Here is a 144,179-nt window from a genome sequence, read left to right as displayed (position 1 = left end):
AGAGGGCAGTGCGGAGCTGGTGACGGAAAAATGATCCTCCTCCCCTCACAGTGGGCCCCCTCCTCTCCTGGAGTCCCCTCGTCTTCCCTTAAATTACGCATGTTATTCTTTATATTTTACCCCTTTATAAGCCACAATAATGCCTGAAAATTGCACCTAATATCAACCTTATTCCTCCGGTATTGGATGCTAGAGGGGGGGGGGGTTGTTGCGATAGTGTGAAATCTAATATCCCACATAAAGAACGATACATTTTCGTTTTATCGTCATTAATATCTTGAGAGAAAATGTCCCCTGGAAATAGATGTTTTCCGAGTCCGTGCCAAATTTTGGCTGTAAACACGTCATTCTAGTGTTTGCCAAAAAAATGAAGAATATCAGGTGTCATGCAATAGGTTATTTTTAGAATATGGTGTCAGAAACAAAATAATGGAAATAATTTCATGGACGACTTGCTTGAAGAGCTGAACCATTGGAAGGGAATGACGTTTTGAGTCCGCGCGGGGTCAAGAACTGTAGAAAAAGAAAAAATATGAAAGCTGTTTCGAGCGAAAAATTAAACACCGAAAAAGAAAATGTCTTGAGCCATAAAATAAAGTATTACATGACAGTGTAACACAATAATTCCGTAAGGTGTGTGCTTTCGTGCTTTCCCCATGGAAGCACGTGCTTTCCCCATGGGCTCCTGACGCAAATTATATATCTGTCCAATAGAAACGGGTAAGTCGTATGACGTCATTGGAGTCCAGAGGTGTGTGTCATGGAGTCTTGCCAAGTGTGTTCCCTTTATTAGAACAGGTTACCGCATTGTACGGGTGCGAGGGTGTGACGTCAGAGGGCTTGTCATAGAAAAACATCTGACCTAACTGAACCATTGAACTCTTGCCAAGGGCGGGAATGTCGCAAACTAGAAACAGGTGTGAGGGACTAGAGGCTCCCCATATTATTAAAACTTGTGTATTATACCGACCACATTCCAATTAATTATGGCATAGAACCTGGGAATTTTGCGAGGACATTCTAAATCTTGCCTGGGGTGGGAATTTTGCCAGGGGTGTTGTGACGTCAGAGGCATGGGCGCCCATATGAGGGGGCAGGGGGGGGGCTCCCGCCCCCCTGGCTGAATGGTGCTGCCTTATTTTTATATTTTTGTTCTCAGATTTCTATTATATAGCATTAAAAGTGCCAATTAAACGAGGTTTGCCCCCCCTGGAATTCAGCTTATGGGCGCCCATGGTCAGAGGGCTACCGTAGAGATCCTGTAGGAAAAGGGATATGGGTGTTGTGGAAACTTTATGGAAATTCCCTATGGGTGTTGTAGAGAGCCTTGCTATGGGCATGTCAGAAACCTCAGGGTCCCCACTACTCCCCCCTCTCACGCCCACCCTTTCCCCAATCACATCCGATCAAAATGTCAAGATAGCCATTTTGTTCCACGCAGTTTAAAGTTCAGGAAATTATTCCTTTGAGCAGGTCACTCCTCCCACAGTCTTCAGGGCAAGGGTTATAAATCATGCCCTGGGGGCATATAAGATTTTATTGAAATCTTCGTCGTAAAAACTTGAAAAAGAGCTCTTTCGATAGGAAATTCAAAGGGCTAGTGCCCTATTTAATAGTCGAAAGTGATTAGAGGGCAACTAACCCCCCTCTCACGCCCACCGTTTCCCCAAACTTATCTAATCAAAATTTTTAGATAGCCATTTTATGCAACATAGTTGAAAGTTTCGGAAATTAGGTCTTTAAGGATGACAACCCCTCCACCCCTCAGCCCTCAGGGCAAGGGTTGTAAGTTGTGCCCTCGGGGCATGTAAGATTTTTATAGAAAGAGATGTTGTAGAAACTTCAAAAAGGGCTCATTCGATTGGAAATTGAAAGGACTAGTGCCCTTTTAATAGTCGAAAGTGATTAAAGGGCAACTAACCCCCCACTCACGCCCACCATTTCCCCAAACACATCCAATCAAAATTTTGAGATACACATTTTGTTCAACGTATCAAAAGTTCTGGAAATTAGGTCTTTTATGATGATAACCCCCCTCAGAGCCCTCAGTGCAAGGGTTGCAAGTTATGCCCTGGGGGCATATAAGGTTTATGTAGAAAGTTGTTGTAGAAATTTAAAAAAGGGCTCATTTGTTTGGAAATTGAAATTGCCCTTTTAAATAGTCGAAAGTGAGTGGAGAGTAAATGACGCCACTCTCACGCCCAACATTTCGCAAAACACATTCAATCAAAGTTTAGAGATAGCCATTTTGTTCAACGTAGTTGAAAGTTCTGGAAATTATGTATTTAAGGATGACAACCCCCTAGAGCCTCCAGGGAAAAGGTTGTAAGTTATGCCCTGGGGGCATATAAGGTTTTTATTGATAGAGTTTTCGCAAAAACTTCAAGAGGGGCTTATTCAATTGGAAATTGAGAGGGCTAGTGCCCTCTTTAATAGTCGAAAGTGATTGTAGGGTAACTAACCACCCTCTCATGCGCACCATTACCCCAAACACATCCAATCAAAAACGACTAATTTGATTGCAAATTTAAACAGCTATCGCCTCTCTAAACACCCGACAGTGACTGGAGTGTGAGTAACACCCCTTTCATACAAAACATTTCCCAAAAAATATTCAATCAAAATTTTGAGATAGCTACTGCATTTAACCTAGTTGAAAGTTCTAAAAGATGGGTCTTAGAGAATGACAACTATCCTCACAGCTCTAAGGGTAAGGGTTGTAATTAATGCTTTTTGGACATATAAGTTGTTTATAGAAAGCATTGTCGTAGAAACTCAAAAAGGGCTCATTTGATGAGAAATCGAAATGCTTAGTACGCGTTTTAACAGTCAAAAGTGGCTTGACACTCTTGTAATAAAGTTTAATGTGGATATAATAGATGATTTTTGTTGTTGTTTTTGTTGTTGTTTAGACTAGGCCAATTCGTAACAAGGGATTTGTGGTAGGAACTTTGAAAAGGGCTCATTCGATTGAAAACAAGAAAGGGCTGATGCCCTTTTTAATAGTTGAAAGTGATTGGAGGGCAGCTAATCCCCCTCCCACGCCCAACCTCCCATTTGCCTTTATGTTTAAAAACTAAGTATTGCCTTAAGATTAAATCACAATGCACTATGTTAATGCTAGTTCCCAATAAGGCATCTCAGCAGTATCCCAAGAATGACTGAGGGTATTATGTTCACACTTTTGGTGCTACTTTTGCTCTTAAAATTTAACCAAATCAAAATAGAGTAAGTGTATCCAAGCTATCAAAGAAAGTAAACAGATTTTTCTGCGAATGCTATCCAGTTTTCCATTTCAGGTCGACTAGAGGAGGTATGAAACGAAATTAAACACTACTATTTGTGTCCAGATTTTTAAAAGGGTGTATGTTTTTAAAAATTGCTGAAAATTTTTTTCCAGAATTTTCTCCAGCATACAGGCCAAACTATAATGTCTTAAAAAAACGAAAATATTTAAAGTATTATTTTCTTTTTCACTGAAAAGACTATGTCAATATAAAACGAACAGAAATTAATTAAAAAACTTTTTCCACAAAATAAGTTTTTCAAAGAAACATAAAGAACTCCATTAAACAAAAAATGAGAAAAAATAAAATCAAATAATCTACCAAGCATGAAACTACCGCAAATAAACATCGATAAAGAAATGAAACCCAAAACGAACAGAAATTACAATAAATAACCAAGCCAAACTCAAAACGAGCAGAAATTAGCATAAGTTGGGCTCAAAACCCCTCTTCCTTCCGAAGGCCAGAACATAATTTGTACTTTACTGAAGAAAATACAAATGAATGTGCATTCTCAGTTTAATATACATATACTGATATTTAGTCATCAAAATGTTAATATTATTTTATTTATTAAAGTTATAAAAGTAAAAAAAATTATATTTTTTCAGTAAAATGCAAATTATGTTCTGGCCTTGGTTATTGTTCTGGCCTGGCATCTGGCCTTGGTAAATCGTGGTTATTGCGGTATTTTTATACGAGACGTATTAAAGAACGAACTATAGCTCATAGTAACAGATATTTTAAAATGATTACATAGATAATGATGCGACCAACACTTAACTTTTGGCAAGATAATAGAATACAAATATATTTTAAACGTATAGTAAAGAAAGAACTCTAAATTGCAGTAGTAGCTGCAACCTTATGAAAGGTGAACCACAGCCGATAGTAACAAAAAGTTTTCCGGGTTGCAGGGGTAGCTAGCAACCTAGTAAGAGACGATCATGTCCAATACTAAAAAATGTGATACCCTATAACTCCAGAAAATAGTTTCAGATTAAGCCCATAACTTCCGAAAATAGTTTCAGATCAGATCAGAAGTCAACTATTAGAACTAGACCCCAGCGCCGCGCCGATGAGGGAAGACCGGCGGCGGCGGGGCCAAAATTAGTGCGCTACGCCGCGCCGCCGGTAAGATGTCGGCAGCGCGCCGCCGGCGCGATCAATGTTGACCGCAAACATTAATATTTTCATCAGTATTTCTCAGATCACAGCTTAAATTTACAACAGATTCGAGCCTATTCATGAGTTCAAAAATTCACAAGTCGCTGGCTGGAAGCTGGTCTTCTTCGTTATTCATCAAGAGAAGCAGAAATCCGGTAGAAACGAAAGGGCTGTGACGTTTCAGAACCCTTTTATAATGCGAGTAGTTGAAGTATCTATTAGCTATGTATTCTTAACATAAATTAAATAAAAAAAAACAAGTTTTTTTAACTGAAAGTAAGGAGCGACATTAAAACTTAAAACGAACAGAAATTATTCCGTATATGAAAGCGGCTGTCCCCTCCTCAATGCCCTGCTCTTTACGCTAAGGTTTTTTATTGTTTAAAAAAAATAGAGTTGTGAGAAAGTCAAACTTTAGCGTAAAGAGCAAGGCGTTGAGGAGGGGACAGCCCCTTTCATATACGGAATAATTTCTGTTCGTTTTAAGTTTTAATGTCGCTCCTTACTTTCAGTTAAAAAAACTTGTTTTTTTTATTTAATTTTTGAAAGTTTTTGTATAAATGCAGGTTTTGATCTTTGCTCACAGTACATGACTAATTAAAACAAAATTTTCACATTAATTTAATTTTATTTGGTTAAACGGCTTTTTTGAAAGTTGTTTCATTTTACTTACGAACGTTTTTATTAATAATAAATACACGTAACTTACGAATTAATTTACGTAACAAACTTCTATGTTAATATATTTTTAATACGTATATTAGGGGGCTCACCCCCTAGTCAATACCTTGCTCTTTAAGCGAAAGTTCTAATTTTGTTACAATTCTTTAAAACTGACCGCTTAATCACAAAGGCCTTTAATTAGAATAAATAGCTCTTATGAAAGTACTAAAAAATCTCTGGATTAAAGAGTGAGGTATTGACTAGGGGGTGAACCCAATCATATATGTAATATTTTCCGTTTGTTTAAGGTTTTGATGCTGCTGCTGTTGCAGTTGAAACACATATTTTTTTTATGTTTAATTTCTGATCTTTTTTTCATAATGCTGGGAAGTCCGGCATCCCCTTCATAGCAATGTCCCTTCCCCCATAAAAACTTCCTTCATGAAGAGATCCTCCTAAATAACCCCCGAACCCCCCCCCCCACTACCAGGAAAAATCTCCCCTGAAAACGTCTGTACTGTATACTTCCCAATAACCAATACTATATGTTAACATTGGGTAAAGTTCATAACTTTCAGCCATCCTCCCGGGAACGTCGAGGTATTAAGTCATCCGAAAAGACATACTTCTAATATTTTCGAACATGCTGAACAAAATGGCTAACTCAAAATTTTGATCAGGTGATTTTGGGAAAAAATGAGGGTGGGAGGGGGCCAAGTTGCCCTCCATTTTTTTGGTCACTTAAAAAAGGCACTAGATCCTTTATTTCCAATTCCAATGATCCCTCCCACGATATTCTAGAACCACTGGGTCGATACTATCACCCCTGGGAAAAAAAACAAACAAATAAACACGCACCCGTGATCTTTCTTCTGGCAAAAAATATAAAATTCCACATTTTTGTAGATAGGAGCTTGAAACCTCTACAATAGGGTTCTCTGATACGCAGAATATGATGGTAGGATTTTCATTAAGGTTCTATAACTTTTAGAGGGTCTTTCCCCCTTTTTTCGAACATCAGCCAAATTTTCTCAGGCGCGTAACTTTTGATGGGTGATATTAAACTTGATGAAACTTATATATTCGAAATCAGCATCAAAATTCGATTCTTTTGATGTATCTATTTGTATCGAAATACCGTTTTCTAGAGTTTCGGTTACTGTTGAGCCGGGTCCCAATAACCAATAGCATATGTTAAACATTGGGTAAAGTTCATAACTTTCAGCCCTCCCCCTGGGGGGCTTCGAGGGATTAAGTCATCCTAAGAGACATAGTTATAATATTTTCGACCATGCTGAACAAAATGGCAATCTCAAAATTTTGATTGGGTGACTCTGAGATAAAAATGAGCGTGGGAGGGGGCCTAGTTGCCCTGCATTTTTTTTAGTCACTTAAAAATGGCACTAGAATTTTTAGTTTACGTTCCAAAGAGTCCTCCCATGAAATTATGGCCCCACTGGATCAATACGAAAACCCCTGGGAAAAAAAAAAAAAAAAAAACAAATAATCACGTGACCGGGATCTTTATTCTGGCAAAAAATACAAAATTAAGCAGTTTTGTAGATAGGTGCTTGAAATCGGTACGGTAAGGTTCTCTGATACGCTTATTATGATGGTGTGATTTTCATCAAGTTTCTATAACTTTTAGGGGGTCTTTCCCCCTTTTTTCGAAAATCAGCCAAATTTTCTCAGGCGCGTAACTTTTGATGGTTAAAAATAAACTTGATGAAACTTATATATTTTAAAAAATAATTAAAGTATGATTCTTTTGGTGTATCTACTGGTATCAAAAATCCTTTTTTTAGAGTTTCTGTTACAATTGAGCTGGGTCGATCCTTAATTACAGTTCGTTACCACCAACTGTTGGATAATTGTCAAAATTAGTAGTTTTTTCATCGAGCATTACTGCATACAAAACTTCAAATACCATATCATAAATTTCGTTAGTTATCTGGGTAAAAACTTTGAATATAACTTTGAACTCGGAAGCTTAATTTTTTCATAATGCCCTTTGCCTACATCTATTTTGTCAAATTTAAAACAGTTTAATTTACTGTATACTATTATGATTGTTTTTTTTTTACTCTTTGGGAGTCCTCAGTAGCCTTTCTTCTATTAAAAACAATTCCTTATGAACAATTAAAAAGAAAATACATTTTTAAGTTTGTTTGGCTTCTTTACGGAATATATGTAGTTTAGAATTAGTCTGAACTGTTGCTTTTTTATTGCTTTTGGCTGCTCTTTTGGATATTATTCATTTTTTATTTTGGGGATTCTTTCCAAATTATAAACAGATAAATACCTAATATCAGTCAAATTATAAACTGCATCTAAAAGGAGTAAATTTATCAAATTGAAAAATACATGATGAACACTTCACATGAGAACTTTTCAATTACAATGAAACAAAATACACTTAATGGTTTATTCGGTATGAAGAAAAACGAAGTGCCAGCTATTTTCTTAGCTAAAAAATGAAACACTCATCCGTTTTAAATTTAATTAAATGAAATAATATGGAAACTGAAGTAGCTCCAGGAGGTTGTTGGGATTTTCATCCTAGTTCGTCACTTTTAATCCAAGCAAAATGTTAGGACACTTAGTATCAGTTATTGAGTTTAAGCTTTGATTTCCAAATGCTCACAAAAATTACCAAATTTAAGAAAGTCGCAACAATAAGTCACATGTGGTCAAAATACTCAAAGACTCCTCTTTGATCCCCACCCAGGCTCAAAGCTTCTGCTATGGTCATTTCCATGGAAATCTCCAAAGAGTTTTTTTTTAAATAGCTTTTAAGCGTAGTTAGGGGTATTTAGCCTTTTTTGCTGTTCTTCAAAGCTTTGAAAAAAGTGTTATAATATTCCAAATGTTACATTTGTTATATTTGTGCATATTTTTGGTAATCATTTGTGGGGTGATTGATTTTTTTAAACCCTTGTAGATACTTAAGAACATTGCAACATCTAGCACCCTGAGGTCTTAAGACTGTCAAAGACTCCTCCTTGAACCCCCCAAATTGAAATTTTTTATTATGACCTGGCCTTTTAATGTAACTTGGGAACTGGACAAAGGGAGCCATTGTCACTCGAGTGCAATGTTAGGTGGGGATGTCGATATTGCTTTCGTCACACCAATTCGTTTTAGTGTGAATCTGCCTGGTACTTATGAATGAATGTTTTCAAAGTAAACTCGTTTCATCGATAAGAAAAAAAAACGAGTTGGACGCATATGTCCCTTTCCTTTAGGACGCCAAAACCATGCTAGTGCTGTATCAAGTATAACTCACGAAAATCGTGTTAATTTTTGTCAACTTTTCAACTTTTTGGCATCCCTTCTTTCAATAAAGAAAAAATCAAGGTACTATCAATTAAATATAATAACTCCCTATGCCCCCCCCCCTCTGGATACCATCTTGATAGGATAACGTCTCTGCTTTAAATAAAAAAAAATAATTTACTTTTTGGCACCCCTGCTTTAAAAAAAATCGAGGTATTATCATTTAAATATGATAGCTCACTACCCCCCCCCCCCCAACGGGATACCACCTTGATAGGATGCCGTTTCTGCTTTAAATTAAAAAAAAATTAACTTTTTGGGATCCCTGCTTTCAATAAAAAAAATTCGAGATATTATCATTTAAAAGTAATACCTCCCTACCCCCCCCCTCTCTGGATACCACCTTGATAGGATACCGTCTCAGCTTTCATTAGAAAATAATTTACTTAATACTTAACTGGTTCAAACAAACACGCAAAATAATGTTAAACAGCTTAGTGTTCCTTGAAATAAAATTGAGAGTATGAGTAAAGGGATGCAAAGACAACAACAAAAATGTCGAAATTATTCAGATATAACTCAAATTATTGGAAAACTGAGTCATAGATTCGCCGTGGCATTCAATAAGATCCAAAGAATCTAATTAAAAGGGAGCACACAAAAAAGCCAAATTAGGCCAGTAGCCTATGAGAAATCGCTAAATAGCCAAGTCCTAATGGGGGGCCCTGGGTCTATCAAAATATTTCAATGGTTTCCCAGGGAATTTGATATCATTTTCTTCTGTCTCCCTTTAAATGAAAAAAATAATTATCTTTTTGACATCCCTGCTTTCAATAAAAAAAATGAGGTATTATCATTTAAAAATGATAGCCCCCTATCCCCCCCTATAGGCAATAATTTACAATTTATTTATGAAGCATATTTTTGGGGTAACTTCCGGTTCAAGCTTTGATTCCCCAGCCTTGTACATAGCTTAGTTTATAGCTAAATTTTGTCTCAATAGAAGGTTTTTTTTGGGGGGGGGGGTAAAAATGTTTCAGAAAGAAGATTGTATTTTCTATCAGGGTTCAACAATTGAGTATTAAACATTAAGAAAATCTTATCTATAAACAGCAAAAAAAAAATACAAATTTGCAATTCAGCTGTAGAAACAATCTCTCCGCTGTCAATTTCAAAATCCAACTGAAGGCTGAAGCTGTATAGTAGTGAATGCGTTCTTTAATTCCTTTAAACTTGAAAACAAAATTTTTGACTACGATTGATGTAAGAAATAGTGATTAAGAAACTGCATCAGAAATAGCTTGAGCTCATTTCATAAAGACGATTTTTTTTTGTCAACATTAGAAGAACTGTGTATATTAAAATATTTGCAATTGCACATTGCATCTGTTTCGTTATTATGCAAAGTAACAAAAGAGACGAAAATTAATGAACAAGAGAGTAGTGAAGAATTATGGTATTCAAAGTAATATTTGTCAGGGAAAGTCAATGGGGATAAATCGTTATGGGTGGCACCGTGATTGCATGATTTTCGGGGATTCGGGGAACCAAATTTTTTTTCGGGGTGACGCATAGATTTTTGGGAAAATACTCGAAAATTCGGGATAGTGCAAGCCCTGCTTGATTTCTAATCATTCAAATCGAAACACTAAACTACACGAGAAGAAAAAGCTCCGACTTTGCGGTTGACGCAATAAAGAATTGCCGCAAAATTAATTTGAAATCGACCGAACACCACCGCCTCTGCCGGCGGCGGAATGACACTTCGGCGGCGTTCGACCGGAAGTCTCGTCGGCGGCGTTCGGTCGATCCGTCGGTGCGGCGCCGGGGTCTAATTAGAACCACCGTGTCCGAAACCTCTGTATAGAAAACTTACAGTCCCTTGGCTTGAATAACGAGGAAAATCTATTGGCTTGAAAAAAAAGAAAAGTGGCTGAAACCACGAATTTATACATCGACAGCAACTTTGTTTTTTTTCTGGGTTGCAGTGGTAACTACAACCTCGAAAAAAAATGACAAGTCTAGTGCCTTTTGTAGTGACACATGAAGTGACTTTTGTAGTTAAAAAACTTATTTTTTAAATATAATCATTTTTTACGAAAAACTAAATTTTTCTATAACACTGTAGTAGCTTATGTTATTAACATCAAGAATTTGTCACCTCTACGTGCTTTTGTAATAGAAAAAGAAACATTGAGAACAAAATCAATGGTTTTACAGAGAACTGCATTTTCATATACTAGATAATGAAAGTCGTCATAGTTTTATTAGAAATATGACGTAAATAGAAAAACGCTATATTATGACCTTACCTCTGAGAACATTGGTTATGACCTCATAATTATAATATGATTATATTGAAGAGTGAACTATATTTACGTATCTCACATAAGGGATCACTTTAGTTCATGATAAATAGGTAATATGCAAGTTTCATTGGTATCATGGCTGAAGAGATAGCTGACACCTAGTAAAGAACAAATCAAAAGTTTTTTTACTAGGATATGGTGCCATATTTGACTTACTTTACTGCCTGATTCTCTGAGAATCGTCTGTCACAATTCAAACTAAGAACAGCCGTACGCATTTTCCTGTTTGTAATTTATCATTGTTGCACCTCTAGCTGCATCCTAGTAAAAGGCGAACCGCAGCTCATAGTAACCAAAAGTTAAAAAAACACTTTTTGAAAAAAGCTGCCTAATGATAGAAAAATTTACAATACTACTCTTATTGATGATACGATGTTTATTTTTGTTGGATTAGATATTAAAGAATATTAAAATTCACCAGACATAATTTCCCTCCATATACCAGGCATGACTTGGAGAACTGTAGTCACTCGAGGTGTTACTCCTACAGGGAGATATTTTCATTCAGCAACAGCTTATGGTCACTGTGTTTATTTTTTTTTTTTTTGGTGGAAGAAGCAGCTTAACACTTTCAAGAGACTTTTCAGTAGGATTTGTTGATGTCATCAGATTGTCAGTAGATTATGATAACACAATGTATGTATTTGACAGCAAAGAGTCCCAGTGGCATAAACCTGTGGTGGAAAATTCCTCAGTCTCCCCTATTGGAAGGCTAAGTCATTCAGCCTTTTTATACAAGGACCAGATATTCGTTCTTGGTGGATACAATGGTATCTTAGACCAACATTTCAGCGATTTATGAGCTTATTGTTAAAAAAAATAGATGGCATAAAAGGAAACACAGTGATAATCTAATCTCAAAGCGAAGAAGACATACAACGTGTGTTGTTCGAAAAAAAGCCGTTACTTTTGGAGGAACTCCTGGTAGGTGGAGTAAATTACTCTACCTTACTGAATTGATTATTCTTGTTTTGCACCTTCACTTTTCACGCTATGTCTTTTGAGCCTGAAAATCTTTCCCTCAGAAGTTTTTGTAGTTTACCTAAAAAATTCAGGCATCAACTTCAATGTATCACGGATCAAAACAAAATCTCAAGATACTTTTAAATGTTTTCACTCTTATAACTTAAAGAAATCAAAAATTAATTAAAATTTTAAGTACTAAATATCAGTATATATGTATTAAACTGACAACACACGTTCATTTGAATTTTTTTCAGTAAAGTTTAAATTTAATTCTGGCTTTTAGAAAGCATAGGGGTTTTGAACTCTACTCATGTTGATTTCTGTGCGTTTTGACTTTGACTCGGTTATTTATATTAATTTATTTTCGTTTTGGGTTTCATTCATTTATTGATGCTGATTTGTGGTTGTTGTATGCTTGATATATTATTTTATTCTATTTTTGTTCATTTTTGGTTTAATGGAGTTCTTTACTTTATTTTGAAAAACTTATATTGTGGAATAGTTTTTTTTAATTAATTTCTGTTCGTTTATTTTGACATAATCTTTTTCAGGGAAAAAGAAAATAACAGCTTGAATTTTTCCGGTTTTTCTTAAGAATTTATTGTTTGGCTTGGTATTTGTATGCTGGAAACACTTTTCAGCAATTTAAATAACATAAACCCTTTTGAATATCATGACGCAAATATTAATGTTTAATTTAATCATATACATCCTTTAGTTGACCTGATAAATAAAACTTAATACCATTCTCAAAAAAATTATATCTATTCTCTTCTACAGCCATGATACACTTACACTCTTTTGATTTAGTAATTTTTTAAGAGCAGAAGTAGTAAAAGAAGTAGCGCTGAACCTTCTTACCCTCAGTCATTCTTGGCATATTGCTGAAATGTCTTATTGCCACCCAGCATACGAACAGTGCGTTTTGATTTAATTTTAAAGCAACATTTATTGTTTAAGAATAATGGGCAAAAGACATAACCTTGGAGGGGTTTACTAACCCAATAATCCTAGAGACATAGTTACTAGTTTATTCAGCTATGCTGAACAAATATGCTGTCTTAAAATTTTGATTGGAAGCGTCTAGAAATTATGAGCTAAAGGGGGCGCTGATTGCCCTCCAATCGCTTATGAGACTTAAAAGGGCACTAGAAATTTTATTTTTAATCAAATAGCTCCTTTAAAACATCAATGGTATTACTAGCTATGATAGAGCATCGCTGCCTATGTACTTATATGTCCTATATTGCTTGTATGTCCTTTTAATACCTGCATGCATATAGTTTTTCGCTTAATTGAAGTTCCTCTTAAATGTTCCCCAAAAGTTTCAGCTTCATACCATTAGTGTCGTTACTTACAGTAACCGTCAAAGCAGCATTAAATGTATACGCACGTGTCTCCTGACTAGTTTTCTGACTAGTTAGGTGAAATTTTCAGAGAATATTTCTGTTGTACGGATGACAACCTGCCATCCGTATGCAGGTTGTCAAAAGGGTATATCAGCAATGTCTTAGGAACGGTTCCGAGTGTAAAATTTAAACATACAACGCTTGTTGTGGGGGGTGTTGAACTAACCAAAAGACAAAATTTGCATAATAATGCTACTGCTTCTACTCCTACAACTACTACTACAGCTACTATTATTACTACTACTGCTACGAAAGCTAAGACTACAACTATTAACTGCACTCCTACTGCTACTACTATAACTACTGGTGCTACTACTACTACTAATAAACCTAAGGGTATAAAGGCAAATATTTTGGGCAATATTGTAGCCGTATCGAAATAAATCGAAACACACTATGTCCATAAAGGCTGTCAAGAGGACGTATCAGCAATGCTTCAGGACCGGTTGATGGAATTAAGTTAAAATTTCATCGTGTGTTGAAGGATGTTGAAAAAAAAGGTGCTATTTGCATACTGCTACTAATGCTACTAATGCTGCTACAACTATTGCTATGGATAATTACTGAACCTTTCAACAATGCTGAAAGAATCGACGTCTCAAAACTTTGTTTGGATGTTTGTCATGGGAAATGATGGGCCAGGGGAAGGTCTCTCAAATCACTTTGACTCTTAGAAAGGGCACTATAACTTCCAATTAAAAATCAAATGAAACCCATCTGAATTTAGTACGACCACCCGTTCCATAAAAACCTTATATGCCCCCAGAGCATAACTTAAAGCCCTTACTTAAAGCTTAACAGATCCCCAGGGCCCTTGGGGGGGGGGGGGTGCCAACCCTGGAGGCATTTTTATATATTCTTTGGACTATTTAAAACAAAATTGCAATCGCACAATTTCAATCAGATACATTTGGTAAAAACAATGGTAGTTGGGTGGGGGGGGGCTACCTCACCTTCATCACTATTGACTCTTAAAAGGGAGCTAGAGCTTCCGATTTCAGGAAAATAAGCCACCTCTAAAGCTTATACAACTATCCCTTGCATAAGAAAGGCTAGTACCCTTTTTAATAGTCGAAAGTGATTGGAGGGCAATTAGCCCCCACGCCCTTCATTCCCCCAAACATATCCAATCAAAATTTTGAGAGAGCCATTTTGTTCAGCGTAGTTGATTTCCAGATAGAAAATATGTTTTTGAGGAGGACACTCCCCCCAAGGGTTTTAGGTTATGTCCTCGGGGTATATAAGGCTTTTAAATAAGGCGTTGTCGTAGAAACTTCAATAAAAAATCACTCGACTGGAAATTCAAAGCGCTAGTGCCCTTTTTAATAGTCGAAAGTGATTGGAGGGCAACTAGCCCTCCCCATCCCCATCATTCTGGGTGTGGGGGCCATGCCATTTTGTTCAGGGTAGTTGATCTCCAGATAGAAAACATATTTTTGAGGAGGACACTCCCCCACAACCCTCAGGGCAAGGATTATAAATTATGCCCTGGGGGCATATAAGGTTTTTATTGAAATCTTTGTCGTAGAAACTTCAAAAAGGGCTCATTCGATTTGAAATTCAAAGGACTAGTACTCTTTTTAATAGTCGAAAGTGATTTGAGGGCAACTAACCCCCCTCTCACTTCCACCTTTTCCCCAAGCATATACAATTAAAATTTTTAGATAGCCGTTTTATATCACCTTGTGGGAAGATCTTATCTTTAGACTTTTAAGGATCACAACCCCTCCCCCCACGGGCCTCGGGACCAGGACTGTCAGTTATTCCCTGGGGGCATGTCCAGTTTTTATAGTAAGTGTTGTCGTAGGAACTACACACGGGCTCAATAGCTTTGAAATTGAAAGGGCCATTGCCTTTTTTAATAGTTGAAAGTGATTGGACAGCGACTAACGCCCCTCTCGCGCCAACCATTTCCCCAAACACATCGAATTAAAATTTTGAGACATCCATTTTGTTCAACGTAGTTGAAAGTTCTGGAAATTTTGTCTTTTAGGATGATAACCCCCTCAGAGCCCTCAGTGCAAGGGTTGTAAGTTATGCCCTAGGGGCATATGAAGTTTTTATTGAAAGTGTTGTCGTAGAAACTTCAAAAGGCTCATTCGATTGGAAATTCAAAGGAACTGTACCCTTTTTCATAGTCGAAAGTGATTGGAAGGCAACTAGCGCCCCCCCCCCACGCCCATCATTCCCCCAAACACAGCCAATCAAAATTTTAAGATAGCCATTTTGTTCAGCGTAGTTGATTTCCAGATAGAAAATATGTTTTGAGGAGGACACTCCCCCACATTCCTCAGGGCAAGGGTTTCAAGTTATGCCCTGGGGGCATATAAGGTTTTTATAGAAGGCGTTGTCGTAGAAACTTCAAAACAGGCTCATTCGATTGGAAATTCAAAGGGCTAGTACCCCTTTTAATAGTCGAAAGTGATTGGAGGGCAACTTGCCCCCCCCCCGCCCATCATTCCCCCCAACACATCCAATCAAAATTTTGAGATAGCCATTTTGTTCAGCGTATTTGATTTACACATAGAAAATATGTTTTTGAGGAGGACACTCCCCCACAAACCTCAGGGCAAGGGTTTTAAGTTATGCCCTGGGGGCATATAAAGTTTTTATAAAAGGCGTTGTCGTAGAAACTTCAAAACAGGCTCATTCGATTGGAAATTCAAAGGGCTAGTGCCCTTTTGAATAGTCGAAAGTGTTTGGGGGGAAACTAGCCCCCCCCCCCACACCCTTCATTCCCCCAAACACATCCAATCAAAATTTTGAGATAGCCATTTTGTTCAGCGTAATTGATTTCCTGATACAAAATTTGTTTTTGAGGAGGACACTCCCCCACATCCCTCAGGGCAAGGGTTCTAAGTTATCCCCTGGGAGTATATAAGGTTTTTAAAGAAGGTATTGTCGTAGAAACTTCAATAAAATCTCATTCGACTGGAAATTCAAAGGGCTAGTGCCCTTTTTAATAATCAAAAGTGATTGGAGGGCAACTAGCCCCCCCAACACCCATCTTTTCCCCAAACACATCCAATAAAAATTTTGAGATAGCCAATTGGTTCAGGGTCGTTGATTTCCGGATAGAAATCATATTTTTGAGGAGGACACTCCCCCACAGCCCTCGGGGCAAGGATTATAAGTTATGCCCTGGGTGCATATAAGGTTCTTTTTTAAATTTTTCTCCTAGAAACTTGAAAAGGGGCTCATTCGATTTGAAATTCCAAAGGCAAGTGTCCTTTTCAATATTCGAAATGGATTTAAGGGCAGCTAACCCCTCTCTCACTCCCCACATTTACTTAAGCACCCCCAATCAAAATTTTTCGATAGCCATTTTATTCAACGTAGTTGAAAGTTTTGGAAATTAGGTCTTTAAGCATGACAACCCCTCCCCCCATAGCCCTCTGGGCAAGGGTTTTAAGTTATGCCCTGGGGGCATATAAGGTTTTTATTGAAAGTGTTGTCGTAGAAACTTCAAAAGGGCTCATTAAATTGGAAATTGAAAGGGCTAGTGCCTTTTTTAATAGTTGAAAGTGATTGGATAGCGACTAACGCCCCTCTCACGCCCACCATTTTCCCAAACATATCCAATCAAAATGTTGAGATATTCATTTTGTTTAACGTAGTTGCCAGTTTTGGAAATTAGGTCTTTTAGGATGATAACCCCCTCAGAACCCTCAGTGCAAGGGTTGTAAGTTATGCCCTGGGGGCATAAAAAGTTTATATAGAAAGTTGTTGTATATGATTTATAGAATAGATTTTAGTCTTCCTCAAATCAAATTTTTATTTACAAGATATTCTACCTATTCATGAGGTAGAAACTTTGTGAGGCACTGGCTGGATGCTGGTCTTCTTCATCATTCATCAAGAGAAGTGGAAATCTGGTAAAAATGAATGTGGCATTTCAGAATCCTTGCAGAATAGTTGAAAAATCTAAGAGCTATGCTTTTTTAACAGAATTAATAATCAAAATTAGCATTATTTTTATTCCACAAAAATTGCTGTATACAAAAGTTCGAATACCGTATCAAAATTCATCATTTTTCTTTAAATATTAGTGCGTCGAAAAAAAACTCCTTCAGGCAAACTTCAGAAGTATATTAGAACTGCGGGATGTGACTATAGTTACCGTGAATGAAAATCAACTTATCCACTCTGTGTGGACTGAGGCCATTTCTTTTCTAAGTCACTATCATAGTCACTATCAGGCCTACCACCAAAAATAGTCTTTCTGTGGTCACACTAGTCGCAGGAATAGACAATGACTTGCTGGCAAGTGCGGCGACGTAGGAAATTTCATCGCGATTGTGTCTTTGGAACATAAGAACGTTGCCGCCACCGTCGTCACCGGTTTCTTCCTATCATTAAATAAAAAAAACAAGTTTTTTAAACTGAAAGTAAGGAGCGACATTAAAACTTAAAACGAACAAAAATTATTCCGTATATGAAAGGGGCTGTCCCCTCCTCAGCGCCTCGCTCTTTATGCTAAAGTTTGACTCTGTCTCACAACTTTATTTTTTAAAACAATAAAAAACTTTAGCGTAAAGAGCGAGGCGTTGAGGAGGGGACAGCCCTTTCATATACGGAATAATTTCTGTTCGTTTTAAGTTTTAATGTCGCTCCTTACTTTCAGTTTAAAAAACTTGTTTTTTTTATTTAATTTCTGATCGTTTTTTAGTTAATGCAGCTTTTGTTTTGGCTCGCCGTCATTGAATAAGTAAACAAAATTTGCATAAAAATTTTACTTTTCTTTTGCTAAATGGCTGTCTCTAAATTAGGTTCTGACGTACAAAAAAAAAATTAGGATATTAGTAATAAATATACGTAACTTAGAATTAACTTACGTAACGAACTTCTATATTCATAAATTTTTAACACGTATATTAGGGGGTTCGCCCCCTAGTCAATACCCTGCTCTTTAAACTATAGTTCGAATTTTTTTTTCCAGTTCTTTAAAAATGACCTCTTAATCACAATCAGTTGATCAGTTGAAAAACTTGTTTTTTTTTATTTAATTCCTGATCTTTCTCTTTAATAATGCTGGGACATCCGGCGCCCCCGTCATAGCAATGTCCCTGCCCCCATGACAACGTCCTTCATGGAAAGATCCTTCCATATAGCCCCCCACCCTCTCCTTCCCCCACCTACCAGAAAAAATCTCCTCTGAAAAAGTCTGTATACTTCCCAATAACCAATACTATATGTTAACATTGAGTAAAGTTCATAACTTTCAGCCCTCCCCCTGGGGACTTTGGGGGATCAAGTCATCCTAAAAGACATTTTTATCATATTTTCGACCATGCTGAACAAAATGGCTATCTCAAAATTTTGATCGGGTGACTTTGGGAAAAAAATGAGCGTGGGAGGGGGCCTAGTTGCCCTCCATTTTTTTTGGTCAATTAAAAAGGGCACTAGAACTTTTGATTTCCGTTCCAATGAGCCCTCCCACGATATTCTAGGACCACTGGGTCGATACGATCACCCCTGGGGAAAAAAAAAAAAAAAAACAAACAAACAAACAAACAAATAAACAACAAACCGTGATATTTATTATGGCAAAAAATGCAAAATTACCAATTTTTGTATATAGGAGCTTTAAACCTCTACAGTAGGGTTATCTGATACGCTGAATATGATGGTGTTATTTTCATTAAGGTTCTATAGCTTTTAGGGGGTCTTTCCCCCTTTTTTCGAAAATCAGCCAAATTTTCTCGGGCACGTAACTGTTGATGGGTATAATTAAACTTAATGAAACTTATATATTTGAAATCAGAATAAAAATTTGATTCTTTTAATGTTTCTATTGCTATCAAAATTCTGTTTTTTAGAGTTTCGGTTACCATTGAGCCGGGTCGCTCCTTACTTACAGTTCGTTACCACGAACTGTTTGATAGGTAGCGCGCTAGCGCTGCCTAAGTAAAGAACGATGTGGGCACAATGTGTTTTTTCTTCACCTGGGCACTTCGTATCGAAGGAGTTGTCCTAGAAACTTCGAAAAGGGCTCATTGAATTGGAAATGGGCGTGGCTAGTGCCCTTTTTACTAGTCGAAAGTAATTGGAGGGCAACTAGCCCCCCCCCACGCCCATCATTCCCCCAAACACATCCAATCAACATTTTGAGATAGCCATGTTGTTCAGCGTAGGCTAGTTAATTTCCACATAGAAAATATGTTTTTGAGGAGGACACTCCCTCACAACCCTCAGGGCAAGGGTTTTAAGTTATGCCCTGGGGGCATATAAGGTTTTTATAGAAGGTGTTGTCGTAGAAACTTCAAAACAGGCTCATTCGAATGGAAATTCAAAGGGATAGTACCCTATTTAATAGTCGAAAGTGATTGGAGGGCAACTAGCCCCCCCCCCCACGCTTTTTGTTCATAACCATTTTGTTCAGTGTAGTTGATTTCCAGATAGAAAATATATTTTTGAGGAAGACACTCCCTCACAGCCCTCAGGGCAAGGGTTTTAAGTTATGGCCTGGGGGCATATAAGGTTTCTATAGAAGGTGTTGTTGTAGAAACTTCAAAACAGGCTCATTCAACTGGAAATTCAAAGGGATAGTACCCTATTTAATAGTCGAAAGTGATTGGAGGGCAACTAGCCCCCCCCCCCACCCACGCTTTTTGTTCATAACCATTTTGTTCAGCGTAGTTGATTTCCAGATAGAAAATATATTTTTGAGAAAGACACTCTCCCACAGCCCTCAGGGCAAGGGTTTGAAGTTATGGCCTGGGGGCATAAAAGGTTTTTATAGAAGGCGTTGTCGTAGAAACTTCTAAACAGGCTCATTCGATTGGAAATTCAAAGGGCTAGTACCCTATTTAATAGTGGAAAGTGATTGGAGGGCAACTAGCCCCCCCCTCCCATCATTCCTCCAAATACATCCAATCAAAATTTTGAGATAGCCATTTTGTTCAGCGTAGTTGATTTCCAGATAGAAAATATGTTTTTGAGGAGGACACTCCCCCACAACCCTCAGAGCAAGGATTTTAATTTATGCCCTGGGGGCATGTAAGGTTTTTATAGAAGGGTTTGTCATAAAAACTTCAAAACAGGCTCATTCTACTGGAAGCTCAAAGGGCTAGTGCCCTTTTTAATATTCGAAAGTAATTAGAGGGCAGCTAGCCCCCCCCCCCCGCCCATCATTCCCCCAAACACAACCAATCAAAATTTTGAGATAGCCATTTTCTTCAGCATAGCTGTTTTCCAGATCGAAAATATGTTTTTGAGGAGGACACTCCCTCACAACCCTCAAGGGCAAGGGTTTTAAGTTATGGCTTGGGGGCATATAAGGTTTTTATAGAAGGCGTTGTCGTAAAAACTTCAAAACAGGCTCATTCGATTGTAAATTCAAAGGGCTAGTACCCTATTAATAGTCGAAAGTGATTGGAGGGCAAATAGCCCCCCCACCCCATTATTCCCCCAAACAAATCCAATCATAATTTTGAGATAGTCATTTTGTTCAACGTAGTTTTAAGTTCTGGAAATTAGGTCTTTGAGGATGACTACCTCCTCACAGCCCTCAGGAAAAGGGTTGTAATTTATGCCTTGGGGGCATATAAAGTTTTCATAGAACGTGTTGTCGTAGAAACTTCAACAAGGGCTCATTTGATTAGAAATTGTAATGGCTTGTGCCCTTTTTAATAGTCGAAAGTAATTGGAAGGCAATTGGAAGGCCCCTTCCACGCCCACCATTTCCCCAAACACATCCAATAAAAATTTTGAGATAGCCATTCACGCAGTTAAAGTTCAGAAAATTATACCTTTGAGCAGGACACTCCCCTCCACAGTCTTCAGAGCAAGGGTTATAAGTTATGCCCTGGGGGTATATAAGTTTTTATTGAAATCTTTGTCGTAGAAACTTGAAAAAGGGCTCATTCGATTGGACTCTAGTGCCCTTTTTAACAGTTGAAAGTGATTTAAGGGAAACTAGCCCCCCTCTCTCGCCCACCTTTTCCCCAAACACATCCATTCAAAATTTTTAGATAGCCATTTTATTCAGTGTTTTGTAATTCCAGATAGAAACTATGTTTTTGAGGAGGACCCCCCCCCAGAGCCCTCAGGATAAGGGTTGTAAGTTATGCCCTGGGGGCATATAAGGCTTTTACTGAACGCGTCGTCGTAGAAACTTCAAAAATGACACATTCGAGTGGAAATTGAAATAGCTAGTTCCCTTTATAATAGTCGAAAGTGATTGGAAGGCAGCAAACACCCCTTCGACGCCCACCATTTCCCCAAACATATCCGATCAAAATTTTGAGATATTAATTTTGTTCAACGTAGTCGAAAGCTCTGTAAATTAGGTCTTTTAGGATAAAAACCCCGTCAGAGCTTTCAGTGCAAGGGTTATAATTTGTGCCCTGGGGACATATGAGGCTTATAAAGAAATTTGTTGGAGAAATTTCAAAAGGGGCTCATTTGATCGGAAATTTAAATTCCCTCTTTAATAGTTGAAAGTGAGTGGAGAGTGATTGACACCACTCTTGCGCCCGCCATTTCCCTAAACACATCAAAATTGTGAGATAGTTATTTTGTTCAACATAGTTGAAAGTTCTGGAAATAATGTATTTAAGGATGACAAACCCCCGAGAGTCCCCAGGGCAAAGGTTTTAAGTTATGCCCAAGGGGCATATAAGGTTTTTAATGATAGGGTTGTCGTAAAAACTTTAAAAGGGGCTCATTCAGTTGGAAATTGAGAGGAATAGTGCCCTTTTCAATAGTTGAAAGTGATTGGACGGTAACTAACCCCTCTCTTACGCCCATCATTCCCCCAAACCCATCCAATTAAAATTTTCAGATAGCCATTGTGTTCATCATAGTAGAAAGTTTTCGAAGTTAGGTCTGTCAGGATGACAAACCCTCCCCCACCCCTCAGAGCGAGGGTTGTAAGTTATTCCTTGGGGGCATATAAAGTTTTTATTAAAAGCGTTGTCGTGTATTATTTATTTTATTTTATTTTTTTGGTCTATCTTTTAGACCAGGGCGCTTCATATTGAACGAGTTGTTGTAGAAACTTCAAAAGGGGCTTTTTCGATTGGAAATTGAAAGGGCTAGTGGCTTTTTTAATAGTTGAAAGTGATTGGAGAAAGACTAACGCCCCTCTCACACCCACCATTTTCCCAGACACATCCATTCAAAATTTTTAAATTGCCATTTTGTGTAACGTAGTTGAAAGTTCTGGAAATTAGGTCTTAGAGGGTGACAACCACCCTCACGGCCCTAAGGGTAAGCGTTGTAATTTATGCCCTGGGGCCATATAAGGTGTTTATATGAAGTGTTGTCGTAGAAACTCGAAAAATGCTCATTCGATTGGAATTCGAAAGGCCTAGTGCCCTTTTTAATAGTCGAAAGTAATTGGAAAGCTTGACACTTTTATAGTAAAGATCGATGTGGATATAAGGTATTATTTTGTTGCTGTTATTGTTGTTTAGACCAGGGCGTGGCTTGTTGAAGGATTTGCAGTGGGAGTATCGAACAAAGTTATTTTAACTTAAAATAGAAGGCTATATGGCTCATTTTAATTGTCAACAGCGGCTTGAGAACAACCTATCTTTTTCCCATGCCCACTCTCCCAATTGCCTGGATGTTTTAATACAAAATATTTCCATAAGATTAAATCAAAATGCACTGTGTTAATGCTAATTCCCAATAAGGCATCTCAGCAGTATCCCAAGAACGACTGAGGGTATTATGTTCAAACTTTTGGGGCTGCTTCTGCTCTCAAAATTTAACCAAATCAAAATAGTGCAAGTGTATCCAACCTGTCAAAGAAAGTAAACAGATTTTTTTTGTGAATGGTATCAAGTTTTCCATTTCAGGTCAACTAAAGGAGGTACGAAACTAAATGAAACACTACTATTTGTGTCCAGATTTTTAAAAGGATGTATGTTGTTAAAAAGTACTGAAAATTTTTCTCCAGCATACAAATAGCAGGCCAAACTATAAATTCTTAAAAAACGAAAAGATTTATAGTATTATTTTCTTTCTTCCTGAAAAGACTATGTCAATATAAAACGAACAGAACTTAATTAATAAAACTTTTTCCACAAAATAAGTTTTTCAAAGAAAATTAAAGAACTCCATTAAACAAAAATGAAAAAAAAATAAAATCAAATTATCTACCAAGCGTGAAACTACCACAAATCAGCATCGATAAATAAATAAAACCCAAAACGAACAGAAATTACAATAAATAATCGATTCAAACTCAAAACGAGCAGAAATTAACATAGGTTGGGTTTAAAATCCCTATCTCTTCCCAAGGCCAGAACATAATTTGCACTTTACTGAAAAAAATACAAATGAATGTGCGTTGTCAGTTTAATATACATTTGCTAATATTTATTAGTCCAGATGTTAATGATATTTGATTAGTTAAAGTTATAAAATTAAAAACATTTATATTTTTTTCAGTAAAGTGCAAATTATGTTCTGGCCTTGGGAAGGCATAGGGGTTTTGAGCCCAACTTATATTAATTTCCGCTCGTTTTGACTTTGACTCGGTTATTAATTGTAATTTTTGCTCGTTTTGGGTTTCATTTATTTATCGATGCTGATTTGTGGTAGTTTAACGCTTGGTAGATTATTTGATTTTATTTTTGCTCATTTTTTGTTTAATGGAGTTCTATACTTTTCTTTGAAAAACTTATTTTGTGGAAAAAGTTTTTTTAATTAATGTCTTTAAAAGGATGAAGTATAGTGCAACTTGATTCCTGATTGGTTCCAGCTCTTCCCGATTCGCTACTCTTTTTTAGACAACCTCCTTGTTCTCTTTTTCAGCCTTCTTTTTTTGGCAATGTTTCTTCAAACTAAAAAAAAATCAAAGAAAATCATTTTTCACACGACCTCTTTTCCACACCACCCAGGAGGTAGAGGTCAAGGCGCATTTTTTTAAATAGAGGTATCGCCGTTAGCCACTAATTATCTGATTAATTTTCATTAAAAACAATTATTGACAATTCCAAAAATTGTTTTGAAATGAAAATTAAATGAAAAATATTCTTATTAAGCCAAATTTAATGAATGTATATTTAAAAAAAAAATATTTAGTATGGTCCAATAAACTTCCCTTAGAGCCCGTGGCTTACATTGACAAAACTCACATATATTGTGTATTATATTAAAAAAAAAAACTTTTTTTGCATACCATCCAAAAGGTAAAGATCTAGGTACGTTTTTCTTAGAGGTTTTGGCGGTTTCTTTTACTCGTTAAGAGTAGGCAAATATTACAAGCAAGTATATAGTGCAAGCAAGTGAGAAACTAGTAGCCAACTTACTAGTTGTCTACTATAGCCCCTAATCCTCTCTTTGGTTTTTATTAATTATATCTACTCAAATTTAATATATATACATTTTGAAAAAGTATTGAGTATCTTCCGCTAAGTTTCCCAGAGCCCAAGTTTTCCCATATGAAGTAAGTTTAAGAGGCAAGTTTATTTCTAAAATAACTTAAATAAAACACTTAAGAATCAGTGCAATTTTGATGAGACATTCCAGTGTTCGAACTTTTTTAGATATTTTAAATGGCGGATTCGTAATATAGACCAAAATATTTTGAGCCTTATAGCAGTAAGATTTTTTAATGTGTATTAAAAGCCTCATTCACTGAAAAGGCATTGGGTATCATCAATGGGCGCCCATACGGGGGACTGTGGAGAGCTCCAGCCCCCCCTGGCTGAATGATTCTACTTTATATTTTGTATTTTTGTTTTGAGATTTCTATTATACAGCATTGGATGTTACAATTAGACCAGGTAAACCCCCCCTCCTGAAATTCAGCTTATGGGCGCTCATGGTATCATCCACTAAGCATACATCAAAACCCTATTTAGCAGTAATAATAATTATTATTGTTAGCAGCAATTCTTATTAATATTTGTCTCTTAAACGTTGTAGTTGATTTACCTTGAAAGGTATCCAGAAAATTTTGTCATATCTATAATACTGACTACTTGATTTTCATTGACGATTGATGGTAATGCATGGTTGTGTTCTTACAAAATACAAAATAATTCTTAAAAATCAGGAAAGGCTTTTAAAACATATAAAATACTTCTAACATATAAAATACTTCTTAAAAACACAAATGTTTTTACAAAAGTGTTTATACGAAATAAGACTTATAAAAATATATCGATTTAGTCCACAACTTCTTTTTTAAGAAAATAAACATAGATTCTTAAACAAGCTTCTTTTGCCTACCAAACGCACTTTTTCACATTCAGGATATCATAGGCAGCGCGCTAGGGCTGCCTAAGTAAAGAACGATGTGGGCACAATGTGTTGTTTTTTGGTTCTTTATACCCGGGCACTTCGTATCGAAGGAGTTGTCGTAGAAACTTCGAAAAGGGCTCATTCGATGGGAAGTCGGAGTGGCTAGTCCCCTTTTAAATAGTTGAAAGGGATTTGAGGGCAACTAGCCCTCTCCCACGCCCATCATTCCCCCAAACCCATCCAAGCAAACTTTGGAGATAGCAATTTTGCTCAGGGTAGTTGTTTTTCAATTAGAAAAGAGGTTTTTGAGGAGGTCACTCCCCCACAACCCTCAAGGCAAGGTTTTTGAGTTATGCCCCGGGGGCATATAATGTTATTAATGTGAGCCGTGCCTTATAAAATTAAAAACATGCTCATTCGATTGTTAACTCAAAGGGCTTGTACCCATTTTGGTATTAGAAAGCGATTGGAGGGCAATTAGCCCCCCCCCATGCGCATCAGTTCCCCCCATATCGCCACTTCAAGCTGTTAGACCACAATTTTGTTAGGCGTAGTTAATTTCCAGATAGAAATTTTTTTTTTAAGGAAGACACTCCCCACAACCCTCAGGGCAAGGGTTTTAAGTTATGCCCTGGGGGCATATAAGGTTTTTATAGAAGGCGCTGTCGTACAAACTTCAAAACAGGCTCATTCGATTGGAAATTCAAAGGGCTAGTACCCTTTTTAATAGTCGAAAGTGATTGGAGGGCATCTAGCCCCCCTCCCACGTCCATCATTTTCTCAAATACATCCAATCAAAATTTTGAGATAGCCATTTTGTTCAGCGTAGTTGATTTCCAGATAGAAATAATATTTTTGAGGAGGACACTCCCCCAAAACCCTCAGGGCAATGGTTAAAAGTTATGCCCTGGGGGTATATGAGGTTTTATAGAAGGTGTTGTAGTAGAAACTTCAAAACAGGTTCATTTGATTGGAAATTCAAAGGGCTAGTACCCTTTTTAATAGTTGAAAGGGATTGGAGGGCAACTAGCCCCCCCCACGCCCATTATTCCCCCAAGCACATCCCGTCAAAATTTTGAGATAGCCATTTTGTTCAGCGTAGTTGATTTCCAGATAGAAAATATGTTTTTGAGGAGGACACTCCCCCAACACCCTCAGGGCAATGGTTTTAAGTTATACCCCGAGGGCATTTAAGGTTTTTATTGAAGGCATTGTCATACAAACTTCAAAACAGGCTCATTCGATTCAAAATTCAAAGGGCTAATTCCCTTTTTAATAGTCGAAAGTAATTGGAGGGCATCTAGCCCCCCTCCCACGTCCATCATTTTCTCAAATACATCCAATCAAAATTTTGACATAGCCATTGTGTTCAGCGTAGTTGATTTCCAGATAGAAATAATATTTTTGAGGAGGACACTCCCCCAAAACCCTCAGGGCAATGGTTAAAAGTTATGCCCTGGGGGTATATAAGGTTTTAAAAGAAGGTGTTGTCGTAGAAACTTCAAAACAGGCTCATTTGATCGGAAATTCAAAGGGCTAGTGCCCTTTCTAATAGCCAAAAGTGATTGGAGGTCAACTAGCCCCCCCACGCCCATTTTTCCCCCCAAAACATCCATTAAAAATTTTGAGACAGGCATTTTCTTCTGCGTAGTTAATTTCCAGATAGAAAATGTGTTTTTAAGGACGAAACTCCCCCACAACCCTCAGGGCAAGGGTTTTAAGTTATGCCCTGGGGGCATATAAGCTTTTTATAAAAGGCGTTGTCGTAGAAACTTCAAAACAGGCTCATTCGATTGGAAATTCAAAGGGCTCGTGCCCTCTTTAATATTTGAAAGTTATTAGACGGCAACTATCCCCCCCCACGCCCATCATTCCCCCAAACACATCCAATAAAAATTTTGAGATAGCCATTTTGCTCAGTGTAGTTGTTTTCCAGATAGAAATAATGTTTTTGAGGAGGACACTCCCTCACAACCCTCAGGGCAAGGGTTTTAAGTTATGGCCTGGGGGCATATAAGGTTTTTATAGAAGGCGTTGTCGTAGAAACTTCAAAATAGGCTCATTTGATTGGAAATTCAAAGGGCTAGTACCCTTTTTAATAGTCGAAAGTGATTGGAGGGCAACTAGCCCCCCCACGCCCTTCATCCCCCCAAACACATCCAATCAAAATTTTGAATTAGCGATTTTGTTCAGCTTAGTTGATTTCCAGATAGAAAATATGTTTTTGAGGAGGACACTCCCTCACATCCCTCAGGGCAAGGGTTTTAAGTTATGCCCTGGAAGTATATAAGGTTTTCAAAGAAGGTATTGTCGTAGAAACTTCAATAAAAGCTCATTCGACAGGAAATTCAAAGGGCTAGTGCCCTGTTTAATAGTCGAAAGTGATTGGAGGGCAACTAGCCCCCCTCCACACCCATCATTCCCCCACACACATCCAATCAAAAATTTGAGATAGCCATTTTGTTCAGCGTAGTTGATTTCAAGGGAGAAAATATATTTTTGAGGAGGATACTCCCCCACAACTCTCAGGGCAAGGGTTTTAAGTTATGCCAAGGGGGCATATAATGTTTCTATAGAAGGCGTTGTCGTAGAAACTTCAAAAAAAGCTCATTCGATTGGAAATTTAAAGGGCTAGAGCCCTTTTTAATAGTCGAAAGTGGTTAGTAATATTTGTTGTTGTTGTTTAGACCAGGGCACTTCGTATCGAAGGAGATTTCGTGGGAACTTCGAAAGGGACTCATTCGATAGAAAATAGAAAGTGTTGATGCCCTTTTTAATAGTCGAAAGTGATTGGAGGTCAACTAATCCCCCTTCCACTCCCACTTGCCCATTATGTTTGAAAACTAAATGTTGCCTTTAGATTAAATCAAAATGCACTGTGATAATGCTAATTCCAAATAAGACATCTCAGCAGTATCCCAAGGACGACTGAGGGTATTATGATCAAACTTTCGAGGCTACTTCTACTCTTAAAATTTAACCAAATCAAAATAGTGTAAGTGTATCAAAGCTATCAAAGAAAGTAAACAAATTTTTTTGCGAATGGTATCAAGTTTTCCATTTCAGGCCAACTAGAGGAGGTATGAAATTAAGTTAAACAGTATTATCTGTGTCCAGATTTTTAAAATGGTGTATGCTGTTTAAAATTGCAGAACGTTTTTCTCTAGCATACAAATAGCAGGCCAAACTATAAAGTCTTAAAAAACTAAAAGATTTAAAGTGTTATTTTCTTTTTCCCTGAAAAGACTATGTCAATATAAAACGGACAGAAATTAATTAAAAAAACGTTTTCCACAAAATAAGTTTTTCAAAGAAAAGTAAAGAACTCCATTAAACAAAAAATGAGCAAAAATAAAATCAAATAATCTACCAAGCTTGAAACTACCACAAATCAGCATCGATAAATAAATGAAACCCAAAACGAACAGAAATTAAAATAGATAACCAAGCCAAACTCAAAACGAGCAGAAATTAACATGAATTGGGCGTAAAACCCTTATGGCTTCCCAAAGCCAGAACAAAATTTGCACTTTACTGAAAAAAATATAAATGTTTTTACTTTTATAACTTTAATAAATCAAATAATTTTAACATTTTGATTGCTAAATATCAGTATATGTGTATTAAACTGACAATGCACATTCATTTGTATTTTTTCAGTAAAGTGCAAATTTTGTTCTGGCCTTGGGGAGGCATAGGGGTTTTGCGCCCAAATTATGTTAATTTCTGCTCGTTTTGAGTTTGACTCGGTTATTTTTTTAATTTCTGTTCGATTTGAGTTTCATTTATTTATCGATGCTGATTTCTGGTAGTTTCGAGCTTGGTAGATTATTTGATTTTATTTTTGCTCATTCTTTGTTTAATGGAGTTCTTTACTTTTCTGTGAAAAACTTTTTTTTTTGAAAAAGTTTTTTTAATTAATTTAAGTGATCAAAAATGAAAGAAATTTGGAGACTTAAGGTCTTCAGGGTCCTGGAGTGTGTTTGTAACGTTAAGTTACAGAAATTAGGAATTATTAAAGAAGAGGAAGGGACATGGGCGCCCATAATCTGAATTCCAGGAGGGCTTACCTGGTCTAATTAGCATTTTTAATGCTATATAATAGAAATCTCAAAAAATAAAAATAAAAAATAAGGCAACATCATTCAGCCAGGAGGGGGTTGGCACCCCCCCCCCACTTATGGGCACCCATGGGAGGAGACGTTAGGTACCAAGAAATTAATCAAAACTATGTCTTTACTTACGGAGTTATAAAATGTAAAACAACTGATAAGCTATAGTTAGGGACCCAGCCAACGAAATTCTAACATCACAGGCTTCAACGAACAAAAGAAGGTTTGAGGAATTTATCAGGGAATTCATCAGCTTGCATTCCAGATTGCAAGCTGATAATAAGATTGCTTACAATGTTCCACAAACGCCCCCTCTGTAGGAGGCAACGCTTTCAGCTCCTTCTTACGAGGGTACAAGTGTACTCACAAATCACTGAGGATAAACTGATTAGGATCCCTTCCACAGGGGCGAATCTCCAGCATTTTTACTGGGGGGGGGCAAGAGTGGTCCATATCTGGATAGTCAAAGGGCATGGGATGTATAATATTTTTTCTACATTAGTGGGGGGGGGCAACTGCCCCCCCCCCCTTATCACCCTTATACGACGCCCCTGCCCTTCCATAAGCACTGATTATCAGCTTTCTTGCAACGTCTTAGAAGGAGAACATACTGGCCTCCGTGAAATTTTCATCTCTCAACTTCTGCATTGCACACTGAATCTCCATGTACAGACCACTTTTCTCGGCGGACTCTAAGAATGTTCGTTTTCCTTTGGAGAAAAAGTAACTCGTTGTGTCACACCCCGAAATGCAGTGAATGAACGCTAGGTATGTGCAACACTTGCTTCTCCGCTCTCTGGAACAAAATATCAATGGGGACATAATAATTTGGCAACTTCAGGAGGAGTTGAGGCACAAGATTCTTCCCAGAAAAAATGCTAAGGAGACGAGGGAATTTGTTCACTAGCATCACAACTACATCAGTATCATTAGCAAATATGGTCACCCTTTCGAAGCCGTTTCTGAAGCAAAAGGCAACATGCAGAGCCATTCTGGTGTCCGCTTCCTCATATGTGCTACACAGGAATTCCTCGAAACTGAGCGAATCAACATCATGACTAAAACATACAGCTCTAATCCTGTCTTCAAATCCTCTAGACAGCCATACACGTAAGGTGTCGGTAGTACTTAAGCTGCTTATATAGTCAAATCTATTTCATTCCCATCTCTCATAAATTGCTCTCATCAATTTTCTTTACTCTTTGTATTTGCAACAATCTTTGTCCAGTTTCCAATTTTTGAGTTCATCAAGAAAAATTACACTGTTGAGCAGCGGCCACGTAACTGGTGAGACCAACTGCAGTCCTTAAGAGGTGTAGTGCCACCATTTGGATCAGTGTGTTGAAGCAGTCCGTTCTATCTGTCACCCGCGATATGAATTTCACATGTTGTTTCAGCCACCCCTTTTAACACGGCTTTAAGCAACCGCAAGGCATAGATTTCGACGGTTTCACGTTCAGCTGGTGGCTTTTGGCAAATCAGTGGCAAAAAGTCGATAACAAAAGCTTCAAACTCATACAAGCAACGCTCCTCTTCGAAGTTTGGGTTTTCAGGCCATTCACGCAAGCCACTGACCTCTTTTAGAAATGTGCTGCACGGTAGACTTAACACCACTCGAAAGCGCATCCCTGTTTATATACTTTGCTACAGCTTTAAGTCCTCGTTCCTCAGCTGCAAGTAAGGGGCTCGAAAACGATGAACTGGCCTGCTCATTGGTTGTCACATTCATAAGGATTTCTTCAGTTGTAGTAAAGGGGCCCTTCCGTAATATTTCCGCTAGGTGCATAAGTGTAGCGCAAAGGGAATGTCCAAGCGTTGAAGGATCTGGGTTATAATGGATGTGTTAGGGAGGGGGGGAGGGAAGAGAACTTAAAAAAAAGTTAGTGTTGTACAGAGTATAGCTTTTTCAAGCTAATGTCGATCAGTTGAAGAAAACAACGCTGCATTTTTCAAGTCTTGTTGAAGAAAGTATTTAATTTGCCAAAATTTGAATACTTGAATAAGAAGAATGGCAAGGAACACGGTAAAAAATTAAAAGAGTTTGAGTTTAAGAGAGATGGTTAAAACCTACTTGCCACAAAATCTCAAGGACACAGCCAACACAAATTTTAGCATTATATAAAAAAAAACTAAATCTATATACCTATCAATGGCTAACCCTCTGTTATCTCTATCCACCACAATTTTGCAATGGAATGTGAGATCCTTAAATGATTTTAAACTTACTTCTCTCACAACATAGATATACTATGCCTCCAAGAAACCCATTTAAACTCATCAGTTAATCTCAAAGTTCCTGGTCATGTCCTAAGAAAAGATAGGTCTTCCAATAGAATTGGTGGTGGAGTTGCCATTCTTGTAAGATCACACCTCAAATAGTGCTGGCAAATACATAGAGGAATTGGTAAATTTCTACTAAATCATATTATTGACTCATGAATACAGTGAATAGCCTATACCATTCAATGCCTTTTTTATGCTCTTTCCAAATATAAAAATCATTTTTGTTGGAAATGAATTTTACTCCCACCCCTATATATAAAATAAATAAATGAATGCATTTATTACCCATCAATTATAAAACAGATGGAGCACAACAAAAGACAAGAAAAAATGCAAAAACACTAATTCTTCTGAAACAAACAAAAAAATAACCAAACACAGCAACCAACAGCTTATGCCAACTACTGCTGGAGAATCATAGCCCAGGGATGGGACTTAATTGTCAAATTATATCGAGTAATCTGCGCTAGGATAGCTTCTTCAGGATTCATGATGCCGTACCGATGCTAAACATATCGAGTGCTTGTCCATGGTGGTAAACGCAACAAAAACTTTGAATACTTGTAGTACACTGAACGCAATTTCAGTCTATCTGTAGCCGTAAATATACGCCAGAATGGGCTGAGGTACAAATAATGGGGCACAACCATAGCATTGTACACCCGGGCCAGCAGACGACGGTCAAACTTCCGCTTATTTGCCAAAATACGGCTATACGTAAATGAAACCCGCTTCTGAAAATGAGAAAGCAGTAACCGCCGCGTCTCTAGTATTGACCGTCCAATAGGAAGGCCCAGATATACAATGCCACCGGCGAGCCCAACAGTAGAAACACCAAGTGTGATGCTTCGACCAGCATCAGATTTCGAATTAAACAGCAGTACTTCAGACTTGTCGGCATTAAACTGAAGTCCAATCTATATACCAATTCAGGGTATATATTTGCAGATTAGGGGGGGGTTGTTTGCAAATTTTAATTCTGATGTAAATTAGCGGTAAGTTTAAACTTTACCCCCACCCCCCAAATTTGCAAATAGCCTATACCCTAAACTGGTATATAGGGGTGGGGGTACAATTCATTTCCAACAAAATGATTATTATATTTGAAAATAGCATAAAAAAGGCATCAATTGGTATATTCACTTTATTCTTAAGTCAATAATATGATTGGTAAAAATTTACCAAGGAATTCCTCACCAATTTTACCAATATAGTACTAGTGACTCCTAGACATCTAAATCACTGGCAACAAGCAGTTTCAAAAGCAAATTCAAGCCTTGGTCTCCTCAAACGCACTATAACCAGCCGCTCCCATACAGTCTTTCTAAGTCTCTAGTTAGACCCGTTTTGGATTTTGGTACGTGTCTCACCTCCCCTTCTTATAAGAATGATACCAGTCTAATCGAGGGAGTTCAGAGACGTGCCACGAAATGCATAGCTGGCCTACAAGATCTCCCATACAAGAAGAGACTGGAACGCATGCAGCTGCCAACATTCGTCTTCAGACGCCGCTGTGGTGATATGATGCTGACCTACAAGTATAACGCACAACCAAATAACCCCCTCTTAACCAAACATTCAAGTCAGCACCAGACAAATGGACACTCACATAAGCTGTCAAAACATTTTGTTAAAACATAAGTGCAGCACCACTTCTTTTCCAAGCGTGTTGTCAATTAGTGGAATAGCCTTCAAGCTGAAACGGCGACTGCACCTACGGCTGCGTCCTTCAAGTCCAGACTTGACAAGGAATGGAATAACAAGCCATGTAAATATGAGTGGGACTGTCCGTCCCACTCAACTACTGATTGATGCCAACTTTATCATAATGAGTGTCTTGCTAGGAGGCTGATGCCGCTTGTCATACCCAACCATCGCGCATACTCAATCCGAAGTTGCTGTTGTGCGGCGGTGTCAGCTCTATACCACTGAGAATGGTATTTACGGGTCATACCAACCTCGTGGCCACTTCTACCGAGTGGGCTTAAATTGTATATCTCCAGCAGACCTCTCCTCTGGCGTGTCACTGGGCCCGAACACAGTGACAAATTTTTGCCATCATTTGACCCAGAGCACAACAGATCCAGTATGGACCTTAATTTGCTCCGAAGTGCGACTTAAGGTAATTAAGGTAATAAAAGAAGTGGGAGCTATTCAGGTATAGTTCTACCAAATCATATTATTGAGTTAGGACTGAAGTGAATACACCATTTGATGCCTTTTTTTATGCTGATTACAAATATAATAATCATTTCTATTGGAAATGAATTTCAGCCCCCTATATATGCCAATTCAGGGTTAGGCTAGGTTAGGTATATATAGGGGGGGGGGGCTGAAATTCATTTCCAACATAAATGATTATTGTATTCATAATCAGCATAAAAAAGGGCATCGAATGGTGTATTCACTTTATTCCTAACTCAATAATATGACTTGGTAGAACTTTACCGCTATTCAACTATTGATCTTCAATTAGTCTCATCAAATTTAATTAATAAAATTACTGCCAACAGAATTGACAACCTCCTAAGCAACCACTTTGCCATATGCACAAAGATTGGTGACCCAGCCATCATTGAAAACTTCATTCCCCACTATGTGTGGCAAAAAGCATATTGGCAAATTTCTCTCATACTCTCTCAAACCACAACTACTCTGCACTGTCCACTAACCAAAACCAGCTCTCTGAAAATCTCACATCACTACTTCTTGATGCTGCAAAACTTACCATACCCCAGTCCCAATGCCCAAAAACATTGAAGAATAATAAACCCCCTAAGCCATGGTGGACAGCCTCTTGCCAAGAAGCTTGGCACAATTAAAGGAATGCCATCAGATCCTTTAAGAGAAATCCATCCACTGGAAAATATATAGCAAAACTACACGCAGAGGCAAAACTTAAGAGAACAATCAAACTTGCAAAAGAAGAGGCATGCAAAAACTTCCTCTTATCAGTGTCATGTGAAATGCAAGAGTCAAAGATCTATAAATTCCTAGACAAGATGTGTGGCAAATTCTCCAAACAGAACGCCTTCCATTACCAGCTAACTCTAAATGGTCAGCAGCTGGAAACTAATAAAGAAAAAGCTGATTTTTTTTAGAAGAAATTCAAAAATACCTCTCATAATTCACCTCAGATCAGTCTAACACCCCATTTTGATTTGCCTTGGTCCCAGTATCTACTCCAACATTTTACAATGATTGAGCTAGATAAAGCAATCAATTCAATTAAACCCAAAACATCCTGTAGCCATGACCAGATCTATCCATCTTTGCTCCAACACCTTCCAATTGACTTTAAAAAAACACTTATCTCTCTTCAACAATGCTTGGAGTAATTCCTTCTTCCCATCCACCTGGAAAACATCACTCATTGTCCCTATAAATAACAAGCTTGTTGCACAAAACAATTATAAAAAAGTCTATAACAATGTCAATGACATAACAAAAACATACAGTAACTGAAAAACATTGGAAAAACAATAGGCTATTACTGAAACATACAATAACATACCAACTTAACTGAAACATATCTGTTAATAATTGAAACCTATGAAAAAGTAAGCCTACAAAATAACTGTCACACTGTCACAAATCAGGTAATACAAAAGTAAAAATAATCTCAAAATGGATTGTGATAGGACCTAGTATAGAAATCTGTAGAGGCTAAACTACTTTTGAAAGACTGGACCGTGGTACTTGCAATATTAAACCAAAATAAACCCAAAGATGACCCCAACTCTTTCAGACCCATTATGATTACCATAGTTCTGGGAAAATTATATGAGAAGATAATTCATTGTCGATTGTATGGATTTGCTGAGTCTAACCACCTCATCGCACATACTCAAACAGCCTTTAGGAAATATCATTCTTCCACTGACACATTTGTTTGCTTAACCAATGCCATATCTGAGTGTCTGAAAGATAACCAAATAATAGTTGCTGCCTTCTTGGACTTCCAAAATGCATATGATAATATCCAACATCCACTCCAACTGCAAAAATTATCAAAATGGGTTTTCTGCTTCCCCTGTAGTGAATTCTTTAAAAGTTACCTATCCAAATGCTCTTTTGTTCTCCAAGTAAATTCCTACATCTCTTCTAAAAAATCTTTCTCCAAAGGCCTTCCTCAAGGTGCTGTCCTCAGCTGTCTCCTGTTTTTGTTATATTTATGGGATCTGAATTTACCCCATGCAAATATTCAGTTTGCAGATGATATAGTCCTATGGTCTACCTCAAATAAATTTGAACTGGCCCAATCTAAGTTACAAAAGTTGCTTTATGCCTTTGAACATTTCTCCAACAATTCATGCCTACCCACTGCCCCTTCAAAATCAGCTATAGTACAGTTCCATAATAAGAGAAACCCTCAATCTGCCCTATTAACCCTAAATGGTGTTGTCATCCAAGAGCAACAACATGTCAAATATCTAGGCCTCACTCTAGACCAAAAACTAATTTTCAGGCTCCATATTGAAAATGTGAGGATAAAATACCCAGAAAAATGCACATCTTACAAAGGCTACTTAATAGGCCTTGGGGTTGCCATGAAAAAACTCTAATAAATTTCTATAAGACTTATATCAGATCTCAGATTAATTATGGACTAATTGTCTACAGCCCATGCTTAAAAACCCTATTATGTAGTCTAGAGACTGTCCAAAATACTATGATCCATGCTATACTTTGCCTCAGGAATCACACCAAAACCAACTTCCTCCTCAGTGAAAGGGGTCTCAGCTCTATTGCTACACATAGAGAAAACCTACTTGCCCACTACTTTACAAAAATTCAAGGTAATAGCTCCCATAGATTACATGATTGGCTAAGAAACCCTGGCGCTTTTAGGGGCCTTGCATGGGAATTGGCAACAACCCATATGACCTTCCCCATACCTTCATCTTCTTTATTCCAAATATACCCCCGGACACCATCCTGGACTAACCACTACCCAGAAGTGAACCTTTTTTTAGCACCAGCTATTAAGGCAGATCTCTCCCTTGCCTATGTAAAATCATTATTCCATAAATTTGAGTCTCAGAGAAATCCACCTCCTCCCAATTTTTGTGGATGGCTTAATGTGGAGTCCACTTCCCATCTTTATGTATAGCAGCTGCAGAAAAGCTCCAAAATGATGTGAGTATCATGACAGCCAAAATAGCTGCCATCAACATTGCATTGGAAACCATTATAAAGATGCCAAACCCTCCAAGAAACACCCCTCTTATAATTTACTTGGACTCAAAATCAGCCCTTGCCTCAATATCACCAGAGTATTAGGACTACCCAGACAATGATAACTCTACCACTCTTGTACTATTGAACCAACTACTTAAACAAGGTATATCCACAAAATTCCAATAAATCCCAAGTCATCATGGGTGTAGGCAGCATATTGTGTAGGGGGGGCTGTCAATAGTGTGATGGAGGGCCTTTTATCAACTGCTTTTCCAACCATCTGCTTTTTCAGCCATATCTAATGTAAATTTAAAGATCTAGGGGGGGCAGCTGCCCCCCCTCCCTACGCCCATGCAAGTCATATGGGCATTAAAGGAAACCACAAGGCAGATGAAATAGCTAAATCTTCCCTTCAGCTTGGAATAATATCTGAAAGGCCTATCCCAGTAAGATATATAAACCATTGGCACCTAAAAATTTATCTAGCAAACCAAACCTTTCTCCATTTGCATCCTGGAAAGACTCAAAGATGTACCACAGAATATGATCAAATGCTACTGGTCGTAACGGTCAAACTTATCATTTCCAAAACACAGCCACTCTGACGGTAACAAGCCCACTTTGCCGCCTATGCCAAACCCATGACAAGACCATCAACCACGTTCTTTTTGGTTGCCCTGTGGCAGCTCTCAACCATAAAAAAGAATGGCTAACATTATCTGCTATATTCAAGCACCATAAGCTAACCCCTAATATTGACCAACTAACACAAATCAAACTCTTCAATCAATGGTGCTGAATTGTTCAAAGCTGTCTTTAACTGCCTTAATATAGGTGGTTTCATCAATGATATATAAATTCTATTATTAAACAATAATAGACTAATTTTTATTTTTGATTTCTCAGGATCCCCCTGACATAATCAGACAATACGAAAAAGGTTAAATGGATTTATCTGAAGCCTATAACTGAAGAAGAAGAAGAGTTTAGAAAATTGTGACCAGAATTTCTGTAGTTCTTATTGAAATTTCTTTAGAAAAAAATGCTATTTTATTTATTTATTTTATTCAATAAAGGAGGAAGCCATAGGCTTGTCGCATAACAACACAAAAAAAATAAATAAAATAACAGCTCAAACAGTAATGCAAATGCAGTAACTGCAAAACACAAAACAAGAAATAAAACAAAAAAATATTCATAAATTAAAAACAACTATGCAACAACTATATTACAGAAATTGTTTTTTGTAGAACTCAGTTTCAACAAGAGCACTCTTAAATGATTGCACTGTTTGCATAGAAACTATGGTATTGGGTAAACGGTTAATGAAGCTAGATTGACCAATATATACCCATTGGTTGATTCCTAATAGACTGAAACTCAGCTTAGGAATGCAGTGGGGTCCACTTTATTTAACCTAGGTCTTCCTAGACTAGGCTACTTAGGTTAGCATAAGCTTAAAATGTAGGTTCACAGATAGTACTATTGGCAAATTTGTATAATAGCCTATTGGGCTGTTGAAAAGGAAACATGTTAATCAGAGCTGTTCAAGTGGGGGGGGGGCAGTCAAACTTCCCCAGGTGCTGTGGCTGGGGGTCTACCCACTTTGATCAAATTTTTCATTTTCAGCTTATTTTGCTTATATGTGAGTTAGGAGGAATGTACTGTAATTTTTTCCTGTTCATCACCCACCCTAGGAATGGCTATTTTGCCATGTATCACTTTATATCAACCTGTGTAGGCTACCAATAGATTGAATCAACTCTAACAAAATCAAGAAACAGAAAAACTCATGGGAAGCATATAATTTGGGCTATATATTTGCACATTAGGGGGTTGGGGGTAAAGTAGGCTACAGTAGAATTCCAGTCAAAATGTGTTAACTACTTTTTTTCTGCACATAATGAAATAAGAATTGTTTTCTTAACATGTTTCCTTCTCAACAGTTCTAAGGTTTTACTTGTAAATTTATAGTTGTTTAGTATAATTTCTGATGAATATGAAGGGGAAGGTGCATTAATCTATGAGGGGAGGGGGGGGGGAGCAAAGTGATGCCCTTTTGGAAATGAGATAATTAGCCTTGAATATTTATAAGGTTTTAGTCTACAGTTGGGCCCACTCCAAAGGAAACATCATTAAATCCTGAAAACAACTTATGAAAATCCTAAAACACTTACATATATATATATTTGTAAAAGCAGTTCGTTTTGCTTTAACCCCACCCTCTAATGTGCAAATGTATTGCCTAACCTGAATCAGATTATATGCCTTTTGTATACTCTTTCCAAATTCAATAATCATTTCTAGGGAAAATTCCATTTTGAGCCCCTGGGGCTCGAAACAGCCAACAGTAACCAAGAATTTCAAAATGTGTTTCTAAAAAACTGTGTAGTGAGAAAGTATTGCCATTTGTAGATGATTCAGGATTGGTAATTATTATCATTAGTCTTAGTAGTAAAATTTTATTTTGAAAACAAATTTGCTGTAATTTTAAAAAGAGTCCAAAATCCCTCAAAAAAGGCATTACAGTAAAACAAAAAGTACACCATTGGATTTATGGTTTTCACTGTTGCAAAACTATAAATACAATATTTACACCCCCTACATTGAAAAACAATGAAAATCATATTTTTGCATAGGTATCATTGTAACATACTCACTTATATACTCACTTTAGTTGCAGCCAAATATGATTATAATTATAAATATTATAATTTTGTTGGGTGCTGTTTAGAGGTTTGGTGGTTTTTGGGTCTGTTAAGTTGAGCTCTAATTATGATTTTTTTTTCTTTTTTATCTTGTTTTTTTTTGGTTTTTTGATTTATTAGGAGGGTTTTCTCCTGCACAAGCATTGCTTCAGGGAATCAATGATGTATACTTTATTTTTAAAAAAACCCAGTGTTTCTTTATCATTCCTAAAAGCCCATTACTTTAATTTACTCCCCACCCAATAAACAAATATATAGCCCTAATTATATATAGGCCTTCTCTCTGGAAATTAATAGTTCTAGTACCCTTTTTAAGTGACCCAAAAATTGGAGGGCAACTAGACCCCCCCCCCCCCCCACAGACACACAGTCTTTTTTTCTCCAAAGTTGTCCAATTAAAATTTTGAGATAATTATTTTGTTCAGCATAGTAGGAAGATGCAATAACTATTACCTAAGGGGTAACATGACCCCCCCCCCAAAGTCTGTGGGGAGAGGCCTGTGATCTATGAAAATTGCCTGTTGTTTATGTATCATATTTGTGATTGAGAAGTATACAAACATTTTTTTTGGGGGGGGGGGGGTTGTGCTTGGGGTGGCTTTTCATAGGAAGATTTTCTGGAGGGGACTTTTCCAGGGGAAATTTTACACTTTGGGGATTTGACCGAATTCCTGTACAAAATTATTTTAATTTGTTTTACTTTCGCTTTGCCAACTCAATTTTGCATATGAAGATTTTCCGGGGGAATTATCTAGGGGCTTTTTTCAGCATTTTTAGATTTCCTGGAAATTTTTTTTCATGGAATAGGGGAATTCCAGAATGATCGAGAAAATAATTAGAAATTAAAGTCTCTTTCAAATGAAAGTATGCTAAGGAGAATTTTTCAGGCTGAATTGGACAAGCTTTGCTTTCTAGGGGAGGAAGGAATAATTTTTTTTTGATATGTTTTTTTTTTCAATAAATCTTTCTTTCTTAAAAAAAAAAAAAAAAATTGTCTGCAAGAAATTTTACAGGAGGGATTTTCAGTGAGGATAAAACTGACCAGAGGGACTTTTATGGGGGGGGGGGTGTATTTTACAAGGGAGGAAATTTTCATGGAGGAGTTTCCTGTGAGGGGGGGATTTTTCATGGAGGGTGAACCAAATTTAGCAGCATAATTTAAAAAACAATCTGATATTAAATATTTTTTTTTTAACTGAAAGAAAGGAGCAACATCAAAACTCAAACCAAACAAAAATTATTCTGTATATTGATATTCAGTAATATTCTGTATATTCTGTATATGAAGGGCTTGTCCTTCTCCCCAATACCTTGCTCTTTACACTATTAATTAAAAAAACTTTTTCCATAGAATAAGTTTTTCAAAGAAAAGTAAAGAACTCCATTAATCAAAAATGAGCAAAAATAAAATCATTTAATCTACCAAGTGTGAAACTACCACAAATCACCATTGATAAATAAATGAAACCCAAAACGAACAGAAATTACGATAAATAACCGAGTCATGGCCAGAACAAAATTTGCACTTTGCTGAAAAAAAAATAAATTTTTTTACTTTTTTAACATTAATAAAACAAAAAATATTAACATTTGATTACTAAATATCAGATATGTATATTAAACTGACAATGCATATTCATTTGTATTTTCTCAGTAAAGTGCAAATTTTGTTCTGGCCTTGGGAAGGCATAGGGGTTTTGCGCCAAACTTATGTTAATTTCTGCTCGTTTAGAGTTTGACTTGGTTATTTATTTTAATTTCTGTTTGTTTTGGGTTTCATTTATTTATCGATGCTGATTTGTGATAGTTTCACGCTTGGTAGATTATTTGATTTTATTTTTGCTCATTTTTGTTTAATGGAGTTCTTTACTTTTCTTTGAAAAACTTATTTTGTGGAAAAAGTTTTTTAAATTAATTTCTGTTTGTTTTATATTGACATAGTTTTTTCAGGGAAAAAGAAAAAAAAAACTTTAAATCTTTTTGTTTTTTAAAACTTTATAGTTTGGCCTGCTATTTGTATGCTGGAGAAAAGTTTTCAGCAATTTTTAAGAACATACACCCTTTTAAAAATCTGGACACAAATAGTACTGTTTAACTTAGGTTCATACCTCCTCTAGTTGACCTGAAACGGAAAACTTGATACCATTTGTAAAAAATCTGTTTACTTTCTCTAATAACTTGGATACACTTACACTATTTTGATTTGGTTGAATTTTAAGAGCAGAAGTAGCCCCGAAAGTTTGAACATAATACACTCAGTCGTTCTTGGGATACTGCTGAGATGCCTTAGATACTGCTGAAGAAGACCAGCGTCCATCCAGCAGCTCACAAAGTTTCTACCATATGAATAGGTAGAATATCTTGTAAATAAAAATTGGATTTGAGGAAGACTAAAATCTATTCTATAAATTATATACAACAACTTTCTATATAAACCTTATATGCCCCCAGGCCATAACTTACAGCCCTTGCACTGAGGGCTCTGAGGGGATTATCATCCTAAAAGACCTAATTTCCAGATCTTTCAACTACGTTGAACAAAATGTATATCTAAAAATTTGTATTGTATGTGTTTGGGAAAATGGTGGGCATGAGAGGGGCGTTAGTTGCTATCCAATCACTTTCAACTATTAAAAAGGCACTAGCCCTTCAATTTCCAATTGAATGAGCCCTTTTGAAGTTTCTATGACAACACTTTCAATAAAAACTTTATATGCCCCCAGGGCATAACCTACGACCCTTGCACTGAGGGCTCTGAGGGGGTTATCATCCTAAAAGACAAAATTTCCAGAACTTCTACTACGTTGAACAAAATAGATATCTCAAAATTTTTATTTGATGTATTGGGGAAAATGGTCGGCATGAGAGGGCCAAGTTAGTCAATATCCAATCACTTTCAACTATGAAAATAGGCACTAGCCCTTTCAATTTCCAATTGAATGGGCCCTTTTGAAGTTTCTACAACAACGCTTTCAATAAAAACTTTATATGCCCCAGGGGCATAACTTACAACCCTTGCCCTGAGGGCTGTGGGGGGAGGGGTTTTCATCCTTAAAGACCTAGTTTCCAAAACTTTCAACTACGTTGAATAAAATGGCTATCTAAAAATTTTGATCAGAAGTGTTGGGGGCAATGATGGGCGTGGGGGGGCTAGTTGCCCTCCAATCACTTTCGACTATCAAAAAGGACACTATCCCTTTGAATTTCCAATCGAATGAGTCCCTTTTGAAGTTTCTACGACAACGCCTTCTATAAAAACCTTATATGCCCCCCAGGACATAACTAAAAACCCTTGCCCTGAGGGTTGTGGGGGAGTTTCCTCCTCAAAAATATATTTTCTATCTGGAAATCAACTATGCTGAACAAAACGGCTATCTCAAAATTTTTATTGGATGTGTTTGGGGGAATGATGGGCGTGGGGGTGGGGGGTTGGCTAGTTGCCCTCCAATCACTTTCGACTATTAAAAAGGGCACTAGCTATTTCAATTTCCAATCAAATAAGCCTGTTTTAAAGTTTCTACGACAACGCCTTCAATAAAAACCTTATATGCCCCCAGGGCGTAACTTAAAAACCCTTGCCCTGAGGGCTCTGGGGGAGTGTCCCCCTCAAAAACATAATTTGTATCTGGAAATCAGCTATGCTCAACAAATTTGCTATCTCAAAATTTTGATTGGATGTGTTTGGGGGAATACTGGGTGTGGGGGAGGGGGGGGGGCTAGTTGCCATTCAATCAATTTCGACTATTAAAAAGGGCACTAGCCCTTTGAATTTCCAATCGAATGAGCCTGTTTTGAAGTTTCTATGGCAACGCCTTCTATAAAAACATTATATGCCCCTTGGGCATAACTTAAAACTCTTGCCCTGAGGGCTCTGGGGGAGTGTCTTCCTCAAAAACATATTTTCTATCTGGAAATCAACTACGCTCAACAAAATGGCTGTCTCAAAATTTTGATTGGATGTGTTTGGAGAAATGATGTGCATGGGGGGGGGGGCTAGTTGCCCTCCAATCAATTTCGACTATCAAAACGGGTACTATCCCTATGAATTTCCAATCCAATGAGCCTTTTTTGAAGTTTCTACGACTATACCATCTATAAAAAACCTTATATGCCCCCAGGGCATAACTTAAAACTCTTGCCCTGAGGGTTGTGGGGGAGTATCCTCCTCAAAAAGATATTTTCTATCTGGAAATCAGCTACGTTGAACAAAATAGCTATCTCAAAATTATGATTGGATGTTTTTGGGAGATTGATGGGCGTAGGGGGGGGGGGGCTAGTTGCCCTCCAATCACTTTTGACTATTAAAAAGGGTACTCGTCATTCGATTTTCCAATTGAATGAGCCTGTTTTGAAGTTTCTACAACAACGCCTTCTATAAAAACCTTATATGCCCCCAGGGCATAACTTAAAACCCTTGCCCTGAGGGTTGTGGGGGAGTGTCCTCCTCAAAAGCATATTTTCTATCTGGAAATCAACTACTCTGAACAAAATGGCTATCTCATAATTTTGATTGGATGTGTTTGGGTAAATGATGGGCGAGAGAGGGGGGCTAGGTGCCCTCAAATCACTTCTGACTATTAAAAAGGGCACTAGACCTTTGAATTTCCAATCAAATGAGCCCTTTTTCAAGTTTCTACAACAAATATTTCAATAAAAAATTATATGCCCCTAGGGCATAACTTATACCCCTTGCTCTGAAGACTGTTGGGGGAGTGTCCTGCTCAAAGGTATAATTTCCTGAACTTTAACTGCATGGAACAAAATGTCTATCTCAAAATTTTGATTGAATGTGTTTGGGGGAATGATGGGTGAGAGAGGGGGGCTAGGTGCCCTCAAATCACTTCTGACTATTAAAAAGGGCACTAGACCTTTGAATTTCCAATCAAATGAGCCCTCTTTCAATTTTCTACAACAAATATTTCAATAAAACTTATATGCCCCTAGGGCATAATTTATAACCCTTGCCCTGAAGACTGTTGGGGGAGTGTCCTGCTCAAAGGTATAATTTCCTGAACTTTAACTGCATGGAACAAAATGACTATCTCAAAATTTTGATTGGATGTGTTTTGGGAAATGGTGGGCGTGGAAGGGGTGTTAGTTGCCTTCAAATTACTTTTGACTATTAAAAAGTGCACAAGCCATTTCAATTTTTAATTGAATGAGCCCTTTTTGAAGTTTCTATGACAATGCGTTTTATAAAAACTTTATATGCCCCCAGGGCATAACTTACAACCCTTGTCCTGAGGGCTGTTTGGGGTTGTCATCCTCAAATACCTAATTTCCAGAGCTTAAAACTACGTTGAACAACATGGCTATCTCAAAATTTTGATTGGATGTGTTTGGGGAAAAGGTAGGCGTGAGAGGGGGATTAGTTACGGTCCAATCACTTTCAACTATTAAAAAGGGCACTAGCCTTTTGAATTTCTAATCGAATGAGCCTTATTTGAAGTTTCTATGACAACGCCTTCTATAAAAACCTTATATGCCCCAGGGCATAACTTACAACGCTTGCCCCAAGGGTTGTGGGGGAGTGTCCTCCTCAAAAACATATTTTCTATCTGGAAATCAACTACACTGAACAAAATGGCTATCTCAAAATTTTGATTGGATGTGTTGGGGGAATGATGGGCTTGGGGGGGGGGGGCTAGTTGCCCTCCAATCACTTTCGACTATCAAAAAGGACACTATCCCTTTGAATTTCCAATCGAATGAGTCCCTTTTGAAGTTTCTATGACAACGCCTATAAAAACCTTATATGCCCCCCAGGACATAACTAAAAACACTTGACCTGAGGGTTGTGGGGGAGTGTCCTCCTCAAAAATATATTTTCTATCTGGAAATCAACTATGCTGAACAAAATGGCTATCTCAAAATTTTTATTGGATGTGTTTGGGGGAATGATAGGCGTGGGGGGGGGGGGCGAGTTGCCATCCAATCACTTTCGACTATTAAAAAGGGCACTAGCTCTTTGAACTTCCAATCAAATGAGCCTGTTTTGAAGTTTCTACGACAACGCCTTCTATAAAAACCTTATATGCCCCCAGGGCATAACTTAAAACCCTTGCCCTGAGGGCTCTGGGGGAGTGTCCTCCTCAAAAACATATTTTCTATCTGGAAATCAACAACGCTCAACAAAATGGCTATCTAAAAATTTTGATTGGATGTGTTTGGGGGAATGCTGGGTGTGGGGGAGGGGGGGCTAGTTGCCATCCAATCAATTTCGACTATTAAAAGGGCACTAGCCCTTTGAATTTCCAATCGAATGAGCCTGTTTTGAAGTTTCTATGGCAACGCCTTCTATAAAAACATTATATGCCCCTTGGGCATAACTTAAAACTTTTGCCCTGAGGGCTCTGGGGGAGTGTCTTCCTCAAAAACATATTTCTATCCGGAAATCAACTAAGCTTAACAAAATGGCTATCTCAAAATGTTGATTGGAAGTGTTTGGAGAAATGATTGGCATGGGGGGGGGCTAGATGCCCATCGATCACTTTTGACTATTAAAAATGGCACTAGCCCTTTGAATTTCTAATCCAATGAGCCTTTTTTGAAGTTTCTACGACAACGCCTTCTATAAATACCTTATATACCCCCAGGGCATAACTTAAAACTCTTGCCCTGAGGGTTGTGGGGGAGTATTCTCCTCAAAAAGATATTTTCTATCTGGAAATCAACTACGCTGAACAAAATGGTCATCAAATTTTTAGCCTGGTTTGTTCTGAGGGGAATGATGGGCGTGGGGGGGGGCGATTTGCCCCACAATTATTTTTAACTACTGAATAGATTACTAATCATTTCATTTCTCGATTAAATGGGCCTGTTTTGAAGTTTTTAAAGCAACACCTTCTATGAAGAACCTTGTGTGTACCTAGGGCATAACTTAAAACCCTTTTTCTAAGGGTTGTGGGGGAGTGTCCCCCTCAAAAACACCTTTTCTATCTGGAAATCAACTACTCTGAACAAAATGGCTATCTCAAAATTTTGATTGAATGTGTTTGGGGGAATGATGGGTGAGAGAGGGGGGCTAGGTGCCCTCAAATCACTTCTGACTATTAAAAAGGGCACTAGACCTTTGAATTTCCAATCAAATGAGCCCTTTTTCAAGTTTCTACAACAAAGATTTCAATAAAAACTCGTATGCCCCTAGGGCATAACTTATAACCCTTGCTCTGAAGACTGTTGGGGGAGTGTCCTGCTCAAAGGTATAATTTCCTGAACTTTAACTGCATGGAACATAATGACTATCTCAAAATTTTGATTGGATGTGTTTGAGGAAATGGTGGGCGTGGAAGGGGTGTTAGTTGCCTTCAAATTACTTTTGACTATTAAAGAGTGCACAAGCCATTTCAATTTCTAATTGATTGAGCCCTTTTTGAAGTTTCTGTGACAACGCGTTTTATAAAAACTTTATATGCCCCCAGGGCATAACTTACAACCCTTGGCCTGAGGGCTGTTTGGGGTTGTAATCCTCAAATACCTAATTTCCAGAGCTTAAAACTACGTTGAACAACATGGCTGTCTCAAAATTTTGATTGGATGTGTTTGGGGAAAAGGTAGGCGCGAGAGGGGGGTTAGTTACGGTCCAATCACTTTCAAGTATTAAAAAGGGCACTAGCCCTTTGAATTTCTAATTGAATGAGCCTTATTTGAAGTTTCTATGACAACGCCTTCTATAAAAACCTTATATGCCCCAGGGCATAACTTACAACGCTTGCCCCAAGGGTTGTGGGGGAGTGTCCTCCTCAAAAACATATTTTCTATCTGGAAATCAACTACGCTGAACAAAATGGCTATCTCAAAATTTTGATGGGAGGTGTTGGGGGGAATGATGGGCGTGGGGGGGGGGGCTAGTTGCCCTCCACTCACTTTCGACTATTTAAAAGGGCACTAACCCTTTGAATTTCCAATCAAATGAGCCTTTCTTGAAGTTTCTATGACAATGCCTTCTATAATAACCTTATATGCCCCCAGGGCATAACTTAAAACCCTTGCCCCGAGGATTGTAGGGGAGTATCCTGCTCAAAAACATATTTTCTATCTGGAAATCAACTACGCTGAACAACATAGACATCTCAAAATTTTGATTGGATGTGTTTGGGGGAATGATGGGTGTGGGAGGGGGGCTAGTTGCCCTCCAATCACTTTCAACTATTAAAAACTGCACTAGCCCTTTGAATTTCCAATCAAATGAGCCTTTTTTGAATTTTCTATGACAATGCCTTCTATAAAAACCTTATGATGCCCCCAGGGCAAAACTTAAAACCCTTGCCCTGAGGGTTGTGGGGGAGTGTCCTCCTCAAAAATATATTTTCTATTCGGAAATCAACTACGCTGAACAAAATGGCTATCTCAAAATTTTGATTGGATGTGTTTGGGGAATGACGGGCGTGAGGGGGGGGGGGCTAGTTGCCCTCCAATCACTTTCGACTATTAAAAAGGGCACTAGCCACTCCAATTTCCAATCGAATGAGCTCTTTTCGAAGTTTATACGACAACTCTTTTGATACGAAGTGCCTGGGTATGGAGAAAAAAACCAAAAACACATTGTGCCCACATTGTCCTTTACTTAGGCAGCGCTTGCGCGCTGCCTATGATAGTTTGACTGTTTGTCCCAATTTTTTAAGAATGGCTCCTGAAATGAAAGGGCTTATTAATTAGAATAGGAAGTTTTTTTTTAAAGTGCTCGAAGAGCAAGGTATTGAGGAGGGGGCAATCCCTTGATGTACAGAATAATTTCTTTTTGTTTTCTAGTTTTAATTTTGCTCCTTACTTTCTGTTAAAAAAAATTATTTAATAACATTTATACTTAAATAAAAATTAGCATTACATCCTAGCCTACTTAAATTAAATTATTCTGCTTCACAAGATTCATCTTAGATTGATTGTATCCATGATAGAGTTTGTATGTGATTTAGAAACTTTGGGTAAGACCCCTATGCTTTAAGATCCCATGCAAAAACTTAGACAGCATTTTAGGCTCAGACTTAAAATGTGATTACCTGTGGTTAGAGGCAACTGGCAACTGTCAGTGCATTTAAAATTGTTATATATGGTTAAAGAATTCACGCTAACCACGTGCTTATTAACAAAATTAAGACTAATCCACTGGTGAAACAATCTACTTTCTAGGTGGTATAATAGAGATTTTACAGTGATTTAATTATTGAAGGGGTGACAGTGGCGGATCCAGGGGATGGGGAGGGGGCGTGTGCCCCTCCTCCCTAGCGTAGTCTAAAGTAATGTAATTTACTCAATTAACTCAAGTTTGCGTTAATTAAACTTGCTCCTAATGCAAGTTTATTGGATCAACCTATTTTGCCCCCCCTAAAATTATTTTTATCAGATCAACCTATTTTGCACCCCCCTCCCCCCCTAAAAGAAATCATGGATCCACCCCTTAGGGGTGATTATTTGTTGGAATAATGGGTATATTAGCTTAAATATATGATTTGCTTGAGTATTTTAAATGATATACAGGATAATTGTGTTTAAACAGTTCAGGATGTAAGTGTGGCTTTTGTTTAAGTTTAAATGTTAAAAAAGGTTATCCTATATTGTAGTTAGCCAATCTTAACTAGCCCAGTCCCAACCATCAGTCAATCCCTGCTATCTACATCTTAATTGGTGAATCCCTGAGATCCACCAATTCATTGCACCTATATTTGCAAAGAACATTGAATGGAGAATCTCATTGTATATTTCTTTTGTATATGGTATCTTTAGGCTGTATATCAAACGATGCATAGCTTTTGTTGCGTATGCTTTTCTATGAATATTGATCTTATTGCACTGTATTTTGTGAGCCTTGTTTATGCCGACTCAATGAATGTGTGTTATTTTTGCAAAGCAAAGAAATTTGATGCACAATTGCATGCAGAAGAATAAAAGGGAAAAAATCTTGTCAATAAAGAACTGAGTTTCATATAAAAATTATCATATTTTATTTGGTATATGAATATTATGAATATAAAAAAGCAAACCTTTTTTATGGAAGCAAATAGTAAAGTGACTCTTAAAACGAACAGAAGTTATTGCTTTGCCAACTACATAAGATACGTCTACAAAACTAGCTAAAATAAATTGACTTGTGAAATTTCTCTATGTGTGTTAAATTTTAAATGTTGCTCAAATTCCATGCTGCCAATTTTAGCTTTAACCATGCTGCATAAAACTGCAATCTGGGCCAAACAGCCTTCCCAGACCTTTATATTCAGCATGACATCTGCATTTTCTTAGATCTTTTTTTCAAATTCAGCTTTGTTACTCTGGAATGGCTTTTATTGCTGTCATCAATTTTTCCCAATAGATCTTGGTATGCTAGCTCTGTAATAGAATTGTTATGGATTGCATCATCCAGGCCAGTCACCACCTTTATTATGAGAGCACTGCAAAGATTTTAACATAGAATGATTCCCAGTCATCCAATGAATTGGCCCAATAGGATTTTTTATGACTTGCATCATCCAAACCATCCACTAGTAGTGAGTAGTAGGCTCCCTCATAACATCTGGTGCTGGGCTACCCAGTGTTGCTGGGCAAATCCAGCACCAGCTATCAAGGGTGAGCCTGCCATTGCCCATATGGTCCAAGTGACCCCAAAACTGCCACCTGCTACTTAGAGTTTTGAACTATCAGCAGTTGCTGTATTCATTCACAAGTGGATGCATCCACAATTCTGTTAGACCTGTGGATTCCCAAGATCAGGGCTCAGAATTAGTCTCTAAAAGTCCCTTTTTTCAGCTGAAGTCCCTTTCAACTTCCTTTTTATGCAGAAAGTCCCTTAACTCCCCCAAAAGTCCCTATTTGGGAGCATGGTATATTTAAAAACTGAAGCAAGTTATATTTGAAAACCCCTTCTTAGATAATATAGCTTCTCCACAAATCCGGTTATACTTGCCTCTTGGTTATGCTGTTGCAGTTCAGAAAGAAGCAAAAAAACAGTGAGAACATTGTCTGTGGCCAAAGTGTCTATTAATTGTTGGAAACATAGGAAGCTTATAACAGCACAAAGCTGGCCTATGTTGTGGGTGGGACACATGGGGGATATTTCAGTACTGTTCAAGGATAGAGAGGAACATTGACCTATAGGGTTATTGGGACAGATTGGTCATATTGTGGTAACATTCAAGGACAGATAATTTCCTGTAGCTTCATAAAACAAACCATACCAGCATGAATTTGTTTGAATTGACTTTTATTCCAATGGTAAAAATTATATATTCTTTCCCTTAGGTTAGTTAATAAACTAATAGCAGGTTGAGTGAGAAGAGTACCATGAGTGGAATATTCAGATGGCAAAAACTTTAATGTTTTTCCTGCTGTGTTTAAACCTACTTGTCTTTCACGTCTCCCAAGTTTGTTTAGGAAAGACAGTCAGCAACTGCAAACTTTGTTGCTCCTGGTTAACTAAAGAAGACAGGAGTGGCAGACAAGTAAACAAATAGTGTCAGATTGGTGATGATGACCAGCAAAATATGCAGGTGTAATCTTAGCTGCTGCAAAAGCTTTTATACTTTGAATCAGCATGCTTTGTTGGACAAGCACAAGAAACAGATTGCAATCCATCTGAATCTGTTACAGTTACAATTGTGTGGATCTGCTTTGCAACAGTCCTAATGAGAAGAGCCATCAGCTAGTAATGGAAGTAAAACTATTGAGACGTTTTATGACAAAGATGCTCCATACAAAGCAGAAATCATATGGGTACTCAAGTCCTTGCAAGTTTCTGCAGCTTCACGTGACAGAACCATTGATGTCTTTGAAGCCATATTCTTTGGTACGCTACTGCCCAGGATGTTGATGAGTGCAAAGAAAGCTATGTACATGATAACTGTTGCACTTTATCCACAATGTAAATAGAATCTTATGAATGACATAGGCGAAGCTTACTTTGTTTTTGAACATAAAAAAACTAAAAACACTGAAGGAAAAAAAGAGCTACAGATTAGAGTGTGCTTTTGGTGCTGTTCAAGTATAGAGAGGAACATTGATGTCTTTGAACCCATACTCTATGGTAAGCTACCTCTGGGGATGTTGATGAGTACAAAGAAAGCTGTGTACATGATAACTGATGCACTTCATCTACCCTGTAAACAAAATCTTATGAAGAACATACGTGAAGCGTAGTTTGTTCTTGAACATGACAAAACTACAAACACTGAAGGAAAAAAAGAGCTACAGATTAGAGTGCGCTTTTGGTTCTCTTTAAGAGATCAAGGTGTGAGCTGTCATCTGGTGATGTATTTTAATTGACATGCAACTGGAGCAAAAATTGTAAAAAAGCTGATGTACTGCATTTGGAGCAATAATTTACCTATTGAAAGATTAATAAAGATAGTTAGCAATGGTCCTAATATCAGTCACTAAAATCACTTTTGGTCACTTTTATTTTAGCTTGTCACTTTCTCTTTGAAATTGTCACTAAAGTCAATTTTTGCCATTTCAAAATTTGATTGATTTAGTGCTTATTTTATTGAGCTAGAAAGGTAATGTAAAAACATATTAAATAACAGGCTGTTACTAGTTGAAAGTAATGATAATGTTAATATGACACAGGAGTATAAAAAAGATGTAATTTGAAATTCCAAAGCAACATATTTAAATGTTTACGGATTAATTTTCCATAAGTTGTGCATTTATTTTTCATCACAAGCTTTTGATCTTGCCCTTAACCCTTATCAGTTGGACTGGTGGATCCTGGGGGTGGGGATGATCCCTCTCTCTCCTGTTAGGCCTTGCACCCTTCAAATCGATCATAACAAACCCTTGTAGTTGAGTCTCAACTCATAGATTCTCAGTCATGAAGTATATTCTTTTGATGTTGAAATGACCCCACTTTGCCAAATAAGTCCTTAAATTACCTTAAATCGCACTTGTCAGCAAGTTAAGGTGGCTATAACCTCCTGTAGTGACTCGCTGGGTTGGAAATGATGTTATCTGAATATCACAGGAGCATCCCAGTGATATTTCTGTTCAACACTTGCCCACTCACAAACAACAGCTTTTTTAAAAGAGTTTATAGAAGAAGTTGAAACAGTAGAATCAGAAAGACTGTTCCAGGCTGGCACTGTATGAATAGAAAACAAGTTCCATCCCTCTCGTTTTTTTATGTTTCCTTTGCAGCTTTAATGAATAACCCCTTGTTGAAGACTATAATGTAGAGCTGAATAACAGGTCTATCATATTATTCTGAAATAAATTCTTCAATGGAATTACATCCCCCTTTGGAGTCAGTAAAGTAATGAGGGCAGGTTAAGTTTCTTCAAGCGGTCAGGGTATGCCATATCTTTGTGTGGAGACGATAATTTTGTAGATCTCCTTTGAATTCCTTCTAATAATGCAATGTCACTTTCATATATAAGGGTTGCTGACTGGGTAACCAATCTCCAGATGAGGACGAACAAGAGCTTTTAACTACCAAGGGATGATGAGAAGAAATTGTTCATTTGATCAGACCAAAAGCTCGATTAACCTTAGAGACATGTGCTTTTGTGCGACAGTAGAATTTAAGCTGTTTATCAACAAATACACCCAGGTCTCTCTCATTATCTACTGAGTCCAAATTGATAACTTGACCTGAAGGATTTTGCTTGTAATATGATCGCATAGGATTATTGGGTTCTATAGTGGATAACTTTGCACTATAGTGGATTATAGTCCATTAGCCATGTATAAGCCCAGTGAGCAAGGTGATTAAGGTCTGCCTGAATCCCATCTGTCACTGGTCCAATAAGTTTGCAATCATCAGCATATAATGTAATATTGTTTTGGACTGTATTGGAACAATCATTGATAAAAATATTAAACATAATTGGTCAAAGTAAACTTCCTTGAGGTACTCCACTAATGACTGATGTTGGATTAGAATACACCTGTTTTCTACTTTCATCAGATACAAAAACTCTGTGCAACCTTCCACTAAAAAGGCGCCAATCCAATCTAGTACATTGCTATTTATGCAATAAGCCTCCAATTTAATCAACAAGCAATTATGGTCAACTTTGTCAAATGGTTTTGCCATATCCAGAAGTACAACATCTACTGGGAGGACTTGATCTATGAGTTTAGTGACAATATTGTATGATTGGATTAAGTTTGTCTGGATGGAGCAATTACGTCTGAAGCCATGCTGATTACTGGTAGTTAGATCATTATCATCAGGATGTTTGACAATGGAGTCACTCACTATCCCCTCAATTATATTGGCCAACACAGAAGTAAGGCTAATTTGACAGTAGTTTTCAGGCCTGGATTTATCTCCTTTTTTGAAAATGGTATAACATTTGCCGTATGCCAATCATCAGGTATTATTTTTAATTTCAATGACATATTGAAAATATCAGCTAGAGGCAAGGTAATGAGAGGGGCTATTTCTTTGAGAAGCCTAGGGTGAATACCATCAGGTCCTCTTGATTTGTTAGGATTTAGTTTAATCACCTTATTTAGCACTAGTTGCTGATCTATTTCAACTTCATTCATCTCTTTTTAAAATAACTTTTTGTCACTTTTATTTTAGCCTGTCACTTTCTCTTTGAAGTTATCACTAAAGTCACTTTTTGCCGTTTCAGAATTCGATTTATTTAGTGCTTATTTCAGTGAGCTAGAAAGGTAATGTAAAAATATATTAAATAACAGGCTTGAAAGTAATGATAATGTTAATATGACACAGGAGTATAAAAAAGATATAATTTGAAATTCCAAAGCAGCATATTTAAATGTTTACAGATTAATTTTGCACAAGTTGTGCGATTATTTTTCATCACAAGCTTTTGATTGTGCCCTTTACCCTTATCAGTTGGACTGGCGGATCCTGGGGCTGGGGATGATCCCTCTCTCTCCTGTTAGGCCTTGCACCCTTCAAATCGATCATAACAAACCCTTGTAGTTAAGTCTCAACTCATAGATTCTCAGTCTTGCCAAATAAGTCCTATTTGTTTTTCCTTCATTTGATTTAATATATTCAGTGAACTGAAATCGATGTAAAAACCGTTGGCAAGTCAAGTTAATAAAATTATATGGGTCCTAAAATCACTTGGTAAAACTATAGGATAAAATTATATGAGTCAAACCTTTTTCCAAGTTTGTCTTCCCTTGCCCCAATTAAGCCACCCGGAGCTTAAAGGCCTTGCCTAGAAAGAGTGCAAGGGCCCTCTGCCAAATTTTCTAAACATTCTGTAAGTTTGGACCACCCAAAAAGAGAGTAAAAAGAAGAAAATGACAATCCTTCATGATAAGCTCAGAAAGTTTGCCTCTTTGGGGCATAATAAATGTTGATTTTGTTTTTTAATAGTATTTGCTTTTCCAAGTATGCAACACAGAAGTGAATATAGTGAAAAATACACTTCGCGATTTAAGAAAAAAAAAAAATGTTTTTAAACCTTTTATTGACCCCAAAATTATTCAGTCGTAAAATGGACAAAAGATATAGTATCTTATCGAAAATTTTTAATTTTTCCCCCCTCCCCCCATAATTTTACCCTCCAGACCCGTCAGTGTTCAGTTGTTGAAAATATGAAAGCTAACTTTTAAGAAAGAGTTTCATGGACAAGAGAATTTTTTAAATTGTAGAGTAAATTGTATGCTTATTTCAAAGGTGACTTTTGAGTTGGGGGGGGGGGACGCAAACCCGTATTTCCAGGTTTTTAGCCTTGGATGATCAGTTGTACTCTTTTTAATCAGACCCATTTTCAAAGGAATCCAGGCTCTTTTCTGAAAATTTTGAAAGCTTATTTTCGTAGTTCCTAAACACTGTTTTGTGGGATGTGGCTAATAGTTACCACTCTTGAATTGGATTCTATTCTGAGTAATAATGGATTTTACTTAGGAAAAAGAATTTGTTTGAGCCCATTTCTACTCTTGGTTATTGCGGGCTGGGATTTGCCCTTTATTAGGTTACCATGATGTTTGAGGTTGTACTGTTACAGTACAATCTTGTTATTTTTGCTACTTTCCTCTTTGCTTCTTATAATGAATGTAAGAAAAAAAACGACAAATAAATGAAATATCGGGATTTTACCCTCCTCATTCACAGCCAAACTGGAGGACTCTCCTGGAGGCAAAATATAAGAAAAAAGTAGTGACTAGGACCTTTGCAGTCCCTGTGCCTCTGTTCTGAATGCCTCTGAATAGTCACTTTTTGCCACTTTCTGAATGGGAAAGGCACTAAAGTCACTTTTCTTTCGCATCTGGTTGCAGGTGACCTCTGATTGAAGAAGAAAAAGTTTTCAAAACAGTTTGTGAATATTGGAACGCGTTACATCCATGAAATGAAAGGGCTCCAGGAATTTGACAAGGAGTCATCTGACTTTGTTGTCATCTTGAGGCATTTTTTCCCTTAGCTGGCCCGAATGTTGTGAGGATTTTTTGAATGCTAGAAAAAGAAAGGCGTCCCATACAATAGCTTCATTCAGCACGTCCCAACAAGGTGGCTGTGGAGTCCTGCTGTTTGCTGAGCGATTGATCAGTGGCCGGCACTCTTGGAGTGTTTTTTTCCATTACGTGCCATCGAAGAAACAATTGAAGAAGGTTGCGTCATTAGCGAAGTACCTCATGATCGTAAGCTGTCTAAAAAGAAAAGAAATGCTTGCAGAACTCAAATTCGTGTATTCATGAAGCCGAGCTGAAGCTTACTTCTTACTTTTTTTGAGACTTCTGAAACCCAACATTATCATATCTGCCGATGCAATTTCTACCAGTTTGCTTGAGAACTTGAACAACTATTTGCGGGCCACTATTGTAGCCATTGTAGGTAATCAGGTTGGCTGAAGCTCACTTTTCAGCCGAGCTGAAATACTTGCTTCTCACTGTTTTTGCGAGACTTCTGAAACATTGTCATGTCTGCTGATGAAATTTGTACCAGTTTGTTTGAGAATTTGGGCAACTATTTGCTGGACACTATTGTAGGTGAGCAGGTTGAGCTTGCGTTAGATGCTCAGAAACTCACCTTGGCAGAAAGACAAGGGTTCCATCAAAGGGCGCAAGGGTATTTCAAGGCAGATGCCCAACAGTTGATTAAGAAGTGCCCCATCCCTTCTAATAGCCTTGAAGTGCCTAGGTGCCTGGATCCCACGGAAAAGAAAAGAGCAAGTTGTCTATCAGATATAGCTGTGCTTTCTCGAGAAACCCCTGAAGGAGTTAGTGTTGACAATATTAGAAGTGAGTGGATATTACTACAAGCCGAGATCTCAGTAGAATCAACACCATTATACGTCGACCATTACTGGCATCAAATCTTCTCAATGTTGGATGTTTTTGGTGGGCAAAAGTATATGTTTTTGTCGAAGCTTGTAAAAGCTGCGTTGACATTGTCGTACCGCACTACTGACATAGAGAGGTGTTTTTTTTTGCTCTCAGGAAGACTTCTTCCATTGGACAGAGCCACCATGCCAGAAAGAGTCCTGAATGCGAAGCTGTGTGTGATTGACGAATTGAACATATATGGAGACAAACTAGAAAGATTTCCTATTCTCAAAGAATTGTTGACTTTGGCTAAGTCGGCCTGGTCAAAATATCAAGATTATGTGGAGAGCAAGGCAAAAGAACAAGCTGCTGAGCAAAGCATTTAAGACCAAGAGAAAGAAAGGGAGCTAGACCTAGTGGACATCCTTAGCAAAAAAGAGCTAGATAGACTTGGGGAATAATTGCAAGAGAAGCGGGCCTCTGAAAAATAAAACCGAGCAACTGTTGACGCCCTCTTGAAAGAGGCCATCGATCGCTTTCAGAGAGCGGTGGCTTCGAATGATTCTGTGAACATTGCATTGTTCAATTCCCTTCTAGAGTGTCATGAAAACGCGCGAAGACGAAAAAAAAACAAAAACAAAAACGAAACAGGTGGAAAAGGACATACTTTCGTATGGAAGTCGAGGAAGTCGAATCTGATAAGCAAGTTCACCAATCTCTCAAAGAAGTCGAAGAAGGGAATGAGTTAGCTTGCAAGCTGAAGTCTTATGGATTGTTTTTACCTATTACTACTCTTGAAATTTCTGTTTCTATTTTAATTTTAAATAAACATAACTGAAAGTTTGAACAAAAAGAAAATGGAAAAATAAATACAACTACCCATCTCCAGGGAAAGTGAGTTCCTTCCAAGGCTCATGAATATGATGAATCTTAGGGTGACTTGGCAACTGCTTCCGATTCATGAGCAAAATAATGTTTTGATCATGAATGGCATTCAAAATCCATTCCCACTTTGGTCCCTTTTTTCACCCCTAAAAGTCCCTTGACAGGTCGTCAAGTCTCTTTCCTAATGAGTTGGAATCATTCCGAGCCTTGAAAGATATGCTGGAGGCAGTTATTTTTGTAACTTTGTAGTCACATTTTGGTTGTTAATATACGTTGGCATGAGTTCTTGTTGAAGTACCAAGAACACTTAAAATGGAATCTAACTCTTTAAATTGGTTAATTGGAAACTTACACAACCATAGATATCTTAAAATTTTATGAAAAAACGTAAATTTAATTTTGAACAAAAAATATTTTCAAGTTTTAGTTCTGTTAACAAATAGGAATTGGAAAAAGTGTATATATCATGGAATAGCTAGAAATCTAAGGAACATTAGGAATTTGTTTATTAGTAAGATTATTCAACGCCTTAGATTATTAGTTGTTGACTTACCTAAAAGAACATCTTTTTGAAAGACCAACTATCCTATTTTGTTGCATTTATCCCTTCCAAATATTTATTTGAAAAGTGTTACTTTTCTTTTTACTTAACTTGTATCACATCAAGTCCTAATGTTAAATTGATTGTTTTCATTCAGAAACCAAGAAAGAAATACAGACATGATACATACAAGTGTAAAAAAAGAACTTGCATTGATCCCCCTCACCTGTTTGGCTTGATGATATGATTGGCAATTAGACTAGCCCCATGCAGGGTTAACATGAAATACTGTGTAATGGAAAACACAAGACATGTCTTTTTTATATGATAATTTGTAAGTGCAAGAAGCGTTATTGGATTTACCAAATTAGTCTCCACATATTGTATTTTATGGTAGGATTTGAGCTGTTAAACTTTGTACTCGAGTTCTGACCTTTAACGTTTTGTAATAACAAAGAGAAAAACCGTAAAACTGGTTTTCAGGTATGAATAGGGCTAAGATAGAGCCAGATGGCAAAGAATGTTTTCATTTTCATGTCATTGGTTCTTTAAGACATTTTAATTTTGTTGATGGTTTGATTATGTGTTACAGGTGATACTATATGATAAAGGTTGTAAATTGGGTGTTGCAATCATTTGTTTCAGCTTTTTGTGTAAACAGGAAAAATTTTTGTCTATTTTTTTTCACAATTCACTATGGCGACAAGGAGAAATTTTACGTAATAAAAAAAAATCGTAACAGCTGTATAACAATTTAAATGAAAATCGTAGAAAATCCCAGTTTTCAGGTATGAATAGAGCTAAGATGGAGCCAGCTGGCGAAAAAGGCTTTTATTTTCATGTCCTTGGTACTTAAACATTTTTTGTTAACAAAAATTATGTTTCTGTGGGCTAATTGAAAATCTTTTATTACAATTTTGTTGGTAAAAACGTTGCCCTAAATCCCACCCAACTTCATGAGTGTAGCCTAAAATTTGCAGCTTAATAATAAAAACTTAACAATTCTGATAATGGTTCAATTTTTTGAAAAAAATTCCAATCCTGATTAGTCAGCACTTCGCTTTTACCAATGAATTTCTAGATTCTCAGTGGGTAAATTTGAAGATTTTTTCCTAGGAGTGCAAACCAACATCCCTTCCATGGGTGTCAGTTTGAGTGGGTGAGTTTTTGGAGGAGTTACATTTGCCTCTTCCGTAGACTTTGAAAATACCTTTCATTTGGGATATTTTAATTGAAAATGCCTTTTTTGTATTTTCATTGACAAAAATGGGACATAAACAACAAAATTGCCCCCCCTACATTTTGAAAAGCACATTTTACTCTTCCCACTTATATTTCAGTGAATTGACGCCACTGCTCACCTGCGAAAATCTTCCTACCTTGCAAGTTCGTTTATGGGAAACCAAAATTTTGGTTTCTTTAATGATGTGTGTGCTAAAAAGTAGAGATGGGACATTGAGGATTAGTTTGTATAGCATTAAATCACTGAAGATAGTTTTGGTTTTATCACAAAGGTGCTATTTGATGTTGCCTTTACGTATATATCCCTTAAACATCAAGTACACCAAAAATAACAAGCCTTTAGATCAAAATTTTCTTCTCATGGATGGCTTCATGTTCTAGATATGCCTTTCCACCTCAATAATTCCAGTCCATATAAATTAAAACATATTTTGCATAATATGTGATGCCACAGTGTATGTAGATTAACTACAGGTGATGCCAACAAAAATGCTCAAGCAGATGTTCAAGGTGTCACTGAGTGAAATGTATCAGAAAAAGACTTAGGCTATTATTAGTTTATCGCTACTTGTAGACCCGAAATACCTTGGGTGACCCTGCAGAAAGGAATTACTAAACTCGGTTTTAGATATAGCCTATCTCATAATTCTTATTCTTTTTCAGAGAGCGAGTTCTGTTGTTTCTTCAGCTAAGCCAGCATCAACTAGAACAACTAAAAATGAGAAGAAAAGATCTACCACTAAGAACGGAACCAATAAGGTAACCAAGGATGTGCGGACTAAAAAAGAGGACCAAATAACAAGAGGACCGAAAAAGCGATCTGCAAGTGTTGCAGCTTCTTCTAATGAAGAATCCCTGCAAAAAAAGCGACGATCTCAATCCACGCCACCAAAACCACTGAAAACTCTTCAAATAAAAAGTAGTATTACCACTGTAAAACCAAAAGTAAAAAAAGCAGTCAAGCCAATGGAAGTGTTAAAAAAATCCAAGACCCTATCTAAAAGGAAACCAGAAGAAGAAACTGATCCATCTCCTCCCAAAAAGCAGAAGGTGCTGAAAAAGAAACCTGTTGCTGAGCAAGAAAAAGTAGACGAGCTTTCCAAGAAACGTGAGTAAAGAAACGTTTTTTTTCCGAAACCTACAGGGAATCACACCTCTATTCTTATACAACTTCTACTATTACTTCTACTACTACTACTACTACTAACAACTCACTGCAGGATCAAGCTGTCTGAGACCAACACAGCTACGCGCGCTCTTCCTCCATCCCAATCTGTTCAATGCATCCCTCTTTACACCCTCCCTAGAAGTTCCAATTTCCCTTAAGTCTTTCCTGACGATCATCTCCCACCCCATTTGAGGACGACCTGTTTTTGTTTGGCCCTAAGCGGTTGGCTGAAGAGGATGATCTTTGGTAGTCTATCATCCTTCATATGCAGAATGTGCTCTAGCCATCTCAACCTTTTCTTTTTATTATAGCCTTAGAAAGCAGAAGTGAACCACATTTCTATGCAGCTTACTGTTTGAAATACGGCCAGTCACATGAGTACCCGAAACAACCCGTAGACAATTCCTTTGGAAAACATCTAACGAATCCTTCTCCATCTTTTAGAGCAACCAACGCTTCAGAACCATACTTGACTAGTGTCATCACTGTAGCTTCCAATATTCTAATCTAGTTTTTCAGACTTATACCTTCCTATTCTTCCAAACCTGTTTTTAACGGTGAAGAAAAAAAAACACCCTGAGCCTTAACTATTCTGCTATTAACATGTACACTGCACCCACCGTCTTTACTAGTAATTCTACCTTGGTAAATGAAGCTGTCCACTGGATAGATGCTCTTGCTACCCAATATTACATCTTAGCATATAATAGGGATAACTTGCCGAATTATGTTATGTGGTCCTAGGAACAAGTTTATTTTTACGAGGAGGGGGGCAGCACATTTGAGAGGCATTCAAAAATTCAGAAAATTCAAATTGTGTCAAAGATTTTATCGAAGAAAATCATTAAAAACCCAAGAAATCAAAGAAATAATAGAAAAATATAAACGTTGTTGGATTTTGGAAGACATATGTCTTAAGCTGGTTTGATTATTGATGGATATTGACTTTTAGCAGGATGGTGAACATAGTCCACAGGTATCACGGTCATTTTAAAAACTTAACCTCCAGTATCACTTTTGGATCACTGCGCTAGTGCACTGTCAAGCGCATGTACATGTATGATGGGTATTAAAAAACTGTACCATCTGTTTCAAATTTGAACGAACATTAGCGTGGAATGGGCTTTTACTGGATGAAAGTGTGATCGCCTTACATCACTTCAACTAATCAGTGGCGTTTTCTACTGACATAAACTATTAAAAGGGGAAAAAAAAGATTTTTTATGCCTTTAGTCAAAGCTTCACTGACAGCCAGTGAAAACTACTCATTCTTGAGTAAAATAAGAATTCCACGTTACTGTTGGTTCCAACTTGACTTTGCCAAAATAGCGATACTGAAGCGTTACGCAAATGAGACTGGTGAACCACGTTTGCCACCCTGTTTATGCTTTTCGTTTGACTTTTCTCTTTTATCTACTTTTGCAAAGCAGAAAAATATTTGTTGGGTGCAAAAATAGTCAAGGTGGTAATTTTCATTTAGGGAAAAAATCATTGTAGTTCAAGACAGTAGTTGAACGATTTTCAACCCCTGTGAGATTGGTCTGGAGGAACCCCTCTGAACAAATCCGACCTGAAAATGCAGTTTTCTCATGCTTTTAAGAACCTAATTCGTAATTAGACTACAAAAAAACAGTAAAAAAACACTAAAAAAAACACTAAAAAAACAAAAAACAAAAACAAAAAACAAAACAAAAAAAAAACACTAAAACACTCCTTTACACTCTTAAAAATGATTTAAAATTACTGACAAACTAGAAACTGATTGAGCTCCCTAATGTAATCAAAGCATGCCCAGTGCTCCAAAATCCTATATTTAGTCAGAAATCATGGGCTGAAAGAGTGGCAGCATCTCCTAATATATCCTCTCAAGCAAACACTGCTCGAAGTAGAGATGGTCCTTATATGACAAAACTAATTAAATATATAGCTTCAGTCTATTCTATTTCGTGACTGGTATGCATTGTCGTATATAAAAGAGCCCGGTTAATAGAACAGTGCCCTAAATCCTGATTTATAAGGTTTTGAAGAATTGGAGATTGTCAGATTCGAAAAAAAAGAATATATTACGGTGTTAAATCATATTAAGTCAATAGAATTGTGTTTTCTAAACCTAGAGTCAATGAAAAGCATGGTACTTTCCTATTATCCGGGCCTCTCGGGTTAATCACTGTAGAGAAGGCAATGATAAAACCCGTTTTCACATGTTAACCGCTGTCGACTAGGCAATGATAGCATGGTTTGCATTGCGTATACGATATTAAACTGTGTTTTTTAGGGGGTTCGTGGGGGGGGGGGAAGGTAGCTAGCCCTAAAAGCTACTTTAACTAAAGATATTGCTAAATACTACTTTTCTAATTCTATCTTTGATGAGATAGGAAAGGACTTATCTTCAATTCTCACCAAATATAGAGCATGTCACCTATTCAACTCAAACAATGGCAATTAAACTACAGATCCTAAAATGGAATTGTGTCTCTCTTTATTCAAATAAACTTGGTGATCTCATTCATTATGCATCTAAGAATAATATTGATATTATCTGTCTACAAGAGACCAATCTTCATCAGTTTTAGAAAATTAAAATGCCTGGCTACAAGTGCTATAGGAATGACATATCTACCAATAGAAAGGGAGGAAGAGTTGCCATCTTTGTTCATGATTCAATCCCTCATTCCCCTCAACCATTAAATCTCTATTATACTTAACCTGGCTAATGGTGGTAATCTTGTAATTAAATCATTGAACAATCCATGTGGAAACAATGATATCCAAAAGGTTTTGGAATCTGAACTTTTAGGAAATAATTCTTTTATTTTTGGTGATTTCAATGCACATAGCCCACTTTGGAAACAGATAGCCCATAGTAACAAAGCAGGAAGAGGCATTGAGAATAATCTGTCCAATATTCCAGATACCTTGATGTTCACTCCATTTAATTTCCAAACCCGGTATAATATTTCATCTGATACTTTCTCAACTATTGACTTGCTACTTGATCCATCTTTATATTATGATCATGTATGCTATTCACCCAAACCCCACATTGCCACTTTTAACAACTCCAAAGGCAATAGGCCCCAGTTTCGGGAAATTTTGAAAGAAGCTGATTTTTGCTTTTTATCAACCAGTTCTGATATTAATGCTATTAAGTCCGATATGAAATCCATTCTGTTACAGTCAGCTAAATCTTCCATACCCATGTCTAAGCCAATTTCTGATAAGGGTTCCAAGATATCCAAGAATTGGTGGAATGAGGAGTGCATGGTTGCAGTACAGGTAAAACGGAAGGCTTGTAAATTGTTTCAAAATAATCCTTCTCCATCTACTGCATTTCCTATAAGCAAGCATGTGCTGAAGTAAAATTGGTATGTAAGAAAGCTAAACAGTCTACATGGTCCAATTTTAGTGCAGGTATTAGCTGGAGAACCCCAATTTGAAAGATTCACAATTTCATTAGCCAACTCAATGGTGGTAAGCAGACTAATGATTTCTGTAAATATGATATCATGCAGGATGGATCTCCAGTTTCTTCAGATAAGACGAAAGCAAAAAATTTTTCTGATATTTACATGAATGATCGTTCGAATTCTCATTACCCTTGACCTCCATTTTGTACCCTTCCTCGTACTTCTTTACATAAAAGGTCCTTGATGGAACCATTTTCCCTAGATGAATTTAATGCAGCACTCAGTTCTCTTAATATCAAGTCTTCTCCAGGTCATGTTGGTATTTATATAAAATGGATTTTTGAGTCCCCAGAGGTTTTCCATACTTCTTACCCATCTAGTGACCCAAAGTCCTACCGACCTATATCTGTTTTACCAGCTTTCAGTAAAGTCCTTGAAAGGCTTTTTCTTTCAAGAATTGAGTGGTTTGCTGAAATTAATATTGGCTTTCCAAGTGAACAAACAGGCTTCAGAAAAGGACATAGTTCTGTGGATAACATCACTCGCCTTGAAATTGATGTTTACAACTCTCTTAAAACCAGAGGGCCACAATGGCAGTCCAATTTGACTGGTCAGATGCCTATGGAAACGTAGGCCATGATAAATTGATTGATCTTTTAATTAACGTGGATTTTCCATACTCTTTCATAAGTTTCATGAAGTCCTTTCTAAGTTCTTTCAATTGCCTCTCGAAGGCAATTGAAATTAAAATCAAAATAAACAGTAATATTTCTTTGAATAGAGATTTGGGGGAATATTCGCTTAATGCCCTATACACAAATTTAATTAAAAATGATTTAACTAATTATATTAAAAAAACAGTAAATAATTCCACTCAATTTGTTACGAATAGACCGTCTAGGCTGGCTGCCAAGAAGGCGAGATTAGCTTTAAAAGCTTGTCTGTAAGTATTTTTATTCCATTTGAATGAATTGTTCTTTGTCCACTTCGCTTGGTGTACCAGTCCTGGTTGAACTTCCTTGAAGTAATGATATTAGGGCTGTTTTGAAAATTTTAATAAAAAAAAAACTTTTTCAGTTTTAATGATTGAATTTTAATGTAAATTTCTTTTATAATGTTTTTTTTTTTTTTCTTCGTTTGTTTTGCTGAGGACGGCCCTTGGACATAGGGTCGAAATATTCATTTAAAAGTTGCGTTCCACTGTCTTGTATAAAAAAATTTCCTTGTTGTTCTACTTATTGTTTATGATGGAAAGGCAATGTGGTCTTCGTCGCTATTTACGTTAATATAACCATATGTTATATCAATATGTCAAATATAACAATATGTTATACCATTTTGTTTTTTTGGATATTTGCGTTTCTACTCACAACCTCGCCTGCCTTACGCAATATTAATGATGTTGGGTTATTTCTAGGTCATTTTTATGTTTGACAATTATCTAAGGGTACACCTTTGTTACAATCACCTAAAGGAATCATTCAGGGAATATACAGGATTAAACTAATTAAAATTTCGCCAACAGAAGGAAATGCAGGAAATACTATAAGCGCCATCTTGCTTGGTTTTCTGCTTTGAAGAAAATATGCTGGTTGCTTGTCTTGTTATGAATTTGTCTAGTTTCTCTGGGTAATGCTGCACCATCAATGGTATTTTTGATTATTACTAAATCCAAGTTGAATAACATAAAATTCCTTTGTGATCAGTTCCCTATCCCACACTATTTATACCAGCAACATAATTATGCTGCGCTATTTGCATCAGCAACATAAATAATGTTGAACAGTCAATGGCATTAGTATTTATAATTCTGACTAAATCCAAGTTAAATAACTGAAGATTTCTTTAAGCAACATAATTATGCTGCACTATTCGAATCAGTAACATGGGTAGTGCTGCACTGTCACACTGTCAATGTCATCGGTGTTTCTAATTCATAGTATGTCCAAATTCAATAGTTTTAAAATGTCTTTGTTATCAGTTCTGTAGCCCGCACTATTTGTTTCAATAATATAATTAATCTGTTAAAAAAAATTCGTGTTTAGTGGAATTACCAGTATCAAGACACAACAGAGGTACAGGAGTAGCCTTGGCATGTGGTCAAAATGACTGTGGTCAACTGGGCATGGCCCAAGCTGTAGAACAGAAGAAAAGGCCGCAAAAAATACCTGGAGTCGGACAAGTTATTGATGTTGCTGCTGGAGGACTGCATAGTGTAATACTCACAACAGATGGAGAGGTAGGCTATTCTAAGGCTATCACAGTCGGTGCATTATCTTGTCTTGAACAGTTGCTTTCTGGACAAACTTTCTTCAATATTTCAGAGGTTTAATAGTACTTATTTGTGTTAGTCGATATTTAATATTAGTAATAATTCTTGGTAAGAAAATTTTTTGATTTTTAATTTAATGATTTTTTATTTCTTTTTGTTTTTAATCTTTAGTTTGATTTTCAATTTTTAATTGATTTGATAATGATTATTAGTAATTACAGATAATAATTAATAATAACTTGTTAGTTGAGATAAGCAAATGAAATTTTCAAACGTATTCAGGAATTGATATTTGAGATCATCTCAGAAAGTTTCGTTTCCTGGCTTTACTACTTTCTTTAAAATGCTGAAGAAAGTTTGTCTGGAGAGCGATTTTTACCATAGACTAAACTTAGTACAGAGTAATCTAGTCACGTCTCCCATGCAAAGACATATCTAATTGGCTAATTGCTGTAACTCTCAGCCAATCACTAATCTGCAGCTCAGAAAACAATCGTAGGATGTTCTACTACAGGTACCGTGAGCCTGAAGCTAAGCGAGTATTTCTCATTATTATGCAGTCAGTAACTTTTATTAAATGTTGAAGAATTTTATTTGAAGATTTGGTAAGTTGGATTGGGATAAAACTTTGAGGATGCTTTTGGAGAAGAGGTGTGTAAGGGGACTTTGAATTTTGTATTCTGGCGGAGGGACAAAATTTTCCTCTCGCCCTCGTAAAAGATTATATGTTAGGTTTTTTTTGCCTGTTGTTCGAAAGGCTCTTTGGTATTTTTTTTTTAACAGCACTTCAGAGCATGAATTTTTGCAAGCTTCAGGTGCCTTTTCTTTCATGCCAATAGCATTAGTCTACAAACGTTTCTTTTGTAAACCTTTATAAGCTTTCTAGTTCCGTTCTGGACTGTTGTAATGGAGAACAGGATTATAACTTCAAAATTTTGTTTTTTAATGTGAAGTTGGTTTCGTTTAAAATTTTATTCGCAATAAGCTCCTTATTATTCGGAAATTGTAAGCAATAGTCTTATAGATGTTTTTTTTATGAACTAAACACCTATTGTAACATAATTCTTACTTCATTAGGCTCAGTAAAAATTTCTATTTTATCAGGTTTTCAGCATTGCCTCTAGTTTAACCGTCTCTTGCTACCCCCCCCCCCTAATGCCTGGATGTAGCCTCGGGCCAGTAATCGTCAAATCACGGCTCTTTGGTCGGATGTGGATCTTTGGCTCATTAAGTGCGTCTCTAGCACGTTATTCACGAGTAGGTGGGTAGGTCATGATGAGGTTATCGATTGGTTGTTGACTGCGGGGTAGGTTGTGCGGGGAGACTCGCACGATTCAACATGTCTTGTGGGTGTGGACCCGCAGCAGTGGTTCCACTATCTCCAATTTTTTGGAAATCATCTACGATTCTTATATTTCCCCTGAAAGAAAATCCCCCCCTCCAGAGGCAGTTTTAGGGGAGGGACAAAGGGGGCCCTTGCCCGGGCACAGAAGTTTCAAGGGCACAAAATTTCAAATAAATAATCTAACGGCTATGATTATTTTGTAATTTTGAAATTTTATTTTCGTTAAAATAAAGCAGATGGTGCAATTAATAAATGAATATAATTAGTAAATTATAAGTTAATTAATAAAATAAAAATAAATAAAAAGATAAAAATAATTATGCAATTTTTAATAGTAAATTTAAACAATAAATAATTAATAAATTAAAAATAATTTTGTTAATAAATGAAAATTTTGTTAAAACTTGGCCTGGAAATTATGTGGGAACAGGGGAGGGGATACTAATTAAGATTTTTCCGGGCGCAAGAGAGGCCAGAACCTCCACAGCCCCTCCCCTATTTCCAGAAAATTTTCTGAAAATCAGATTTTGTTCTTCCTCGAAACAGACTTTCTATAATTCTCCTTGAAATTTGTTGCAAGTTTGTGTCCCTGCATATACAAATGGTTTTACTTAACCTTATTCGTTATGCCGCAATAAGCAAGATAAAAAATAAGCGAAGCACCCTTGCATATTTTTTGCAAGCCCAATCACTAACAGCTTCCAAAATTCATATAAAAAATAATTTTGTACAAATTATTAACTGAAGAATTGATTGAAATATATAGAACTATGAATGTTCTGGAATCAAAACGAATGGTAAACAGACAAGAAATAGGGCGAATCTCGTCAATTTTAGCAATAATATCAAGGACAAAGGACCGAAATTTTTTACATTATAATTCAGAAACAAATTAAGATAGGGTAATTTAACTTAAATAAATATTTAAGATGTATTAGTGTATCCGAACGTACCTTACTCTTAAAGTATATATTTAAATGTATCTTAATTTGCTTTTGAATAATAGTACAAAAATTGCGGGTTCTTTTTTCCTTGTTTAACTTTGTGCGAAAGATTTTCATGCCAGTCCTAGAGATTTTTCGTGAGTGGAAGGGTTTTGATACCCCAACATCTGCATTGTGAGGCAACTATAAGGACTTAATAAATATTTCATCATTATTTCTCAGTGCATTCCTAAAAGGTAGTTTTTTCTAACTTTTTTCTTTTTTTAGTGGAGGGGAGGGGGGTTTATTGTGTCAGGTAGGGTTGATTTGACAAGTACAGGCAATTGTGCCTGTCAGCATGGTCATGTATACGTTTGTCTATGTTCGTATTTGATGTTTGTTAATTTTTTCCTGGTAAATTATAAGGAAAATACAGAAAATTGTAAGAACCAATTAAAATATTGGGATTCAGTGGATAGGGGGTTTATCCTAAAGATCTCAGCCTTACGCACACGTCTACCAAGGAGTTTCACCCTTGGGCTTCCCTAATAAACAGTATTTTTTGAGGATGTTGATGCAATTTTTTATTACACAGTCTTTATTCACTAATAAATAAAATTTAATGAAGATTTAAAATTAAATTTGTAAGTTTATTTAATTTATGAACAGATTTGGGTTTTACAAATTTTCAGCCGTTTTATTGTTCATATTTAGCTCTTTGAAGAATAAGTTTGCTGACCACTGCTGTAGTCTTTACAGGAAGAGTTTTTTTTTTTTAATCGGCATTTTATGGCATTTTAAAGCAACTGCTGACGTGAAATAACCAAAAGAAAACAATGAAAACTGTCAAAATCAGCAAACTTTTAGGGCCATATCGAGCCATTAGGGGCGGGGGACAGGGTAAGAACTTTGTTGTTTTAATATTTAGCTCAAAAGAATCCATGCAAAAGGCCATTACCTATTAATGGTTTTTCACCAAGATCGGTGAAGGTACACAGTGTATACAGGTACATAGTGTTTTTTAGGGGGAGGGGGAGCAAGATTACGGAAAGGAGATTCTTTGAGGATGCTAGTGTTATAAGATTTTTAAAAAAATAGCTGCCGGGTCCAGTTTTTTACCTGCTCACGTGATACAGTCATTTTTCTTTAGTATCTGGTATATTTATTTGGTAATAATAATAATAATGTTTGGGTTTATTTATCAAAAATATGCGTACATCACGAGCAGGGCCTTATCCAGGATTTTGTTTTTCGGGGAAGTTTTACAGAAGGATTTTTATTTGGGGATGGCGGGGGGGGGGGTTACAAAAAACCCTCAAAAATGCAAAAAAAAATGTTTTGATTAATTTTTGTTACGTTTTTACGAGTCAGACAAACATTCGGAGGGGGAAGGGGGTTCAAACCCCCTTCCCCTCCCGGATATGTCCTTGATCACGAGAATCCCCAGAGGCTGTAGGCTGTAAAAGACTAAACACAATAAAACACTAACAAAAAGCAATTCAAATAAAATAAGAACAGAAGAAGGAGAAAAAATCAGAAGAAGCATGACTTAATTGACTTCAAACACCAAAACCGCACAACACGAACAAAACTTCCGTACAAACGCATGCCACTCCCCCCCCCCCTAAAAAATATTAGCAACTTGTGCAGCTGAGAACGACGCACCAAATTCATAAACTTCAAGACAATGCAATTTCAATAGTATCTGGAATATAAACGTAGTAACTATGCTCCACTTACGTAGTAAGCGATCTTCCATGCCTCTGCCTTTCTGAAAAGATCTGCTATCTCGCGTTATCTACATAAGTAAACTGTGAATACTGTCTCACATTTTTTTCCAGGATAAGCTAAAAAAAAGACCCTATTAAAGTACATAGTTAAATAGAAAGGTATATAGCTAGTAGATAGTTCTTTTCCGCTTTTATGATTGATTTTATCATTATTCCAGTTTTATTTTTTTTTGCACTGAATAATATCCATTTACTTTACTTTTTTCTGATCTTTATCAACAAAGCCCAATTTTCGCGTTTTAACGTCTAATACAGTTTTACTTGTGTAATTTAATAATTTTAATATCTTTCTAAAAGGTTTATACATTTGGCAACAATGACGAGGGAGCCTTGGGACGACTGACAGAAGAAGAAGAAGACCGATTTGAGGCCAGAAAGGTACCACTTCCTGGGAGAGTTTGTATGATCTCAGCAGGAGATGCTCATTCTGCTGCTTTGTTACAAGACGGACGGGTCTTTGCGTGGGGTATATTCAAATGTAAGTTTATGAAAGGGATTTACCCTCACACAGGAGAGTAGTTCCTACTATAAATGTTGAATCTTTTTCCATATCCTTTGCCCTAAATTTTCTATCAGTTTATAATAATTTGGACAGTAATTTAATAAAAAATAACTATAGTTTAATGACAAGACGATTTGTATTTCACGACCAGTGAGTTACTCCTTTGCTGTAAACTGAACTGCAAAATAATAAAAAGTATTTTCATGATGCTAATCAATTTTTAATGATAAGCGTCAATTTCTATTGATCTTAGATGATAACATTGAATTTAACCATCATCACCATTATCAGTAACAACAATTATAGTGTAAATAAAATGTTCTTCGCGATTTTATGTTTTATTGTAAATAAAAGAATCTACTTTACAACGAGTAACAGAAAGAAATTTCACTTTTCATTGAATGATGGGGGAGCCAACAGTGGTGTCAAATAGGGGAGAAGGTATGGGATCATGTGCCCCTTAAACCCCCCCTCTAGGTTTCCAAATTTGCCTATTTTGATTCAACTTCATTCTAAAATTCTAAGTTGAGCTCAAGTGTTCTTAGGGCCAATTTTCAAGAGAGTGGGAGTTGAACTCATGTTCATCTTCCAACCTCGATAAAACAACCATAAGTTCAACGAATAGGATGAGCAAAAACATAGTTTGATTGAACAAATCCAGCGCAAAAACACAAATTCACGCTTTTAAATAATTGAATTTTTACGCTATTTAAATAAAGATAGATCTTATATGTTTGTTTTTAAATATATTATAACGCTATTCTATTGCATATTTTTAGCCTTTTATAGTTTACGCTTTATTTACTTCTGAAACATAATATGTATATAATGAAGGGCTGCGGGTCTATTAGAAATTAAAGCTAAAGCGGCTTTCACACGCTTCGTATGTAATTTCTATTTTCAGTAGTTAAGTTGCGCTATGTTAAGTAGAAATATTGCACTTTGACAAGTCCTTTCACGGGAGACTGACGTAAAACCAGCGTAATCATCGCCTGAAACCACCATAAGCAAAACTTTCAAAAATTAAATGCTTGGAATAGATTCAAGGTTTGACCAAGTGTCAAAGGCCTTCTGCGTAGAAAGATTCTATCAATTTTCTTTTAAAATTGATTTAATTGCCCTCCCAGAAATTGCATCTTGTTGCTGCTGTTTTGAATTTTTCCGTATCGTTAGTAAGCATTGTTAGTAAGCATTTCCATATCGTTAGTAAGCATTGAACTTATGTTCACCACCCAACCTCGTGAAAACATCCATTTGTTCAACGAAAAGGTGGGTCATCAAGTTCTACTCTGGTCGAAAGGCAGAGTTGAACTAAGGCTCTTTATCAAAAGAGACGGCTCTTTATCAAGTTCAAAAAGAGACAGGCTAGAGGAGGATGGGAGCAAAAACATGATTTGATCCGGCGCGAACAAATCCGGCGCGAAAATAAATTCACATGGATACAGAATTTTCATCCAGCTCGCATCTTCTTGAAAATGGCCTCTTATTTCGTACACCTAGACATAATTCTTTCATAAATTAAATAGTTACACTATGATTTAGTCAATTTTTTTTCCGGAGTAAGATAAAACAAAATCATCAAAATGACTCGGGCTAGCAAACATTGATGAACTTTCATTTATTGTTAGAGGATAATTGAATTAGTATGAAAAATTTGCATGACAAACACTAATTTTGAAAGAAAAATCAAGACAATGTATGTCAGTCAAAACATAAAATCAATTAAAAAAAAGTTCTAACTTGACTTAATAACAAAATTAAGTTAGTAGCAAGACAGTTCGTTAGTCAATAACAAATATATTAAAGGCTTAAACTGATAAGAGTAGAAAATACAACAAATCATAGTCAAAATAGTAAAAAATATACACAAAAATTATCAAAGGATAAAAATCAAACTAAAATTAAGAGAGCATGTAGAGTTGGTAAAAGGCAATAAAGCAATTTACAGCTAGTTAAGAAGTGAAATGAATATAGAGAGGTAAATCAAGTGAAATAATCTATTTTGAATCGATTTGAATGCTATTATTAGAAAGAAAAGATATTCTTCTATTGTAACAGTTCGTTTTGCATTGAATTGGAGTGGTAATAGAGACCCTTTTGCCTTAGAAGGAGATTCCTGATTGGGCTTTGAGGGAGGGCTAAAAATATAACTTTAACGGTATTGGTTGCTTTTTCTTCTTAGCTTCCTGGAAATGAGTTTTTTTTGGTTCTTTCGTAAAATGTGCGTTTTAGCATGGATTTAGTCTCATTAATTGCTTTCATAAAGTAATTTATCCTCGTGCTCAATTGTTAGCGTTAAGACTATTGTAGTTTTCCAATACGATGTGGGGACAATTGCAAGTGCTGGGGTATCCTTCTGTGTAATACCAAGCTGGTCGATGGGTCCCTTGTGGAAGCTACCCCACGGAAACTTTAACCTCTACCCACCCCCCTGGACGTTTGTAGCCTAAGACTACTGGGTCTTGACTGAATGGCATTGAGGTTTGGGTGCTACCAGGTAGATGGTAGAGATGCCCATACCTTAACGTCTCCTTGGCCACTTGAACAAGGCAGCTGGAAAGTTATTGTGCATAGTTGAATGTAAATCTGGCCAGTGGATATCCTGGATTCAATCGAGCTATGTAGTTTTCGAAGATGTCAAATAAGCTACAGACTACTGCACTTGAACGGTAAGTTTCCACTCCATGTGTTAGACTGAAGCCTTCCGCTTGGATGTCTTCGGCCTAGGACAGCAGAATAACATGGATAACAGGTTGAATAACAGCATGCAATCTACGGCACTGTTAGGGAATTTATTGCCATAACAACGCAAATCCTTCTGAGTATTTCGTTCGGATATCAGTCTGGTTGCCATCAGGTGGCTGATGAAGATGCCCATAACCGCGTAACTACTCAAACGAGCTATTTAGTCCGGGACATGTAAAAAAAGCGCTTCAAGGCCAAGATTACTGCGCTTCAAGGCCAAGTTCCCACTTGACGTATTAAACAGAAGCCTTTCCCTTGGACATCTCCAGGCTAGGGTACTTGAGCCTTGGCTGAATAACATGCAAGTCAGGATGCCAACAGGGACCTTATTACCATAACAGTGGCAGAGTCCGGTGAGCACCTTGACGGAAAAAGGTGATTACAAAGCTCATGCCTGTAATTGGTCGTTGTTGACGAAATCAGACCATGTGCTAGGTTAAGTCAGTCATGGGAGACCCACGACTCAACTGAGCCATTTAGTCTGGGAGACGTCGAGTCGGCTCAGGATTGATGCACTGGCAAAGTAACTCCAATTAGTAGACTAAAGCTTAGTAACTCTCCAAATGCCTCCGGATATTTTCAAAGATACTCCAAAAATCTTAGACTCAGTCAATGACACTCTTCTTAGTTTTACTCTTGGTTACTCTCCTTGTTAAATTCTCTCTTTTTAAAAAAGAAGAAAAACGAGGAAAAACAGAAGCCCGGGAAAAAAGGAAAATAAGCAGTAAACTCTGTACTTTTTTAAACGTGAATTTCCACTTTTCAGCTGCAAGTGGTGATCTGGGTCTAATTCCAACCAGTTCTGCAAAAGTTGAGATGCCAGTTGAAATTCTACCTTCTGTACCAATCACAAAAATTGCATCTGGTGAAAATCACATGATCCTTTTATCTGAAACCGGACATGTTTACACATTTGGCTGTCCTGAACAAGGTCAACTGGGAAGATTCTCTAGTAGAGCTGCTAGTATAGGGAGCAGTAGACAAACAGTTGGTAAATAATTTCTATTTACCTTATTATGAAACCTTTATCGTTGTTACAAAAGCCAAAGGTCGTATTTAGTGATATCATAATTTCATTGAGGTGTGATAAATTTATAGTTATTTCAATACAGTTATAGTTATTTATCGTTATGATTTTATATTTTTTTTTAATTAAGGTTTTAGACTCTTCATGGAAACAGTCATCTCCGGGAGATTGAATTAAAAATATATTTAGTAATTACAACTTGTTGCTGAATGATTTGGCCGGGGGGTTGATCCATGTTTTTTTTTCTTTCGAAAAATCCATAAATAACTTTGATATTTACTTTGCTTGGCATATTATTTACCAGGGGAAGGGGGGGGGGGTGGCGATAGCCAAAATGTTTGGGAAAATATAAGAAAAATAAAACCGTGTGCAATGAACCTATGGGGTTGCCCCTTAGGGTTGTCACCATCGGTTTAAAAAGACATCTGAGATACAACCAAATAACCTAGCACAAAATAAAAACAAACTATTTTTGATTGGCTTAGGGCAAATTTAAAGCAAAGATCTTCAATCTTTTGAGGTATATGGGCTGCATTGACGAAAAAGACATGCCTAGAGTTACAGTGAAAATTCAATTGCTAATAATATGTGACAAGAAAAAAACATATGCGGGTTTTGTAATATTCGTTGTCAATACAAGACCATAAGAAATTGGTTGTGATTTGTTGTTGTCATTTTGTGTAATGTTTTTTTTTTCATTTTATCTGTAATTTGTGTCAATTTTGACACGTTGTCAATGTTTGGTAATTTTTTTTTGTCCTTTGTCATTCTGTCTGTAATATTTGTTGTTAAGTACAAAACCATGATAGGTAGACTGTGATTTGTTGTTGTCATTTTGTGTGCAACACTTTTCATTTGTCAGTAATTTTTGTCAATTTTGACACCTTATCAGTGTTTGGTATCTTTTTCTGTCATTTTGTCTGTAATATTTGTTGTTAAGTACAAAACCATTGGATTTATGCTGGGGTTAAAACGAAGCCGTCTGAACGTACCTTTTTTTTACAATGAAGTAAATAGCTACAGCTCAAGCCAGTTTGATATTTGCACATTTAGCGAGAAATTTAAAAAATTATAAATAGCCTTAGCTTAACAACGAATTGGAACAGAGCTATGAAATTATCTCACACAAGCTATTATGTTAAAAAGTTCCAAGATACCTATATGTAGGATATAATCTTATGAACATTATAAATATAATGTTACCATAAGAACTGCGCTATCAGCAGCGTTACCAGACGTCCTTTTTGGAGGACATGTCTTCCTGTTTAACCCCTGTCCTCCCTCCTTAAAAACAGTGATTTGTCCTCCTTTTTGTGTTTAACAAAAAGGATTTAAAATTTGTCCTCATTTTTGTGTTTAACAGGAGGACATGTCTTCCTTTTTAACCACTGTACTCCCTCCTTAAAAAGAGTGATTTGTCCTCCTGTTTGTGTTTAACAAAAAGGATTTAAAATTTGTCCTCCTTTTTGTGTTTATCAGGAGGACTTGTCTTCCTGTTTAACCCCTGTCCTCCCTCCTTAAAAAGAGTGATTTGTCCTCCTGTTTGTGTTTAACAAAAAGGATTTAAAATTTGTCCTCCGTTTTGTGTTTAACAGGAGGACATTTCGTCCTGTTTAACCCCTGTCCTCCCTCCTTAACAACAGTGATTTGTCCTCATTTTTGTGTTTAACAATAAGGATTTAAAATTTGTCCTCCTTTTTGTGTTTAACAGGAGGACATGTCTTCCTGTTTAACCCCTGTCCTCCCTCCTTAAAAAGAGTGATTTGTCCTCCTTTTTGTGTTTAACAAAAAAGGATTTAAAATTTGTCCTCCTTTTTGTGTTTAACAGGAGGACATGTCTTCCTGTTAAACCCCTGTCCTCCCTCCTTAACAAGAGTGATTTGTCCTCCTTTTTGTGTTTAACAAAAAGGATTTAAAATTTGTCCTCCTGGGTGTGTTTAACAGGAGGACATGTCTTCCTGTTTAACCCCTGTCCTCCCTCCTTAAAAAGAGTGATTTGTCCTCCTTTTTGTGTTTAACTAGTACATAACACTTGTACAACCATGGTTCCTAGACAGAACACAAATAGTAGTAAAAATCTACATTTTCAAACAAGATATGTAACATTTTGCTCATTAGAACAGGTTTTTTTCGTTGTGAGATATTCAGAAATGGAGAGTGGAGCTACGAAACATTTGGATTTGTCCTTCCTTTTGTTTTTAACCAGTACAATTACACAACCAGAATTTCTCAACAGAACACCTAACAGTCATAAAAATATACATTTTCAGACAATTTATAAACATTTTGCTCATTGGAACTGGGCTTTTTTGTCTCGGGACGTTCAGAAATGGTATCTATGGAGAATGGAGTTTTCACATAGGCAACACTGAACTAAACTGGAAAAATATATTTTTAGCGCGGTCTTAAATGTACGTATAATTCTGTTTTGTAAATGTATGATAAATTTTGAAGCATTAACAAATTACGTCAAAATAATAAGCAAAATGGAACTTTAAAAATCACATTTGATTGACAAAAGTGCCGTCTCTAATTAGAGTGCCCACTCACACATTGTTAAACTGACAGTTTTGAATTATAAAAAAATACCATATTAGAAAGGTCGTTTCAATTGAGTCTTTCTAAATAAAAAAGAAAGCAAATTGCATATGAACATAAATAAACATGAAAAAGTTAGCAATATACAAAAACTGAATGATTTCTTAGGCTGGACTGCTTTTCCATTTATAGAATTTAAGAGAGAAAGAAACGGGTATAATTTAAACAAACAGTGGAATAAAACAGTAAAACAGAGAAAAAACGGGGATAATTTAAATAAACAGTGAAATAAAATAGTAAAACAGAGAAAAAATGGGTATAATTTAAACAAAAAGTGGAATGAAACAGTAAAACAGCGAAAAAACGGGTATAATTTAAATAAACAGTGAAATAAAACAGTAAAACAGAGAACAAACGGGTGTTATTTAAATAAACAGTGGAATAAAACAGCAAAACAGAGGAAAAACGGGTATAATTTAAACAAACAGTGGAATAAAACAGTAAAACAGAGAAAAAATACAGTGGAATAAACAAAATACATTTTAAATGCTTTCTCCTTTTTAACTTTAGTAAATCCAATATTATTAAGGCTTTCAGGAATGAATATCAGTATATATATTAAAGTGTCAATCACCATTTTATTTTCTGGTTTTGTCTTCTACTTGGTTATGTATCGTAATTTCTGTTCGTTTTGGGTTTTATTATTTTTGTTCTCTTTGAAAAGACTCTTTTTTTGGAATTTTTTTTAAATTAATAACAATAATATTACGATATTATTGACTTTAATAATAATATTGATAATATTAATTAATGACAGTTAATGATAATAATAATAATGAAAGTGAAGTCATCATAAGCTAAGGCTGTAATAGTTTCCAGTTTGGGTTTTTAATAATGATAATTTAATGAAAAAAAAAAGAAATACAGATACAAACCTCTTACGATTCTCTAAGAAACTAGAAAACATATCAAGTAAATGAAAACTATCAAGCTCTTCCGTGAATGAATCCCCATATGGGCTATTTACTATTGATGAGGGCAGGCTATTATACTTGTTGATGACCCTGCTGGAGAATGAATCCCCATCTGGGGTATATACTATTGGTGAGCGCAGACTTATCCAGCTCTTTCGTGAATGAATCCCCGTCTGGGCTATTTACTATTGATGAGAGCAGACTATTCCATTTGTTGATGACCTTATTGGAGGATAAATCCCCATCTGGGCTATATACTATTGGTGAGCGCAGACTTATCAAGCTCTTTCGTGAATGCATTCCCGTCTGGGCTATTTACTATTGATGAGGGCAGACTATTCGATTTGTTGATGACCCTATTGAAGAATGAATCGCCATCTGGGCTATATACTATTGGTGAGCGCGGACTTATCAAGCTCTTTCGTGAATGAATCCCCATCTGGGCTATGTACTATTGATGAGAACAAGCTATTCCACTTGTTGATGACCCTATTGGAGAATGAATCCCTATCTGGGCTATATACTATTGGTTAGCGCAGACGTATCAAGCTCTTTCGTGAATGAATCCACACCTGGGCTATTTACTATTGATGAGGGCAGACTCTTCCACTTGTTGATGACCCTATTGGAGAATGAATCCCCAACTGGGCTATATACTATCGGTGAGATCAGACCTATCAAGCTCTTTCGTGAATGAATACCTATCTGGGCTATTTAATATTGATGAGGGCAGGCTATTATACTTGTTGATGACCCGGTTGGAGAAGGTACATCTTCCGGTGTCTTTTGAGAAGCGTCTACCTTGTAGCTTAAACTGATGTTCCCTTATACTTGACATTCTGACCCGAAGAATGTCGGTGGATGCAATGTTGTCATACAAGTTCCAATCCTGTTGCCATGACAACGACGGTAAGGCAAAGTTGGTAATTGGTAATTTACGTTGTTTTCTATCGTGGAGGCTTCTGATTGTGAGTTAAATCTTTTATTAGTCTCTTTGTTTAAGTCCTTCTTCTACTTTACTCTATTTTAAGTCATCACTAGCCAAGGTTCTTTAAGCTTTTAGTTCTGGTTTTTAAGTTTGTTTTTATCATGGAACTTTTGATTGTAAGTTAAATCGTTTATTAGTCTCTTTGTTTAATTCTTTCGTCTACTTTACTAAGGACGACCATTGGTAAAATTACCTAAATATTGTTGTTAATTATTTTCTTATGATTATTGATATTTTTAATAATAATAATAATTATAATTATGTAACATTTATTTTAATTTTTAAATTAAATAATTTATTGAATTAATTAATTAATTAATTTTATTTATTAAATTTATTTAAATAATAATATTTTATGCTTAAATATTATTATTTTTATTACAATAACTATTATTATAACAATATAAAAATTAATAACTTAATATTAACAATATGATTATAATTTTCTTACAATTATTATAACAGATCAGTAGAGACAAATTCTTTGGTTTGACAGTGAAACAACAAAAAAAGATCGGTGGATATTTCGGTCATATATTTAGTGGCCGTGTTCAGCAGACAAACTGCTGAAGATGGTCATTGTATATGTGACCGAAATATCCAAAGATTTTTCTGTTGTTTCACTGTTAAATATTCAGCAGATAAACTGTTGAAGACGGCCACTGTAAATGTGCCCGATATATCCAGAGATTTTTCTGTTGTTTCACTGTCAAATAAAAGGATTTGTTCCTATTGAACTGTTATTTGTACGTCATGGAAAGGCAGTGTGGTCTTCAAAAATACCTATATATAATTATTGTATATCATTTTTTTACGACTATAATCATTATACTATTTTAGCTGGGTACTTAGAGCCTCAGAAGATTGCCTTGATGATAAAAACTGGGAAGTCGAGACGAAAGCAAGTAGCCTTGTTCGATAACGTTTGGGCTGGAGGAATGGCGACGTATATGAAAATTAAAAGCTCGGATCAGATCTATGTTTGTGGGTTGAACAACTACAATCAAATAGCAACTGAAAGTGATAGCGATGATGCAATAGTGATATATTTTCCAATATTGAATAGCAATTTGTCTGGGCGAGCAATTGCTGTAGCTGGAGGGCAGCATCACAGCCTGGCGATGTCAGTAAACGGTAATTCTTTTAAATTATTTACTTTTTTTATATAATTTATTAATTGCAACAAATGATCTTTTTTAACTTTAATAAATAAATAATTTATTGATCAAATAATAACTTATAAAACAATTTGTTTATTTGATAAGTATACTATATAAATAATGAATAATAAAAATAAATATAATAATGAAATAATATAATTGTAGCAATAATGTAATGATAAAAAAACATAATTATGATAATGATAAATATAATGTGTAAATAATAAATATAATTTATTTATTTTTTTCCTATAATTTGTTATAAAATAATTAATTTATTTAATTAAATAATGTATTTTTTTTATAAATAAGTGAATAATTTATTGATTTAATGAATAATTTTTTATAGTTTATTTATTTATCTTAAGCCGTCTAAATATGCTAGACTCGAAGTGAGTTTTAGCTCATTTAGTTTCCAAGTCTTGTCATACCGGTCAACAAAATATATGAGAGTTGATTAGGGAGCAACTTTGATCTTGAAAAAAAAGCTAAGGGAAGAAGTGTAATTATTATTTACGTTTGCCCACTAAACCCTTAAACAGCTATTCTTTGGTGTAATTTAAGGCCTATTCAAGGTGTGTTTTAGCTGATTTTGTTTTCAGATGTAATTTATATAGCGCAATAAAGTTTATTAGGGCTATTTAGAAACCAACTTGAATTTTAGATAGCAACTGAAGGGATCTTCAGTTGCTAAAGAAAGAAAGATAGCAACTGAAGGGATCTTGTATTGTACACTTGTAAATTACATTCTTAAACTGCAATTTAGGATAATCCCTTTCAAATTGAGATACATAAAATAATAGCATACTACCTTCTTGATTAAAAATGACAATGCATTTATTGATATCCCATAAGTTATCATTACCATTTCAGCTATTTGTTACATTCTATTCGTAACATGGGTAAACTTAGTTAGGTCAGGTATTTCATTAGGAGACAGCGATCCCTATTACGACGACCTATTCAGTACTTTGAAGTTGTAGAACTCAACACCAAACATCATGTGACAGTTGGCCTTCGCTAATTCTCACCATGCACCTTCAATAACGTCATTGGCCGCTTTTAGTTTTATCAGTCACATGTGGCTGTTTCATCTTTCTCAAAAAAGGGATCCTGAGTGTCCAGTATGTATAAAGGATGTGTCTGAAGTAGTCATTTTCAGATTCCTAGATTTGGTATTCATGTTGCTTAGTCGACGCTCATGTTTCGTATGCATGAATCAGCACGGAGAGAAAGTTTTTGTCAAAGAGCAGGATTCTAAGTTTTAGGGCATACGCAGGCTCGTCAATCGGGGGCCACCCCTCCTCCACTCCCCAGGTAAAAAAAAAATATCTTGTTATTTCTATTTTATAGTTATTTTCTATTTTAGTTATGTGCTATATTAAATTAGCGAGACTGGCCGTTTGTACTTTTTTACCCCTGTGCTTCGTTCTTTGCTTTTTGCTTCGTTTTTGCTGTCCCCCGGTAATATTTTTGGTTCAGTATATATATTTTTACATATTATGCTATGTTTTATTTTATGCTATATTTTATTTTATTATTTATCAGTATATAATATTTTTGGTTTGGTAATATTTATGGACAATTTTACTGACATCTACACATTAATAGGAGGAAATCTTCGAAATAGCCAGTGGATCTTCAATAGGAATTGTTTAAAAAATTAGATACACAGGTTTGGGCACATTTTTGTTAATTTTGGCTTGTTTTGAGTTTGACTCGGTTATTTATTGTAATTTCTGTTCATTTCATTTATTTATCGATATCGATTTCTGGTAGGTTTACGCTTGGAAGATTATTTGACTTTATATTTGCTAATTCTTGGCTTATTGGAGCTCTTTACTTTTCTTTGAAAAACTTGTCTTGTGGACAAAGTTTTTAAAATTAATTTTATTATGTATGAGTACATGATATTTCTGGCTCGGTAATATTTGTAGGAATTAAAACTGACATCTGCACATTAAAAGACGGAGAACATCTTTGAAATACCCAGTAAATCTTCCATAAGAATTATTTAAAAGATTAAATGCACAAATTTGGGCGTTTGATAGACGCACTTTTGCCTTGTGCGTGCATTAGTGCCTTTGATATTTATGCAGTCCATTAATTTCCTTTCTACTTATAGGAGAAGTACAATCTTTTGGATCAACCACGTACGGCCGCCTTGGCACTGGAAATTTGGGCCCCCTCGTCTCAGCCGTATCTGAACCAACCTCTGTGGCGATACCAGGACGTGCGATTGATATTGCTGTTGGGTCAAGTGTGTCATTTGCGATTACTGATCAAGGTAACTTTACGATTGCAAAGGGCCTCACCTTTGGTCCTATAAAGCTCTGGATCCTACGTTTGTAGCTATTGTTACCCTTTGCAAAGGGCCTCACATTTGGCCCTATAAAGCTCTGGATCCTACGAATGTAGCTATTGTTATCCTTTGGAAAGGGCCTCACATTTGGCCCTATAAAGCTCTGGATCCTACGAATGTAGCTATTGTTACCCTTTGCAAAGGGCCTCACATTTGGCCCTATAAAGCTCTGGATCCTACGAATGTAGCTATTGTTACCCTTTGGAAAGGGCCTCACACTTGGTCCTATAAAGCTCTGGATCCTACGAATGTAGCTATTGTTACTATTATCCTTCTTATTCTTAAACTGCAATGGAAACTACTTACAACAGGATTCCCCTTTTAATATCAGAGCCACAAGATGGCTTGCAAAGATTATGGAATCTTCCATGCAATCCGTCGAAAAGGTAGGAAGCAGTTCGCGAACTGTAATTCTAAGGAAAGTGAATGCATTCATTATTCTTATATAGTTTGAATACATAAGAAGACTAAATAATAAAAGGATAAGAAATTCTAATCTTAATAAAGTCTAATCTATTCAGCGATCTCATTTTAATTTCTGCTATCCTAACTCTCGTTAATCCTCTAGATAAATATAAAATGCTTTTTTTGGAAGGGGGGGGGGACTGATAAATCATCTCTCTTGATTCCCAGTGATGTATCTTGCTATACACCTTCATTATTAGCGTGGGGTAGGAGGTAATAATGCCCCTCCCATTGCTATAATTGCTATATTAGGGGACTGTCCCCTCTTCTCCTCTTCCCTCTTTACTATCAAGTTTTACTTTTCGTCTAAATTATTTCAGCATATTTCCTTAAACACAAAGCCTATTGAATTGGAAAAAGGATAAAGCTCTGGATCCTAAAAATGTAGTTATTGTTACTATTATCCTAGCAATTTGGAAAGATTCAAATATCTTTGTACCTGCAGCTTGTCGTGTTGTTGGCTCATAGTTGATGTTTGACCCCGTCCGAACCGGACTCAAAATTAGAAATGTAATATAGCACTAATAAAGTCAATATAAAGGATTGTTCATTGGGAGATGAACCTTTTAAATAGCTCAATCGTGGCATGTTGCGGCCGTGAATCTTTTGAGAGAAGAATAGGAAGATAAGTTTGCGAACCAAGACTAGAATATTGGAAGCTACGGTAATGAAAGTGGTTAAGTATGGACAGGTTCTGAACCGTGGGTGCCTCGAAAGGTAGAGGAAGATTTTTTTAATGTTATCTGGAGGAATTGTCTACCGGTAGTTTTAGGTACAGGTTTGACTGACCGTTAAACAACGAGCTGTAGGGGAAATAAGGTTCAATCCAACTGTTTCGAGATGTAATGAAAGAAAGGCTGAGATGGCGCGTTTTACAAATTCAAGATAAGAAAATTGCCAAAGGTTGTGCTTTTTGAGGCAAAACGAAAAGCAAATCTTCCCCGAACGTGGCGAGAAGAGGTGATAAGAGAAGATTTAAGACGAAATAGAAATTCTGGGGAGGTGGTGAAAAGTGAAGCTTGGAATAGATTGGGGTGGACGAGGAGCGTGCGTAGAAGCGTTGGCCTCAGGTGGCTTGGTGCTGTAGTGAATCGGTAGTACTATAAATCTTTGATAATCAGTCTTTTTCTTTGCTAACCTGTCATTAAAATATAAAAAAACTACCGCTCTAATATTAATAAGATGACGAACCAGGTGCACAAGTCTACGGTTATTTCAAAAGTAGAACGATTTTTAAAAATTCGGTTTTGCTATAACAAAAATTAGAAGACCATAATTTTACATTTTCTTTAACAGAAAAAAGTGGTTAAATCCATAGTTAATCTGAACTAGCAAGATTACCAACTCCCCTTTACAATAATAACACCTGAAATATTCAAGTATCTAAAGATCTTGGGCAACATTGCACCCTTAAAAAATAAATGCGGCATAAACCTTAAAAAAATATTCTCTAATCGGTCACATTGTATGCTAATCTGTCCTAAAAATATCAAAGACATTCTGATACAAACAGGATGATGAACCCAGGGTTGCCTGGTCAAAATCACTAAATTTTGAGAAAAAATCACTAGGAATAGTGATAAATCACTAGGCGTGGGAACCCTGTGCAAACCTGGTCCACTTGTTTCACAGTCGTTTTAAAAATGTAATAGCTCTAAAAATGTGGTTTCGCCTTGGCAAAAATTAGTGCTTTTTTAGTGGTTTTTTTTTTTTTTTTTAGACCGAAAAATTTGGATTTTTCCTTCTAAAAAAGACCTCTTCCTGTCTGGTGCTTCCATACATAATTACCTAATTAAGCCGGATAAATGCCATTGATGTATTACCTAATTTAGAATTGGTAATACATCAATCGGTAATTTAGAATTGGTGATTACGGCCAGCCGGCCGTAATCAGGATGGCCAAAACAAAACTAATAGATACAAAGTCGTATCCAGGGGGAGGGAGTTACCGGCTTTGAACCCTCCCCCTGAAATTTTGGTTCAACTCGTAAAAAGTAACAAAGAACATATAAAATGCCGTTTTTAAAGTTTTTATTGTAGCTTCCCCCCCCCCCCCGAACAAAATCCTTGGTACGGCTTTGGTGAGGTATTATATTATCTTTTATCATAAAATGACATTAACTGCTAATATTATTAATTCATCCTTTTTTTCTCTCTAACGTATGACTTCTTGTTGCTGATATCAGATGTATGGCGTTGTAAAAGTTTCATTGAAAAATTATTTGAGTTTCTAGTTTTCTACTATTGCTTTATGATCCCTTCTTTTAGGTGATTGTTATTCATGGGGCATGGGAACAAATGGTCAACTTGGGTCTGGATCTGAAGATGACATCTACGCTCCACACCATATTCAAAGCAAAGAAACTCAAGAGAAACGTGTTATAGCTGTCTCTAGTGGTGGTCAACACACACTTTTCGTTGTTTCTGAAAAGATAAAACTCTAGAATTTTTCTTATAAATAGAATTTTTGTTTCTGCTCAATTAGAAATTTTTGTAAATGTCCTAAAGAGCGACTGCATCCTATTGTGTTGAGATAAAAGACGTTTGTTAGTCAGACACGCTTGTATGATTTTTTTTTTTTGTTTGGGGTGGGGGTTCAGTTTTAAAAGATAAATTATACGTTTTTTTTTTCTCTTGAATACAATTTTGTCTATTCAAAAGAAATTTTTTTATTTTCCATTTAGAAATTTTTTATAAATGTTCAAAAGATCAATTACATGCTGTTGTACTTAGCTAGAATGCCATTGATGTATTACCTAATTTAGAAATGGTAATACATCAATCGGTAATTTAGAATTGGTGATTACGGCCAGCTGGCCGTAATCAGGACGGCCAGAACAAAACTAATAGATACAAAGTCGTATCCAGGGGGAGGGAGTTACCGGATTTGAACCCTCCCTCTGAAATTTTGGTCCAACTCGTAAAAAGTAACAAAAAACATATAAAATGCCATTTTTAAAGTTTTTATTGTTTTTTTTTCTGGGGGGGGGGAGAGGGCTTAGATTTAAAAGATATAACTCTAGACTTTTTTTGAAATAGAGTGTCTCTGCTCATCTAGAAAATTTTATAATGCCCAAAAGACCAAATGTTTACTGGTGTGCTTTTTCAAAAGAGGTTTGTCAGTCAGACACGCATTCAGGATCCTGTTCGTTTGGAAGGGGAGGGAGAGAGGCTTAGCTTTAAAAAAGAACCCTGGGATTTTTTATGGATAGAGTTAGGATACTTCAATGCTTAGCTGAAACACATGTATCAGTTCGGCACGCTTGTAGGATTTTTTTTTTCATGGGTGAGGGATTAACTTTAGAAGACAAGACTTTCTATAGCTTCTGCTCGTTTGGAGCAAAAACTATAGTTTGGAGCTCGTTTGGAGCAGAAAATATAGAAACGCGTTTGGAGCAGAAACTAAGTTTGGAGTAGAAGACAAGAGAATTTATGTTTCTGCTCGTTTCGAAATTTTATAAATGTCCAAAAGAGAAAATTTTTACTGTTGTGTTTAGCCAAAAGACGTTTGTTTATCAGACACGCATGCAGGTTTATTTTTTGTTTTGGAGGGGGTGGGTTGCAACTTAAATAACAAATGTGACAAATTGGTGAACTGCATTAAAAATATACAAAATAATGTGACACATCGTGAAAATACTAAGATTTCGTTAGAGTATGGCCTTAGGCAACCTCCTTCCCCCTTCCCCTAATATACGTAACAAGGGACAGTAAGCCAGCTCTTCGGGTAATCGAAATTTTAATAAAGCCGCTTATTGCGTCTAATTAAGATGTATTTTGCCAGTAGTTTCAGACACAATATTCTTCAAATTCGTGTTTTAAAGGCGTTTTTGAAGAAAAAGTAGCAACATTAGAACGTAAATTCTAGTATTCCGCTGAAACGAATGCAATCAGTTAAACGTGGAAACGGTCGATCGGGTGAATTAATGCTAATGATTAAGAGCAAGTCTCCAGGAAAGAAGAATATGGGTTGATCTGCTATTAGTTTTATAATGTTTCCTTGCATAAAGCATAAATAAACCTTGGGAAATAAAACGGTATTACTTTTGACAATTAAATAAAAAAGGTGGTACTAAATTGTAAAATTAATTTTCAAATAAAGCAGTGTCAAAACATCAACTGATTGCGTATTTCAAAACTTCGTATATGTCAAAAACACGTATTGTCAAAAATTAAACTGATTTTGAGATCTAATTAAAAGTTCTTTTTTACCTTTTCTACTGTTTGGGAGTCTTAAAGACAAGCAAGTCCATGCTATGCTTCAATTTTGTCGTTTGAAAACAAAAACTAACTATTAGTATTTCGTTTTTATTTTATATTATTAGCCCTGTTATTTCTCGCCCCTTTCATCTTTCTTTATTTATTTTGATACTCTTTTTGGACTATTTTTCCTGTCTCTTCTAATTTAAGAATTGCCATTTTTCCCAGTATACCGCCCCCCTTAGAAAAGGTGATAATTTAAGAGATGATTGGAAGGCCTTTCTATTTTGAATTGAGGCTAAAGAATGCAGTAAAATTCAAGATAGACACTTCCATTAAAGAATAGTGAGAAATAGGGAGGTTAAAGGTGATATTGGAAACGTGGAGGTGAAATAGGTGAGGGGAAAAAAGAAATTATGAGGTGAAAATCTCAAGTTCTGAAGAAGGTGAATGGGTAATCGTAATAGCTGGCAATGAAACAAGTAGCATTTGATGACACAATTTTATTGTGATCAAATTTTATATATTATTTTCAGTGCCGTAGCCAGGGGAGGGGCATCCGGTTTGACTCTTTCCCTCTGAAATATTTCCCGGGCTCTTGAAAATGTAGGTAAAGAAAAATCTTACTTGAGACTAAGGTAAAGTCAAGGGGAGGTAAACCCTTTCTTCTTTTGTTACCCCCCCCCACTGGAAAGAAATTATGGATATGGCCCTGACTGTCTTAGACCAGGTTGATTATTCACCATAATAATGGTATTGCAGCTTCTCCCGACTGTGGTTTTTCTGGTATTTTCTTAAACAACCTTTTGCTATGTTAAAGTATGATTGTGGGGTTGGGCATGTCCCCCCCCCCCTAGATTTTCAAGAATACATTTTTTTGGTATGTTCATTGAAAAATTCTTTTTTTGGTATTTTCATCAGAGGAAATAAAACCCCCCTCGCCCCCTAGATGTTGAAAAATACGTTTTGCCCCCCCCCCCTCATATTTTCGTGAACTGGTGCTGCTGATTTGTGTCAAATCAACTACAACATAATTTTTATTAATTAACAGCCTCTCCAAGGTAATTGTCTTGCCAAATACGTAAGTCGGAAAAGCAGGCCTTTAGAACCACCTCTACCCAATATATGAAATTGTTATTATTTTCTCTATGATTCCTATATTATCGCTGTTAGGATTGCTGTTAGGATATAGTATGATTCCTATACTATACTATCGCTGGATTACGTTGCTCAGGCCATATCTGACATTTTCGAACTTCCGAGATAATTTCCAAAAACCGTTTCCTGAGGTTAATTCAAAGGAAGAATCAGCAGAGCAATGTATTTTCAATTCCACTTCGATCCTACTGATCTACATTGTCCTGCTGATTCTCCCTTTGAGAACAGCTCAGCGAAAGGTTTTTGGCAATAAAATGTTAAAACTTTAGATGTAATAGTGACAATATGTTGCTTGTGTGTATGTGACAATAGTGACAATATGTTGCTTGGTATTTATATAATCTTTAATCTACATTATAAAAGAGGAAGAAAAAGGGGGGAGACTTCTTGCTTGAGTCTTGCTATGTGCTGCTTTTGGTCCTGTTGTATCAATTCGTAAAGTCTGAGACATAACCAAGTTTTGTTCGTCCTAAATTGATTTCTTGATGCAGTAGGATTATTAAAATGTGGTTGCTTTAGAAATGATCAATTCAAAGATAAAACCTATGATATCTGTTCATAACTTGTGTCATAGTTAACCTCGGGGACTGCTTTGTGTCGCCACCTGATGCGCCCTTTATTCCACCATTCGGATTATTTACGTTGCACAATTACTTTGGAAGCGTAAAAATATCAGATACGACTTGTAGGCTTAACAGGGACGATATTTCTAGTATAATTTGCCAGTTTTTGCGACTTCTTTAAATTCCAAACCTAGATTTCCTTAAATGGGCCCCCTTGAAAAAATATATTCTGTACGTACCTTTTCGATGTATGTATTTCAATTATTCCAATTAATTGGGGTTCGGTATTTTCCTATTTACGGCCGTTTATAGTAGAATATCCTGCTAAATACGGGATTTTTTTTAAAGGAATAAATAAGACTGGGAGTTTTGAGTGATACAAGAACTTTTTTTTATTGTTACTGTCGTTTTATTTCCTTCAGTCAACTTTATACATTTGCCATATTTGTATAAAACAAAACTAGAACCTGAATATAAGGAAACTTTGGCACTTTATGGGAATTGAATTTCACCCCTTCCTCTTCCAGAAATGTGTCTCCTGAAATAATATATTCTGTATGTGCCTTTTCGGTGTATCCATTTTAATCATTCCAGGAAATTGGAGTTCGGGGTTTGCCTATTTGCAGCAGTTTATAGTAAACTATCTTGCTATTTATGGAATTCTTTCTTAAGAGAAAAACTGGGAATTTTCAATAATACAAGAATTTTTTGATTATCGCTGTCGTGCTTTTCCCTTAGACACCTTAATATATTGATCAGATTTGTATAAAAGAAAATCGGAACCTGAATATAAGGAAATTTGGGCGCTTTATTGGACTTAAAATATGCAAGACTGACTGTGCACCGTCACCCCAATTTAGAACAATTCCATACAGGGTTCAGTTGAATTAATTTTTTTTTTTGAAATTTGAAGTTTAAGCAAAGCTCACGTTTCTATGCATCCAGCATGAAAATTTTTCCAAAAATAGACAGGTCTTTTATTTTAAACTATTTCTCAATTAGAAAAATTTCTAATTTAAATGCAAAAAACAAGCGAGTAAACTTTTACACAAATATATTTATTGTTGTAACTTTTACACAAATATATTATTATTTGTCAAAAGTGGACTTTTTTCTCCTGCTTAATGTAAAGCAAAGCTCCGTTTATTTTTTATTTTTTTTTTACAAATTTTTACATATCGTAAATACATACACATTCTCACGCTCTATCAAATAGTTCTAACGTTACTTTTGTACTTTAAATATTTCCAAAGGAAATTCCTTCTTTAAGATTTACCTTTGTGAAAAGTAATGAAAGTATTCTCTATTTATTCATTTCAGATGCTGTTAATGTCCAAGTGTATGTACTTAGTTATTTTTGTAAAGATGCTCAATTGTATGTAGAAGTGAATTCATTTGTCTTTCGTATAATTCTCTTGGATAGTATAATAAAGACCATGGTGTCTTGTTAGAGATAGAATTGATATGCACAATTATTTTGTCAGTGAAATTTAGTTTTCTTCAAATAAATATTTTGTATTTGAATGATGTTTTACTTTTTCTATTTTCCTCTAAGCTTGCCCTCAGATCAAAGACTACCCGCTAAGATGTGCATGCCTAGCCTGTTGTCTTTTAAGGTGGTTCTTATGCTGGGGATCCGCCCCTGCTATCAATTCTCCACTCAAGACTAGTCCAACTAGGAGCTGGGCCGACCAAAATTTTTGAGAAATCACTTTCAAGTGATTCGTAGAGGTTCGCTAACACCTTACCTTACTATTACCTTAGAAATCACTTTCAAGTGATTCGTAGAGTTTCGCTAACACCTTACCTTACTATTACCGTAGAAATCACTTTCAAGTGATTCGTAGAGGTTCGCTAACACCTTACTATTACTATTACTAATCTACCTTACTATTACCTGACTATTTAAAGATTTTTGTTTGTTGAAGTTCGATGTTGAAGTTTTGTTGCCTGTATGTAAGCCGAGTGAATACAAGAACTGATCCCCATTTTACCATTGTTCTAATGTCCAAAAATTCTTTAAAATTGAATTTCACTGTATATATGTACGTGTAACATTTTTTGAACGACTGGAAAACTGCATTTGAAATAGGACCTGAAAAGGCCGAATATTTTTTTCCCGAACGGCTTTAACCATACATCCATAAGCTTTCTGACCAAGGATACCCTGATGTAAGAAAAACATTTTGATTGAGCACCCCCCCCCCACTCCCCGTAAAAACTAGTCAGAAATTTTTTCCTGACTCATTTTTTTTACAGAAGTGAGTCAGAATTATTTTTTAAGCACTAAAGGTTATAACAAGACTGAACTTGTAAAGGTTGTTTTAATAAAATGTTGGACTAAAACACATCTATATCAAAGGTTGTCAGCAGGATTGGGGTCAAGTTTGCTTCAGCCCCGTAGAAGACCAAATATTATGCAGAATTTTCATACGTAGTATCAAAAATTCCCACCCCGTCCACCTCCAAGTTTAAAGTGAAAAGAAATCTAATAGAATAATGACAAAAACAATGGCTGTGGCACTGTCACTGAATGACCTAAGGAAATTTTTCTTAGAATTAAAATTGCAATCTTGTATTTTAGTTCTTAGCCAGAAAAGCCTAAAAAACTTCACAAATATTCAAAAATTAACCCTTAATAAAACTGAATGCATTAAAGACGAGAAATTTGTAAAAAAATATGTCTTCCAGAAATTTTTTTGAAAAGAAAGATAAGGTGCGATGTAAATGCGCAAAAAAAGCAGAAATAAAGCCTAAAAAGAACACGACTTAAAATGAATAAACAAATAAAACCTAAAATGAACAGAACTGTCACAAATGTAAGTGTTTGTTACGCCCCCTTAAAGGTTATTGTGTCATTTTGTACTTTACTGAAGAGATTATATTTGAGGCAGTTTTTTTTTATTATTAATTAAAAAAAGTTTTTCTGAGGAAAGTAAAGAGCGAAGTCGGATAGGGCGTGTTGGTAACGCGCGTATCGTTGTCAGGCGTATCAGTATCTCGTGCTTTTTTTTCCAATAATGGTTCTGTGCCTTCTATATAATTTTTAATTAAAAACGGACCAAGATTAATTTAAAAAACTAAGTTTTCCTGAGGGAAGTAAAGAGCAAAGTTGAAATTTAAAACGAACAAAAATTATTGCTTCACAGCCCATCTAGTATATATCGATAAAACTAGTGCAAATAATTCACCTTGGTGATATTTCCCCATGTTCTTAGGATTATAGAAAATTAGCGCTTTACTGAAAACAGTTTTCGCGTTATAGATTAGTTTTCGGTTGTGAGGCTACGTACTCACTTTTGACTCCTAAATCAACATTCTTGTTATTTATACTTGACTTTTGTGTTTTCTGTTAAGCGCTAGTTTTTATAATCCCACAAGCACGTGGAAATATCACCAGTTGGTTTATCCGTACTAGTTTTATAGATATAAATTAGATAGGCTCTGAAGTAATACATTTTGTTAGTTTTAAGTTTCAACTTCACTCTTTACTTCCGTCAGAAAAACTTTGTTTTTAAATCAACATTATATAGACCGAGGTGACAGTCTAGCTGATTTTCCGAAGATTTAGATGTAAGTTCAAATGAGAAAGAAAAATATATACAGGACAACGGTTTGTAAGGAATACAACACAAAAACTGTAAGCACTTTCTGGATTATAAAAGGACGGCATTTTATGATATTTCAAAACAAATATCCGGGGACTTTCTGGGTTTTTAGGGGTAAGTCGGCGGAGAGGGAAGGGTACTTCAACTACATCAAGACTTATAGCTCCCTCATTACGACCTTAGATTATCTACTTTAAAGGTTCAATGCCTGAGGAGGACTCAAGGCAGCATTGTTGAGGCAAGGGTCGTGAGAATCATATAGGTTAGCAGAAATACCTTATTTCCATTACATTGCCTACTCCTTACCATTATATTGGCTATTGTGGAGAGCTAGTAAAGAGCACAGAACAGGTATAGACTTTAAGTTGGGACCGGATCGCTCAAAAAGACAATATTTTAGACGAAATTAAGATTGTTTTCTTATTGCAGTTGCGTTAAAAGAGTAGAATACCTCGTAAGAATTCAATGGTTTCAAAGAAAAAAAAAGCTTTTTTTTTAAAGTGACTTATACCTTAGGTTTTAAATCAACGAAAAGTGGTGGATTTTTGTTTTTCACAATTTGGACGACAAACACATTGATTACCCAAACGTAGTGTTTAAGATGATACGCAAACGTAATTACTCAAACGTAATGAATTTTTGCAGTACAATTTTCGGTCGATAGTTGTACCAGGAACTTTCAATCTGATCTGTTTACAGCAGTAGAATGGAAAAACAGCCTAGAAGTTTTTTTTTGCAAAGTTGTCTAAGTGTTCACTGTAGTTCACGAAAGTAGGGGGGGGGGAATCTATTTTCAAAACCTAGGGATAGGGGTATTCTTATAAAATTAAATTATCGAAATCGACTAGGAATTATTCAGGAAATAGACATCAGTCAAATACGGTACATAAATTTAATATGAGTAATTTAGTGTTTATCAAATGTCTTGAATCAAATAAAATTATTGATGACATTGATTATGATAAAAATAAATATTAGATAAAATAATATAAATATAATATAAATAAAATGGGCATCAGAGTTGTTGTTGCCGTTTAGTTAAAGTTTTCCTCGCATAGTGTTTCTGTATGGATGGAGCTAGATTGAATCCTATTTGAATATTTTGGATCTAGCTTGAATCCTAGGTTATATCTTTAATCATAAATTAGCAGGACCATGAAAAAATTTCTGGCTGAAATTGTTTTGCGTAGCAGTATTGTCTTAGATAAGAATTGGGACATCCGGGGAGGGGGCAGATTCCCCTTGGATTTTTTCTCCCTAGATTTTGAAAAACAGCTTTTTTAAGGAAGTTTTCATTGAAAATGCTTTGTTTTTGTATCTTCAGTGAAAAAAATGAAACAAAGTTTGTTTCAGTGAAACAAACTTGCCTACTTTTTCTACACTTGCGTGAATTAACGCCACTAAGAAAGTCTGAGGACGCGTTGACCAGATTTCCCCGCTTAGATTAAATCATCTAATAGCTTTTTATGGTCCACACGAAATAAGAAGTAAACGCATGATTGTCAATAGTTTATCATGCTTTGAAAGTACTAGAGCTCTTTTTAATTTCAACAAAATAACCATTAAAGAAAAAGTAAAGAATCAAAATAATCACAATAAACGAAATAATTGGGCTCCAGGCCTCCAGTTTGGCAAATTGGCGCCCCAGTATTTCCCTTACGTATGCATTCCTTCATGCGGTAGAAAAGTACTTGCTGGTGCATGATCATTTAGGTTAATAACAAAGATATCAATCTAGAAGAAAAGAGAAAACAATAATTATAGCTACTGAATATTATGAGCTGAAAAATAAGCCATCTACCATTAAACTTTAAAAAAATACTCATCTTGGGTCCGGTTATTGCAATTTTCAATTCTAATTTTTTAAGGATCAAAACTTAATAGAAAAATAAGTACAAAGATCTCGAGTAGGAATGGGTTATTGACTCGGGGGGGGGGGGAGTGACGTCACAGTCACATTATTGATCCACTAAGGGGTCTAGATTGTTGGGAAATTGATTTACATAATCGAATGGGACAAGAGGGGACAATATTTCTTAGAAATTGATTAACATAATCGAAGGGGACTAGATTTCTGAGAAATTGATTGCATAATCGACTGGGACAAGATCAGATTAGGTTTCTGGAAAATTGATTGCATAATCGACTGGGACTAGATTTCTGGGAAATTGATTACATAATCGATGGGGAATTCTCGAGTCTAACGGGACAGAATCACTTGTCTCTTTCTAGGCCAATCAGGGAGACGGAAACACTAACGGGACATGATTGCAGTGAATATAAGGAAAGATTTTTGATGTAGCTGTTACTAGTGTGAGAATAGAACTCAAGGAGTGAGAACAGTTTGACTTTATTCATTAAGATATATTTGTAATAATGAGTGGAATGTTTAAACTATTATAAGTTGATAGTGGAGTTGGTAGCAATGATAAAAGAGCCCCAAACATCGCGGTGGAAATCACGAGAGGATCACAGCTTTGTCTGGAATGGGATGAAGTATATGCAAGATATGTGATATCTTCGAGCAAATTTAAAATGGAGGATCAATTATGCTTCGCCGCAAAGGTTGATGTAGCACATGTGAACAGACTGCAAAGTGCTTTAAGTGCAATAGTGAAGCATATCGAGGACAATAAGCTGTATCGCTAATTGCACATGTTTAATATATATTATTGTTGTAATTATATAATAAAATTGTTTCGAAATCGAAAATATCACCCTTTTGTTAGAATGTTAGATTAAGTAGAACGAATCATGGTCAGTCTAGAATCGGCAGTGAGAGCTACAGGATTGAAAAATGTATAAATTTGGGAAAGAGAGACTAAGGTCGAATCTGGTAATTATGGAAACACATTTGATTCTAGATGATGATTTTCTCGAGTTACCCCTTCAACGGAAGATATTCTCACAGGGGACACATAACAATATAATGAAAACTGATTCTCCCCCACTGGACTATTGTATGAAGCTTTTACGATGTTACTCAAATGCTTATACTCAATTTATTGATATATTAATTGAAACAAAGCATAATAATATCGTGGATATACTTTCGAAAACATTGCCATAGATTCAATGTAGATGGCTTCTCCTTCGAAAGAGGTAACGCCACAGAGCTACTCCTCTCCCATTACCCACTGAATTTATCGAACGAGGATCAGTTTCTTTTTAGCTATGAGAAAGTTGACATCGGAAACCAAAAAAAAACAAATGTTCTATACATGTCCACTATGCATGTACACTCTTGGCAGTTGGACATCATGTGAGAATTGTATAATTATTGATGACAATAATGAAAAGTGCAAATTATGTAATCCTTTTAAATTACATAGAGGATATGCAGCACAAATTAAAGGATGTAATTCATGTCTTTAAGAGATATGTGACTCTCACCCTAGTGGACAAATATGCTTCAATTGCCACTATGACAAATGTGATCAGTGGGAGAATACTTATCCCGGTATTATTGGAAAGAACCCCAAACGTGATTTTAGTTTATTTCTACGAGATTGGTATCGTCGTAGATTTAAATTATTTTGGGAGGAAGAATCAGGTCTACGATTCAACTGTTGGAGTAACAAGGCAATTTGGTTTCTACTTCATCGTTGTGACGACACTGCCTATTATTACTATAAACCTAGTGATTTTTATTTGGCAGTTACCGAATGTGATTCACCATTTGAAAACACTGTATGTGATATTGCTTCAAATAGACGGATTAAAACACGTGAATTTCACAATATGAATGCAAATAGTATCATTGACTATACAAAGAGATATGACAAGAGTGAAGTTACATTATACTGTAGAAAATGTGACCCTGACTTTGCAGCCAATCAAGATCAATATACAGTGAATTCAAATGATCTCCCAGCATTAGTGGTTCACGACAGTTGCCTATACACCGAAAAAGAAGAAGAAATCTAAAGTGATGAATAAAGACATTGTTATTGTGTATATATATTTCTTTATTAATAAACAAATTCACATACATTTTTAAAGCATTTTACTCGTAGGGCACTAAAATCAATATTATACAGGTCTGAGAGGATATTTCCCACCATAAAGTTGTTCAGACGTGGATTGTCTGCATAAATGTTGAGAAACTGCTTGTATGTATAGCCGCGACATCGGAACACAAAATATAGTAGTGCATGAAAGCCACATGTCTTAGTCGTCAGATCCTGCACTCTCTTCCGATTTTGAATAATAGTTTTCCCACTGCTCTCAATAAAGTTTCTGATGTTTGGAGTGTAGAATGTATGGGGTAGGCCAAGAGGATCAAAAATTCAACCATCTTTATAGTTTGAAAGATGCACAACCAATGACCAGTATTCACAGTCGACGGACTACTATCAACAAGGATTAAGGTGATGTTGGCACTTTGAATTTTTCCAAGAAAGTCCGAGGGCAGACAATAGCATCTGTATTTGGACATGTAGGGGTCCATATTAAATACATTGATTATTTGACTGGTGTTCATGGTGCAAGGTCTAGTAGAATACTGCCTTCGGGAGGGATTTCCTAAAAGGTTTCAAATTGATTTAGCAAGATTAGTGCGATACTCTCAGGTAATGGGTCGGCAAATGTACACTCTAAACGCACACGTAGTATAGTTCTACTATACTCATATCCTGGGTGCCAGACAAATCCAATACAATGATACCATGTGTTTTAGCGAACATTTCTTCAGTTATACCATTTTCAAATAGTTGTGAATCATGATCTAGGGTTTGCATTGTCAACTCATACAATGTCCTGTATGTTTTATCCAAAGATAGGTTGCAGAGCATTATCCCATTTACTGTCCAAACAAGAGATAAAATCACAAACATTTCAATTTTATGTAGATGGCAAGTTCACGATCCTATTGCACTAGTGGTTTTTAGACATGCAAATGCTAATTTTGAAAAAATTTCGCCACTGAAAAAGGATGAGTAGGTGAAGGTACGTGAGCCTGTGGATATATGACGTTGATTGGTGATTGTATGAGGAACAAGTAGTTTAATATTATTTCCACTGGCTCTCAGTTTTTCCACTGCCAAAGCAACAGAACTCATAACCTGCTGTTTGCGTACATGTAGTATTGTCGAGGTGAGGGTGAGATTTACATCAGGATTGGTAGCAAGTTCTTTTCGTAAAATGAAATTGGATGGAGCAAGCGTCAATTTTATATCCACTTTAATATTGGGTGGTAGTCATTGGGGTATATTAAATATTTCATGATATATTTTTCCAACTAGATGTAATTCACTAGTTGTAGCATTTTTAAGTGCATCTGTACTATCAGTATCAGCAATATATTCATATCCATTGGAGGTGCCTCTCAATTCCTTGTATGACTTGGGTGTCATCAGCATGAATTGCATATAGCTTGTATAATTTGAGAGATTGTTGCTTGTGATCACCAGTGTGCCATTTATATAGACACTGATTTGACGAAATAAATTATGTAATATACAGTTTTCATTGGATATTCCATCGGCAAGAATTGGTAATGTGTTATCGGATTTCCGGACTTTCATTTGTAAATCTATAAATGTTGAAGAAATGTCCATAAAGTAGTCTTCATTGGAATAAATTTGAAAGTGGATATGATCGGAGAGGGGTTGTTATGGACAAAATTTTGCATAGTATCCATGTTTTACACTCACATTAACATTTTCTGCATTGAATAGATTTAAAGATGAACTGATTGAAGGATCGGAATCCTTATGTGGTAGATATGACATCCCAGGAAAAGACATCCACTTTCGATCTAAAAATTCTATTCCTGGGGCTTCTCCTTCTACTGTTTACTGTGCGTGTCGTATTTTTCCTTCTTTTCCTTGACAGGGGTGAGGTCTTTCGTTTCTGACCTGAGTAGAGACTGATGAGTGGTGCACTGTTTCTCGACCTTTTTAAACCTTTTCCATTTTGAGAGATTTCAATTGTTCGCCAAGGGTTCGCGCACTGGACCTAAGATTTTCTGAAGCACTTTTTAAAAATCCTTGCCAGAGCTCCAATCGTATAGTTTAGAGGATGCAAAATCTGTCGCAGCCGGTACAATATAATTTTTAGCCAGAGGTAGTGCAGAGCGAAACAGCTTAGCAAACCAACTGCCAAGACCATAGCTAGACATTGACGAGTGACCTTTTTAATAGTCCATTTCATTGCCCAGTTGTCCTGGGCCCAGAGTATTAACATAGAAGTCAATATCAGTACTGGGTCGAAAGAATGGGTCGAAAATGGCATGTAATCACAGCCAAACCTTTTGATATTGCTAGAGGATCACCTAATTCAGTTCTTAGTGTTAACTTAGTGTTAACTGTTTCTCGACATTTTTAAACCTTTTCCATTCTGATTAGATGTCAATTGTTCGCCAAGGGTTTGTGCACTGGACCTAAGATTGTCCGAAGCACTTTTTTAAAAATCCTTGCCAGAGCTTCAATCGTATAGTTTAGAGGATGCAAAATCTGTCGCAGCTGGTACAATATATTTTTTAGCTAGAGGTGGTGCAGAGCGAAACAGCTTAGCAAACCAAATGCCAAGACCATAGCCAGACATTGATGAGCGATCTTTGTAATAGTCCATTCCATTGCCCTGTTGTCTTTGGCCAAGACTATTAACATAGCAGTCAATATCAAGACAAATGAATACCACTGTTCCATTAGACATCTTGTTGTTGAATGGGTAGAAAATGGCATGTAATCACAGCCAAACCTTCTGATATTGCTAGAGGATTACCTAATTCAGTTCTTAGTGTTAACTGACAGAGTTCCAAATAGGAAGTGTTTACGGGGATATACTGAAGATGCTTTATATTGTAATGGTGAATATGTTCTTGATTGGTTTTTCGTTCAAGAACTCGTAGGAGGGGAACATTGCTATTGCCAACCCGGGATGTTTCAACAAATGAAGCATAGAGAAATATACAAGTGTCCGTGGAGAAGGCAGGCGGGTAGTCAGCAAAAATGAAATTAGTGTTTCCAGCACTTTTACCATTGATTATATTGAGCTCAAAGCCAAGAACATCTTTTAGATTATCACTGAGAATAAATTTTTAATCGGAAATGGGTGAACTAATGCAGTTCTTGCCCTCTTTCTTTGAAAAGTTGAACTGAAAGGCTCCTTTTTTACGAGAGGAAACTCTTATATTGACAGAACGACCTAAATCGTTCATACAGGTGAGCTCTTCATAGTGTAATTTAATATATGGATAATTCATCGAATTGATCTGTTGAATTTGTTGTTGATCCCCTAAGGGTGGTGGCCGATCAGAGAGTATAATTTTTATCTTATGATTACGGTCTTCTGTCTGGAAATCATTTATATTTTTGAGAATACAATCAACAAGAGCAACTTCATACTTTCCGTCGTTGAATTTGATGGTGGGGGAGAGTCTTGTCCAAAAATCGCTTGTTTTATTCAAATCATTGTAGAGGGGTTAAGAAACATTGGACATAAATGTCACATAGAAATCATTGGGCATTGTTAATATCTTCAGCAGCGATCCAAGAACCAAAATCAGAGGTGTATCCTAGCCAACGAACAAGCAACTGTCTCTTGCCCCTGTGATAACGACTCTTTAATATCATTTCAATTTGGTAAAGTTCACCAGTGTTTCTAACTATTTGCAGTTCATAGTCATCAAAACCACCGAGAATCTCATCATCTTTAGTGGCTCGCAGTTGATATGTCGTGGTTGTAGTGTCTAGGATTTTGGACACTTTTAAAAGTTCAGTGCTCCATAAATAATTCCCCTTTTCAAAAATATTGGTGGTTCTATTAATTCGAACTGTATCACCAACATTGAATTTCTTCTTCATAATTTTTTTTTACACTGGAATATTTCTTTAGAAAAGCGTCAAATGTATTGTTACTGCAATGAACTTCCTGAGGGCTAACATTGGACAGGGATCGATGTGGTCGTTGGTTATATATTTGCATGATTTTATCTAAATCATGAATAAAAGCAGCAGTATTTTCAGCGTAAAATATCTTGAAATTAATAGACGAATCGTTATTATCAATCGTTCAGCCAATGCAGCCGTTATCGGGCTGTGACTATGGTAGAGAGTTGTATTATATTTCAATAGAACCTTTTGCACATGAGGATTAACAAATTCGCTACCGCGATCCGATTGAATTTTTCATTAGCAATGCTGTTCAAGAATACTTTCTAAAGCATGAGCATCTTCAACACCTCTCTTTGATCGCAATGGAATGGCATAGGAATAGTGAATAAAGACACGGGCTATCACTGAAACATAGTAGTATAGTACATTGTGACATTGTTGGAACGCGTCTAAAGTTAATAGATAAACTACCAGTGTATGCAGAGGGAAAAGACCTTGTTGTATCGAAATTATTTGCCACGAAGCCTGCAATTCCGATGCAGTGTATAAATCGGTTCATTTTCTAGATATTCTTTTTCTTTTTTTAATATGCTTCCATCTATGTAAGAGGCAACTTTAGAAAACATCGTGGGGGAGATTAGAATTCCTACTTTACCAATGTTTTCATAGAAATGTTTTAAAACTTCATTTATTTTGAACGCAAACACGTAGTGTAATGTCCACTCCCCTTTTGCACACTGGAGGATGAATCAATACGTCTTCGCTTTTGTCTAGCCGTCACTGGTGTTATAAAATCATTGCTACTGCTGCTGCTGCTGCTGCTGCTGCAGTATTTTCCAAGATTGAATCTTCTTCTTTTTTAAATGGTGTTGGCGTTGTTAGAGGACTATATTCTCTTAGTTTCTTTAGAATTTGTTTATTGCCAATAAGACTTTTGGGGAAGTTTGATCCATTTAGAAAGATGCATAGATTATTGTCAAATGATAAAAGTCCTTTACGATTCGTAACCATATCACTAATTAAATCAACTAGATTATAACTTTTTCCCTGAATTGTAATTCGTTTCCCTGTGCTATCGACTTGAACTTGATGGTCATCACCACCAGTTTCCAACATGAGATATGTTAATAATCTTTTACTCTGTTCTCGATAGGTCACTGGCAATAGGTTTCCAATTGATGTCACTATGGAATTCCATTCCTTCTCCTTTGATTGCACTCCTGCAGAATCTTGAGGAGATGTTTCATTTTTAGGGGGATCTGTGACGATGGTGGTGGATCTCTCACGATAAGGTCTATGTTTGTCCACACGTCGCAATGTCTCTTGAAGTACCACTAGCTTTTTATCATTGGCAATAATCTCGTCATTGTTTATTTTACTCCATTTGTCTTAGAGTATTTCGCGGTTGAGAAGAAATGTTTTAATGACGTCAGTTTTTAAGGTTCAGCTATCTATAGAAAACTATTTACAAGTCCTGCAATTATTGGTAGTAAAAGTGTTAAAACGCTTCGCCCGCTTGAAGGAGACGTTTTCTTTAAAAAAAATTTCCCTTGTTTTTGCAAGCCAAGGCGCGTACAGTGGAACGATGTTGCTTTGCCTGTTGTCTAACACCTTCTGGCAAGAGTACAATGCCCTCAGCTAAATTTAAATAAAGTTCAGATATTAGATTAATGAAATCATTGTCAACACCATATTTGAGTATAGCCTTCCTGAGTGGAGGTTTTGAAGTGCCTAAAACGGAAAGTAAATGCCGTTGTCCGTGTAGTTTCTTCAGTGTCATGATGGCAACTAATAGCCTTTTCTACTGTTCACTGGAAGACATACAGTAATTTCTTTGTTGAAAATAACTGTGACTACACGTAGATTCACGGGTGTGTTCTGATTAAGATCTAGCGAAATGTACCCGTAGGGCTTATTTATTGCCTGACTGTACGCTGACAGCAGAAATTTTGGGGCACCTGGATATATTTGCTTATTGAGACTTATTAGCGATCTAGAATAACGAACAACTCGGTAGATAATATAGATAGTACAATTCAAAGCATAAGTTCTCATACATTTGCTCTGATGAAACAGATTGTGTAGAACTAGGGTTATGGAAATGTGTTAATAATGAGAGCGAACGGTAAACAGCTGTAGCATTTCCTGTGAGAACTGTTCAATTGATTCAGCCAAATCATCAATAATCAACCATGAGTTTGGCTCAATACTATTGAAAACATCAAGTCCCCGTATGAATTGTATTGGTATGGATGCGGCAATAGCTTTTATTTGTCTATAGGACTCCTGCCAAATACTATAGCAATAATAAATTTTCTTTGGTTTTACAAAAACATTTTATTACAATTTTGAATTATTTTAGCTAAAAGTGTCGTTTTCCAAGACATTGATGGACCACACAGAAATGATCTGAATGCTGTTTTAAATTGATATATACTACTGCAGCTACTGTTGACAACAGTCAGACTACAACTAACTGTAAACCATACTTGTTCAATGAATACATAATAATTTTCCCATAGATCTATATAGTATAAGAACAACAAAAACAATATTTCATTCATTTATTAACATCAACCCTTTTCGGTACAGCAACAATAGTAAACACACTATTTGTTCAACAAGAACAATAGCAATAATATTTCTTTCATTTATTATAATCAACACTTTTCTGTACAGCATGAATAGCAGACACTATTTGTTCAACAACAATAGTACACACTATTTGTTCAACAGCACTTTTTGTACAGCACTATTTTTCATTTATTGACAAAAACACCTTTTTTTTGTACAGCAAGAACACAAACAACTTAAATACAACGAGAATAGTACAGAATATTTGTACAACAACATTTTTCATTCATTGTCATAAAAACACTTTTTTTGTACAGCAAGAACACAAACAACCTAAAATACAACAAGAATAGTACACACTATTTGTACAACAATAATAGCATTTTTTCATTTTTTAACAACAACACTTTTTGTACAACAATAAGAACAACAACACTATTTTTGACTTATTGACAAAAAAATAACTTAAAACAACTTACAACACGAACAATAGTAGCACAGTTGAAACAATTTCTATGAATTTAAAGGATGTGAATACCTTCCACCCCCCGGGAGCCTTGGGCCGAAGGCCGGCCGTGGGTGGGAGCCGCAGTCCGAAGGCCGGCCGTGGCCGGGACCCCCCTCCTTCCCGGGACCGCGATCTCCAAGCGGGTCGGGAATTTGTATACAATAGCCGTTGCTGCTGCAGGTTAGGTTAGGTTGTACTATTTGAACATTTAAGTTAATTTATCAGGTTAGGTTAGGTTAATTTAATTTATCCAGACCGAGTTGGTTGCGATAGTCTATACATTATACCCGGTCTGAAATTCGATAGTGACCGTGGGGGAGTATATTTACACCATTCTAGAGCACAAAGACCCTGTCAGATATACATGACATGGCATTCTTTTCAACTCTAAGAGTATAGTTTCTATACTACAGAGAGCAAATTGCTAGCACTTGTGCTCTCGGCACTAGACAACTATCTAGACAGTTTCTTTAGACACTCATGTTGAAATTATTTTTTACAAAATGTGTAGGCACCCCTTTACACGCTTGCTTTACATCTTTGTCGTGGGTTTCTAGACAATAACCTTTAGGACCGGGTAACACCCCATTGGATATTAAATCGCTCTCCGTCTCTGATTTTATCATTAGTAGCTGATTGGGAGCTTGACGTTTCATCAACTCGGGGTAGAGGGATGCATTCCAGTTAGTGAAATCCATCCGCGAGCTGATGTGCACCCAATTTTCTAAATCATTTAATAAATCCCCCGTTTTAACTTTTAACAGTAAAGAATCTGTGTCCCCATAATAAACTTGAACCTCACCCTCCCTTGGCCATTGTACCTTAAACACATTGTGAATAAACGACAACATGAGCTTTTTGGAAATTTCCAGTACTGAACTACCTCCCGCTATATTCTTGTTCAGCACAAAATTTATTTTCTTTCTATGTAGAAGAACCATGTTTGGCTCTATGCTCGTGAATGTTGTAAAATTAGGGTCGGCTATAATTCGTGCACATTTTTGGGGGTAGGTCACGACGTCACAACGGGATCTGTTTTGTACGCTTTCACACATTTTGCCAAACGCAGAATTTAAAATGATCTTGTACATTTCCTTTTCTACTTTACTTTTTGCATGAGAGCGTTTACCGACAAAGGTGTCGATAAACGTCTTCAAATAGGGTTTCTGAATCAATTGCAAGACCCTATGTATTTTTGTGATCTTGAAACCATTGTTCACCATCCATCGCAAAAGCACATTGTGAACAACGATATTATGTTTAGGGTCTAGATCTGTAATCAGTTTCTGCTTGGAAGGAAACTTTGCCGTGTGGAAACTATAAATGGCTTGAGAATCCTTGTGAGATGAGGTGGGGTATGTTTTTCATGGAGATCGCGTTTTAACAACAGATCCAAGTGGACAAGACACTGGTGTAAAGTCTAATACAGTTTTCCTTGACATGAACTCATTGTACGCCTCGGCAATGTCTCACTACTCTTTGCCGTGTGGAAACTGCATTAGACTTTACACCAGTGTCTTGTCCACTTGGATCTGTTGTTAAAACGCGATCTCCGTGAAAAACATACCCACCCCACATCGATCTTTCTACAAAAATTTGTTGATCCACATCAGTGATCAACCCTATTTCCTCCCTCCTAATTTTTAAAATCAAGTCCATCACCAAATGTGGTGTGGAAAAATAGTAGCCAATATCTAGTCCAAAATCTGAATAAATTTGATCTGTGTTTTTACAGACAATATCTAATAGAGTTAAAACATCACTGGCCAAGTACAGTTTACAGTAATCCCACCCATTTTTACAATTACCCTTTGCCCGAACCCTCTTGGCAAATTCATATTCCTCGACAGTGCATTCACTATTGGTAAGTGAATTATAGAAAGCTTCAATTGGACCGAGTTTCTCCTCGCTTAACCGTGCGCCAGAACAGTAATAGTCATATGTATATACGCCTTTACAGGTCAGTAGGTCATACATTTCACTGTCTGGAAAGCGCTGTTTAAGCAGAGGAAAACTATCAAAATTGTCGCTTTTCTGCACTTGAATCAATTGACTCAAAGCCTTGGGGAAAAAACTAAATGAATCTAAAAACCGGATTTTATTCTAGCACGTATGTCCATTATTCACTACCTGCCATTTCAGCTCGAGAGGTACCAGCTTCTCAGCTGATATGGGGATAATATTGTAGGTAAATGAATTGTTTACCCATAGACTATCTACTCTCCCTCCCTCCCTGTGCATACGTGCCAAAGCCGGTAAAATAAATTTTAAATCGTAATTTGAATTGTGAATGAAAACCGGTATAAAAACTGCTGGCTTACATTCACATTGCACGATTGATGTGCTACACCATGAAAATTACTACCCCCTGATGATATTTCCTGCCACAAGTGATTATGATCTCTGACTTTTTCCTCTCCCCCTCTTTTTCCCCTAGTCCCTTTCCGCTTAGTCCCCTCATCAAATTTCCCCTTACAAAGCCAGCATATTTTTTGATTTTTAATCGCCAGACGATCTTCTACGGACAACAACATTGGGTAATGAGTATTTCTCAAACGAGAAATAGCTCCATTTGCAGTGACAATTTATTTAGTCAATGCCTTGATCATACCCTCATGCTCGTCCAATATCTCGACTATTTCTAACAATTGCATTGTGTTAGAGTTGTCTCTTTGTGCGTGGGCATAGGAAACCGCAATAGCTTGATGTTCTTTGATTTGATTCGGAAATTGGGTGTCGTTCACATCAACTAGCTTAGCTTCACAATCCAAAGCGATCTTATTGCTTTGCAGGAGCGTATTTTGAAAATTTTTAAATCTTAAAATGGCCCTGTCACCCGAAACTGTTTCCACTGATTGATAGCCATGCCGTCTACAATGCTTCATATGATTCTATAACTTTAAATCACTACGAAATCTAGACAGGCATGTTGGACAGTAGAAAAATACCCCCATTTTCTTACCCCCTCCCATAGCTCTACTGATATCTTTAATTGGATTAAAATGGCCAATTGCATTGGGTTCACTAGGTGGTGTGTACAACAACCAAACCCAGTGCTTCACCAATTCAATTGACGGGCCCCTTACTTGGAACAACACCTCCTTTTTATTAGAACGTGCTCCATACTCAAATTCAGTTTCATATTGGATCACAGTAACGCCGATATTTAAATGGACATTGGCCCGTTTGAAAATATTAATTGACCTTAGCGTTACTGGAAATTTTCCCTCTAAACAAGAGAAATCTACAGGAGGAAAATCAGACCCCTCCTTCCCATGTACAGCCCAGTATCTTAAATTTGTATTTGTAGCATCATCTTTCAAAGGTCGGAAAGCTGATATGAGGAAAGCGTACATGAAACATTTTTGGCCATTTTCAAAACAGATTCTTTGAACGCCCTGACAACCCTCTAAATCTGGATTATATTTTAAAACTATTCCCGCCTCCCTCGCCCCCCTCTTAAAATAAAATCTTTTTTAAATTTACAAACATTGACACTTGAATCTTCAATAAATAAAACTACGGAACCACTACCATTCTCATTATAATTTTCGAGATTCATAATAATATTGTCTATCCACTGCATATAAACTGTTTCATAACTTTCTAAATGAGGATAGACCACTAACATCTCGGTATGTACTTAATGATCGTACATCACGCTTTTGCCCTCGTTCAAATAAAATATCTTTAAAACAATTGAAGCCTTAATAGAGTCCCTACCCCCCCTCCCCACAACTGAATCTGGTTTTTTAACAGTGCACGAATTTTTTCTACATAAACATGAACAATATCTATAGGGTCAAATATAAAATTCCCCCCCATAAGCGAATTAAAGGGATCCCCAAAGGTTGCGCTATAGACAACTATTGTATTTAATATTGAATTTGATTGATAGAATTCTGGTAGTATTGTAAATTGTGTATTGTTACCCTCCCTCTCTTGTATATTATCCCCCCCCCCTCCACCCCACTTTGTTCAATAATAGGGCTATGTAAATCCATTGGAGTCATTTCACTTGTTTGAACTGGAACTATATTAATGCAATTTGAGGGGGAAGGATTCTCAGTTAACAAATTGGCAAAATCATCTAAAATTTGCAATGTATTCGGACTTAGCAATGGTAAGTCCGAATCTTAACTAGCTACATTACCTTGCTCAACTGTGCCATTATCTACATTGAAATAATTACTTAGAAAATCATCAATATCATAAGGTATTTCAATACCATGCCATTCGTTGATAGGTGATGTTTCATTGTCCTGAATGGCATGAAATTCCATATATCCGTCAATGAGTTCATAACTTGTTTCTTCTTCTTCAACTGATGAGGAGGGAGACAGAGAATATGGAACCAATGCAATGTTTAAAAGAAAATAGCTTATTTTCAAAGTGTCTAAATCACCCTATTTTTAAAATTGGATTATTATTTACGTATTGTTTAATACACGCTTAGTAGTAGCAGCAGAAGCAGTATGCACATAGTAGCATTTGGTTAATTCACTGTTCCCTACTCTATATATCTACTATATATCTACTATGTTCCCTACTCTACTCTATATACCACATAGTAGGTTTTGATTTTGTTCAAACAACCCCCTCTAAAAATTTCATATTAATACTCTTTATCTGCTTTGGAAAAAAAACATGGTTTTAAATGGATAGCCTATCCCTTTCAGGCCATCTCCTGTCATGATACACAACTCATACTGATAGAAAGTTGTTTTTATGATATCTGTAGAGACAAGGTGAATCATTCGTTAATAAAGCAGTTTTTACTTGAGAAACAATATTGCAAAGGATTTTTCTAATTACTATTGGAAATAATGACCAGAATATAGTGTCTTTTTTGGCTTCGCTAACCTAATTCAAGAGAATTGAGCAGGCTGAATGCATGCACTTGACATGATTCTAAGGAGAACGTTATATTTCCTTTGAGAGAAAAAATCTTTAGCGAGAAATAAAATTTAAACTTACATTTAGGTCTACAGCTTGCATGTGGGGGGCTGTAGGGGCCACATTATTCTCACCTTGCATTGGTTGTGAAGGTCCCGGTAATGTTTGATAGGGGGTGACCTCACAATCTTGTGTAGCTGCGGCAGCGATGTCACTGGCTTGCACAGATGAGCCAGCGGGGTTCATAATCCTGTGAGCAGGCACCCATTCTCTCTTCAATTTTCTGCCAGGCTGCATTGGTGTCTGATTGGATGGGACTTGGGCAGGCAGCACTGGTCTGGAACGGATGTGGGGGGATCTGGATGGGCCAGCCATCTCCACCTGTTGCATAGGAGATACATCATTACCCCTTGCTCTCTTTTCAGGAGGAGGGCATTTCTCATAATTGTCCTTAAAAAGAAGAAAAATATAGTATAAAATAACAACTCCCCTTTTACAGAAGAAAAATTAGTACCCCCTTCTACAGAATTTATTGTGAGGCATAATTTTTTCTAAAAAGCATCTGCCATTGTCCCAAATAAGCCCCTCCCCCCTTTTTCAGCAAAGCAAAAAGTAAAATTTGCAAGAAATATACTGCGACAGTCAGTAGCTCCTATTTTTACCATTTAGAGAAAAAATTAAATACATTCCGTGTTGGAAATAAACCCGAAAAGTATAGAAATCCTATTTTTACCATTTAGAAAAATTTTTTTAAAGCATGCCTAGAGACGCAACGCATATATTTGCACATTATTCCTCTAGAATCGAAGGTTTATACAGTTTAAAATGACCTGTGCTTCAATAAACCTTCTCATAGTAGGTATGTGTCTTTTTCTTAACCCCCTCCCCCCATATAAACAACGAGTACTCAAAATGGGAAACAAATACTATATGAAACTATTTATCATAACTAACACCCACACCCCTAGACATTCAAAGGATTTACTGTAGTCAATTTGACTGGAAAAAGCATCCTTTTTCGTGAAACCCTTTTTCTTGGTTAATCAGACAATAGGCTCGATCCGACTATTATAATTGAGTTACATAGGATGTGCACTTGACGGGTGCCAATAATTACCCCTATTTAAATCTTTACGGAAATGTTTAAGTCAAGTTAGCGGCTTAATGTCATAAGGGGATCAGTATATTAATATCAAAGAGTTGACGGATGTAAGTTGTCACTTTTAGCTAGGATATAGAAAGCATAAATTTTTTTTTATATTTGTCGAAAAAGGAATTATTTCCAATTAAAGAATTAAAATCGTTAACATGGGGGGGGTGGTTTACATGGTAAAAAAGAGAGTATTTTACGCTTTCTAACGACTATAAACATCGCATAGTGGAGATTTTCTTTTTTTGGGGGGGATAACCTGAATTTGAATATACTGGTTGGGGACTACAAAAATGATTTTATTTGGAAATAACCTAAGAAAATTTACTAACAAAACTCACATTATAAATCTCTGTAGCTAAAGCTTCCAAATCAACAATATCTGATGTTATCTACATGATGTCTTGAGACTGTATGATAATTTAACCTCAACGCATGTCCATTATAAACAAAATCTCAAGGGAGAATTGTAATGTAAAGGAAACCTTACGTAACTCCCTGATTGACCTAGAAAGAGACACGTGATTCTGTCCCGTTAGAATCGATAATTCCCCGCTGATTATGTAAATAAATTTCCCAGAAATCTTGTCCCCTTAGTGGATCAATACACTTAGAAACATCCCCCGATTGACCTTGAAAAAGACACGTGATACTGTCCCGTTAGAATCGATAATTCCCAGTCGATTATGTAAATCATTTTCCCAAAAATCTAGTCCCCTTAGTGGATCAATAATCTGACTGTGACGTCACTCTCCCCCGGAGTCAATAACCCATTCCTACTATCTCGATATATTTTTCTGGTTTTCCAGTTGAACCTATCGTGTAATAGAAAGAGTATAGAACCTATCAATTTAAATCAATAATAAATCATTTTGAGAGACATTAATTTCATGTTCTAATAAGTAAAAAACTGTTCAAAACTCTATTTTTATACTTTAAACTTCAATTTTTATACCTCCCACCGTAGGGCATAAACTGCGAGTCTTGCTCACTTGTAATTTTCACCTTAGGCCAGTCCTGTTTTAACGTATCACTCTAAAAATTCTCATTTCTTTCCAGTTCTTTTTTTTACTCTTACTCTTTCTTCCTTTTCTTTTCTTATTCAATTTCTCCTTTAATTTCTCCTTTTATTCCCCTTCTTCTTCTTCTTTGTTCTTGTTTCTTCCTCTTTTTTCATTAGTCGCCGGTCAGACTTTGCTGACAACAACACTTCTATAGTCTTTTCTTTCATTTGTCGCTCCTCCCTTTTTTCATATTGTAACACTCTCACATAAAATTCAAGAAATCTCTCCTTTATTTTTTAGTTCGTCTGCAGTTGGCTCACCCTCAAATTAATTTTCAATATTTGTTGATGAAGGTTTTGCGTCACTAGGGCTTTCTTTGTCCATGGTGTCTTCAACATCCTTCTTTTGCTCTCCTTCTCCGTCTTTAGTTTCTTCTGTAGTTGGCTCACCCTTTATTTTATTTTCAACATTTGCTGATAAAGATTTGGCACCTATAGGGCTTTCTTTTTCCCTGGTGATCTCTTCAACAACTTTTGTTTTCTCTCCTTCTCCGTGTCTAGTTTCGTCTGCAGTTGACTCGCCCGCAACTTCATTTTCAATATTTGTTGATGAAGGTTTTGTGTCGCTACGGCTTTCTTTGTTCTTGGTGACTTCAACATCCTTCTTTGCTCTCCTTCATCGTCTTTAGTTTTTTCTGTAGTTGGCTTAGCCTTTATTTGATTTTCAACATTTGCTGATAAGGATTTTGCGTCAATAGGGCTTTCTTTTTCCTTGATGATCCCTTCAACAACTTTTATTTTCTCCCCTTCTCCGTCTTTAGTTTCGTCTGCTGTTGGCTCGCCCTTTATTTAATTTTCAACATTTCCTGATAAAGATTTTCTGTCACTAGGGCCTTCTTTGTCCTTGGTGACTTCAACATCCTTCTTTTGGGCTCTTTCTCCGTCTTTAGTTTCTTCTGTAGTTGGCTCGCCCTTTATTTCGTTTTCAGCATTTGCTGATAAAGATTTTTCGTCAATAGGGCTTTCTTTTTCTTTTGTGATCCCTTCAGAAACTTGTTTTTCTCTCCTCCGTCTTTCGTTTCGTCTGAAGTTACCTCGCTCGAAACTTCATTTTCAAAATTTGTTGATGAAGGTTTTACGTCAGTAGGGCTTTCTTTGTCCTTTGGGATCTCTTCAACATCTTGCTTTTTCTCTTCTTCTCCGTCTTTAGTTTCTTCTCCACTTAGCTCTTACTCTACTTCATTCTCAACATTTGCTGATGTAGGTTTCGTATCACTAGAATTGTCTTCGTTCTTGGCGATTTCTTCAACAAGTGATGATCTTACACAGCTCTTACTGGTTATACTTTCGTTAATCAGAATGGAATTGTCAAATCTAGTATATTGTCTTAAACATGCCTCCGTTTCAGATTCTCTATATTTTTAATAGCCCACCAGAATGCTATTGCTGCACAGGAGGATGGAACTCCAACGGTATTTTTCTCATACATGCTCATACAGTGCTCATACTATGATGTCATATATGAATATAAAAGGCTACAACCGGGTTGTCACATTAATGATGTCATATTAAAAATATATTGTAATGTTGCGATGACGTCATGTAAAATGGGAAGTGGGTACAATATGTTTCCTGTTTTTTATTTTACCAAGGCATTTCGTCTTGGGAAAAAATAGTAATTCGAAGTTGATTCAGGAATACTAACTTATTTTTTCTATTGATCTCAACGTTAAACGTTATAGCGAAAACAAATCGATGAGAATTTCGAAAGCCATCCAAAACGCATCAAAAAAGGCGTCGAGTTGAAATAAAAATGCAACGAAACTAAATTTCTTGCTTTTCTTAAATCGTTTCTTATGATATTCTTCCGCCCTGTTCAATCTTTGGCAGTCTAGACGTATTTTGCAATCAGTCATCTTTCGTCCGCAGAACTTGCCCTAGTTATTTGAACTTTTCTCTCATTATAGCCCTTTAAAGTGGGATTGAACCACTTTTTTCTCACAAACTACTTTCTGAAATACTGTCAGTCAGTCGACCACCCAAAATAATCCATTGGCAATTTCTCTGGAAAACCTCTAGTAATTCTTTTTCCGTTTGTCGGAGTTCTCACGCTTCAGAACCATACTTGACAAATGTCATCACTGTAGATTTCAAAATTCTAAACATGGTTAACCAAATATCTTCCAATCTTTCCAAACTCTTTTCAACTGTGAAAAAACACGCTGGGCCTTGGGTATTTTACTTTTAAAATCTTCACTTCATCCAGCATCTTTTCTAATGAAACTACGCATGCAAGTGAAGCTATCCACTTGATTGTTCGTCTTGTTACCCAACATCCCCTCTTCACCTTCACTTATTCTTCTTGTTCCTATTCTTCGGTTGTAAACTTTATGTAATTATGTAAAACAATGTATAATGAATAATATCAATAATATTTTGATTATTATATGCTATTCTAAAAACTTCCTAAGGGATCATAAACTTTAAGGAGTGGTGAGATGAGGCAAAGATACGTCTAAAAAATAAGCCAATAGAGTTAAAGGATATTTTTTTTTATCGTAAACTATTTTACGACGATATCTCTTTCGCTCTTTGATTGTAACCTACCAACTGAACAGCTTTTTATGATGGCTTATTGGATTTGTTCATTTTATTTTCGGGCTACCACAGTTTCATTTTGAAAAAACAAATTAAAATAAAGTATGAATAATAATAATGATAATTGATATATTGATAAAATGTATTAATATATTCATTCTGATAATCAATAAATTATAAGAAAATAAAATTATTTAAAAATCAGTGGCGGATCCAGGGGGGTAAGAGGGGCGCGCGCCCCCTAGCGTAGTCTAGAGTATAATAATTAGCTTAATTAATACAAGTTTGCGTTAATTAAATTTGCAAGTTTACTTTAATTAAGAAAAATTTGAAAGGATGTGAAATACTGAGTGAACGATATAAAAAAGTAAGAAATTAGTGGGTGAATCGTTAAAAATTGATGTTATTCGTCGGAAGGACACATGCCTGGATCCACCCGCTTGTGATTCTCATCAATTTGTTTTGCTTACAGAAGGGGTAAAATTTTTGAAAAAGGCACTTGTGAGCAAGACTCATAGTTTGTACCCCTACTGGGAGAGGGAGGCACAAAAATTGAAATTTAAAGTCTAAAAAATACAATTTTGTACAATAAAGCCCGAAGTTGCATTTTGATTGCTTTATGCTTTGAGCTTGTTCCAATTTTCCCAAATGATATTTAAGATACAAGCTTTCTACATAAACCAAGAGGATTAGAACTACCCACCGAAAGAGACCAAAACTGCAAACTGCAAACTACCCTGCAGAGACCAGAAATTCGGCTATAAAAACGCATTTAATGTAAATAAAATAATTATAATATATTACGAGATGTGAAAAATACAAGGATTGTATTTCATAAAAGTAAATTTAGTTACCTTGGCTCATTTTTTTCCAAAATATCTGTTACCTCTTCTGTGTCACAGGAAACATTTCTGCAAATAATTAAACTTGCGAGGCCATTCAGCTGATTCTCTACCACTAAATTCCTTGGGTATGTTTTCCTTCTTCTTAACGTGGAAAAATTCCTTTTAGCTTGATATACCTTTCAGCCTGTAAGTAGTTTGTTGGAAGCAAGGCCGAAGAGTCCAAGGTCGAACACAAAAAAAGCGGGAAAGGAGGCCTCTTCATTTTTTCGGAATCAACTGAAGTCTAACTTAACCTGATCATATTGGTTTATTCAGTGGAGTTATTTAATAATGTAGGGATCCTTTATCTGCTATTACTGACCCAATTCCAGATTAGCAGTTACCATGAATGTATGTAGTTCGTTGGAAGTAAGGTCGAAAAGAAAGCTGAAAAGGTCAAAAACAATAAGGAGGGAGAGCGACAAAACCAAAAATGTCATTAAAATGGTCATAAAAATGTCACTAAGATGGACATTTAAACACTATGTCAACTTATGTTTAGAAACTGGCAATGTAGTAAAAATCTTCATAGCATACGCACATTGGGGAAAAACTACTGTCGCATGCATTTAGGGTGTCTCGTAGGAAAGTTTCATTTTGACAGCTGGGTTCTACAGTACTTGAGCTTGACCCAACTGTAAACTGGAAACTGTTGTGCCAAAGCTCCCATTCTGCTGCTTCACTGCTCCTACCGATCCCGGGCAAATCAGTTTACCCGTATTCTGGAGAAATCAGTTTCTGGGGAAAGAAGTTTACCAGTCAGTTAAAGCTTCCAAGTCTGCAGAGTATGTCTCTGTATCTAGTAAACCTATTTTTAAGGCTGTTGCAAGTAGAATGCGCCTTCTGGATTCTATGGAAGCTATAGGAAAACATTTCTATGGAAGCTATACACCTTTGCAAAGAGAGTGAGTATCCCCTCGCAATGTCGTATGGATTCTATGGAAGCTATAGGAAAACATTTCTATGGAAGCTCTACACCTTTTCAAAGAGAGTGAGTATCCTCTCACATGGCCTTACATTTCCATGGAAGCTATAGGAAAACATTTCCAGAGCATGTACTTATGGATTTGCTTGCCTTATGTTCCTTCCTGTGTGATTAAGTTTTGAGGAGATTACGTTCCTTGGCACCTTTGGAGAAAAAGGGTTAAAGTGATTAGCAATTACGAGCGGTGATTCCCAACTGGTTTTTTTTAAAATCTAAAACTAGAGATTGTCAAATTGAGTATTTAGGATTTTTTTTGATTGACGTTTTTGCAAAAAGGGAAAAGGAATTCGCAAATTGGACACTATGAAGGACACTAATTCATGTTTTGAATAATAGGAATGTGATTGACTCTAATTAGTGATTGGATAATTTCTTAACATGAAATCTCTGAATAAAAATATTTTTTTGGGGAGATGGGATGATTGTGCACTGTATAATACACGAGTGACGTTTGGACAGTGATGTCAACTGTTGCCTGATTCCGTGTGGTTTTTCTTTACTTAGTGCTCATTAAAAACGAAATTTTTTTGTTAAATAAGTAGTTCTTGTATCTGTTAAAAGAGCTTTACGGGGTTTGGGAGACTCTGTTGCCTGATTCCATGTGGTTTTTCTTTACCTGGTGCCCATTAATAACGAAATTTGTGGTTTTTCTTTACCTGGTGCCCATTAATAACGAAATTTTTGTATTAAATAAGTAGTTCTTGTATCTTTTAAAAGAGCTTTACGGGGTTTGAGAGACTCGGTTGCCTGATTCCGTGTGGTTCGAAATTTTTTTGTTAAATAAGTAGTTATTGTATCTGTTAAAAGAGCTTTACGAGGTTTGAGAGACTCGGTTGCATTGTATTTTCCATAATTTTCTTACAAGAAACTAGAGTTTACGGTCAAAAACCCTTATTAGCTCAGATTTTATAGAAATAGTTTTATTTTTCGATCCGAAAATAGACTAAAGTTTCAGATTTGAATCAGAGAATTGTATTTTCCATAATTTTCTTACATCTTTGGAAATCATTAACGATAACGAACATGTTTTCAACCAAATGGGTTTTGAAAGCACATTCAGCATGGCGTACGCTGTTTTTTTTTATCATGAACCCTTTAGAGATCAATTTGATCAACTTGGAGAAAGTTCAAATAGAATCGTTACTGATATTGATATTAGTGAGTAAACTACAAACTGACAAAAATATCCAGAACTTTTTTTCTTATAGCCTTGACTTTGAGACTTTTTGGGGGTGTTTCTTTCCGTTTTTCGAAAATAAGGCAAATTTTCTCAGGCTGGGTTGTTTGAGTCTTTTTGGTCTGTGTTTGTCTCTTTGGGCCGTTTGTGTCTCTTTGGGCTGTTTGTGTTTCTTTGGGCTATGTGTGTCTCTTTCGGCTGTTTGAGTCTTTTTGCTCTGTTTGTGTCTCTTTGGGCTGTTTCAGTCTTTTTGGTCTGTGTTTGTCTCTTTAGGCTGTTTGCGTCTCTTTGGGCTGTTTGATTTTTTTTTTGGTCTGTGTTTGTCTCTTTGGGCCGTGTTTGTCTCTTTGGGGTGTTTGTGTCTCTTTAGGCTGTGTGTGTCTCTTTAGGCCGTTTGAGTCTTTTTGGTCTGTGTTTGTCTCTTTGGGTTGTGTTTCTCTTTGGACTGTGTCTGTCTCTTTGGGCTGTTTGTGTCTCTTAGGGCTGTGTGTGTCTCTTTGGGATGTGTGTCTCTTTGGGCTGTTTGATTCTTTTTGGTCTGTTTGTGTCTCTTTAGGCTGTTTGAGTCTTTTTGGTCTGTGTTTGTCTCTGTCGAGTGTTTGAGTCTCTTTAGGCTTTTTGAGTTTTTTTTGGTCTGTTTGGTTGTATGTAATCTGTGTGTGTGTCTATATGTGGTTAGGGTGTATCTTTGGGCTGTGTATTTTTCATTAGGCTGTGTGTGTTTTTTTAGTCCTTTTGTGTCGATGCGGTTGTTTTGTCTCTTCATGCTGTTAGAGTCTCTTTGGTGTGTTTGTGTCTCTTAGGGCTGTGTGTGTCTCTTTGGGATGTGTGTCTCTTTGGGTTGTTTGAGTATTTTTGGTCTGTTTGTGTCTCTTTAGGTTGTTTGAGTCTTTTTGGTTTGTGTGTGTCTCTTCGGGCTGTATGTGTCTCTTTAGCCTGTGTGTGTCTCTTTGGGCTATGTGTGTCTCTCTGTTGGATGTGTGTGTCTCTTTGGGCCCGTGTACGTCTCTTTGGGATGTATGTGTCTCTTTGGGCTGTGGGTGTCTCTTTGTGATGTGTGTGTGTCTCTTTAGGCTGTGTGTGTCTCTTTGGACTGTGTGTCTTTTTTTGTGGGGTGTTTGAGTCTTTTTGGTCTGTATGTGGCTCTTTGGGCTATGTGTTTCTCTTTGGGCTGTTTGAGTCTTTTTGGTCTGTGTTTGTCTCTTTGGGTTGTGTTTCTCTTTGGGCTGTGTATGTCTCTTTGGGCTGTTTGTGTCTCTTAAGGCTTTGTGTGTCTCTTTGAGCTGTGTGTCTCTTTGGGCCGTTTGAGTCTTTTTGGTCTGTTTGTGTCTCTTTTGGTTGTTTGAGTCTTTTTGTTCTGTGTTCGTCTCTTTGGGTTGTCTGTGTCTCTTTGGGCTGTTTGTGTTTCTTTGGGCTATGTGTGTCTATTTGGGCTGTTTGAGTCTTTTTGGTCTGTGTGTGTATCTTTGGGCTGTTTGTGTCTGTTGGGCCTGTGTTTGTCTCTTTGGGCTGTTTGAGTCTGTTTGGGCTGTTTGAGTTTTTTTGGTCTGTGTTTGTCTCTTTGGGCTGTGTGTGTCTCTTTGGTCTGTTTGTGTCTATTTGGGCTTTGTGTGTCTCTTTAGGCTGTTTGAGTCTTTTTGGTCTGTGTTTGTCTCTTTGGGTTGTCTTTATCTTTGGGCTGTGTGTGTCTCTTTGGGCTGTTTGTGTCTCTTAGGGCTATGTGTGTCTCTTTGGGATGTGTGTTTCTTTGAGCTTTTTGAGTCTTTTTGGTCTGTTTGTGTCTCTTTAGGTTGTTTGAGTCTTTTTGGTCTGTGTTTGTCTCTTCGGGCTGTGTGTGTCTCTTTAGCCTGTGTGCGTCTGTTTGGGCTGTATGTGTCTCTTTGGACTATGGGTGTCTCTTTGTGATGTGTGTGTCTCTTTAGGCTGTGTGTGTCTCTTTGGACTGTGTGTCTTTTTGGGATGTTTGAGTCTTTTTGGTCTGTATGTGGCTCTTTGGGCTATGTGTTTCTCTTTGGGCTGTTTGAGTCTTTTTGGTCTGTGTTTGTCTCTTTGGGTTGTGTTTCTCTTTGGGCTGTGTGTGTCTCTTTTGGCTGTTTGTGTTTCTTTGGACTGTGTATGCCCCTTTGGGCTGTGTGTCTCTTTGGGCTGTTCGAGTCTTTTTGTTCTTTTTGTGTCTCTTTTGGCTATTTGAGTCTTTTTGTTCTATGTTTGTCTCTTTGGGCTGTTTGTGTCTCTTTGGGCAGTTTGTGTGTCTTTTGGCTATGTTTGTCTATTTTGACTGTTTGAGTCTTTTTGGTATGTTTGTGTCTCTTTGGGCTGTTTGAGTCTTTTTGGCCTTTGTGTGTCTCTTTGGGTTGATTGCGTCTCTTTGGGCTGTTTGAGTTTTTTTTTGGTCTGTGTTTGTCTCTTTGGGCTGTGTATGTCTATTTGAGGTGTTTGTGTCTCTTTGGTCTGTGTGTGTCTCTTTAGGCTGTTTGAGTCTTTTTGGTCTGTGTTTGTCTCTTTGGGTTGTCTTTCTCTTTGGGCTGTGTGTGTCTCTTTGGGCTGTTTGTGTCTCTTAGGGCTGTGTGTGTCTCTTTGGGATGTGTGTCTCTTTGAGCTGTGTGAGTCTTTTTGGTCTGTTTGTGTCTCTTTGGGCTGTTTGAGTCTTTTTGGTCTGTGTTTGTCTCTTTGGCCTGTGTGCGTCTCTTTGGGCTGTATGTGTCTCTTTGGGCTGTGGGTGCCTCTTTGTGATGTGTGTGTCTCTTTAGGCTGTGTGTGTCTCTTTGGACTGTGTGTCTCTTTGGGGTGTTTGAGTCTTTTTGGTCTGTATGTGTCTCTTTGGGCTATGTGTTTCTCTTTGGGCTGTGGTCTCTAAACAGTTCATGATAAAAAAATAGTTTGGGACAAGAAAAAAAAAAGGTTCGGCGATACGTATTTCATGGGCTGTGTGTGTCTCTCTGTTGGATGTGTGCGTCTCTTTGGGCCCGTGTGCGTCTCTTTGGGCTGTGGGTGTCTCTTTGTGATGTGTGTGTCTCTTTAGTCTGTGTGTGTCTCTTTGGACTGTGTGTCTTTTTTTTGGGGGTGTTTGAGTCTTTTTGGCCTGTATGTGTCTCTTTGGCCTATGTGTTATTCTTTGGGCTGTTTGAGTCTTTTTGGTCTGTGTTTGTCTCTTTGGGTTGTGTTTCTCTTTTGGCCGTGTGTGTCTCTTTGGGCTGTTTGTGTCTCTTAGGGCTATGCGTGTCTCTTTGGGTTGTGTGTCTCTTTGGGCTGTTTGAGTCGTTTTGGTCTGTTTGTGTCTCTTTGGGTTGTTTGAGTCTTTTTGGTCTGTGTTTGTCTCTTTGGGGCTGTTTGTGTCTCTTTGGGTTGTTTGAGTTTTTTTGGTCTGTGTTTGTCTCTTTGGGCTGTGTGTGTCTCTTAGGGGTGTTTGTGTCTCTTTGGGCTATGTGTGTCTCTTTGGACTGTTTGAGTCTTTTTGGTCTGTTTGTGTCTCTTTGGGCTGTTTGAGTCTTTTTGGTCTGTGTTTGTCTCTTTGGGCGGTTTGCGTCTGTTTGGGCTGTTTGAGTTTTTTTGGTCTGTGTTTGTCTCTTTGGGCTGTGTGTGTCTCTTTGGGATGTTTGTGTCTCTTTGGGCTGTGTGTGTCTCTTTAGGCTGTTTGAGTCTTTTTAGTCTGTGTTTGTCTCTTTGGGTTGTGTTTCTCTTTGGGCTGTGTGTGTCTCTTTGGGCTGTTTGTGTCTCTTAGGGCTGTGTGTGTCTCTTTGGGATGTGTTTCTGTTTGAGCTGTTTGAGTCTTTTTGGTCTGTGTGTGTCTCTTTAGGTTGTTTGAGTCTTTTTGGTCTGTGTTTGTCTCTTCGGGCTGTGTATGTCTCTTTAGCCTGTGTGCGTCTCTTTGGGCTGTATGTGTCTCTTTGGACTGTGGCTGTCTCTTTGTGATGTGTGTGTCTCTTTAGGCTGTGTGTGTCTCTTTGGACTGTGTGTCTTTTTGGGAAGTTTGAGTCTTTTTGGTCTGTATGTGTCTCTTTGGGCTATGTGTTTCTCTTTGGGCTGTTTGAGTCTTTTTGGACTGTGTATGTCTCTTTCGGCTGTTTGTGTCTCTTTGGACTGTGGATATCTCTTTGGGCTGTGGGTTGATTGACAGAAGGATTTATTAGCGAAGTTATAGTGGAGGGCGAGTTGCTAGTGAAAAATCTAAGCTAATAAGGGTTTTTGACCGTAAACTCTTGTTTTTTGTCAGTTTGTAGTTTACGCACTAATAGGATTGAATCATAGAGAAACAACGAATTTAGCTTTTAAAAAAATGTGACTCAAAGACGTTTCGTTCTTTTCAGTGGCTTGAAATTGCATACAAACGAGCCAATCAGATGTTAAAATCCTTTTGTTTGCTCAAAATTCAACAAAGCAACGACGGTTAGGCTAGTTTATTTTGCATGATATTTCTAAAGCCAATTAAGATGAAGAAATGTCTTCAAAGTGAAAGCTATAAGAAAAAAAAAGTTCTGGATATTTTTTCCAGTTTGTAGTTTACGCACTAATATCAATATTAGCAACAATTCTATTTGAACTTTCTCCTAGTTTATCAAATTGGTCTCTAAGCGGTTCAGGATAAAAAAAATAGTTTGAGACAAGAAAAAAAAACCTAAAATAATGTTGTGAAATCACTTTTAATCCTCAGAGCAGGGGGGTGTTGGGATTGAATCATAGAGAAACAACGAATTTACTTTAAAAAAAAATCATTTTCGACACTCAGAGCAGAGGGGTGTTGGGATTGAATCATAGAGAAACAGCGAATTTACTTTTTAAAAAAATGTGACTCAAAGACGTTTCATTCTTTTCACTGGCTTAAAATTGCACACAAACATGCCAATCCGATTTTAAAATCAGTTTGTTTGCTCAAAGTTCGACAAAACAACGATGGTTATGCTATTTTATTTTGCATGATATTTCTAAAGCCAATTAAGATGAAGAAATGTCTTCAAAGTCAATACTATAAGAAAAAAAAGTTCTAGATATTTTTGTCAGTTTGTAGTTTACGCACTAATATCAATATCAGTAACGATTCTATTTGAATTTTCTCCAAGTTGATCAAATTGGTCTCTAAACGGTTCATGATAAAAAAAATAGTTTGGGACAAGAAAAAAAAACTAAAATAATGTCATGAAATCATTTTCAACACTCAGAGCAGGGGAGCGCTGGGATTGAATCATAGAGAAACAACGAATTTACTTTTTTTTTAAAATGTGACTCAAAGACGTTTCGTTCTTTTCACTGGGTTGAAATTGCATACAAACGAGCCAATCAGGTGTTACAACCCTTTTGTTTGCTCAAAATTCAACAAAGCAACGAAGGTTAGGCTAAAGTTCTGGATATTTTTGTCAGTTTGTAGTTTACGCACTAATATCAATATCAGTAACGATTCTATTTGTTTTTTTTTGGTGTAGTTGTTTTTTATTTTTCTTTGTTCGACTTGATAGAAATTCTGAAACCAGTTGGTAGTTGAATTCATCTCATGGAGACACAATACAGAAATTTAATTCAGGAAATTATATAAAAAAAATTGAACAAATTCTTTATTAACATTCATTATCGATTGAAGTCGCTTCCTAGACAGACAATACAGCAATTTCACAAAATCTAAGTATAAGAGTGATTAAATTCTATATCAACATCCCTTTCTCGGATACATCGGAAAAAGTTGACAAAATCTATATATCAGAAGAAATAAATTCATTTCAAATTTTTTATCGGATACATCAGATAACAGTCATAAAATCTAAGTTCTATTCATTTTGGCTTCTTGTTCTGTTACGTTGAATTTAGATTAGACCGGTTTTTCTTTCTATAGTAGAGACTAGCGTATATTTTTAGAGTAGAAAAAAAATTCTGGGTAGTCTCTGAAGTTGATTGTGAGAGTTTTAGGACTCTAGATGACGATTTTCTTGAGCTGTCTATTCAAAGGAAGATATTTTCTCAGGGAATGCTTGTCGATATTGACCGTAGACTCTAATTTTTTGTAAGAAAATTATAGAAAATACATTTCTCTAGGTCAAATGTGAATCTTTGGCTAGAAAAAAGCTACGTGAAAACAACTTCAACCATGGCCCGCCCCCTGTAATCAGAAATTAAATTGTAAAGTTTTTCACCTCTTGAATACACAATGCAGAAATTTCATTCAAGGAATTACGAAAAAATTGTAAGTAAGTAACAATGTATGTGTGTGTGTATGTGTATGTAAATGTATATTTATGTGTGTGTGTGTGTGTGTGTGTATCTATGAAAGAGTATGTGAGTGTGAAAGTGTGTGTGAGAGAGTGAACGTGAGTGTGAGTGTGAGAGTGGGTGTGTGTGTGTGTGTGGGGGTGGGTGTATGTGGGTGTGTGGGTGTGTTTTTGTGTGTGTATGTATGTGTGAGTGTGTGTGTGTGTATGTGTATGTGTGTGTTTGTGAGTGTGGGTGTGGGTGTGTCTGTGTGAGAGTGTGTCTGTGTGTGTATCTTTCTATCTGTGTGTGTTTGTGTGTGTGTGTGTGTTTGTTTTTGTGTTAGTCTTTTTTTGTGTGTATATGTGTGTGTCTTTGTTTGTGTATGTCTGTATATGTGTTTGTGTGTATGTGTGTGTATATGTGTGTGTGTGTGTGTATGTATATATGTGTGTTTGTTTGTGTATGTGTATGTGTGTGTGTGTGTCTGTGTCTGTATATTTGTTTGTGTGTGTATGTGTGTATGTGTGTGTGAGATTGAGTGTGTGTGTGTGTGTGTGTGTGTGTGTGTGTATGTGTGTATGTATATGTGTGTGTATGTGTAGGTGTGGCTATATGTGTGTTTGTGTGTGTGTGTGTGTGTGTGTGTGTGTGTGTGTGTGTGTGTGTGTGTGTGTGTGTGTGTGTGTGTGTGTGTGTGTGTGTGTGTGTGTGTGTGTGTGTGTGTGTGTGTGTGTGTGTGTGTGTGTGTGTGTGTGTGTGTGTGTGTGTGTGTGTGTGTGTGTGTGTGTGTGTGTGTGTGTGTGTGTGTGTGTGTGTGTGTGTGTGTGTGTGTGTGTGTGTGTGTGTGTGTGTGTGTGTGTGTGTGTGTGTGTGTGTGTGTGTGTGTGTGTGTGTGTGTGTGTGTGTGTGTGTGTGTGTGTGTGTGTGTGTGTGTGTGTGTGTGTGTGTGTGTGTGTGTGTGTGTGTGTGTGTGTGTGTGTGTGTGTGTGTGTGTGTGTGTGTGTGTGTGTGTGTGTGTGTGTGTGTGTGTGTGTGTGTGTGTGTGTGTGTGTGTGTGTGTGTGTGTGTGTGTGTGTGTGTGTGTGTGTGTGTGTGTGTGTGTGTGTGTGTGTGTGTGTGTGTGTGTGTGTGTGTGTGTGTGTGTGTCTGTGTGTGTGTGTGTGTGTGTGTCTGTGTGTGTGTGTGTGTGTCTGTGTGTGTGTGTGTGTGTGTGCAAGCTAGAGCAATTAAACTAGCTAATATCGATAACCGGACAATTCTTTTCTTTTTTTTCTCTCTCTTTTTATCACAAACAATTTTCAATGTGTCAAATGCAGAGCAATTTCTTCATAAATTCCACTATTTAATGACACCCTCCAGCGCGCCGGAGGGTGTCATTAAAAAAAATGAAATACAAAAAATGAGAGTTTACGGTCAATATCGACAAGCATTCCCAGAGAAAATATCTTCCTTTGAATAGAGATCTCTAGAAAATCGTCATCTAGAATCAAACGTTTTTCCATAAACAGTAGATCCCCCATGATTCGGTCTTTCTCAAATATATCCATTTTTTAGAGTCGTAGAACTCTCGCAATCAACTTCAGAAACTAGCCAGAATTTTTTTTTTCTACACTAAAAATATACGCTCGTCTGTACTATAGAAAGAAAAACCGGTCTAATCTTAATTCAACGTAACAAGACATGAAGCCAAACTGAAAAGAATTTAAATTTTATGACTGTTATCCGATGTATCCGATAAAAACTTTGAAATGAATTTACTTCTTCTGCCATATAGATCTTGTCAACTTTTTTCCAATGTATCCAAGTAATGGATGCTGATATAAAATTTAATCACTCTTATACTTAGATTTTGTGAAGTTGCTGTATTGTCTGTCTAGGAGGTGAATTCAATCGATAATGAATGTTAATAGAGAATTTGTTCAATTTTTGTTTTATATAATTTCCTGAATTAAATTTCTGTATTGTGTCTCCAAGAGGTGAATTCAACTACCAACTGGTTTCAGAATTTATATCAAGTCGAACAAACAAAAATAACCAACAACTACACCAAAAAAAACCAAATAGAATCGTTACTGATATTGATATTAGTGGGTAAACTACAAACTGACAAAAATATCCAGAACTTTTGCCTAACCATTATTGCTATGTCGAATTTTGAGCAAACAAAAGGATTGTAACACCTGATTGGCTCGTTTGTATGCAATTTCAAGCCAGTGAAAAGAACGAAACGTCTTTGAGTCACATTTTTTAAAAAGTAAATTCGTTGTTTCTCTATGATTCAATCCCAGCGCTCTCTGCTCTGAGTGTTAAAATGATTTCATGACATCATTTTAGGTTTTTTTTCTTGTCCCAAATTGTTTTTTTTTCATGAACCGTTTAGAGACCAATTTGATCAATTTGGAGAAAGTTCAAATAGTATCGTTATTAATATTGATATTATTGCTTAAAGAAAAAATGGAGAAAAATATCCAGAACTTTTTTTTTCTTATAGTCTTGACTTTGAAGATATTACATTATCGTCCTTGGCTTACGAAACAAAATGCAATCGACACTAGCAAACCTATTCTCTCGTTCTTGGCCCTATAACAAGATCACGGACTGTATCTTCGGATTTGTATGTCTGTATTCAATTTTAGGCCAGCAAAAGTAACGAAACGTTTTTGAGTCACATTTTTTAAAAAAATAAATTAGCTGTTTCTCTATGATTCAATCCCAGCGCCCCCCTGCTATGAGTGTTGAAAATAATTTCACGACATTATCTTAGGGTTTTTTTTCTTCTCCGAAACTATTTTTTTATCATGAACCGTTTAGAGACCAATTTGATCAGTTTGGAGAAAGCTCAAATAGAATCGTTACTGATATTGATATCAGTGCGTAAACTGCAAACTGACAAAAAAAAATCTAGAACTTTTTTTTCTTATAGCATTGACTTTGAAGACATTTCTTCATCTTAATTGGCTTTAGAAATATCATGCAAAATAAACTAGCCTAACCGTCGTTGCTTTTTTCAAATTTTGAGCAAACAAAAGGATTGTAAAACCTGATTGGCACGTTTTTATGCAATTTCAAGCCAGTGAAAAGAACGAAACGTCTTTGAGTCACATTTAAAAAAAAAGTAAATTCGTTGTTTCTCTATGATTCAATCCCAACACCCTCCTGCTCTGCGTGTTGAAAATGATTTCACGACATTATTTTAGGTTTTTTTTTCTTGTCCCAAACTTTTTTTTTATCATGAACCGTTTAGAGACAAATTTGATCAACTTGGAGAAAGTTCAAATAGAATAGTTACTGATATTGATATTATTGCGTAAACTACAAACTGACAAAAATATCCCGAACTTTTTTTTCTTAGCGACTTTACCTTGAAGTCATTTCTTAATCTGAATTGGAATTATACATAACACTCAAAATAAAGTAGCCTAACTGTCATTGCTTTGTCTAATTTCTAGCAAACAAAAGGTCTTTAAATCCTGATTGGTTCGTTTTTATTCAATTTCAAGCCAGTGAAAAGAACGAAACGTTTTTGAGTCACATTTTTTTTAAAAGTTTTTTTAAAAGTTCAAATAGAATCGGTACTGATATTGATATTAGTGCGTAAACTACAAACTGACAAAAATATCCAGAACTTATTTTTTCTTATAGCCTTGACTTTGAACACATTTCTTCATCTTAATTGGCTTTAGAAGTATCATGCAAAATAAACTAGCCTAACCGTCGTTGCTTTGTCGAATTTTGAGCAAACATAAGGATTGTAACATCTGATTGGCTCGTTTGTATGCAATTTCAAGCCAGTGAAAAGAACGAAACGTCTTTGAGTCACATTTTTTTTAAAAAAAATTTAAATTCGTTGTTTCTCTATGATTCAATACTATTAGTGCGTAAACTACAAACTGACAAAAAACTAGAGTTTACAGTCAAAAACCCTTATTAGCTTAGATTTTTCGCTAGCAACTCGCCCTCCGCTATGACTTCGATAATACGTCCTTCTGCCAATCAACCCACAGCCCAAAGAGACACCCACAGTCCAAAAAGACACAAACAGCCACAAGAGACATACACAGTCCAAAAAGACTCAAACAGCCCAAAGAGACACACATAGCCCAAAGAGACACATACAGACCAAAAAGACTCAAACACTCCAAAATGACACACAGTCCAAAGAGACAGACACAGCCTAAAGACACACACACATCACGAAGAGACACCCACAGCCCAAAGAGACACATAGAGCCCAAAGAGACGCACATGGCCCAAAGATACGCACACATCCAACAGAGACACACAAAGCCCAAAACGACACAAACATCCAAAAGAGACACACACAGACCAAAAAGATTCAAACTGCCCAAAGAGACACACACATCCCAAAGAGACACACACAGGCTAAAGAGACACACACAGCCCGAAGAGACACACAAAGTCCAAAGAGACACACACAGCCCAAAGAGAAGAAAAACGCCCATACCGACAAATACAGACCAAAAAGATTCAAAGAGACACAGCCCAAAGAGACACAAACTGCCCAAAGAGATATACACAGCCCTAAGAGACACAAACAGCCCAAAGAGACACAGACAGCCCAAAGAGACACACAACCCAAAGAGACAAACACAGACCACTAAGACTCAAACAGCCTAAAGAGACAGACACAGCCCAAAGAGACACAAACCCCCAAAGAGACACACACAGCCCAAAGAGACAAACACAGACCATAAAAAAACTCAAACAGCCTAAAGAGATTAAATATTTTTATTTCAACACATCCACAAAAGGTTTTCAGTAGCAGCTCGGTCCACCGTACAGCACTATAGGTACTCTAAGAGATCCTTCTGCCATCACGCCACCACTTATATATTATACGGAACACATCGAAGAAGTAAAGCTATCCGTTATTAAAATTCTTTTCTTGTCATCTACACCCCTCCTAGTATCAACTTCTTCGTATAGTATAACGTTAAACTATTTTAAATTGACAACACTGTCCAAAAATCATTTGTGTATTATACAGTACACAATCATCCCATCTCCCCCAAAACACTTTTCAGCCATTTCTTCTTAAACATTTTTATTTCAAGTCAATCACACGGGTTTTTCGCTAGCAAGTCGGTCCACAGTACAGCACTATAAGTACTCTAAGAGATCCTTCTGCCATCACCCCACCACTTATGTATTATACGGAACACATCAAAGAAGTAAAGCTATCCTTTATTACAATTCTTTTCTTGTCATCTAAACCCCTCTTAGTATCAAATTCTTCGTATAGTATAACGTTAAACTATTTTAAATTGACAACACTGTCCAAACATCATTTGTTTATTATCCAGTACACAATCATCCCATATCCCCGAAAACAATTTTCAGCCATTTCTTGTTAAAATTTTTTATTTCAAGTCAATCACATGGGTTTTTCGCTAGCAAGCCGGCCCACAGTACAGCACTATAAGTACTCTAAGAGATCCTTCTGCCATCACCCCACCACTTATGTATTATACGGAACACATCGAAGAAGTAAAGCTATCCGTTATTACAATTCTTTTCTTGTCATCTACATCCCTCTTAGTATCAACTTCTTCGTATAGTATAACGTTAAACTATTTTAAATTGACAACACTGTCCAAACATCACTTGTATATTATACAGTACACAATCAACCCATATCCCCGAAAACCCTTTTCAGTTATTTCTTGTTAAAAATTTGTATGTCAAGTCAATCATACGGGTTTTTCGCTAGCAAGTCGGCCCACAGTACAGCACTATAAGTACTCTAAGAGATCCTTCTGCCATCACCCCACCACCATATGTATTATACGGAACACATCGAAGAAGTACGGCTATCCGTTATTAAAATTCTTTTCTTGGCATCTACATCCCTCTTAGTATCAACTTCTTCGTATAGTATAACATTAAACTATTTTAAATTGACAAGGCTGTTCAAACATCACTTGTGTATTATACAGTACACATCGAAGTATTCGCAAATGCTAAACCCCTTTTTTTCCACCTTAATAGGATCAAATTTGCAAATCCTAGACTCCAATTCGCAAATCCCTTATCCCTTTTTTGCAAATGTCAATGAAACAATTCTGATTGTAGTTTCCAATTTTTTAATGACAAACTACTCTCGAGTTACACTCCAATCCGCAAATCCCTTACCCCTTATTTTGCAAATGTCAATCAAACAATTCTGATTGTAGCGTCCAAATTTTTAATAACAAACTACTCTCTAGTTACAATCCAATCCGCAAATCCCTTTCCCTTTTTTGCAAATGTCAATCAAACAATTCTGATTGCAACATCCAATTTTTTAATTACAAACTACTCTCGAGTTACACTCCAATCCGCAAATCCCTTACCCCTTTTTTGCAAATGTCAATCAAACAATTCTGATTGCAACATCCAATTTTTTAATAACAAACTACTCTCGAGTTAAGGCAATCTTCCAAATAACATGCGTTGACAGCTTTTTAAAATGTCTACTCTTGTGCAATTCTTATCAATAACAAAAACCATGCCAGCTTTTTAGAATGTTCACGTGTAAGTGTAGTGTCTCAGGCATGGGTTTTCTTGTCCCATTTCATGTATTTTTTCATGTAGGTCCAGTGGTGCCTATTATCATACTCAGGCTTGTAGTTTACTATCAATAGATGCATTACTACTAATAGCAAGCCAAACTATAAATTCTTAATAAAACGAAAAGATTTAAATTATTATTTTCTTTTTCCCTGAAAAGACTATGTCAATATAAAACGAACAGAAATTAATGAAAAAAAAACTTTTTCCACAAAATAAGTTTTTCAAAGAAAAGTGAAGAACTCCATTAAACCAAAAATGAGCAAAAATAAAATCAATTAATCTATCAAGCGTCAAACTACCACAAATCAGAATCGATAAATAAATGAAACCCAAAACGAACATAAATTACAATAAATAACCAAGTCCAACTCAAAACGGGCAGAAATTAACATAAGTTGGGCTCAAAAACCCTAGCCCTCCCAAGGCCAGAACATAATTTGTACTTCACTTAAAAAAATACGGTACTTCTATGTTAAACGCACTCTTTTATATATGTCAAATTGGAGACGCGACAGAAAACCCGCTTTGTATTGGTTAATTCAAGACACTGCTATGCGGTAATGAATGCTTAGCGTTGTTTTCAATGCGTTGACGATATTTAAACTATTGTTTTTTGGAGTTTAGGGGGAGAAAAAGGTACCTAGGTTGGGTTAGGTAACGTATTTAATATATGCTATACTTTACCCCCAACCCCTAATGTGCAAATACATAGCCCAAATTTGTTTCTAAACTATTCTATATTCATCCTATTTTATTTCATTAGCACTAACCAAACTAGCACTGTATAAAAGAGTGCGTTTAAAATAGAGGTACCAAGAATACAAATGAATGCGCATTGTCAGTTTAATATACATATACTGATATTTAGTAATCAAAATGTTAATATTATTTGATTTATGAAAGTTACATAAGTAAAAACACTTATGTTTTTTCAGTAAAGTGCAAATTATGTTCTGACCTTGGGTAGGCATATATATTTGTCTTTTCAGGTTTAACCCCCATCCTCCTTAGTTTTAAGAGACTCTGCCCCCTCACAAATAATGTCATTTTTTCACTTTTTTAAGTGCCTACTCACTACTTTTACCTTTTCAGGTTATTTACCCCCTTAGTTTTAAAAGACTCGCCCCCCTCAGATATAATGTCATTTTCCACTCTTTACTAAATTCTTTCACTCGCTACTTTTGTCTTTTCAGCTTATCTACCCCTTATTTTTAAAACACCCTTCCCCCTCAGAAATATTGTCTTTTTTTTCACTCTTTTCTAAATTCCGTCACTCTTTTAAGTTGCTACTCACTACATTTGTCTTTTCAGCTTATATACCCCCTTAGTTTTCAAAGATCTATCAGAAATACCCCCTCAGAAATACCTAAAAATAAGGCTTTTTTTCGTCTTTTTCATTCTTTTGAGGGCAAACTCACTACCTTTGTCTTTTCAGGTTCCATGCCCCCTCAGAAATAAGTAAAATATGAATGTTTTTTACTTTTTAAGTGTTTACTCGCTAGTTTTTTTGGAGGGAGTCATATGTGTCCCCTCTAAGGATCTCAACCTTCGTGTTAGCTTTATTCATACCTAAAATTTACGTTTTTCTTTTTTCTAGAGTGATACTAATATCGATGAAATGCTCAACAGATTCTTTGGTGAAGGAGCTACAGTGATAGTGGAAGTTTCCGACGAAATGCTTACATGGGCTGATGACTTTATTGCCAGATGGCCAGAAGCAAACCCTCCCCCTCGGTAAGTTTTCCATGACTATTTAAAAAAATTCAAAGGGTTTTGTTATAGCAGTAGCGTGGGCATGGGGTTTACAGTACCGAAGGTACCCTTCAATGCCTCATAATACAATGATGCTTTCCAACGAGTAGTATGTTGTCTATGACTTCAAGGGCTCATGGTACTCTTCAATGGTTCATAATACAATAATACATTCCAAGGAGTAGTGGAGGTTTTACGACTTCGAGGTCACATTACCCTTCTATTGTCCATGATAAAAATAGGGGTCAGAGGGGCATTAGTATGCCACTGGATAGTGTATACTCGTTCTTAACTATTCCATTTTTCACAGTGTAAAGTGTTCGAGTGAGCTAATATATTCTTATTATCCTTTTAGGTTCACACACCATCATTACCACCTACACCTGGGATCTAAAATCTCTATGACGATATTCAGTCATTCGTGAACACGCAAGAGGTCCCTGAGACTAGTGAATACGAAGGGGGGGGGTTGCGAGTATGGGATTGAGTCTGGGTAGTGTAGCTCCCACTGCCTATGATGCTATCGTGCGAGGTCTCGGCCTTGATATAGACTATGAATGGGTCGAAGACTTGCGATCAAGTGAGGTCGAGACTGCGGCCGCCATGGAAAGTGATTTAGGGGAGCAATGTGGAACCGACTTATCTCCAGTATTGCCTAATTTGTATTTAGCTGATACCTCTTTGCGCAACATTCACGTGTATAGGGCTGAGCTCGGTGACCTGTTCAATTCCCTATCAAGTGGTAGATTTCATACGGATCCTATTAGCGTAGCACACTCCTATGTAAGCATGATTAGGACACTTCTTGAAAACCATATGCAGGAGGCAGGAGGACGGGACAGTATAAAAGCATCCATCACACTTAAAATTATTTTTAAAATGCAAGTTCGGGCGAGTTGCGCAAACATCAAATACAATCAAAGATGCAAACGCTTCACCCAGACTTGCATAATTTTGAGGGTGTGTTTTCAGATTGTGTGAGTGAAATTTTTAAAAGGATGAAGGGGTATAGTGAAAACGTGATTGGGTTGTCAGTTTTGTTTATTGAGAAATAAGAATTAAACATTACTAGATTTAAAAAGGAATTGGTTTTAAGAGGTGGGAGGAGGAAATATAACTTTCGAAAATATAATGCAAATTTGAGGGGTACTAAGGGTGTAAAACACTTTCGTTTCGACACGGGTTTAGAGTGTTTCAAATATTCTGTCTCTGTGGTGGGACATAAAACATGAATAGATGACGCTAGTAAGACGGAGTTGGACAATTCGGCAGTTAATGGTGGCGGGGACGGGGCAGAATTTCTGAAAAATTAGTTTAATTGCTTAAAGGGGCACCATCGAGTTACAATAAAGGGGAATTACATTTTTGAAAGGGCAAATGAACATTTGAAAGTTGGGGTTACAGTTTTACAATTTAACGAGGAATATCAAGAAGGGGAACATAGTGGTAAAAATGGGGTAATATATTCCGTAAGGGCACCGTTCATTGAATCAGTGAAACACTGGGCATGGCTTCTTTATGAGCCTGCCAAAGATCCTGAGTCAACTGAAAATTTCTTTCTAATTCCGCATAGTAGAAGGGTTTTAAGTAAAGGTATAAAGAGGGATGAGACCTGCTATACTGTCCAGTTTGTTTGTCAAGATTCCGTAGTGAATTAAAATTAAATAATCACTTGAAACACTGTAAGTGTCATGGGTACCAGTCTGTGGAAACGGTTTCGGGGGACAATGCCACCTTGCGGTTCAAAAAAATTTTCAGAGCACGCTGTTGCGAAGCAACAAGGTGTCATTGGAAATTGAGGCTGCACTTACGGATGTGTACCATCCGTCAAATTTGAATCGTGTTAAAGAACATGAAGCCATTGCCATCTCTTTTGCCCCTGCGCTAGGAGATTCTAGTAATACCATGCAATTGGTAAATTTTGTTGTGATGTGGGATTGGGAAGATTGTGTTGGGACAGATATGGTTGCACTTATTAAAATAGCAAAGTAGGCAATTTCACGGCTTCGCCATACACATTATCCAATGAAGCTTTCACCAGAAGACGAGTTGGCTATAAATCTAGATATCTGTTGGGTTTCTGAAAAGAAAATTAATCAGGGGATGCGAAAGCCCGGGCCCATGACTGTTTCTGGCAATAAATTTCATCAAGGGGAAGGAAATTTTAGGGGGTTGCGTGTAAACAAATCGTGTAATTAAATGTTAGACAGCAATACTTTTTAAAGGTTTACATGCAAAATTGTAACTACGATTTGAAGTTCATATTGCAGAAAGGTGAAGTTGTAAATGGCGCATGGGTAGATAATTATTTTCTTATATCATCATACCGAAATCATCCGAAAAGTTGCTGGTCTTAGAAATTAAATGACAAGCAATTGATAATGGTAAAGTGTGCTTGAATAAAATCCGTTTCCTAGATTCATATAGTTTTTTCCTCAAGTCTTTAAGTCGACTCATTCAAGTACAGAAATGTGACGATTTTAATAGTTTCCCCTCCTTAAACAGCACTTTCTAGATGAGGAACTGTATGATTTGTCAACTAGTAAGGGCATATACCCGTACGAGTATTACAGCTCAACCTCGAAGCTAAGTGAGGAAAAATTGCCGCCCATCGCAAAGTGTAATGATTCACTTCGCAACCGTCAATGCATCACTGCCGATTATGAATTTGTCAAGAGGGTTTGGGTAAAGGGAGGGTGTAAAAATGGGTGAGATTATTGTAAAATGTACCTAGCAAGTGAAGTATTGACGTTGCTGGATATTGTCTGTAAAGACACGGACAAAATTCACAAAGAATTTGGGTTGGATACTGGGTATTATTTCTCCACTCCTCATCTGGCGATGGATTTAATTCTTAAAATCAATAATGCTGAAATAGGTCTGATCGCTGACGTGGATTAACACCTGTTTGTAGAGAGATCCATGAGGGGAGGGTATGTTTTCCAAAGGGATCGTATCCTCGAAACCGACCCGACTGGACAACGCATTGATGAAAAGGCGAACGGCGTTTTCTTGGATATGAATTCCCTTTATCTGTCGGTAATGTCTTACTTTTATTTGCCGTGTGGGAATTATCAATGGCTTGACAATCCTTCTGCTCCAGATCTCCCCAACATTCACACTATTTAGGAGAATGGACCACAAGGATGGTTTTTTGAAATTGACGGTGAAAGATCTCTGGAGCCTCATACCTCGGTAAAGGACTTTGTTTTCCCCTGCATAAATAGACTGGTGCCTAAGGACTCTTTGAGTCCCTAGAATTTATCATTAGTACAAAATATGGGTACACATTGGATACCTTCAAAACATAGGCTTACTGCCGACTGAGCCGAAACGGAATATTGTCATACACCAAGTTCTTTTGCGGTGGATGCTGGCCAACAGTTTCAATATCACAAAGATTCATAGACCCCTCCAGTCTGATCAAAAGCCTTATATGAAGATGTCTGTAGACACTTTTGTCAACAAACGGTCTCAAGCAAAAACAAAGGTTGAAAAAGAAACCTTAAAGCTCATTTTAAATTCGGCCTGTGGTAAAATGTGCGAGAGTGTGTGCAACAGGACTCGTTGTGACGTTTTAACCGACCCAAAAGAATTTGTCAGAATCATTGCGGATCCAAACTTCTAATCGTTTACAATTATAGACTCCAAAATGGTCCTATTACATAGAAAAAAGAGAAATGTAGTTTTGAATAAAAACATTACCGCTGGCAGCGCTTTTTTGGAAGTTTCAAAGAAACTCTTGTTAGAGTTTTATTTCTATATGTGTAAGCACCAATGGCCGGGGATGGGACAAGCTCAGTTTTATTATGGAGACACTGATTCCCTTCTTTTGAAAGTTAATACAGATAATCTGTTACATGATTTAGAAAATGGAGAGTACATTAGCTCCCGGATGGATTACACATACAGGGATGAGTCAGCCTATCCGGAGCCTAGACGGGGAGCGACTTGGTATTCCATGGTGTCTTTACCGGTCCGAAGGTGTACTGTGTGGAAACGAACAATGAGGCTACCAAAAAAGTCTGCAAGGGGGCGCCGTCACCCTATGTAAAATAAAGTTTCACCATGAGTGTTTATAGGAACTATAAGGAGAATAATTTAGTTCCAAGAGCAAGTGTCATGGCCATTTGCTCTATAAAAACTCCACGGTTTGGATTGAAAAAAATGCCATATCCACCATATCGGATAAAGTCTATGTTTTTGCGGGCGGTGTCGAGGTACTAACTTATGGTCGCTACCTTACTTCAGATCAAGTTGAATGTTTAAATTATAGAAAGCAACTTGGTCTGGATAAAGCCCTATAGTTGGGGGAGAGGGGAGGGGGCGTGTTTATTAAGTGTTTATAATTCTTGTTGTCTCCCTGCCACGGACCCTCGTACTGTCCGGGCCTTGTTACCGGCCGTCACGGGGACCTTCCGTTCGCTGGCCGGCTGGGCCACTGGTCACCCCCGCCAGGATAGAGTGTTTTAAATGTTCAAGTGCAACTCTATAAAGTGTTTATTTTTCTATGTCTTTTTTAAATTGTCGTTGTAACTATATTTTATTTGTTAATTAAGAGAAACTATGTATTCTATTTCCTTTGAGTATTTATTAAAGAGATTCAGGTTAGGTTTGGTTAGTTGCATTTTGATATTGGAGGAGTAGGTATATATTTAAAAAAACGTTCAGTTCTTTTATTTGCAAACCGACCATGTCCGGCAAAAGAACACTATTAACGAAAATAGTTTAAAACCGCTATAAAATGTTTTTAAAGAATTCGACAAATATCTATTATTGCTATAGTGTTTGGCAATAATCTTATGACAAAATAAATAGTATTGATCCGAGCATAAAATTCATACAAGGACATGACGTCTTTACTAGCATTGCGCCAAACTCGTGGTTGATTATTGATGATTTAACTGAATCTGTTGAAGAAGGGTCGCAGGAAATGTTACAATTTTTCACGGTCCGGTCCAATCAAGAAAAAATTTCTTTGACTGTTGTGCACTATAATCTTTTTCATCAGAGTAAATGCATGAAAACATTTATTTTGAATTGTACTTACTAAATTATCTATAGAGTTGTTTGCGATTCAGTATCTCTTATAACTCTAAAAAAACAAATCTATCCTTGTGAACCCAAATTTTTACTTTCGGCATACAATCAAGCTATTAATAAACCTTATGGCTACATTTTATTGGATCCGAATCAAAGCACACCCGAAGAGTTGGGCGTAGTCACTGATATTTTTGATAATGAAATTACTGTACATCTACGTGTGAATAGCAAAAAAGGTCATTAGTCACCATCATGAAGTTGAAGAAGCTACATGAACATCGACATTTATTATACTTTTTTTTTCCGTTTTTTTTTTATTTTCCGTGCTACTCCATTCAAAACCGAAGCTTAGGAAGGCAATACTCAAACATGGCATAGACATGGAATTTGTTAATCTCTTGTCGGAACTTTGTTTAAATTTATCAAAGGTAATGTTCAACTTTCAGATGGTGTTAGACAACAGAAAAAGCATTATTCACTTGTAAGTGCTCTATCTTGGAAAAAGAAAGCAAATTGTAAAAGAAAACGCCTTGTTCAAGCGGGAAGTAATTTGTTTTTCTTGTTACTGCCGATAATCACTGGAATTGTAAATAATATTCTCTAGAAATGGCTACAACTTATAAATTGATGCTAATTGAACTTGCTCTTTCACCAAAAGAGCACTTTGAATATAATCTTGATAAATTTATTAACAAATGAAACAATTACCGATGTTGAAAAATTAATTTTACTTCAAAATGCCTTTCAACGTGTCAGCAAACATAAACCTTATCGTGAAAAACCGCTCAAGGTAAATGTCATAGATCAACCTTCTGAAAGTACTGAAAGTTTTGAAACATTAAAAAAGCCGAAAAAAGAAGAAATATCAACAAGTGTTGTACACTTGTTAACCCCATCCTATCGCGATCAAAGTAAAAGACTCTTGACGTATTTCGCTGAAAATAACAAATTAATATGAAAAAGAATGAAGTTATAATCCAGGGTAAGAGTTACAATTTAATTGATTTGTTATCGGATTTGATTGCAAATCGTAAAAGACTCGAATACTTCAATAGTCATTCATATACATTTTTAAAGTCGTCAAATTTTCTGTAAAATTCTTATTACCAATAAGCGAATTCTAAAGAAATTAAAATAACATAGTTTATCAACAACATTAAAGGTAGAAGATAATGATTTTAAATCTTTCTTGGAAAATACTAGCACACCTAGCGGAAACATTGATTTGATGACGCCAGTCGTAGCTAAACAAAAGCTAAGACGTATTGATATTGACGCATCATCACCCAGTAGTACACAAAAGGTTGGCGGACGCTTCACATCATGTTTACATTCCAAATGGAACAAGTTTTGAAACGTATCTATGAAAATATTGGAGAACCAGGAAGTTCTTCCACTACACTTGCTCTGGCTACTGCAATTAAAAAGAAGCTAGCAAAGGAGTATTTAAAAAAAAGATCCCAGCTACACCCTTTATCGAAATCACAGGACTAGAGGTCGTGACTATCGAACAACTAAAGCCTTTTACCCTCTGCGTATATTACAAGCAGATCTTTTGACTCTAAACGTGATTCAAAGACGTAACTCTACAAGTTTATTTTACTTGCAATAAGTGTTTTTAGTCGGTATGCTAATGCAGTTCCGATGCAGTCAAAGAGAGTCAATGAAGTTGGAAAAGCCCTTAAATCCATCTTTGAACAAGATTCATATAAAAAATCAAGACAGAACGTGGAAGTGAATTTTTTAATCCACATCTAAAAAGGGTTTTATTGAAATCTAGTAAAATACTCTATCTTAGTCATAGTCCTATAAATGCGGCATTGGATGAAAATTTATTACGAACAATTCGACTTTTACTTTTAAGGTATTGTACATTGAGAAATAATGATGCATTTATTCAAGATTTAGATAAAATCTTGTTGATTTATAATCAGTACCCTGATCGATTCTTGTTCAACGTTAGCCTTCTTTTAATTCATCGTAGGGACACTACACTTTCTCTTAAACAATATTTGAATGAAAATGTGGGGAAAAAATTTAATGTTGGTTATACTGTTCGAATCAATTGTACAGAAATATTTTTGAAAAGGGAAATTACTTGTGGAGCACTGAACTTTTCAAAGTGTGAAAAGTCTTGGACACTAAACCTATAACGTTTCGGCTTCGTGATATGAAAGATGAAGAGATTCTTGGCGGTTTTTATGACTATGTATTGCAAAAAGTTGGAAATAGTGTAATCTATCAAGTTAAAAATGTATTAAAGACTGGTACTCGCAAGGGTAAGCGACAGGTGCTTGCTCGCTGGCTAGGATAAAACTCTGATTTTGATTCGTGGATAACCGCTGAAGACGATCATAATGTCTGAAGATTTCTATGTGAAATTCATGTCCAATGTTCCCCATCCTTTTTATGACGATTTGAATAAAACAAATGATTTTTGGACTCTTTCCTACCATTAAATTTGAGGGGAGGTATGAAGTGGCTCTTGTAGATTGTATTCTCAAAAATACATATGATATCCTAAGAAAGGATCTTACATATGATGTAAAAATTAGACCACAGGACTGGCCGATCGTTAACGATCAACATGTAATTAAAAATATCAATTGATATGAATACCCTTTGTCACATTATCACATAAGGAATATGGGAGTATGAGTAATTTATGTTGTGAAATCAACAAAAAATTTCATTTCGTAAAAATGGTGCCTTTTAATTCAACTATTCAAAGGAAGAGGGCAAGATTTACATTAGTTCACCCATTGACAGTGGGGAGATTATTCTCAATGAGAATTTACGTCAATATCTTGGTTTTAAACATAATATTATCAATGGTAAAAGTGTTGGAAGCGCTAGTGGCATGTATCGTATCATTTTTGCAGAGTATCCACTTGCCTTCTCCTCAGACAGTTGTATATTTCTTTACGCATCCTTTGTCAAGAGATCCAGAGTCGGTAATAACAATGTTGCCCTCCTACCTGCTCTTGAGCGAAACACCTCTAATTACCATATTCACCAATACAATACAAAGCACCTTCAATACATTCCAGTCAAAATTTTGTATTTGAAGCTCTGTCAGTTAACATTAAGAAGTGAATTGGGCGATCCTCTAGTAATAAAAAAATGTTTTTCTGCAATTACATGTCATGTTCAACCCATTCCGTGAAATGGCTAATAAAACTCAGTTTGTTTGTCCTGATATTGATTCTTATGTTGCTACTCTTGGACCACGACAGTTGGGTCATGGATTAGACTATTAAAGGGGTCGTTGGTCAATATCCAGGTACGGTCTCGGCAATTGATTTGCTTCCCTGTTTCGCTCTGCACTACCCCTCGCTAAAAAATATATTGCACCGGTTCCGGCGGATTTTGCGTCCTCTACATTACATGATTGGGGCTCAGGGAAGGATTTTCAAGAAAGTCTTTGGGAAAATCTTAGGTCGAGCACGCAATCCCTTGGCAAGCGATTTAAACAACGCGAAAAGGGTTTAAAAACGATGCGAAAGACTCTCTCATCAGTCTCAACTAAGCCCAGAAGCGCAAATTATCGAAAAAGAAAGTAGAACGATCGAAAAGAGATTTATTTTTCTAGAAAATGGCATATCTACCACACAAAGAATCTCACCCTTCAGTCACGTCATCTCTAAATCTTTTTAATACGGAAATTGTAGATATCAGTGTAAAACATGGATATTATGAACAATTTTATCCACAACAACCGCTCTCTGAAAAGGTACATTTTCAAATTTATTCCATTTAAGCCTACTTCATTGATTTGACTTCAATATTTATAGATTTAAATTTCGTTGTTAAGAAATCTAAAAATGAAAAACTAAGTGCAGCCAAAGGGTTATCTCAACGAAAACTGCGTACTACATAATTTATTTAGACAAATAAGTTTCTGCATAAATGTAACATCGGTGAGCACGAGCAATAATCTTTCAAATTATGCTAGTTATATACAATTCATGTTTATGACTCCAATGTCTTATAAGCTGCTGTGGGGACATGATTTGGGTAATGAATATAAAACAGATACTGACACTACCAATATTCTTGGAGATGCGACAACTAAAGATTTAAATTAGTTCGGAAACTAAATCATGAGATATTTAAAATACCTCAATGGCTGCCTCCCAATTTAAAGATTGACATAAAGCTAAAACTCGCAGCGTCCAATTTTATTATGCGAAAAGTACTGGGGGCTGCACTCGATCTAACAGTCTAACAGTCGGCAATACTTCATGTACGAAAACACGAAGTTATGAGTTCTGTTGCTTTGGCAATTGAAAGGTTAACAACCTCTGGATATAATATCAAATTGCTCGTTCCTCATACAATCACAAATAAACGCCATATCACTATGGGTACGCGTACCTCTACTGATTTATCAATGGCAAAATTCCTTCCAAATTGGCATTGGCTTTTGTAGTACGCTGTTGGATTATGGACAAATTCTCTGCATAAATTTGAACTGTTTGGACTTTCAACGCTTGTGTGTAAAGTAAATGGAATTCCTCTCAACCATTTATCCTTTGATAAGTCCTACAGGACCCTATATGAATTGACAATGCAGACCCTAGATCGAGATTCACAACTATTCGAAAATGGTATGCTATATAAATGTTTGCGAAAAATCAAGGTATCATTGTTTTGGATTTGGCCGGTACTCAAGATATGAGTATTGTCCGGACGGGTAATATGCGTTTAGAGTGTATCTTTGACGAACCACTGGAATAAAGTATTGCATTAGTCTCACTAAATCAATTTGAAACCTATTGGGAAACTACCCCTGATGGCAGTGATTCATTAGACTTGGCACCATGAACAAGAATCAAATAATCAGTGTATTTAATATGGACCACTACATATCCATATATAAATCCTATTGCACCCTTCAGATTTTCTGGAGCATATTCAGCATGCCGACAATACTATTATTATTGTTAACAGTAGTCCATCAACGGTAAAAACGGTGCATTGGCTCTTTATCTTTCATGCAAGAAAGAATACAGAATGTTTCGATCCTCTTGGCCTACTATATAGATTCTTCACACTTCACATTAAAATTTTTTTTGAACAGAGCGGAAAATATTATTCAAAATCGGAAGCGAGTACAAGAACTATCAATAAAAAGCTGTGGTTTTCATGCCCTATTATATTTTATTTTCCGATGTCACGGACATACTTACATGGAATTCCTCATGATTTATAGCGACAATCCTCGATTGAACAACTTTTTATTTAAAAATACTCTTTCCTTCCTCTATAACATAAATTTTGGTGCCCTAATAGTGAATTGTCTTTAAAATGTAAGTAAATTTGTTTATTGATTAAATGTATATATATACAAAACACTGTATCAATTTTTATATTTCTTTTTCTACGTATAGGTAATCATCAGAACGATAAGTTTTGGTAGTTCATCAGGATTCAGCTTGTATTCATCTTGAAATGCAAAGTCAGGGTCAAATTTTCTAAAATATAATGTAACTTCATTTTTATTAAATCTCTTTGTAAAGTCAACAATGCTACTCTGATTCATATTATTAAAATTCATGTGTTTCAATTTGCTTATTTGAAGCAATGTCCATACAAAATTCTCATATGAAGAATCACTTTCTGTAACAGCCAAATAAAGTCTGTAGGTTCATAATCAAAATAGCCGGTATCTTCACGGCGATGTTGTAAGAACCAGACTCTTTGATTATTCCAGAAGTTGAAACGTATACCAAGTTCTTCTTCCCGAAAGAATTTCAAGCCACGACGATACCAGTCTCTTAAAATTTAATTGAAGTCACGTTTGGGCTTCTTCGCAATCATGCCATGGTAAGTATTTTACCATTGATTATATTTGTCATAGTGACAATCGGAGTATAAGAATCCTCTATTATGAGAATCAAAAATCTCTTCAAGACAGGAATTGCAGTCTTTAATTGGCACTGAATTTCCTATATGCAATTTACATGGATTGCATAATTTACACTTTTCACCATAGTCATCAGCAAAAGTACAATTCTCACAGGATGACCAGCTGCCCAAAGTATAGAAGCACAATGGGTATGTGTAAAACATTTTTCGATATTGACTGTCTCACTTCCTGAAAGAAACTAACTAGGGATCAATGAAAAATGTCTTCTAGGAGAAGTGAGGTCACAAAATGGCCGTCTAAGTAGTGGATACGAGCAAAACCACAATATTATTTTGTTTGTTCTCAATAAATATATCTAAGAATTGAGTAGAAGGAGCTGGACCACGACGACAAAGTTTTTATGCAATAGTCCAAAGATGGGGAATTGGTTCCCATTATACAGTTAGGCGTTTCTCGAGAATCTTTCTTTGACGAGATAATTCCAGAAAGTCATCATCTAAAATTATACATTATTCCAGATTACGTAAGATTTTCTGGTTCTCAAATCTAGCCATTTTATCACCCTCACTAGCAAATACAGGCTAACAGTTTTCTATAAATCGTTCTCTTCAATATATTTCGCCAGCACATTTAATCCGTCTTGTAGTTTTTGTATGTGCACTATTTTCACTTTAGCCGCAAAGCATAATCGTTCATCCGACTTGAATTTGCTTAATGTTATAACATATCCAGCATAGATCTTGTGACTTTTTAGGGTTAGTTGGCAACCCCTTGTAATTTTCACTGCTACCTTAGGCAGTCTAGGTTCCATTTCATCAACACTTTCAATATTCAATAATGTATAACTATCCATTTTGATGTCGGCACACTGAACTCTTTTTCAACACCTAAGAAATATTAGAGCACTTGGAAATATTCCAGAAAAACAGCAGAAATCTTGCTAGGGCGTTTCAAGGGAGTCTTGCCAGGGCTGGGAATCTTGCCATGGGCTCCCGTGGGAATCTTGCTATTGGCTTTCGTGACTTCAGTGGACTGTCGTCAGAAAAGGGATTGGGATGTCGTGACGTGACAGGGCTGTCGTCGGAAAAGGGATAAAGCTGTCGTAGAAGTGCCTGTGGGGATAATACTAAGTGAATGTAATATTATTATGTTAGCTACATTAAAAATATAATAAATTATTATATAAATGTTTATATTAAAGAACGAACTATAGCCTATAGGAATTGAACTACAAAGTAAGCCATTAGAATTATACAAAAAATCGGTCCATTTAATTTTAATTATAACAAAGAACTAACTCTAAATTCTAGTGAAGCCCAAACTGTATCGTTGCTTCAGCGGTAGCTCTTTTATGGGGCATATTTGACTTTCATACCTGCCTAATTCTCTGAGGTTTATCTCATACTATTCCAAGTCAGAAAAACCACAGGCTTTTTCCTGTTTGAGACTATACTTTTAAAAAATGTGTGTCTTTAAGTGATACTAAAGAAAAAAACATTGTCAATAATAACCAATAGTTAATATAGTCAAAGTATTAAAATATCTATCTAATAAAAATCATGGTTTCCGGGTTGTAGCGGTAACCAGCAACTTAGTTAGAGACGATTAGGTCACATACTAAGAAATGAAATAGCCCATAACTTCTATAAATAGTTTTAAATCAAAGCAAGAAATACATTATTAGAATTGCCCTGTCCAAAAACCCTATACAAAAAACTTAGAGTCCCTTGGCTTGAGGAACAAGAAAAATTCATTGGCTCGAAAAACAAGAAAAGTGGCTGCAACAACGATATTTTGCATCAAAGGTGTCTCTTCTTTCCGTTTTTTCTCCTCAGCTAGATGGGTACTGGAAAATCATAAAGATCTGTTTAATCGCTCGTTTTAAAGAAATTGCTATATTTAGAAACCTTTTGCAATTAACAAAAATTTACACAGCAACAACCTAGTAAGTGGTGATCAAGTCCCATACTAAGAAGTAAAATGGCCCATAACTTCTAAAATCATTGGCAGATCGAACTACGAAGTACACCTTTAGAGCCGCCCTGTCTAAAATTCATTTAAAGGAGACTCACAGCCTCTTGGGTCGAACAACAAGGAAAATCCATTGACTTGTAAAACAAGGAAATAGCTCATTATGATGCTATTTCGCATCGACGGGATTCTTTTTTCTTTCAAGATTTCTGGACACTGGAGCATTGTAGAGAGCTGTTTAAATGCTCATTTAAAGGAAATTACTACATCTAGTGCGTTTTGTGAAAAAGAATATTTGAAATAAAAACAATATTTTTAGATAACCCTGCATTTTCAAGTACAAGATTGAAGATTGATCACAATCGTAGGTTGTAACCATATATGACGTAAAAAGTAAATTCAATATTATGATACTAGCTATAATGGTGTCAGTATATGTTGACGTAAAGGATTAGAATAGTTGATGATAAATAGGTAATAAACATGTTTCTTCTAATAAAGAACCAATTCAAGCC

At 36.4% G+C, this 144,179-nt stretch overlaps 1 protein-coding gene and 1 pseudogene across 1 annotated transcript; both read left to right on the top strand.

Annotated features, from left to right (window-relative positions):
- The first annotated feature begins 2,683 nt into the window (after positions 1–2,683).
- On the top strand, positions 2,684–11,869 carry LOC148940030 (kelch domain-containing protein 3-like; annotated as a pseudogene).
- A 19,589-nt stretch (positions 11,870–31,458) lies between these two features.
- On the top strand, positions 31,459–89,470 carry LOC148940029 (regulator of chromosome condensation-like). The gene is made up of 8 exons (XM_089105842.1): positions 31,459–31,473; positions 60,132–60,576; positions 66,089–66,282; positions 70,671–70,851; positions 74,387–74,611; positions 79,988–80,281; positions 82,433–82,594; positions 85,403–89,470. Exons 1-8 carry the CDS (start codon positions 31,459–31,461, stop codon positions 85,576–85,578), a joined length of 1,692 nt encoding a protein of 563 aa, XP_088961968.1. The 3' UTR covers positions 85,579–89,470.
- The last annotated feature ends 54,709 nt before the right edge of the window (positions 89,471–144,179 follow it).

This window comes from Artemia sp. Qi Xiang Cuo, chromosome 20, assembly GCF_049724085.1.
Source record: "Artemia sp. Qi Xiang Cuo chromosome 20, ASM4972408v1, whole genome shotgun sequence".
NCBI lineage: Eukaryota > Metazoa > Arthropoda > Branchiopoda > Anostraca > Artemiidae > Artemia > Artemia sp. Qi Xiang Cuo.
This window is presented reverse-complemented; position numbering and strand designations above follow the sequence as displayed.

Coding starts and splice junctions, on each gene's coding strand:
- LOC148940029 (XM_089105842.1), top strand. Junction 74,612..79,987: donor GAGCAGTAGACAAACAGTTG/GTAAATAATTTC, acceptor ATACTATTTTAG/CTGGGTACTTAGAGCCTCAG. Junction 80,282..82,432: donor CCTGGCGATGTCAGTAAACG/GTAATTCTTTTA, acceptor TTCTACTTATAG/GAGAAGTACAATCTTTTGGA.